Source organism: Macrotis lagotis, chromosome 1, assembly GCF_037893015.1.
Source record: "Macrotis lagotis isolate mMagLag1 chromosome 1, bilby.v1.9.chrom.fasta, whole genome shotgun sequence".
Taxonomy (NCBI): Eukaryota; Metazoa; Chordata; class Mammalia; order Peramelemorphia; family Peramelidae; genus Macrotis; species Macrotis lagotis.
Window position 1 is genome coordinate 605,047,360 of NC_133658.1, and position 144,179 is coordinate 605,191,538.

The window sequence follows — 144,179 nt, forward strand, 5'->3', positions numbered from 1 at the left end:
CCCCTTCTCCTCTTCTCCCTGCTGCTGGTTCCTTCCCTCTAACATTACTCCTATTCACACTTAACATTATATAAATACAAATCTGCTTTCCTGGTGTCTCCCCCTCTTCAAAATGGAAGCTCCTTGAGAGCAGAGACCTTGATTCTACTTTTCCTTGTATACTCAGAACTTATCACAGGGCTAGTGCAAAATTGGCATTTGATAAAATGTTTAATTTACTAAAACTAATTATAAGCAAATGCCAAAATTCAGGGAATACTTATTAACCATTTTCTATGCATTATGACAAGAGGAAGTATGCTCTAGTAAACAGAAAACCAACTTTAAAATCAGAAAGAGCAAGATTCTAATTCAATCTTAAGCATTTAAGTTACATGGTTGGTTCTGACCCAGTCTTTGAGAAACAGGCTTATTGTATCACTCCAAGAGTTCAAACCCTTGATGGTTTGAGGTATATTTCTTCTTTGAAACTGGTTTTATCCTACCTTTTCTGTTTTCTACATTTTATTTAGTGGCACAGAGTCTAGAAGATTGATATTAATTTACTTTTACATAGAAATCTATATTTCACAGAATCAATAAGCATAAACATAAATATTTTCAACAAACTCTGGAGTATACTCTTCCCCTACACTATTATCTTGGGGAAAGGTGAAGGATTGGGCTCACAATTACAACTTAGATCAGTTCCTAAATAACAATGGTCAAGTCAAAAATCTATCCAATGCTAGCATCTCTACTTTATTCCTGTAAACTGGCTCCTGGATCTTTGGTCCTCAGGTATTACAACTAGGTTGAATTACTGAATTCCACTGACTTATACTTTCAGTCCAGATCAGAGATTCAATGAAAAAGAATGGCTAAAGAACAAAGTCTATTCTTTAGCAACATCAAGGGCTAAAGAGTTCAGAAAAGGTGGCTGTATGACATTCTTCTTATCCCTGGTGACCTCATCAACTCTTGAGTTCTGAGGGAAGTAATTACCCCGTTCTCATACATGAATGCAGCAAAGTCCCCAATATGGTACACTGAAAGAACAAAGAACATGGGAAGGTTAAGAAAGGATTATAAGAAGAGAAGATTCCCTTTTCTTACAATTTTTCAGAAGGCCCATCAGAGGTAAACAAGTAAAGTGTTTATAGGTGTTGTTTAGAATCAGTTTGAATTGACTCATTAGTGAATTGTGTATGAGAATTTACACAAAATGTGCAAACACTAAAAATATGGACTTGATCTATTGTTTTTTGATTTTCTAGACTTAAAAAATGATACACAAAAAAGTAAATACTGCAACTTTAACTTGAAAGCATCTTTGTACATAGCTTTTTGAAAATCCAGTAGTTAAATATTTACCAGCACATCACTGTAAATAAAGAAAGACTTCAAAGTCTAGAGATGATTTTTAAAGTAAGAAATAATCCTTTACATTACTGTGTTAGTTTGGATAATGCAATTCACTTCCTCTGATACTTCATCTGTCTCCAGTGAAATATTTCAGAAAGGATTAAGAGGGGGGGGGACTGGCAATTCATTAAGAATTTCAGCCTAGAGATTTTTGCTAATGTAAATACTGCATAACTAGATGGGAAATAGCTACTTTGCTCTGGATGAATCAGGATTTCAGTAGGATACAGCAGATTTATAAGTATTGCATAATTCTGTGTATTTAAAAATATAGCATGAGTCATGAAAATGGCAATCAATAAAGCTGAATGCAGACAATGTGAAGAGAAGAGAGAGCTGGAGTAGCTATAGGTAGTCAGGAAAGATTGGCTTATCACAGTCAAGAAGGGCTAGGGCAAGATTCAGGATGAAATAATCCATTATTAGAAGAACTTTAAGCAGAAATATTTTAAATAAAGGCAAACAGGAAAATCCAAGATGAGATAAATGCTTCGTTTTTGATAGGACAGAGGTAAACCTGGTTGAAAGATTACTCTTAAGTTATAGGGGGACCCAAAGAAAATGACTGGTTTGAATTTATATGAATAATCATTTGTAGGGAATACCTAGTCTGAAGATTTTGTCAGATAAGCAGAAATAGACAGACCAAAGAGATAAGAAAAATTTGAGTCAAGATCTTTCAGGGAGTTTTTCAAATAAAGATCTTATCAATATTTTGCTCTTTTAAATTTTTGTCTTCTCGAATTCGCTCTGATGTTAAAATAGGTAAAATTTGGGGTAAATTTTGGTCTATAAGTGTTCTTTAGGGGGATACTATTTTGAGAATGCTTTCACTGTCTATAGGGACAAGATCCCTAGACTGTTTGGAGATCAAACAACAAAAGGGATTAAGAATTTCCTTTTACTCATCTAGAGGTGAGACTCCTAAGTGTTGTGAGGTATTTAACATTAGAGCCATTTTTCTCTATTTTCTGGGAGACTTTGAAACTAAGGCAGATTTTGCTTCAAAAAGATTTCCCTAGAAAATGAGGAAACAGATTCACATGCCTAAATATTTGTTTAAAATGATTCAGAGTGATTTAAGGGGTAATTGATAAAACTTTGTTCACATAGTATGGGACATGACTTGCTGATCTGATACTTTGCCAATATTTCTTTTCTCAAAATTTGATTCTGAATTTCAGTTCTCCTTTAGTGTTCCTAAGATTAGAAAATCCTCTTCACCATATTTGAATGTTAAGTATTTCATGACAGTGGGAAACAATGAATAGAGAACCATTCTCTAAGCCAGGAAAACTTAGGTACAATCCTCCTTTTTGAGGTCCTGGGTAAGCTATTTAACTATATAGCTTTTAGGAGATGTTTTCAGAAACAAATTTCAAAGAAGGTGCCTTCTTGCTTTGGTGGAGTTTCCGCATCTAAGAGTTTCATGAGCCTTGGAAGTCACAAGTCTGGTTCTTTCCTCTTCCCAAGTGTAGTATTAACAATGACCTGTATTGTTTGTTTCTGTCATAAGTCCAAATCAGATATGTCCTTTGGTAACATCATATGTTTCACATGAAAAAGTCATCAGGCAAGTAAATTTTCCTTTTTATTCTATGAAAGGAATATTAATACAATGGACTGCTTCTAATAGGTAGGGATACTTCATCTCATCTTTTTTATATCTGTTTTTCCTCTTCAGAGAAGCTACAAATTCACCTTCCTCAAATTTTTTTTGGAAAGACAACAAAACTTCAAAATATGCTGACAATCATATTTTCCCTAAAATACATCTTAGAACCTTGAGTGAAAGACATAAATCAGACAGAATTTGGAAATGAAGCACATCATTCTCCTGTTTTCCTCAAAGATATTGCATTTTTTTTCTTTTCTCACTTTTTTTTTTGCTGACATAACCTTCTGTTTCTCTGTCCTATTTTGCTTGTTTTGTGTTCTCTCTGTGTGTGGGCCTGCATGCATGTGTTTTTCTAGCATTCTATGAGTTGATATCTCTTGAAATCTCCTTAACTGAAGGCACCTAGCAATTATACTCTGGGAATTTTTAGAATAATAAAGAAATCTTATAACCTCCTGTGAATGACTAAAATAAGAGTGAAAGAACAAGTTGTTTCAAGTTGAATAAGTCAGTGATACAATGCTGGTCTTTGAGAAGCATATGATATTGTGATATGCAGTCCTGAAAATATCACTATCTAGGTTCAGTAGGAGGCAAGAGTTAGCCCCTGAGAGAGGCCTTGGCCTCTCAAGATGTATTAAGATGTATTAAGATGACTAGATGTATTAGGAGCTATGACAGGGCCTCAGATAAACACAAATCAGTCTTTTTTCTTTATTGTCATTTGGGTGGCTTCTGGCAATCCCTTGACTAATGAGGCTAGAATTTGCAAGTTTCTTTACTGCTGATACTAACAGTAGTACTATATTAAGACTTCATTTCTCAATTCTGGCAAGGATGATGATGATAAATAATAACAAATATCACTTATATAAGGCCTACTATTTTCCAGCTACTCTGTTGTGCTTTACAAATATTATCTGATTTGACAGTAGTAGTAGTAGTAGTAGTAGTAGCAGTAGTAGTAGTAGAAGTTATAGTAGTAGTAACAGTAGTAGTCTCATTGTATCTAATATCTATTTTCTTTAGTCAATCCTTCATATAGTCATATTCCCAGGATAATTTTCATAATGCCATCATGCTATTTAAAACCCTACAATGGTTCCCTACTATCTCTAAAAATAATGTAAAAGTGTCTTATCATTTAACATCATCTATTTGGGAGGGTAGCTACATGGCACTGTGTGAGCTTGAACAAGTCACTTAACCCCTTTTGCCTAAGTTCTTCATCATTAAAATGAGCTAGCAAAGTAAATGACAAACTGCTCCAATATCTTTGCAAAGAAAAACCTGAAAGAGGTGACAGAGTTGTACACAACTGAAATTTTAAACAACAAATATTAACTCTTGTTTACAACTTAATCATGAGTTGTTCTTTCTTTTAGAGATGTGGAAATGTTCATTCTTCCCTGTTCTCTTCAAGTCTTCTCTCATAGCTATGACTTTGATCCTTCTAACTATTTTGCAAAGAATTAACTGCTTATTGTCCCTTATCCCTGGCTCCACTTCCATGACTTCCATTGTTCTTTAAGCCCAATGCATTTTCCACCTATTCCAAAAGCCTTTCAAATTTCTAAAGTTGACAGCATGCCCTCCCTCCTGAAATTTCTCGTGGCACATTTAATTTGCTTTTATCACATTTTCTCTGTGTCCTACTTATTAGAAAGGAAGTTTAATATTGTAGAAAAAACAGAATATTAGAAACAGAAAGCCCAGGATCAATCTAACTCTAATGTGCACTAGCTGGTTACTCTTGGAAGCCACTTAATTTTCTCAGTCTCAACTTCCTTAACAGTATAATGTTCATAGTACTTGTACTAAACAAATTTCATGCAAGTTGGGTAGAACAGGTCATAAGAAAATGCATTATGTATTTGAAAATAGAATATAAAAGAGAAATTCTTATTATTAAGTTTCTGTCTTATCTTTAGCTTCATCTCCTGAACTCCCTGATTTCCTTCCTACTCAGCTTAATCCTCACTTCCCATCATCTATAAAAAGTTATTCCCAGTTTTCATTCCTCCCCATGCAACTCCCTCTTACTCAGTTGTTGTTTAAAAAAACAATTGATTTTTAGTCATATCAGACTTTTCTTATCCTCCCTTTTTTTAATCTCCAGTATCATCTCCTGGTTCCATCTCTCTCATTATAAATATATTCTCATTCCTACCCAAAGTAGCAATAATAACAACAAAAACCATTTCACTTGACTTAACAATGCTGTCTTCTCATTCAACTCCTAGAAAGAAACCATCTGTACTCTTTTTTTTAGGTTTTTTTTGCAAGTCAATGGGGTTAAGTGGCTTGTCTAAGGCCACATGGCTAGGTAATTATTAAGTGTCTGAGACCAGATTCGAACCCAGGTACTCCTGACTTCAAGGCCGGTGCTTTATCCACTGTGCCACCTAGCTGTCCCCATCTGTACTCTTTACTCTACTTCTTGTTCTCGTGCTCTTTCTTCATTACCTTGCAATCAGACTCCCATCTTCATCACTCACCAAAAACTGTTTTTTTCTAAAGTTACTAAATATCTTTTCATTGCCAGGTCTGATAGTCATTTCTCAGATCTCATCCTTGCTGATCTCTTGGCAGTATCTGTGTATTTATTGGTTTGTGCAGATTTCTTAAATAACAAATTGTTCACAGTTTTTTTTTTTTTATGCAAGCTTATAGGTCCCTTTTGTTTATAGGTTGATCATTGTCAATTTCACAACAAAATATTTTTAAAGAAATAAATCAAAATAGAGATAGTTAACAATCATCCTTAGATAATTAAGTCATTTGATTTACTGTGATTTATATAGAAGATATAAAATCCCAGCTCACTTTAGCTTGATTTGGCCCAGCCAGGCTCGGGGACTCACATTGTCCACCCTCCCCTCCCCTTTGTCTGCATTCGCCTGCTTCTGGTTTAAATTCATCCTGCTCCTTAGAGAGGCAAATGAGAACATGTAGAGTGTAACTGTGTTAACCCTCCTCCTCTCTGGTCCTCACAGGGAATGATGAGGGCAAGGACCTGAAGCCACTCTTGGGAATCCCTGACATGAATAATATGCATGTTTGATTCATATGTTTTAACTAACAGCTGTGATTTTCTGAAATCATTCCAGATAGTCTGAAGGTTAGGCAGTCTGCATTATGGCCAAATAGCTCTTCTGAAAATGTTCTATTCATAAAATCAGGGATACTTTCAGGAAACTACATGTACTAGAGCATCTTCAGGAATACATTTTTAAGTTTCAGAATAGAGAAGAGCTGGATGTTTTACTGTGAGAATAAATAATGAACACATTCTATAATGGACAGAGTCCTCTGGACTGAACATCAGAGATTTTGGCTTCAAATCTCACTTATGCCACTTAATGTCTGTGGTACCTTGACCAAGACAGAGCCTCTGAAGGCTTCAGTTTTCTGATTGATTAAAAGAGGAATTAGACTACAATGTTCCTTCTAGTTCCATAGGATTCTATAAAATCCTACATATGAGAATCCATGAGAAATAAGCTCATTTTAACTTTAAAACTGCTGCCATAATGTATTCAAAAAATATTAAATTATGGGATAAAAGGACAAAGCAAAACAAAACAATATTAGTACCTACCCTTTAGGAACTCATACTCTAATGGGAATGTGTGTAAACTATAAAAACAGATTATGTAAACAGAATATAAATAGATCCCTTAATTATATGACATATATAATAGGTATTTTAAAATAAGACTATTCTTCTTAGACTGCTATAATGTATCTAATCCATTTTTGTTATAATTTAAAAGCTAATTTTGTCAATTTATCTTGAGTTTTGCAAATATATTGAAATGTTGATAATTTAGGGATTTATTTTTATGTTTCTACTCATGAAAAAGAAAACTTTTAAAAAATCCCCAGAGCTTTTAGTTTCAGCAATGTATTATGAAAATACACAATTTTGACAGTCTTCATAGCTGTGTTATTATCTAACCTTTCATCATAATAATATAACTATCTTTTTTTTTTTGCTGTGTCAAATAATAGTGATGGCAAAAGTCTTCTTTGCTTCCTCCCTTCTTTCATCCACTGATCCTTTTGGGAGGCTTGTAGTATTTTTATTAGTAATATTATTATAATTAATGTTACTTTTTAGAATTATATGAATATTTTTTATTATATTAAGGAATTTTTTTTATAGCTCTTTAGTATTTTTAGGATAAAATGTTCAAAAAGTCATTGTTTTAATCCAATTCAGGACTTTATTTTTCCAATTTTGACTTTCTATTTCTTATTTTACTGTAGTGTGGTATTTAAAAATTTTGAGGTATTAAATCATTTTATTAATGCTTTCATTTTTCCCTGATAAATGTCCATTTTTTGCTCAAATTGTTTAATTGCATGACCGATTCAGTTGTCATCATCTTTTCTTTCAAACACACACACAAACACAGGCAAATATATTTATTCATATAGCTATATCTTAAATATTACAATTTTATTATGAAAACAAATCTATTTTTATTGAAGAAAGACAGAATGAAGGAAAGATGAAGAGATAGATAAATATAAATTTTTTCCAGGAGCAGTTTAGCTTCATGCTTTTGCTATTGGTATATTATGTCACTATAATCACTATAATTTAATATAATTTTATTTATAAATTTTTATTATGGCCCATTATTTATTCAAGATTTAGTTATTTTATATCCATTTGCCTATACTTTTTATTCATGTTACCCTTATTAATTCTAATCTTAAAACACGAAAATCTTTAATATTTTTCCCTTCTGCATTTATTCATGAGCCTTTAACTATGAAATTAAACATCTTTGTAATGGTGTCATGTTATGTTTAAAATAAATATAATGCTTAAGATTATCATTTGGTAATCACCACGGATAAGTTCACATAATTTATTTCAACATTTTTTTCTAACCCTTCTTTGTCTTTCTGTTAAATTTATTTGTTAAGTTCTTAAGGAGAAATATGTTTCATTTACAAATATTGCTTCACAATCTAATTCTTTCTTGCATTTTACTTTATATTTCTTTTACAACATAGAATCTATGTTTTATATTATATTAAACATATGTAGTTTCCCTATGACTATGCCTTTTTTTACTGTTTATATCACATATCATTACAATTCCTACTTTCTTGTATTTAATTGATAAAATCCAGATGATTTTTATTGCTTTGGGAGACTCTCAGGTAAGGAAACTCCATCTACCAGTATCTATGAATATCTCTTCAACTTAGAGTCTTAAAGAATTTCCAACACACTGAGAAATGGTGACTTTTTCTGATCCCAGATCCCAGATCATCTCTTTCCTCACTATGACATGCTCCCTCTCATTATATTTAGTTTCACTTTAATATTTGTATCATTCTGTTTTCAAATATTTTTATATTGTGCATCTGTATTCTATTCTCTAAACAATTCTGATGCAATTCCTTTTAATGAGTGTGGTTAGTTTATTATTCATGATGGATGATTGTTATCTTATATTAACTTATTCTTCCAATGATATTATGTTGCCTAAAGCTCAACATTACCTAACTAAATATTATTTTATTTGAGGTAATCAAAATTCCATTCTCCAAATTCAAAATAGAGACTTTCATTTTATTCATCCTAGAGTCACATTCTGTGATACAATTCTTCTCATTCTTCTGTTGATCAATCAAGCCTAGATAAGACTGGGATTTAGAAGACTGTTTCTCTATGTCATGATCACATTATCTCTTTAATTAGCTTTATCTTGATTACAAGAAATAACAATAACTCACTACCCATCATTGCTGTTTTCCTTCTTTAGGATATTCTTTTATGATTTTTCCTTAAAAGGGTTATTCCATTGATGTGCTGTTTTTTTGTGTGCTAAGTTGGCTCTCATATAATGTGGGACTTCAAAAGGACAATTGCCTATTGTCTGCCTTGGAGAGTATGAATAGTCATTTTCATAATATATTTTTGCTTATTTTTTATTGTTTTTATAGTGAGAACTTCGCTAATCATTGCTTTTCCTAAAAAGATTGATGTTATATTGTGTTATTGATATTCCATCTTCCCCCCCCAAAGTAGATCCTCAGTTTTATAGATTGTTATTTCAAGGTGCAACCCAAATCTTTTGTGTTTCCTCACAGTTTATGCTCAAAATACAAACTCCTTTGTGTATTTTGTAAAAGTTTCTAAAGTAAAATTCTCACTTAACCTTTCTAGTCTTATTTTATATAGTTATCCCTTCTGTGTCATGACTTTTCATATCATGATTTCAATATATGATGGATCAACATAAGAAATTAAATAGGAATTTTGAGGGTGTTTAATAGAAACTACAGACAACATGCAAAAACTAGCAGGTGACAGAAAAAGTTTTGAAACTCAGAAATTCATAAAATATATTTATAACATTGTGTAATATCAGCCCAAATTTTACTCTAAGGTGCTGTGAACACTCAAAGAAAAGAGAAGAAAAAAAATCAGACTAGAAGGAAAGGCTAATTTTTTTCATGGATTTTCCAGATTGCAGATGCTCTACCCCTAACTACTAACTATATTGCTCCCCGTAACACAATCTATGTTCAAGCAAAATTGAACTCCTAGTTGTTCTCTGAAATCAAAAATTCATCTGCCAATTTCAAGCATTTGCAAAAGCCACCTCTTATATGAGAAGTTATTTCCTTCTCATTTCAGGTTTTCAAATGCAGACTGTACTGTGAAGAAGATAGCAGACTAGTTGTTATCTCTAAATTTCGGCATCCCTTCAACTACATATGAACATGCACATCACATAAAAAGATAAAGTATTTTTAGATGTAGAGAAATTCTCTATAGAAATACAGAATTTCTAACTATAAAATTCTTTATTAATTAACCTCACATAATGCTAATTCTAAAAATACTCTGAGCATCCCTCCTCCTCCTCCTCTATTACCTATGGCAGGAATAGACACAGATTTGCTGTCTTTTGCTTGGGGTCTTACCTTAGGGTAAGACTGCACGCATAGTTCTTGACTATTATTCCATAAGAAACACATAGCATTGCTTCTACTAAATTCTGCAAAGTAAAGAAGAATCATGTGAGCTTAAAACTTGTTGCTTTGTGACTAAAACCTGACCAGAGAATAGGGTCTCTAGAAGCTATTGTGACTATATAAAATCTGCCTGCCCAACATCCATCTGAGATGAAATGAAAAGCACATATTTTGCCTAGTCAAATAAAGAAAGGCTATTAGAAGAAATTTTCTTGGGGTTCCAGCATGATCAATTATTTCAAAAGCAAGAGTGAAGGAAAGATTACTATAAACCAGTCATAATCTGTATTTTCTGTCCAGAGTTTCCTCAGTGCTTGGATTTAGAGAAGAGAAATCTATTTCTTCCAAGATAAAAGACCTTGATAATCAGTTTACCAAAGAAAAGTAGAAATTGCATAATTGGAAAATACAAAACACAAGTCTGAAACACCTAAGACAAAAGTGTCATTAAAGGATCATAAAATGGGAAGAAAGACTGAATAAAATGTCAAAGAGAATATAAAAGTACTCTTTCCAAATACTATCTGTAGATCTGTGCCTTGTATCTGTTAACTGCTTGATAAATATTTGGTGAACATAATCTATTAATTATAGTATTTTCTTCCATTCTTGCAGTCTTATTTAATTTATGTCAGTATTCCCTAATATATGAATTGCTTCTCCTCAATGCCTGCAAGATACTGATTATGAGTTTTGATACTGAGTTTAGAAAACCTGAGGATGAATTACTCAATGAATTCAGTTCTAGTTTCCTCTCTAATGCCATTATATGGATTCTATCATTTTTTTTTGCTGTGTTCTCTACGTTGAAAAATCCCAGTTAATTGATTTGTAAGAGTTCCTGAAATTTTCCATCTTACTTCTTGAGTAATTGACAGACCATCTCCTTAAGATTTAATTTTAAGGTTTAATTTATCTTCTAGAGAACACTTATGTTGTATTTTATTTATTATTTGATTTTTCTCTGACACTTTGAAACTTGAACCAGGGACGTGGTTTCTGGACTACAATGATATCCTTTAAAGTATTATTCAATAAACAAATATTTATTAAGCCTTTACTATGTGCCTGGAATCATTTTAAATGTTGGGAATGCAAATATAAATTTAATAGAAAGAAAGTTAACTCCTCTTCTCAAGAAGCTTACATTCTTATGGAGGAAGGCAGTATATTAAAAAGCAACTGAAAATGGGTGAAGAGATTAGAGGGTAGAAGATAGCTGGCCAAAAGGCATATAGTTTGTATTATATCTGCCATTCTCTATTATTTTAAACTCTTCATTCTTTTGCTTGTCTTTCTGAATTCTACTTATCTATTTATTTAATTATTTTCTTGAGATTACATACCATGCTGAACAATCCTATATCTGTTGAATTATTTTTTCCCCACTAATTAGCTGTTAATGCAATATTATTCATTTTTTGCCCTTAGGAAATATTTTTTCTTCCACCATATTTTTATTGTCCATTTACTTTATTTAGCTAGTTTTTTGCCATTTTGTGGTAAGGAAGGGGAGATGAACTTAGATATTATAAGTCACTTAACTGTATTTCCCAAAGTTTCCAGATCTTTTTTTTTATTAATGTAACCACGTGACTATTTGTCTGTGGATTTCTGAAGCTCACTTGACTTCTATTTTTTTCTACTTTCTAAAGTTTAACAACCTGCCATCTTCATCTCTAAACATATTCCCACATAAACTATGCTTAATCTGCCTATTTTTCTCATTCCTCAGACTGGATTGCCTTGCACTATTAGTTAAATTCTAACTATTCTTTAAAATTCATCTAGAATTTTGTATCATCTAGGAAATCTTCCATAGTCTTCCTTTTTACCTTCATAATCTTCCTTTTCTCAGATACCCTGTAACATTACCATCTATTCCAACCTATTTAGTAATTACTATCCTATCCTTCAACTATTTTTCATGGTGTATTATGATACTTCACCATAGAATAAGCTTTTAAATAGTGGAGAATTTCTTATATCCTGCTTTTGTACTCCTGCACACACCCCACAGGCCCTAGAGATAGTATTGCCCATGGAATGAACTCTACATAATTGCTGGGTATTGGTAATAATAATAATATTTGCCCAGTCTCCTTCACAAAATTCAAGATAGATAAAATATCACGAAAATGTTTGAGAGTGACTTGAAAGACTTGAAAGGAATAAAAATTTCCAGTGTATCAGCATGACTCTGTAATAGGTTTGCCCCTACTATTTCCCCCCCCCTACCTTTTCCTTCATCTTTTTAGCACTGTGATCATCCAGCCTTTTTTATTTTCTTGGTTGCTTTTATTGAAGTATTTTTTTTAATTTTTTCAATTACATGTTATGAAAGTTTTTCAACATTAATCCACTTGCATACTCATGTTACACATTTTTCTACTGCCCTCCCTCCCTCCCCCTCAGCAAGAGCAGAAGTTATACATGTACTTTTGTGTTTAACAGGTTTATATATTAATCATTTTGTGTATGAGAAATCAGGACTAAGAAAAGAGAGAAAACCATGGAATAGAAAGAAAAAACATGAGAGACATTATAAAAAATGAACATAGTATCCATTCAGGTTCTGTGGAGGGGGTTGGTGAGGTTTTTTTTACTCTAGATGTGGATTCCATAGTTTATAAGAGGTCTCCCAGGATTATCTTTGATCTCTGAACTTCTGAGAGAAGTTGTATCCATCATAATCAATCAACTGATATTGTTCTTGTTAATGTGTCCAATGTTCTCTTGGTTCTGCGTCCTTTGCTCAACATCAGTTTAGGTAACTCTTTCCATGCTTCTCTAAAGTCTAACCATTTATGATTTCTTATAGAACAATAATATTCCACAGTTTTCATGTTCCATAACTTGTTTAACCATTCCACAATTTATGGTCATCCCCTCAATTTCCAAGTCTTTTCCACTACAAAAAGTGCTGCTATGATTATTCTGGAACAGGTGGAACTTTTCCCATTTTTATGATGTCTTCTGGATATAAATCTAGTATTGTAATTGCTATGTTTTTTGATCATAGTTCCATATTGCTCTCCAGAATGGTTTGGGTGGTCCACAACTTTACCAACAATGCATTAAAGTCTCTTTGATATTTTCTTGAGACTTCTCAGGTCAGGGGACTGTTTCGGTCACCAAATCCCATCTCCTAGAACTTTTTTCTTCAGGACAAAGTTTCCATTCTATTCCCACTATTAACATTGCATTTCAGCTCATTGTTATCACACGTTGAAGCTACTATAATAATTTTCATTGTATTTATTATGCTTAAGGCTAAAAACCCTAATTTCAGAAAAACCTGGAAAGATTTACTGATGTTGAATGAAATCAAAAGAATCAGGAGATCATTGTACACTTTAACAATAAAATTATGTGACTATCAGTTATGATAGACTGAGTTTTTCTCTGCAAGTCAGTGATCAGAGATAATTATAAAAGACTTGTGATGGAAAATACCATACACTTCAAAATAAAGAACTATGAAGCCTTAATGAAGACCAAAGCATACTATTTTCTTTTTTTAAAATTTGTTGAATGTTCTTCTTTGCCATATTTTTCCCTATTGTTCTGGTTCTTCTTTCATATCATTACTAAAATAGAATGTTTTATATGATTTACATATATAACCTACATTAGATTATTCATTATCATGAAAAAGGAAGAGGGGAAAAAAGGAGGGAGAAAAATGTACAGCTCAAATCTTTCAAAAATTGAATACTGAAAACTATCTTTACATGTAATTAGGGAAAAGTTTTTTTTTTTAAAAAAAAAGACTAAAATCCCTAGACAGCATCTAATCAAATCATTAGAATGAGAATAATAAAACAAAACAAAAAGAGAGCCTTTCCAGTTAGACTATACAATATGAGTCTGACATTAAACACATTTTTTTGCAAATACAAAGTCTTCTATTTTTGAAAAAAAAGGGAGTGCATCAAATTTTCTGATTTTTCTTCCCCAATGGAGCTCTTATATTTGTGCAGCATTGAGTAGTAATCTGTGTAGTAATCCATTTTCCATTTTCATTGTTACAGGCATTTTGCATGTAGTTTTCCTTTGATGCTTGTTTCACATTGCATAAAATCATAAAGTCTATTTATGCCTCTCTATATTTCTATATTCTTTATTTTCCATAGTTATTGTTGTTTGTCCTTCATTTTTGAAGAAGATATCACAATATTGGTGTCAGGGTACATTGTATTCAGTTGTGACTAATCAGTCCAATATGATTCCAATATGATAGACTATGTGCCACAGGTGAGGCAGACAGTACATTAGAAAATTTGTAATATAGATGTCTCTGGATTTACACAATATTTTATTCTATTATGCTACTGCGATTTTGCTTGGTTCATATAGTATGGTACCTTTTTGATGCATACATTTCAAGCCAGTTATCTTGGGCCGGTATCCCCCATGTTTCACAATCAGTACTAAAGTTCTTTGGAGAGCCCTCAATATTGTGCTTATACTGCTTTTTTTCTGGCTATCATGTGAATGTAGTCATTTAGGTAAGCATGTACTTAGCATTTGTACTATTTGATTAGCCCATAAAAGTTGAGTTCTCTGCAATAAATTTGAAGTCCTGGCAGTTTAGCTTGAGAAAGAACCTCAGCGTTTGGTTCCTTACCTTACCAGGTAATCTTCAGAAACACCTTAAGACAATTCAAATGGAAAGCATTCAATTTCTGGTATCGAATTGTTAGACTTGTTAAGTTTCACTTCAAGTAACAATCAAATCAGCACAATAGCTCTGTAGATCCTCAGTCTGGTATTCAACCTAATATCTCTTCTTTTCTTACCCTTGATATAGGATCATTCCAAATGTTGGGCTAGATCTGACAGTTTATGCATCAACCTTATCATTTATATGAATCCCTTGAAAATATAGCAACAAAGTAAGTGAACTTATCAACAATATTTAAAACATCTCTATTTACTATGACCAATGGTTCTATATGTGAATGGTGCAATGGTAGTTGGTGGAAGATATCTATTTTCTTTATGTTCATTGTCAGGCCAAAATAAGCACAAGTGGTAAAGAATTCTTTGTTGCATTTTAGTCTCAGAGGCTGCAATGAATGCATAATCAATGAGTGCAAGGAAAAGTCCTGTACCAATGATCTCTCTACTTTAGTCTTGGCTTATAGTCTTTTTAAGTTAAATATTTTGCCATCTATGTGGTGGCTGACTTTGACATCATTTTCATCATGATTGAAAATATCTGACAACATCATGGAAAACACCATGCTAAAAAACCTAGGAATAAACATACAGCCTTGTTTCAGTTCTATTTGATGGGAGGAAAAGAAATTTTGCGTTTATTTTTTATTTTAATTTCTCTGATTTTAAGTAATCTTCCAAATGATTCTTAATAAAATGTGTGTTTCATAAAATTCTCTAGGCAAAAAAAGTAATACTTGAGGAAGTAAGCAACTATCTCTCTGGACCTTAGTTTTCTTAACATTAAAACATCCTTCAAAGTATAGTTCTATTTCACCATGATGTCTTTGTTTTCTAACTCTCCTGAACTTCTGTAACACTTAGGATCTATAGATTGACAATTTTAACTTATAAATCAGACATTTAGTTAAAGATATATGTTTAAAAGTATTCCCTTCATAATTGTATAATGAACTCCTTAAAGGCCTGAGGCCAAATTCCGTTATAAATAAAATTCCCAAATGCCTTTTCAAAGTGTCTTTGCAAATAGTAGGCATGCGCTATATATTTGGGTAGTAAATTGATGAATGGATTGCAAGGCTTGTATTTCATTTGCTTGGTAGTGGGGGTCTTTGTGGTGTTAATTAATTCATGGTACAGGTTAATGGTTTCTGATAGCTTAACTCATTAGATTCCTAGTGTTATCTGCACTCTAAAAGGCACTAAAATCAGGAGAGTGAAATTAAAGATAGAGATTTCAACAATGAATAGGACTGTTGAAGGAAATATATTGGGCAAAGGGGTCTTTTGTCTATGCCTCACTGATCATGGCACCTAAACTATTTTCCGTTTCACATGTATGTAAGACTGAAGCAGGTAAGTTAATGTTTATTAATATACACAATTTATATTTCCTGTTAAAGGAATAAGTATAAATGAATCAAAAACCAATATCTTCGCTTAAAATTGTTTAATTTGCTTTGAAAGATTTCTATACTTATTGTTATGAGTAGGTGGATGGAATATGCTATTAAATGAAGATATGCTGATAATAGTGGAGGGGGTGGTAGTAACAGTAATGATGATATTTTAGACCAGGATACATAACATTTCATGTTGCAAATGACTAGTTAACCTATATTTGCTGGTTTCCTATGGATAGAAAGAGGAGAGTGGGTGGAAGTAGTGAGGCTTTCTATGGTCATTTGTTAAAATGGCTTTTTAATGTTGGCACAAATTGTTTTTACATTATAGGTGTATTGTAGAAATAGATACATAAATAAATCAAATTATTCAGCTTCTCTCAGCTCAAAATTCAATGCAAAATTTGAGATGTACTTAAAAAAAGAAAAAATAATGATGTTCACCATTTTATATTTAAATAATCTTACTGAGTAATTTTTTCATTTGCATGCAATTAATTAGTTATAAAAAAGAGGTCCCCAAAGGTCAGAAGACACCTTTTTGTAAATGCAAAATTCCATTTGTCTAATGATTATTTTGTAATTTCAAAAAAAAGAGATGTAGAAGAATGATGATTAATGTGAGATCAGCTAGCAGCATTTAAAAATGAAATTTGATACATTATTATGAGAGGGGAAAAAATCATTTGATTGGGAGTCAGCTGGATTCTAGTCCCAGCTTTTATCCTAGCTAATTGTAAAATTTCTGGCAAATCCCCTTAACCTCTGCAGACGTTTGCTTTTTTAATCTCTAAAATTATAATGGTTGGAATAGGTAACCTATTTGTTACCACATAGTTCTGAGATATTGGCACTCTTTTTTTTTTTTTAGATTTTTCAAGGCAATGGGGTTAAGTGGCTTGCCCAAGGCCACATGGCTAGGTAATTATTAAGTGTCTGAGGCTGGATTTGAACTCAGGTACTCCTGACTCCAAGGCCAGTGCTCTTTCCACTTTGCCACCTAGCCGCCCCAATATTGGCACTCTTAAGATATTTGTAGTAGAAGATAATTTTTCTTTTCTTTTCATTTTTAAAAATATATTTTATATGATGCTTTAATGTTGGCTGATATATTAATGTATTCTTGCAAATAAATTTTATATCAGTGATCATTCATCCATTAGGCCAAACTCAAATTCCATACCTTCTAAAATGGCTTCCTCAAATATTGCTGCCTTTCATTATCATCTCCCATGTTTAAAAAATCCTATCATGTAGGGTTCATATTCTACAAGTTCACATTTAATTGCTGTCTTCAACTAATCCTTAATCATAATTCTTAATTGACTGTATGGGGTGTTCAAGGGAACTGGCATCTCTAATATGAGGACTTTCCCCACTCTTTTCAGATCTGCTCAGTTGCCTTTGGCATCTGTCTGACACTCAACTATCATCTGAGGCTCCAAGAAGCTATAATGTGTGCAATAGAACATCATCTTTGCACACAGGTTGAACTGGATTAAGAGTATCCAATAGGTTTCAAATCCATCCATGAGTTTGGGGATTGTCTACTCCAGGCATGGGAAGACTTTCCTTGGTAGAAATGATGAATGAGAACAATTTGTTCCAACAATTCCAACAGAAACAACCTTGGTCAGACATGGAAGATGCCAAGGTCATCCACTGCATCCCAGGCCATCACTAGTGATACTGACTTTTTTCTTGTCACTCGACTTTGACATCTCTGGAAAAGAGAGAGTTAGCCTGTTGACTTTGTGCAACTCTACTTAATTTAAAAGCAACTCACTAAGGAGTCAAAACTTCACCTCTTGATCCCACTAATCTTCTTTGAAAATGAAGGAAAACAACTGGTAATCATTTCCTGTATTTAAATTGTGCCTCCTCAACAAAAGAGTAAATTATTTTAAGGAAGAAGGCTTGTTTTTAATTTCTATATTTCTTGTTGTTCTTAACACAGTGCTCAATGTCGGATAGATAAAACAACAGTTGATTTAATGAATATAATGAGCAGCATTCATCAGATTTTCTTTGATGAGTTTTGCCCTCACTGTGTTTCAGTTCAGTTGCTTATATTGCAATAATAATATGGCTATTATAATAGGTCAGCTCATATATAGGCCATTTTTTAATCAAGATTTTTTTCTCTATGTAGATACTAATTCCTTCTGTTTGGGGGACTAAGAGAATTACTGCAAACTCCTCCTGACAAATTATGAAAGCTGGTGCCTACTTCTATTATTATAAATGGTTGTGAGTATGTCAATAATGTCATCTGGACTTGTCACATGATAACTAACTTGCAGACAAAAATAAAAATTATTAAAATTGTTACTTGAGTGTGGGAAGAAAAGATTAAAAACTATTTATAGTGACAATATGTTTGAGGTTGAAAGATGCACATAGCATTTTTTGAAGATTGACCTAATGCTTTCAAAAATATCTTCTAGGTTGTCAGTTTCCCAAATTTTTCAGTAGATTAAAGAATGAATTTGAAAAACCTATATTTTTAAACAACCCCAACAGATCATGGCTGTGGTCAAGAATTTTTTGGGGGGAAAATGGGAGAATGTATCCAGTTCTCACTTTAAAGTATAATTAACATTATTATAAGTCTAAACAATAAAGAAAACAATAAATCAAATGCTAATTTATAGTTTTTGACAATTTTCAAGATGAAACTTATCATACTTAAAATTTAACAATTGTTCCAGTTTTATCCTGGCTCCAGCATCACTGCAACAATTGCAATTCAAATTCAACAAATGTGTGTGTGTGTGTATGTCTATATCTATATCTATATATTAAAACTATATTATGGAAATGGAAAGTGTGGTATCTAGGTTTTGCAATGGATAGATTTCTGTGCCAAGAGTCAGGAAAAATTATCTTCCTAAGTTCAAATCTTAATAACTTTTTAAGTTCAAAACTTAATAACTGTGTGAGCATAGGCAAGTCATTTAACCCTGTTTGTAGTTTCCTCATTTGTAAAATGAATTAGGGACACCTAGATGGTACAATGGATAGAGTCCTGGTCCTGGACTTAGGATAATGGGAGATAGAATCCAGCCTCAGACACGTGACACTCACTAGCTGGATGACCTTGAGTAAGTCAGTTAACACTGACTGTCTCACATTCAGGGCCATCTTTAGTCATCCTGATTCATAGCTGGTCATGTCCTGATTCATAGCTGGTCACTGGATCCAAATGACTCTGAAGGAGAAAGTGAGACTGGTGACTTTGCACAGCATCCACCACTGAAATCCAATTCATTTACTTGTCATGATATCACCTCCCTGATGTCATGGTCTTCTTCTGGAATGAAGGACAAAAACATTATGAAAGTGAGCTAGAGAAGGAAATGGCAAAGCACTTTAGTATCTCAACCAAGTAGACTTCAAATGGGGTCACCACTAATTAGACAGGATTGAAACACCTAAACAACAGCAGCACATTATGTGGGATGTACTGTGCCATTGTAAATGCTTGCAAGACCTGGGACCTTAGTCATCCTTTCCTACTGTATTGTGATTTTAATGTGGTTTGCATTCGTTCCTGTAAATGACGCTCTCATAAAGTTGAAAATGAAAGTATTTTAATAATGCAAGGAATAGATTGCTTACAATAATATTCTATATAGCAAATAATATATAGATATAAGAGAAAGAATTATTAATGCTATAACAAAAGTAGAAGAGAAAGATAAAGAAAACGTCACCAATATGGGGGAGCACCAACTCTTAATCAGTTTGGCTGGATAATTCCGGTTCGACAGCCATGAGTCCTGAGTGGGAGAGTCAAAGACAGAATGTTTTCTCCATGGGTAGGATTCCCTTTCTTCTGCTGCTTCTTCTCCTTCTTCTTCATCTTCATCTTCATAATAAATGATTGGAGTCTCAGGATATTTATTAGGAGAGAGCAAAGGTTTGTTGCCAAATTCAATTGGAAAGGATCCCAGAGTTCTTATCATGAACGTAGGAAGTCAGTGTTATGATATTAGGAAGATGTCATATGGGGCTGCAAGACACAACATAATTAAGGTCAGTACTGTGAGAATAGCCAATTCTTTTCAGTACTGTTTATGTTCCAAGGAATGGCTAGTTCCTGGGACTCTAAGAATGCGGTCAGATCACATAGGACATGTTCCAGGGAGGGAAGGACTCGTTCTCATACAGGCTCGAGTGAACTTACTCATATAAGAATTTCATTTTCTTATACACCTACTAAACAATCCTGCTACTAAAGTTATTTTCCCTGCTTTCAGTTCTTATAGAATGTTGTCTTTTAAGGCATTTTTAAGATTTTTATCTTGACTTATATTGCAATAATAACATGGCTATTATAATAGGTCAGCTCATATATAGGCCATTTTTAATGCTTTCTACAGAAATAATGAGCTATGTTGGATATAGTTATTGAAAAAGAAGGAATGGGGTTGGAGGGTGTATTATATAATATTTAGAAATGGCTTAAATCTGGAATTTCCCCCAAAGGACTGTTTCTTTGAGATAACTACTCAAAATTCAAGGTAAATAAATAGATTATAGGAGAGCTATTTATTTTTCCATTATAAAAGAAATGTTTAAATACAAAACACTCTTAAGTAGACACTGACAGAGACTTAATATAGGAAGCAGGAAACCATAATTCTCATCATGGTGCCCAAGGGGACTTTTACTTAAAACATCAAAACAAGAAAAATTTTTGTGAGTATTTGGTGCTCTTATGAGAGGTTCTTCTAGAAGCTACTTCATCTTGGCTCTGTACCTACTTACCAAGTGCTTAAGTTTCCTTTCTTCTGGCAAGTCTGGATATAGTTTGGATGTTCCTCTTGTTAAGGGTCTTCCTTTCCAAGGAGCACTGTTAACATTTGCAGGAAACTGTTAACTCAGGGCAATCCTGATTGAGTAGTTCTGGAACTTTCCACCAGGCTAAAATAGTTCAAATTTCAGGAGAATTGTTTAATCAACTATATGCAGAGAAAGACACACAAAGCATAAGAGACCTTGAGGTCCTAGAAGAGTACACTTCCATGTCATCTTACCTGTCAGTGAAGGAGAGGGGAAAGAGCCTATGGTCCAAAAGTGAACTTTCTGATTTCTAAACCACTCATTTAGAAGAGGAATGAAAAAAATAGTAAAAATGGAATTTTTCAGTCTAAGTTCTACTGCGTGGGCAGCTCTTGCTTTGCAATGATTAGTTCTAGCATAATGAAATGGGAGTAGGAGAAAGAGAGAAACAAAATCTCTGATTTTTAATTTTCTTGAGCAAGGGTCTTGCCCTTTGGAATGGGTTATTTGGCATACTCAAATACTTGGGATATGCAAACTAAGGATAGGGGACTTCCTATTGCTGTTGAGCTACGAATGAGGGAAACAACAACAAAATACAACTGTCCCTGTCTTCCAGGAATTCATTTTCTTCTGGAAGGAAATCAATCAATCAATAGACATTTAAGTGCCCACTATGTGTAAGGGACTGTGTTGAGTGATAGATATCAATGCATTTAATCAATGAAAATATTGTTTTTAATTGAACCATAAAGTATTAGAGGTTTGAAGGAAAATTATAGAAAAAATTAAATTTAGAAAATAAAAATACTGACAGACATTAAATGATTTTCTCAGCTCATGTGACTTACTAAGAGAGCCAGAACTAGAATATGAGTCCCAGACCTATTGAATTCATGCAATGAATTTACACTGCTCTTTAGGTCAATGATTTTCAAAAATGTCACTATCCAAATGTTTGAGGCTATTCTGAATAAATGCCTTTTGATAAGACCAAAATTTAAATTTGATGTCATTACGTTCTCTCCCTTCCATCAAGGTCAGACTACACAATTCAGACTATGGCTACAAATCTGGCGAAAAATTTTCATCCTGTGATTTGAATGTCCCTTATAGACTAAAACATTTATCAGTGAATCAGTACATATTTATTCAATACAAAACATGTTGCATTCTCTGTTGAATGTTCATTATAAGACAAGGCCCCTATCCACAAACAGTCTTGATATATCCTAAGGTAACAGAAGAGAAGAAAATTGAAAGGGACCCAGAGCTCCTCAGTTACTTATTCAGTTACTTATTCACTAATCAATTCAGCAGGCATTTATTGGGACCTAATGTTTTTCAAGCACTATACTAGGCACTGGAAATACATAAATAAAAAGAAAAAGCCTTCACACTTAAGGAACTTCCATTTTGTGGAGAGGTTAAAAGAATACAAAGACTAGAAATGAAGAAATTTAGCATACATTCTTCTTCCCTAGTCTGGGGCTATAAGGCACACAAACACACACACACACACACACACACACACACACACACACACAGATATATATATATATATATATATATATATATATATATATATATATATATGAAGTAAAATTTGAACATGGCAGTTTTATATGTAGCAGAATCTTACTCTAATAATTCAGGGACTTTTGATTTTCTTGATTGTCAGTGCATTCTCTTTCTAGATAGGTTACAAGCTGGAACATTTAATAGATGGTCTTTCATAGCTCCTAGTAATTGTCCTTTATAATTGAAGAGGTTCAAGACATCATATATATATATATATATATATATATATATATATATATATATATATTTATGTATATATAAATTTATATATATATATATATATATATGATGGCATGACTTACACATTATGTTTATTATAGAGAGGGAAATGTTTTACAAAGGCATGCTTCTCACTGTCTTTTTCAGAACTATCTCACACATGGTCTGATTTGATAAGAAACAGTACTTCTGATGATGGTTTGGATGTTGTGGGAGTCCCTGCCCTTTTGAATATGATTTCCCTCCCACATCAGGAAGGCACCACAGCACTCCATCAACACCACACTTCAAAAGCATGGTACAAAGTCAAAATGCTTCTGCAGGTGAAAAAATAACTTGCTAATTTTATGGTGAATTTTGACTGATCATTGGAGAAGCAATTCTTCATTGGATCTATACTTGTTTTCTTTCCAATTTGAAGAATCCATCAGGGCTTAACCTCTTCTAGAAAACTCTTAAAGTACCACAAATTTCCTTCATTCCACAATGAAACACTGGACATAGTCTTTAGTGGAGTAGTAAAATTACTTGCTGAGCAATTTTTTTTTGGAAATACCATTTATTCTGAACTACAAATAGAGAAACTATCTGGAATTGATTTTAAAAAATACTATAACTCCTGTATTCAAAAGTGTTTGTCTCCTTCAAAGTAGTCTCCTTAAGAAACTATCCTTATTCCAAAACTACCCACAACATTTTTGTAAAAGCATTTTTGGAAATTGCCTTCCAAGATTATGGCACATACTAACAACTGACTTCAAACATCTATAAATATTTATCATTCAGTATTGGATTTATTTTTGTAATCAGACAAAAGCCATTCAAATCTAAATAGTGGGGAATAAACAGTGCAACATTAAAAAAATAAAATAAGTTGTATAACTACAAAGTGAAAAGATTGATTTTCTTTGTTCAGTTCATTAATGGACTATGAAGAAAATTCTTAAAATGGATTTCCTAAAGTTCTTTGGGCAATAGAGTGCACTTTTGGAATAAGCAGAAAATCCAAAGGTGACTATTTTTAGGTGACACAATTAATTAGGATGCAATTATTTCAAATATGCTTTAACTACTTCATAATCTGGTAATTCTGCATGTTACCATATTAGAGGATTAAACAGAAGCAAAATGAGTCAGATGGGAGGAAGAATTGATTAAGAAGTCAGAGGAGTAAAAGACCACTTTCCTAAGAATTAAAAGCCTAACCAGGGATATGTGGGGAATTTTAATCTCCATAAGGTAGATAACAAATGAATAAATTAGTAAAAAAAAAAGCACAAATAAGGAATGGAGATTTCATTAGTAAATTCCTATGCTTGATTTGAATTGTTTTGCTAAGTATATAATAAAATGATTAGAGTTATGCTAAGAGAGGCATGCTATCCTGTCATTCCTTAAAATAAATATTAGTTAGGAAGATCATAATGATAGTTAATTAATAAAAGTGATTAGTGTCTAGGAAGCTGCATAACAGGTGTTGGGGTCCACTCCATTAAGATTGGTTTAGGAAACCAAGATCTGTTTTTGAAAACAAGATAACCAGCAAAGAACTCAATAATGAGAATAACAATGAAAATATGAAAATTTTGCCCAGTCATAGGAAGAGCAAGAGTAAGGAAGATGAAATGCAGTGATGTTAAGTTATAGCACAGGGTTAGTTATGTACCATGCCCAAGAATCTCAAGAGTCAATAGAAGTGAACTAAGCTTGAGTTGGATGAAGGAATGTTAAGTAGATACTTCTGCTAGGTTCAGAGTGATGCTAGAAGAAGGAACCACTCAGGGATTAAACACAAACAATGAGATCAAAAGAATTTAGCAATTTCTATTTTTCACTATTTAATATATGTGTATGCATGAGCATGAATATATGTGTGTTCTTGAACTTAATAAAGAAATAAATATATAAACAATTTAGTGTAGTGTGAATGGTCCATTATTCCTCCAATGGACTGTCTTCTTTAACTGGGTTACTCTCTCTTGTTTTTCCGTCTCTACTGAAATCTTTCATTTATAGACTCTTCTATACCTGCAGTCTTTCAGGCTAGAAACTTTTATATTTTATATGATTGGAACCTACCTTTCTGCCTATGATTTTAGACAGGAAACCAGCTAGATTCAATTGAGTATGATCACACCTTCTCTCTGAAACAAAACATACCTCATACAGTATGAGGTGCCATGGACTTCTGAGTAATACCCATACAAAAATTAAGAGTTTGGAATAATGCCTGCAGGGCTTGGAACACATCTCTTCCAAAAGTAATGTGGACTCTCCATGTAATGACCTGTAAAGCAAGATATTCAAAGTTCTCTGCTCACCTCTCTCTCACTCCCTCTCCTTTTCCTTCCATCTTTAGGGTCTATAAAACTAATTCACCACTTAAAAAACAGGTCCTTTGTTTGGAATTATAGACTACTTTATTTTGAGAGTATCTACATTAGTTATCTCATTTAATTACCTCTGCCTTGAAATCCAAATTCCCTTAGGTGTTTCAGTTTATATAGTCTTTCCTTAAATATTCCATTGAAATGAATCTGTTATTTTCAACAATTACAGTTTCTTGTAATTATTCTGCAAAACCCATTTAAGATCCAGCAAGGTACATTAATAGACACCTAGGTGATGCAGTAGATAGATAGGCTTTGAAGACTCATTTTCATGAGTTCAAATCTGGCTTCAGACACTTGATTGTGTGAACATGGCCAAGTCAATTTAACTCTATTTGTCTCAGTTTCTCAACTATAAAATGAGCTGAAGAAAGAAATGACAAGCCACTCTAGTGTGTTTGCTAAGAAATTTTAAATGGGGTCCCAAAGAGCTTAATATATCTCAACTGAAATATTTTTATTAAGCCACAATTTGTTTAATGTTTCTATCTGAGTTTATATTATCCCAATTCCTTTTTATCTATGGGCATTTTCAAAGGCTTAGTGTGATTTTCTTGAAGTGTCTTGAGCTTAAATGCTGGCAATGTAATATCATCTATTTTATACATTCTATTATTTTCTCTTCAAAGAAGTACCTGCTTTTAGTCAAGAAAACTCAATTGTGGTTCCCTGGTTAGAAGAATTTGGAATGAATTTTTATTATTTTCTCTTTTTTAAAAGATGATTTTAAAATTAAACTCTCTGGGAGAATATTTAATTGAAAATTATCCTGGGAAGTGTGGAGAAGAATGGAGTCATTTTCTAGTTCACTCTATCAGGAAAAACAAACCAAAAAAATGTATTACATGAAACAATTCTGCATATAATCACAAAGGATTTAACAAAAAAACTCAGCAAATTTTATAGCTTTATTTTTGTTTTTATCCAATCATTAGATTTTCCTCACTGGAAATAAATATTTTTAAAGTGTTTCATTTGTTATATTTGTCCATTGATGCTCATATACATCCTTATAGTAGCACTTATATTCACCAGTGATTTTGAATGCTTAACAAATACAAAAATACTCTATAAATGCAAAGGTATCACTACTGCTTGCTCTATATTCACATTATATTTAAATATAAATCTCAAATTCCTATATGTTTTATTGCAGTTTCCACAGTGGGGAAAAAATGATGTGGATTGCTACAGAGAACAGATTTGTTCTTTGTCTGTTATACTACAAACAATCTGGCTGTTTTGAAAACATCCCCAACCACAACTTCAGATGCAAATTCATTCAAATAACATCTTATGTTTACATCTTTGTTTTCTTGGATGCACTTACAAGATTGGACTGCACTACCAAATGTTTCAGGTAAATTAATAAGTTTTTTTAATGAATGAAAATTCAAACATAGTGAACGATACCTTTGAGGATATTTTAATACATAATAAGAAAATGATTTTTCATGCTTAATCTTCTACTTCAGAGACACAACTCCACTAAATATTGAAACTCTAAGCACCAGAAAACAATAGTTTTTAAAATATAAATTTTTCTTTTTTCCAATTACATGCAAAGATAACAGTTTTTCAAATTGATTTCCAAATTTCTCTCTCTCTCTCTCTCTCTCTCTCTCTCTCTCTCTCTCTCTCTCTCTCTCTCTCTCCTTTCTCCTCTCCAAAATGGTAAGAATTTTATATAGGTTATATACATGCAATCATGCAAAATATATTTCATTATTAGTCATGCTGTAAAAGCAAGAAGAAAATAAAAGAAAAAATATAGAAAATGATAATAATTTGCTATGATCTGCATTCAGACACCCTCAGTTATTTCTTTGGATATGGGTAACATAGAAAATAGTAATTTTAATTACTGACCATTTGAATAATTAATCATCCATATGATGGTCAGTGCTCAATATAACAAGAGGATAATTTTATTGGAATAGGTATTTTGGAGGAAGGAAACTTCCTGTACCAGTGCAACATAAAAGTTGAGTTGTTTAGAAGATTGCAACTTTATGTTACTTGTCCAATCATATAGCTTGCATCTTTCAGAGCAACAACTTGAACTTGCTTCCCCTACCCCTCATCTTTTTCTTTCTTTTTTCTTCTTTATTATATGGAATTGCTCTCTGTGATGAAGAGGAATACTGGAAGAAATTCTGTTGATAAAAAAAGTGAAAAAATACAAAGGAAAATATGTATTTGAAATACAAGAAAATATTAAAGAAATAGTTACTAAGCCTCAAGAAAAGAAGATGATGGTATTGCTAGAATGTTCTTATTTCCTTTCTTGATCAATTATTAAGGTGATAAATCAGAGAGATGTTATATATAAAGTTTATCTAGAGTTTAGAAAAAATTATCAAGTAGCAAAATAGTTTGGTACAAAATATAAAAAGGCTAGATAATAATTTCATTATTTAAATATGACACTTGTTGAATGACTATATCTAAAAATGAGGAATGTATGACTTGATCTTTGCTTGAAAGTATGTTCAACACACCAGAGAACTGTATGTTCCAAAACTTTTTATTGTTTTCTTTACTTTCTTGGTGATAGTTAAATAGCATTTTTAGAAGGAGGCAAAGCTCAGGTGAGAAGGAAGGATGCCTATTATATGACAGGATTAGGACTCCAATATCTTGATAAATTTGAACACTAAACAAAATCTAATAAGATGAAATCCATAGGGATAAATGTACATATAAAAAAATTCAACCTTTCATGGATAAGGTAGGCGCATTACATGATAAAGGCATAAATTTAAAAAAAATCACAGAATGTTAGTATATTTCATACTTGGTCTGAGGCAAGTCAGTAATATAGTTGCCTCAAAAAAAAAAGCAATAAGAGAAAGGACTAGACACTTTCACTTGATTCCCAAGATCTCTCAAATATCTCCAAAAGAGAAATTAGATTGCTAAGATAAAGCATTGTCATCTTTTTCTATAGTCTAGGACACCAAGAATCCAAACCAATGCTAAAAATTTTTCCCAAATCCAGGAACTGGCATTCAATGATACTGAGCTTAGACCATACTGCCCAAAGCTTCCCATGCTACTGTAAAAGAAACTGCACTAGTAGACCTAAGGCACACAACACAAACTTACCCTTGTATCCTGCCCTTATTTTGTTTTCCAGATGTTGTATGTCAACAGCCATCTTAACGATGACTCTTCAGGATCGAATGGCTACAACTCCAAGCACTAGTACTAGGAAAGCAGGCTCTGCTATTACCCTGGAAACTGAGGAATAGAGAAAGTGGGACAGATTGTCAGAGACTACACATCTCATAGGATGGTTTAGATAGCACTTCACCAAGTCCAAAGAAAAGATCATAGAAGCCAAGTGGGGCCAGTTCTGACCACCCAGAATTCACTCAGGGCACAGGCTTAACTGGGTAAACCATGAATGCTCATGTCAAGAGGAGTCTGAGATAGTTTGAAAACCAGCACTCAAGGAAACCATAATCAGAAAGGAGTCAGAAAATGAGTCAAAAGGAAAGAAAACAGGGAAAAAATGCTGACAATAAATGTTTTCAGAAATCATAGAAACCTTGGTCATAAATAGATAAATCAATAGGAAAAATAATAATGGAAGGAAATATGGCTTCTAGATCTTGGATAAGGAAGTCAGATATCTATTAATAATTACTGGGAAAAACAATAATAACAACAACACAGAATATGATCCAACATGGTGAGACAGAAGGCTCTGAAATTTGAGAACATGTATCTGCACCAAACTGATCCTTAAGTGGTTTAAAGGGGGGAAAAATGAGAATTATGAGAATAGAATATATATTCTGAATTCTAAAAAAAGAAAAAAAGAAAAAATTTGAATCTGCAATGGCAAGTCTTACCAAAGAAACAAAAGAAAGAATAATAGATTGGGAATGCCAACACTAAGAACTGAGAAACTATTTGGAAGAAAATAAATAAAATGATAACATTAAAAGGAAATATGCTTATTATTTAAGCAGAGCCTTTTGACCTTAAAGACAGGATGAGTAGAGACAAGCTAAGGGTAACCGGATAGGACAAATCTTTAAACAGCATAATGAAGGAAATAATAGAAAACTGTCCCAAATTTCTGAACATAGAAAATCAAATTCCAGTCAAAAGAATTCACAGATTACATGCAGAAAATAAAACTAAGGTTATAAAGGCCAAGACAAACAGTGATGAAATTTAACAAATAAATTCAGAAACAAGTTCTGCAAGTTATGAGAAGATCTTCAAATACAGACAAAAATTTATCTTAGTATTTAATTATTTAATTTCTTTTTTCCCAACTATATACAATGATAGTTTTAACCATGTTGCAAAGTTTTGAGTTTTACAATTTTTCCTCCTCCCTCCTTCCCTCCTGCCTCCCCCCCAGACAGAAAGAAATCTGATATAATCTTTATAATTATAAACTTGCTAAGCAAAGAGAAAACATTAGAGATAACAAAATGAAATAATACACAACACAAGTTTTAAAAACTGAAGGTAATAAGCTTTAGTCTTCATTTAAACTCCACAGTTCCTTCTTTGGAATCATATGGCATTTTCCATCATAAATCCCTTTAAAATTGTCTTTGATTATTATTGCTGAAAAGAACAAATCTGTCATGGTTGATCATCCCCCTATGTTGTTGCCAAGGTATATAATCTTCTCCTGGTTCTGTTCATTTCACTCAGTATCACTTCATGCAAGTCTTTCCAGGCTTTTCTGAAATCTCATCCTCATGATTCCTAATAGAACAATAGTGTTCCATCACATACATATACCACAATTTGTTCAGTCATTTCCCCATTGATGGGCATCCTCTCAATTTCCAACTCTTTGCCACTAAAAAAAGAGGTGCTTTGAATGATTTTGTGCTTGTGAGATTTTTATCCCTTTTCATGAACTCTTAAGGATACAGGCCCGATAGTGTTGTTTCTAGGTATGTACATTTATAATGCCCTTTGGGCCTAATTCCAAATTGATCTCCAGAAAGGTTGGATCAGTTTACAACTCTACCAACAATGCATTAGTGTCCCAGATTTCCCACATCTCCTGCAACATTTATCATTAGTCATTCTAGTCATATTGGTCAATGTGAGACATGTGAGGTGGTACCTCAGAGATACTTTAATTTGTATTTCTCTAATAAATAATGATTTAGAGCAATTTTTCACAAGACTATAGATAGCTTTGATTTCTTTCTCTGAGAATTGCCTTTACTTATCCTTTGATCATTTATCAATTAGAGAATGTCATTTTCTTATAAATTTGACTAACTCTCTCTAATTTTAAAAGTGAGTCTTTTGTCAGAAACACTAGTTGTAAAACTTGTTTCCCAATTTACTACATTCCTTTTAATTTTGGCTGCAGTGGTTTGGTTTGTGCAAAAAAATTAATTTAATAGAATCAAAAATACCTGGTTTGTTTTTTATAATGTTCTCTATCTCCTATTTGGTCATAAACTGCTTCTCTTTCCATAAATTTGACAGGTAGACTATTCCTTGTTCTCCTAATTGGCTTATAATATTATCCTTTATGTCTAAATCCTGTACCCATTTACCCCTTATATTGGTGTAGGATATGAGATGTTGGTCTAATTCTAGTTTCTGCTATACTATCTTTCCAGTTTTCCCAACTGATTTTTTTTTTGAAGAGTGAGCTCTAATTCCAGAAGCCAGAATCTTTGGGTTTATTAAACATTAAATGTTTTAGTCATTCACTACTGCCTCTTTTTAATCTAATCTATTCCACTGATCCACTGTTCTTTCTTAGTCAGTACCAGACTGTTTTGATACCTGATGCTTTTTAATAAAATTTTAGATCTGGTATGACTAAGCTGGCTTCCTTTTAATTTTTTTTCTTTAATTACCTTGATATTCTTGACCTTTTGCTCCCCCATATGAATTTAGTTATCATTTTTTTCTTGCTTACTAAAGTAATTTTTTGGAAGTTTTATTGGTATGGCACTAAATAAATAATTTAATTAATGTAGAATTGCCATTTTTATTATATTATCTCAGTCTAGACATGAGCAATTGATTTTTGTATTCAGATCTGATTTTATTTGCGTGAAAATTGTTTTGTAATTGTTTTTATAAAACTTCTGAGTCTGTCTTGGCAGGTAAACTTGCATGTATTTTATGTTGTTTATTTTAAATGGGATTTCTTTCTATTTCTTGCTGCTGTATCTCATTAGTAATATATATAGAAATTCTGGCTATTTATGTGAGTTTATTTTATATCCTGTGCCTTTGCTAAACTTGCTAATTTTTTCCAATAGTTTTTTTAAGATGATATTCTAGAGCTCTTTAGGTATACCATCATATCATCTGCAAAGAGTGAGAGTTTTGTTTCTTCATTACCAATTTTAATTCCTTCAATTTCTTTTTCTTCTCTTATTGCTAAAGCTAACATTTGTAATACAATATTGAATAACAGTGGTGACAACAAGCATCCTTGTTTCACCCTGCTCTTATTGGGAATGCTTCTAATTTATTCTCATTACAGATTATGCTTATTGATGATATTAAGATAGATACTACTTACCATTTTAAGGAAAGATCCCTGTATTCCTATGCTCCCTAGTATTTTGTTTTGTTTTGTTTTTTTGCAAGGCAATGAGATTAAGGGACTTGTCCAAGGTCACACAAGGAATAAGGTCAAAATGGGTGCAGGATTTAGATATAAGACATAATATTATAAATTAATTAGGAGAACAAGGAACTCAGATCCTTCTTACTGCAAGGCCAGTGGTCTATCCACTGCACCACCTAGTTACCCTCTTATCTCTAGTGTTTTTAGTAGGAATTGGTGCTGTACTTTATCAAAAGTTTTTTTCAGCATTTCTTTAGATAATCATATTATTTCTGTTTGGTTTGTTATTGATATGGTTAATTATGCAGATAGTTTTCTTACTGTTTAACCAACCCTGCATTCCTAACTTTCTGTATTTACCTTGCTATTATTTTATTTGAAATTTTTGCATCCATATTCAAGAGAGAAATTGGTCTATGAACTTTTTCTCTGTTTTGATTCTTTCTTGTTTAGGTATCAGAATCATATTGGTGTCACAGAAGGAATTTGGTAGAATTCTTTCTTCACCTATTTTTTTCAAATAGTGTATATAGAATTGGAACCAATTATTTTTTGAATGATTCATAGAATTCACTTGTGAATCCATCTGGCCCTGAAGATTTTTTCTTTTTTTCTGAGATAGGGTTAGTTAAGTACAAAATTTCCTCTTCTTTTAACCTGGGCAATTTAAATATTTTACCAAATTTATTGGCATAAATTTGACAAAATTGTTCCAAATTATTACTTTAATTTCTTCCTCATTGGTGGTGAATTTACCATTTGCATTTTTTATAATTGTAATTTGGTTTCTTTCTTTCTTATTTTAATCAAATTAAACAAAATTTATCTATTTTATTGATTTTCTTAAAAGCAACTCTTGGTTTTATCCATTAATTCAATAGTTGTCTTGCTTTTGATTTTATTAATTTTGCCTTTAATTATGAGAATTTTTATTTGGATATTTAATTGGAGATTTTTAATTCATTCTTTCCAAAATTTTTTGATTGCATACTCAGTTCATTGATCTCCTCTTTCTCAATTTTATTCATGTAAGTATTTAGAGATATAACATATCCCCTAATAACTCTTTTGGCTGTATCTCATAAGTTTTGATATGATGCCTCATGATTGTTATTGTCTTGGGTGAAATCATTAATTCTTTCTATGAGTTGCTGTTTGATCCACTCATTCTTTAATATTAGGTTATTTAGGTCCCAATTAGTTTTAGGTCTATCTTTCCATAACACTTTATTGCACATGATTTTATGTATCATGATCTGAAAAGGATGCATTTATTATTTCTGCCTTTCTGCATTTGATTATGAAGTTTTATATCTTAATATTGGTCAATTTTGTGTATGTGCCATGCAACAAAGGGACAAAAAGTATACTCCTTTCTATCTCCATTCAATTTTCTCTGGAGGTCTATCATATCTCAGTTTTCTAATATTCTATTTCCCTCCTTAATTTCCTTCCTGTTGATTTTATGGTTAGATAATTCTAATTTTGAGAGGGGAAGGTTAAGTTCCCCCACCAGTAGAGTTTTGTTTTCTATGCCTTCCTTTAACTCGTTTAACTTCTCCTCTAAGAATTTGGATGCTATTTTGTTTCGTGTATACATATTCAGTATTGAAATTACTTCATTGTCTACTGTACTTTTTAGGAGTATAGTTTATTTATTTATTAATGAGATCTATTTTTGGAACTATGTCTGAGATAAGGATTACTATTCCCCACTTTTTTCATTTTAGCTGAAGCATAAAATGTTCTTCTCCAACCTTTTTATCTTTACTCTGTAGGTATCACCTTGCTTCAAATGGGTTTCTTGTAAGCAGCATACTGTGGTATTCTGATTTTTAATCCACTTTGCTATCTGCTTCCATTTTATCCCATTCATATTCAAAGTTATAATTACTAACTCTTTATTGCCCTCCATGCTTTCTCCCCTCTGTATTTTTCTCCTTCTTTCACCTTATTTCCCCTCCCCACTACTTTACTTCTGAATACCACCTCCCTCAATGCATTTACCCTCCTTCTATCTACCCATCCCTTTTCTTTACCCTTTCCCTTTTCCTTTTCTTCCTTCCCTCCCTTCTATTAGTCCCTCCATTCCCCCTCTTTCCCTCCTAATACTTGAAAGGTAAGATGAATTTCTAAACTCAACAAAGTATGTGTTAATCCTTTTTTGAACCAAATCTGATGAGAGTAAGATTTACATGATTCTCACCTCCTCCCTTCTTCCCTTTTATCACAATATATTTTTGTACCTCTTCATGTAATATAATTTAACCCATTCAGCTTCCCCCTTCTTCCCATTTCTTTACTGCCCACCCTTTTAATGAAATACATATCTTTAAATCAGTCAATCAAAATATATACCAAGAATGTCTATACCTTTATTCTAAGTATATACCTTCTGATAGAGTTACAATTCTTAAGAGTAATGAGAATCTTTCTCCCAGCTGAGAATGTAACTAATTTAATCTTATTGGATAACAGAGTTTTTTTTTTCTTTTCCCTTATTTACCTTTCAATTTCATTTTTTCAAAATTTTATTGGGGGAGGGTGTTGCAAGGCAATGGGGTTAAGTGGCTTTCCCAAGGCCACATAGCTAGGTAATTATTAACTGTCTTAGACCAGATTTGAACTCAGGTACTCCTGACTGAAGGGCCAGTGCTCTATCCACTGCTCCACATAGCCTTGCCCCTTATTTACCTTTTCATGTATCTCTTGAGTCTCCTGTTTGAAGATCAAATTTTCTGTTTTGCTCTGGTCTTTGCATCAGAAAAGATTAATAGTCACCTATTTCATTAAATGCCTGTCTTTTCCTCTGAAAGCAAAGACTCAGGTTTCCTGGAGATTGTATTCTTGTTTGTAATCCAAGATCATTTACTTTCCAGAATATCACATTCCAGGCCCTTCAAACCTTTAATGTTGATGTATCCAGGTTCTATCTAATTCTGACTGTGATTCCTTGGTATTTGAATTGTGTCTTTCTGGCCGCTTGCAGAATTTTCTCCTACATCTGATAAGTCTAGACTTTGGCTGCAGTATTCCTTGTTGTTTTCATTTTGAGATCCCTTTCAGGATGGATTTGAAGTACTCTTTCAATGATTATTTTTCCCTCTGATATCAGAATATCTGGGCTGTTTTCCTTAACTATATCCTGAAGTAGGGAGTGTAGGGTTATTTTCCCCAAGGTTTTCAGTTATCCTATAATTCTTAAATTGTCTCTTGTGGATGTATTTTCTGGTCAGGTTTTTTTTTTTTTTTGCCAATGAAGCATTTTACATTTTCTTCCAATTTTTGATTTTTTAATTTAATTTAACAGATTCTTTGCATGTCATGAAGTCATAGGTTCCATGGATTCCAATCTTTATTTAGAGAAAAATTTTCTTCATTTAATTTTTGCATTTCCTTTTCCATTTGGCCAATTCTATTTTTGAAAGAATTGTTATGCTTTTCCATTTGGCCAATTGTGTTTTTAAGGGAATCATTTTCTTTTTGCATTTGTTCAATTGGATGTTCAAAGGATTCATTTTCTTATATATTTTTTTTTGTTCTAAGATGTTAATTTTCTCTTGCTTTTCCCCCCCGATTTTTTCATTTGATTTTTAAATTCTTTTTTATATTTCTAAGAAATCTTACTGGGCTGGAGACCAATTCATTTTCTCCTCTGAATTTTCATTCCTTCTGTGCTCTTTTTATGAGTTAGTGTCTTTGGCTCCAAGGTAACATTCAATAGATTCTGCTTTGTGCTAGCCTTTTTTCATTAGTTTTAGGTCTATCTTTCCATGTTTTGTGTTGTGGGGGAGGGTTTATTTGCAGGCCTTCAGTGTTGAGAACCCCAGAGGCCTTGCTTACTGGAGTTAGGACCATATAATCAGGCCTAGGCCAGAGACTCTGGTTAATTAGTGCTGGGGGAGCCAGTTCCCCCCCCCCACCCCATGGTGACATGTCAAGGGGCTGTTTCTATGTTTTACTGGACTCCAGGGCTGGTGCTCTATCCAATTCATCATCTAACTGCCCTCTATGCTTGTATTGGAGAAAGTCATATGGGAACATGAGGGTCTTTGGCTGGAATCTGGGGGACTTGCAGCCTTAACTTTCCAGACCACTGGATAGGTGTCTGAGCAACTGGACCTCTCCCCATCTAACCTACCATGCACAGCACAATGGGTTCTGCTGTGGTTCTCAGGTTGATCTTCCAAACCCACTCTTTTTCCAGGACTCTGGGTCTTTGTTCTCTGCCATGGGTTCAACCACTCTGCTCCCTTGACAGACCTTGCAGGAAGATGTTCCCCTCTGGTCTTTTGTGGGTTCTGTCAATCCAAAAATCTATTAAGAGACTTGATTCATGTCAGTTCTGAGGGAAAGCCAAGAGAGCTTAAAATAATAACTGATTTCTCTTCACCACCTTGACTGAAGTCTGAAAAAGACATCTTATTAAAACAATACCCACTAGAAAAATAAGGAAGGAATAGAATGTATTCTGAAGAGCAATGGAACTCAGGATACAGCTGAGGATGACATCCTACAAACATGAGCTCATCTATACAGGACAAAAGATGAGCATTTAGTAAGAAACATGAGCATGGGGTACTTTAGTAAGAAAATCACTCCAGAGGCAGCTAGGTGGTGCAGTGGGTGGAGCACTGGTCCTGGAGTCAGGAGGGTCTGAATTCAAATGTGACCTCAGACACTTAATAATTATCTAGCTGTGTTACCTTGAGCAAATCACTTTTAATCCAATTGCCTTGCAAAAAAAAATAATTTATTAATTAAAAAGAAGAAGAAAACCACTCCAAACTGCAAAAATTCAGGAGAAATGATTTAATGTAGCAGGCAAGTGTAGCCATTGCAACAGAGAGATAACAGAGAAAAATAAATGACTTCCTTCTATAGGTACCCAAGAAGACAGGGGTGAAGATAGAAATCTGGTAGAAGTAAAAGTGAGGGGAGGGGCAGGAGATATGATAGACAGAACTTCTCAAATACCTTATCTATAGGTGACTGCTTCTTTTGTCTGACTACATTGCAGTTCAGAAGGATACAAAAATAGGGAACAATGAGGGATATTATGGGATCAAATCAAAGTCTAGCAATGAGAGAAAGGTGACATTTGTGGTATCAGAAAGAAAAGAGTCTTTGAGAAAGTGGTTGAGGAGAAGGGAAAGAATGAAGGAGAAGAGGAAAGGAAGGCAATCTTATTTTGGAAGAGGGAGGAAAAATGTTCTAATGAGTGTAAATGAGCCAAGAAAGGAGTTAAGGATCTTGCCTTGAATTAGACTTCAAAGATTTAGTGCTTGAAAAGTCTGCTTGTCTTGGCAGTTGGGGGAATTGCAAACCCTGTGGACAACTGGGATTTCAAGGAGTAGGAGAGCAGGGACACAGGGATGAAATTTCCAGGCAAATGTAGAAAAAAGAAAAGTCAACAGAAATGGATGCATAGCCACAGACTTGGTGAGGGAGGAGACCCATCACAGGACAGTTTGAGATGCTGCAGTGGATAATGTATTGGCCCTGAGTTTAATTGTTGCCACAGATACTAGCTTTGTGATTGTATTTTGTATCAGTTTTGTTATCAGTAAGAAACAATAGGGCTTACCTATTAGAATTCTTGTGAGAACCAAATGAGATAATGAGATAAAGCATAGTACAATTAACAAATTCCTGGCACATAGTAAGCACTATAAAAATACTAGCCATCATCAACATCATCATCATTATCGTCATCATCATAATCATCACCATCCACTGGCATTGATCTGAAAATGAGGTACCATGGAATTCACGGGATGAATCTTTCAAGGCAATGACAGAATACACCAGAACCTTAGAACATGAAACATATACCTTGGTAATAACATCAAGGAGATGTGAGAGAGAGGCAGACATACAGAGAGAGAGAGAGAGAGAGAGAGAGAGAGAGAGAGAGAGAGAGACAGAGAGACAAAAATAGAGAAATAGAAAGACAGAGAAAGACAGAGGTAGAGAAAGAGACACAGAAATAGACAAGACACAGTGACAGAGAGAGACATAAAGAGACAGTGACAGAGAAAGAGAGAAGATAGAGAAACAGTGACAGAGAAAGAGAGAAGAGTCAGAGAGATAGTGATAGAGAGACAAAGAGAGAAAGATAGACAGAGACCCAGACACACACACACACACACACACACACACACACAGAAATGGGGGCAGAAACAAAGACAGAAACAGAGACAGAGAAAAAGACACAGAAACAGAGACAGACAGACAGAAAGAGGCACAGAGACAAAAGCAGAGAGACAGAGAAACAGTGATGGAGACAGAGTAGACAAAGAGAGACAGAGAGACAAAAAGAGATCAAATATTTTGGGAAGTCAGGAATCAGAGAATGAGGGTCTAGAATAGGTAGAAAGAATAGATAGATAATAAAGTAAGTGAAATAAATCCTTTTTGCAAAGGACCTCAAAAACTGAAATTAAAAACTAATGAGCAAAACTAGTTGTAGGGGAAGAACAGAAGTGGAGATAAGAAATGAGAAGAGATATGGAATGGGCAGAACTGAGAACCAGTATGAACAGGATTGCTTTAATAAGATTAAAGTGAGGTAACTGAAAGAATACAAGACTATTTTTAAATCAGAAGAGGAAACTTGAAACTAAAAAAACTTCTGCAAAGATAACATCAGTGCATCTGGGACAATAAGGGAAGTCGTCAAATGGGGAAAAAATTTTTTGTTTCAAATTTCTCTGATAGGTTTAGACCTCACAGATATAAAAACTATTGACCTATTCATCTCTTAAGTGTTTCATATGTATAAGGTTTTTGCTTTTTTTTTTCTTCTAATAGAGTGTAGATTTTTTGCAGGCAGAAATCATATTTTATTCTTATTTTGTATCCTTGATAATGCCTATCTTAGAGCTACATACTCATTAAATATTTGATGATTGACTAAGATTGATGAATTACAACTGACACTAAACATAATTTTAGAATACTTTTGAATCTAATCAAAGTCAAACATTTTTTGTATAACTTTTATTTTCAAAAAATGTTCCATGAAAAAAATACTTGAAAAGAAATAAATACATTTATTTAATTCTTCCATGTCCAGTACTAGAATGAGAATCTCTTAGGACAAGGACTTTAAATATCATTTCACATTTAATTAAAGGAATGATTGCATATGAAAAAAGTGAGGTTGAAAATTTTACAAACATCAGTCACAGTCACAGAACTGCTTCAGGATTTTAAAAATAGATTTAAGATATGCAGCTTGTATTTATAGAGCACCATTTTTGAAAGTGCTCTAAGTGCCTTAGAAACACTGTGCAAGAGATAAAGAGAATTTATTGTATTGAGTTTTTGAGAAGAAAAGTACCATATAAATGCCAATCCATCATTGTTATTACCAAATTATAGATAAAGCAATGAAGGAACCAAAAATCTAAATGGCTTACCTCAGCTAACTTAAATTTTGAAATAATTAGCCCCTTAAATAGACACATAAATCATATCTATATTACATAACTAGGTTATTATACCACTGCCCAATGTAGTTTGGATAGTGGTAAAATGTAGAGCTCTGTTGGACTCAGAATCACAAAATAATAGTATCCTGAACCTGAGAAAAGTACAAAGATTGTCAGTTCCAATTCATATCCAAAGAGCAATTACTTCTATAACACAATGGCTAATAATTAATATTTTTATGTACTACTTTCTATGTTCCAGGTACTGTACTAAGCTTATTTTTTTCCAATTTTTACCTCATATGATTCTCAAAACAACTCTCAGCAGAAGGTGATGTTATTATGTGCATTTTTGTACTTGAGAAAACAGGCAAACTATGATTAAGTGACTTGGTCAAGATCACTCAACTAGTAATTATCTGAGATTAGATTTAAACTAAGACTTTTGTGATTTCAAGTATGACATCGCTTCACCTAACTGTTCCATATTTCCTTAGAGAGACTCATCTGAATTCTAATTTTATATCTAATTTAAAAATTGTTCTTAACCACACTTCTACAGAGAAAAAAGTCAAAGCAGCTGAACTTTAAATTTAAAAAGTTCATTATATATCACATAGTCAGAGTCAAGATGGTAGAGTAAAAGCAGGGACTCACCTGAGCTCTCCCAAATTCCTCTCCAAAGAACTTTAAAATAATACCTCAAAAATGTATTCTGGAATGACAAAACCGGCAAAAGGATAGGGTAAAACAATTTCCCAGTCCAAGACAACTTAGAACGTAGGCACAGAAAATTTGTCTCATTGGATGAAAGTGGAGCTTATTCAGGCAGGCTGGGTCACAGAAAGTCAGTAGCAGGCTGGGCAGGAGGGGACAAGCAACCCAATCAGTATTGATGGTTTCAGAATTCTCAGCCCATAGAGAAAAAGGAGGACACACAATGAGTCAGAAAAAGATTGCAGTGAACTCTAATTTAGCACTAGGCACAACACTGGCAGAATTCCAGTGAGGAAGAACACTGGTATAATTTTCTTTCTCTGTTTTAACTCTTCCTGGTTTAGGTATCAGCACCATATGGGTGTCATGGAAAGAATTGGGTAGAGTTCCATCTTCATCTATTTTTTTCCAAAGAGATTATAAAGAATTGGAACCAATTGTTTCTTAAATATTTGATAGAATTCACTTGTGAATCCATCTGTTCCTGGAGATTTTTTCTTAGGGGTTCAATAACAACTTGTTGAATTTCTTTTTTTCTGAGATAGAGTTATTTAGGTATTTAGTTTCCTCCTCATTGGTGGTGAGTTCAAATTTTTCATTTATTATACTAGCAATTTGGTTTTCTTCTTTCCTTTCTTTTAATCAAATTAATCAGAAGTTTATCAATTTTATTGGTTCTTCATAAAATTAACTCCAGGTGTTATTTATTAGTTTAATAGTTTTCTTTATTTCAATTTTATTAGTCTCTCCATTAATTTTTAGAATTTCTAGTTTGATATTTAATTGGGGGTTTTTCGTTTGTTCTTTTTCTTTAGTTGCATGTTTAGTTCATTGATTTCTTCTTTCTCTAATTTATTCATGCAAAAATTCAAAGATTTAACATATCCCCTGACAACTGTCTTGGTTATTTCCCATAAGTTTTGGTATGTTGTTTCATTGTTGTCATTAGCTAGGATGAAATTATTCTTTCTATAATTTGTTGTTTGATCCATTAATTCTTTAAAAATGAGGTTATTTAGTTTCCAATTAGTTTTAGTTCTATTTCTCTCTGGCCCATTATTGCATATGGTTTTTATTGCATTATTATTTGAGAAAGATGTATTCACTATTTCTGCTTTTCAGCAATTATTAGATTTTTATTCCCAAGTACATGGTCAATTTTTATGTAAGTTCCATGTACTGCAGAAAAAAGAAGTATATTCATTTCTACCTCCATTCAGTTTCCTCTACAGGCATATCATGTCTAGGTTTTCTAACAATCTATTCACCTCCTTAACTTCCTTCTTGCTTAGTTTATGTTTAGATTTATCTAAATCTGAGAGCGGGAGGTTGAGGTCTCCCACTATTAAAGTTTTGCGGTCTTCTTGTAACTCCTTCAACTTCTCTAAGAATTTGGATGCTATATCATTGGGTGCATACATATTTAGTATTGAAATTACTTTATTGTCTATGGTACCTTTTAGGAGAATATAGTTTCTTTCCTTATCTCTTTTAACAAGATCTATTTTTGTAGCTGCATTGTCTGAGATAAGGGTTGCTATCCCTGCTTTTTTCACTTCAGGTGAAGAAAAATATATTTTGCTCCTTCATTTTACCTTTACTCTCTGTTTCAAATGAATTTCTTGTAAGCAGCATATGGTAGAGCTCTGGTTTTTAATCCACTCTGCTATTTGCTTAGGTTTTTTCACATTCAAAGTTATAATTACTAACTATTGCCCTCCATGCTATCTTCCATCTGTTTGCATTTTTCCCCTTTTTTTCACTTTATCCATATTCCCCAGTATTTTGTTTCTAAATACCACCACCTTCAGTGTGTCTGTCCCCCTATATCTAACCCCTCCCCTTTCTTTCTCCTTTCCCTTTACCCCTTCTTCTTTCCCTTCCTTCTGTTAGTTGCCCTTTTCCTCCTGCCTCCCATTTTCCCCTTTTAATACTTGAAAGGTAAGATAAGTTTCTGAACTTAACTGACTCTATGTATGTTAATGTTAAGCCAAATCTGATGAGAATAAGATCCAGGTAGTTCTCACCTCTTCCCTTCTTCCCCTCGAATGCAATAGGTCACTTGTGCCTCTTAATGTAATGAGATTTAAACTATTCAATCTCCTCCATCCTCCCATCTCTTTACTGTCCCCCTTTTCAAGTAGGTATTGCTTTTATATCATTCTAGCTGAGTCACAAGTATATTCTCTCTAAAAGAATTATAATTCTCAAGAGTTAAGAGACTCTTTCTCCCAGGCATAGATATAACCAGTTTCATCTAATTGGATAGCAGGGTTTTTTTCTTTATCTGTTTTTTAACCTTTTCATGTGTCTCTTGGGTCTCCTGCTTGAAGTCCAAATTTTCTATTTAGCTCTGGTATTTTCATCAGGAAAAGATGGAAGTCTCCTATTTAATCTTTTCCATTGGAAGAGAAGGCTCAGTTTTGCCAGATAGTGAATTCTTGACTGAATTCCAAACTCCCTTGTTTTCAGAAAATTTATTACAGGTCCTTTGAACCTTTAATGTTGATGGAGTCAGGTCCTTTGTAATCCTTACTGTGGATTCTTGATATCTAAATTGTTTCCTTCTGGCTGCTTGCTGGATTTTCTCTTTTATCTGATATTTCTAGAATTTGGCCACAACATTCCTTTATGTTTTCATTTTTAGGATCTCTTTCCAGAGGGGATAAATGTATTCTTTCATTAACTATTTTGCCCTCTGGTTCCATGATGTCAGGGTAATTCCCTATCACTAAATCCTGTAATACTAAATCCAGGCTTTTTTTTTCCACTCCTCAATATTTTTAGGAAGCCCAATGATTCTTAAATTGTCTCTACATTAGTTCTATTCTTGAGGTCAGTGATTTTGCTGATGAGGTATTTTACATTTTCTTCTATTTTTTGAGTTTTTGGTTTTGTTTAACAGTTTCTTGTTGTCTCATGAAGTCATTAGTTCCCACAGACTCCATTCTTTTTTTTTGGAGAAGTATTTTCTTCATTTACCTTTTGCAACTCATTTTCCAATTGGTCAGTTCTATTTTTGAATGAGTTTTCCATTTGACCAGTTGAGATTGTGAGAGAATTATTTTCTTTCTTGGATTTGTCCAATTGTATTTTCCAAGGATTTGTTTTCTTGTTGCAAGATGTTAATTTTCTCTCCCAAATTTTCCAATTGATTTTTAAACTCCTTCCTGATTTCTTCAAGGAAATCTTTCTGGGAGTACAAATCATATTCTCCTCAGAGGTTCTAGATCTCTCTGAGTTAGGGTTTTTAATTTCTATGTTGCTTTCTAGGGACACCCCCCCACCTTTTGCTGGCCTTTCTTCATTTTCCTAAAATCTGGTAGTCTAGGGGCTTTGCTCACTGGGTTTAGTAACTCCACATGGGCAGACCAGTAGGGAGTACTAATTACTTTCTCTGGAAGATCTGTGACTTTGATTTGAGGCCCTTTCCCTTGGCCTGGAGGAGGTGGGTGGCACTGCTGGTTTCTGTTATCCTTGATCAATGTAGGCTGTGCCCCGGGCAAAGTAATTAATCTCTTTATTTAGATGAGTGAGCTCTGCTGCCCACACCTGTGCCTGGATTCAGCTGAAGTGCAACTATGGAGTCTGAGCTCCTCCAGACCAGAGGAGACCAATGGATGGATGTCCATCTGCACTCTGGAACTCTCCTCTCTGGAACTCATCCTCCAGCCCTGCAGGAGCACCCCAGACCATCAATCCCACACCCAAAGCTCCAGTGGCCTAGTTGACTCTTGGACCACAGCTCTCACAGTCAATGCCTCTGTGGCTAATCTTAGGTTAGTGCAGCTCTCACCCTGTCCCCACAGGCTCTATGCCCCCAACTCACCCATGATCCCTGAAGACAGACCTTCTTCATAGATGTTCTTCTCCTAGTTTCTTTTTTTGGGTTTTGTTGATTGAATTTCTGTTAAGAGGTTTATTTCATACCACACATGAGGGAAGATCAGGAGACCTTAGCACAGTGCCTTACCTCTCTGTCATCTTGGCCAGAAGTCTCAGAATTGAACACTTTTAAAACAAAGAATTTTGGAATTGTTTTTAAAAGTGATTGAAACAATATTTTTAAAGAAAACTTTTAGATACTATATAAATGTCAGATTAATAGCAAATAATTTAAAAAATTTTAAAGAAAAACCACATTAGTTTAGCTCTAACCTGCTTAACCTTTTTTTTATAATCTTCAATATGTTTGTCTGAATTAATGACTGTAGTCTTAATGATTCACTCAGTTTTTCATATCTTTTCATATTTTCATTTACATTTCTTTCTGATGTTCTTCACCTAAAAAGCTTTCCCTTTTCCTTTCTACTTTTCCAAATGCCACTTAACCTCTCAAGACTCAGTTCAGGTCTGATTTTCTCCTTCAAGCTTTACATGAAAGTATTACCACAAAATGATTTCTCCTCCCTCTAAAAAAACAATAATATATAAATATTATATATTTATAAATATATATTTATATATATTATATTATATTATAAATATATATTTATATATATTTATAAATAAATAAATGTACAATACTTATACACATATCCATCCATATATATATATATATATATATATATATATATATGTATATTTCCATGCAAAGGGCCTTTTAACATTTTGTGTATTCTTGCTTTGAATTGTTAATTAGTTCTAGTTATTTAAATTCTTATGTTCCTAGATTTTCTTCCTTCAACCAAATGAGAAGTTCCAAGGGGTCAGGAATAATAATTTATAATTCTTTGTACCTTCTGCAATATTTAACAGAATATTAACTACAAGGTCAGTACTAAAGGAATAGTGCTGAATGAGTGGTTGAATGAATAGTTGAATGCATGAATGGATGGATGTTATGATTTGACCTTTAACATTTTTCCAATTTGATAATGAAATTATTGCTAGATTTTATAGATCCTAGTAGGAGATAAACTTCTTGAAGGGAGAGTCTAGCTTGTTTAGTTTTATTTTTTGCATGACTACCACTCTACTTCAGAACCTTATCACCTCTCTCAGGAACTAACATGATAACTTCCTAACATGATTCCTTTCTGATCATTTCTTATCCACTTCATCCTTACACAAACCAACCAAAATTCAGTAGATAAGGAGATGATTTGATTCTTCTTACTCATACTGTCTCTAGGTTTCTTTCTTGCTCTTCAAATATGATCCTGTTTTTCTCAAGTTTATATTTGAATCCAAGTGTGGAATTTTTTGTTTATCTTCATTAAATTTCAACTAGTTAGATCTGGTCTGTCATTCAAGTCTGCTGAATATTTTTTCTGTTTTCTATCACATTTGATATTATGTCACCCAGATTCATATCATCTGTAATTGTGACAAGCTTAACACCTATTCCTTCATCCAAGTCAATGATCAAAATTTTAAACTAATTAGCGAGATCTCTGTGCCATTTCACTGGAGATTTCCTTTTGAGTTATCATTGATTCCTTAATGAAAGTTCTTTTGGTGTGTTGTTTACTGGTATAAAAATGCCTACAATTTTATCAAATCCTTCCTTAAACTTAAGATATACATATAATATATGTTTATATGCTTGTAGACATATATGTATGTATATATTTATATGCACTTGTATGCACATATGTTTATGTTTAGCTCAGATGCTTTCCTTGTTCAGAATGTCCTATAAGACTTTGTCTTAGGCTTTCTTCTCTACTTGTACTTTCTTGATGTTCTCATTTGTTTCATTTGAAGATGATAGTCAATAAAAATGATTTTCAAATTTATGCATATAAAATAATATATTATTATATCTAACCTTATCTTAAAATCCAAATAACTCATCATCAAGTAAGTGTTAGACCCTTCTACCTCATAGAACTAATGTTATTTCAACCTCATTCTCCCCTAAAGTAGAGAAAAATATCATTCCTCTAAATCTATTCTTGAGCCAAACTTTTCTTTTTCTTTTGAGGGTATTATTGTCTTTTCAATGAATCTAGGTTCACAGTTACTCTAGATTTTTTTTCTTATTTATATAACCCATAAAACATCAGTTGGTAATTTCTGTTGATTCTGCCTCTATATCTCTTCTCTCCTATTCTCTTAACTCATAAGACTGTCACCCTATTTTAAGTCATCATTTTTGCCTGAAACACCTTCAGTTTAGACTTTGATTTTCCCCAAACAATTATCTCTGTATGTCTCTCTCTTTCTCTCTGTCTCTGTATCTCCCTCTATTCATGTATCTATGTATCTATAAATGTTGCTAGGAAAAATTTTAAAAAAATCCTTTAAGATCTACTATGTTTTGGTTACAACTTGTTATTCCTTTCTTATTTCATTTTATATCCTGTCATTTCCTTTACATTCCAACACACCTGTACAATTCCTTGCTCCTTGGACTTTACATTTTGTTACTCATCCTTGCATTTGCTTCTTACCTTCTCATGATTTCTAATTTTATCTGTTTAATGTTAAGCCTGTATTTAATCTACCTGCAATTTTCATCACCCCCACCTTATTTCATATTATTTCTCAATCTATATCCCCTAGTCAGAATAATTCTTTCACATCTTATATACACCAGGTTCATACAGTTTCCCATTCATTTATTTTCTTTATTATTTAGAAATATAAAATATTTACTCCAATTTCTTCATCCATTCAACATTAGAACTGTCTTTATCTCCTTTGTGAAAATTTGTGGGCTATTCTGGCTCACACTGAACATTCTCCTTAGAACAAATATAGGATTTATAATCAGGACTTTATTATTTTCCAGTTATTTCTCGTGTGTAAGGTTTATATTTGCAACAAAACTGTAAGATGTTTGGGGCAAGGACTATACCTAAATTGCTTTTTTGTTGTCCATAGTGCATGGCACAACATTAATTATTATTAACTCTGTAAGTACTTATTAACTATTTATTAAATCATTAAAAGCACAATTTATTAATACTTCCCTGTCAATTTAAGCACTCAAATGGAAGCTTTAAAAAATGTGAGAAAAAATATCCTTCTTAGCCTTTTCCAAATATACAAAGGGAAAAGATCTTTTCTCCTTTCTCATGTATAGACATTCTAAATTAAAAAAATATAAACAATCTAATATTTTTCTTCTAAGCATTATTAATGCATATAACTTAAAGAAAAATCATTGTATTAGAAACCAATTGATGATCCCTTATACCAATTCAAGTCACCAATTAGTGTATTCAATGAAAATAATCTGCCAAATTACAATTTGAATATTACACCATTATTTTAATTTAGAAACCAGAAAATATAGTTAAAAATGCATTTTATTTTAATCAAGAGGCTAAGTGGTCTCTTATAATGTTAAATTTTCTTGGTGCTGGACTTATTACATGAACAATGGTGTTTGTTCAAGGTGACAAAACATTAAGAGTTAGAAAAGGAAAAGATCACTCACTCCCCCCTTATCTGATCTAGTGTTTCTGTACTAGGTCAAGATTTTTTCTAATGTCTTGAAAGACAAGTTTTCTATGTCCTTCCTTCACACATTCAACAAGCAACATTATTAGATATAAAAAGTAAAGATATGAGGTACAGAATTCTATTGAATGCTCCCTACTTATTTTCTTTGGGTGAATGATAGTACTTAGTGAACTCTGACTACAAACCATTCTAAAATTGTTCTCTTCTGATACTGTTTGACCTAGTGATCTTCCCTATTCTGTGCCTCAATTTTTCTGTCTGCCAATAGATACAATAAGACTATCAAAGAAATAGCTTATAAACAAAGAGAACTTATAAAAGTGCTAGTAATAATGATGATATCTTTTAGAGATGAGCTAGTTTTTTTGGTTAGAAATGTGTTTTTCATCTTCCCTTCTATTCTAGGCTCTCCTTTTGATATGAGTTCCTTTAGAGAATTTCTGTAGGTCTCAGTTTCTCAATCCTTCAACATGTCTTAATATATTTTTTTTTCTCATAGTGGCAGCATTAGAATCTCTGAGCTAATATATGAAAAGTTTTCAAGTGAAAGAAACCAAGAAACATAAATTAAAACCTGAAATGATAAAAGTCATTGCTTTGTATTGTAAAGATAAATAGACTGAGCATCAATTGACCTGAATTCAAGTCCCATTTCTGTCATTAAAAGATGTGTGACTTTGAGCAAGTCATATCATTGCTTTTGTGTTTAATTACCTTTAATGTGAAATATAAGATATTGATTCAGGTCTTTTGCATTCTCTTGCAATTATAAAATGCTAGGTTACATGTGATTGATTTAATTAAATTAGTATGTCTGGTAATTCCAGGAGATAAAAGAAACACCAGTTTGTATGGAACTAAGAACAGACTGAATGTTAGATGAAAGGGCATAATTTTCAAAAGTCTTACTTTGCATTCTGTATGCCTTTTTGTGTGTGTGCACACAAACATGTGTGTTTGCATTTTCCCAAGTGGAAAAGAAATATTTTCATATGTCTTGGAATTGTATTAGCAGGGGACAATATGATCTAAAGAGAACAGCTGAAGTGCTTTGATCTCCATGTTTTAAATTCTTTCTACATAAATGCTTACACAATTAAACCTTGCCAGGCAATTTGTTGTTTTCATGTCTTGTCATGCCTCTGCTCTGGTATGGTGGCTATCCTTGTAAGAGGGAACTCCGGGGTTCCTTTAAATAATAAATAAGTTCTTTGGAGGAAACAGTTTTATAAATTTAACATTAATTTGGGTATACAATGGTAATTATGTCTAAACCATAAATATGTCATCATGTGCACGGTTCCCCTGTCAATGCCACTTGACCTCCTTAACTGCAGCAGTAGGTTTGGAAGATCTCTGTAAGAATTTTGGGAAGTGACATCAGATTAAATTAAATGTTCATGCATTTGTGGATCAGCATAAAGAGACAAGAACATATCCATGAGGGAATGAATTATGTATCAATAAGTTGTTCTCAAGATTTTAAGTCAAGTGTAAATGAATGACTTCAGGTACTTCATTGAGTTCTCAACTTATCTATGATTGTGGTGAGATGATTATCAGAAATAACATTCTCCAGCCCATTCTTTTTTTTTTCAGAAGGGAAGCAAAGGTACTATTCTGACTTTATCAACATTCTCTACCAATCATCATCATCATCATCATCATCATCATCATCATCATCATCAATATCAATTATAATAGGGTTATTAATAATAATTGCTATCATTTATATAAAGATTTAAGGTTCACAAAATCTTTTAGGTAGGATCTCACTGGATCCAAACAAGAAAACTGTGAGGTAGGTGTTATTTTTTCTCCTTTTTACAGATGTGGAACTTAAGACTGAGAAGGGGTAAGTGATTTTACCAAAGTAGTAACTATATGAGGAAAAATCTGAACTTAGATTTTGTTGATGCCAAGGCAGTTTAATCCACCAGACCATTAAGACTGCATGATTACTTTAATAAATCCTTGATTTCAGGTGATGTGGGTCCTCTGTGTAGATGCTCATTGTCCTTCCAATTTGCTCAAATTTCAGTAGGCCATCTTCAGACATTGTGCTAACAAAAATAGCAATAGTAATAAAATGGTAATAAATTTTTTAAAAATAGTAATAAAAATGTTACCTTGTGACTCTCCTGATGACCTTTTTGAATATTTCTAGACCTCCCTTAAGAAGGAAGTTCATCTTTGAGTCTATAAAAAAGCTTTTGAAGTTTAGTATACACCCTCATTCCTATAAGACACTGAAATAGGATGATATCAATGGAATCAATTACCACTCTTCTTTATTATCTACCATGTGCCAACCTTTCTACAGACCTCTGGTGAAAGGGAAATATACTGAAAGCATATATGTGATCTGGCATTTATTCTCAAGTGGTTCCTAATCTAATTGGAGAAACAAGACAGGTATACACAGATAGTCAATCATCAAGTATTTATTAAAAACCTGCTTTGAGCCAGAACCTGTTTCCACTATTAAAGATTCAAAGGTAAAAAAAATAAATTGCACCTACCCTTCTTACATTCTATTGGAAGTATAATGTGTACATAAATGAAGATATATAAAATATATTCAAGATGAAATTTTTCAGGGGGTAGATATGAAGAGTAGGGAGGAGAGTATATCACATTTTTAGGGATGAGGAGGGGCTTCATATAAAAGTTAGTGCCTGAATGCAGTTTTGAAAGAAATAAGAGATTCTTAGCACTCATGTTCTATCACGTAGAAAACATAAAGAATTCTGAATATTGAAAATATATATACAATATTATATTTTTATTGTAGAAAAGGCTCACTAACTGCTGGAGTGGACAGTATCTTATAAAAGGACCCAGGAGATGTGACATTATTTAACTCTATTTATATAGGGATCTATATAGTTCTATTGGGAAGCCCTCCTTATGCTAATTATAATTAATAATAACTTACATATACTACTTAGAGACTTATATAACTCTTTCCTTGCCAGCATATTGAAGATTAAATAATACAAATGTACATTAATGTATATATATATATATATACTTTAATGTATATATATATATATATATATATATATATATATATATATATATATATACTTTACAGATGAGGAAACAGAGGCAAAGATTTAAACACCTTTTCAAGGACATACCTTTAGTAACAGGAGGATATCAATGTCTTCTAATAATGTAACTCATGGAAGAAACCCATACCTCATTTATATTTAACATTTTATTTTTCCCTAGTTACATGTAAAAACAATTTAAAATATTCATTTTAAAACTTTGAGTTCCCAATTATCTTCCTTCCTCCCCCCACATTGAGAAGGAAAATAAATTGATATAGGTTATATATATATATATATATATACATATATATATATATATATATATGCAATCATGCAAAACATTTCCATAATTAACATGTCATGAAAGAAAATATAGAACAAGAAAACCAAAAAAACCCTTTCATTTCATCCCCCCATCACACTATGCATTCTATCTCTCCTTTCACCCTATCACTCCTCAAAAATATTTGCATTTATTTCCCTTCCTTCAATTTGCTCTCTTTTCTATCACCCACCTCTTCTTTTATCTCCTTCCTCAGTAAAAGAGGGCAGATAGTTTTCTATACCTCATTGACTCTATATTTTTCCCTCTTTTGAGCCAGCTGTGATGAGAGTAAGGTTCACTAACTGCCTCTCAGCTCCCCACTCATCCTCTTGATTGTAAAGACTATTTTTCTGAATTGAAGTGAAATTATTTAATCCATTCTATCTCTCCTTTCCCTTTCTCCCAGTACATTCCTCTCTCATGCCTTAATGTTTTAGATCATTCCTTCTTATTCAACTCACACCTGTGCCCTATCTTGAGACTTGTATTTTCTATTTTCTATTCAGTTCTGTTTTTCATGGAAAATGCTTGAAAGTCCTTTACTGAATATTCATTTTCCCTCTGAAGGATTGTACTGTTTTTCTGTTTGTAATCCTGGATTCTTCACCCTCTCGAATATAATATTCCAAACCCTCCAATCCTTTAATTTAGAAACTGCTACATCTTTTGTTATCCTGACTGTGACTCCATGATACTTGAATTGTTTCTTTCTCACTTTTTTCAATATTTTCTGCTTGACCTGAGGACTGGAATTTGGCTACTGGGAGTTTTCCGGAAAATATTAATTTTGGAAATCCCTTTCAGAGGGGGTGGTGGATTTTTTCTATTTACCCTCTGATTCTAGAATATCAGGGAAGGTTTTCTTGTTAATTGATTGAAAAATGATGTCTAGATTCTTCTTTTGATCATGTCTTTCATATAGTCCAACTTTTTTTGTATTTTGTTTACAAGGCAATGCAGTTAAATGACTTGCCCAAGGTCATACAGCTATGTAATTATTAAGTGTCTGAAATCATTTTTGAACTCATGTCCTCCTGACTCCAGGGACAGCTGCACCACCTATGCCTGTCAATACTTTTTTTTGGTGGGGGATATTTGCAAGGCAATGGGGTTCAGTGACTTGTCTAAGGTCACCCAGCTAGGTAATTATTAAGTGTTTGAGGTTGAATTTGAACTCAGGTCCTCCTGACTCCAGGTGGTGTGCTCTATCCACAGTGCCACCTAGGTGCCCCACCCACCAATACTTCTTAAATTTCCCTGTTGCATCTATTCTTCAGATCAGTTGTGTTTTTTTCTATTGAAATATTTCACATTATTTTCTATTTTTCATTCTTTTGATTTTAATTTTTTTCTTGATTTGTGATAAAATCATTAGCTTCCATTTGTTCAGTTCTAATTTTTTTGTAAGGCAAACGGGGTTAAGTGGCTTGCCTAAGGCCACACAGCTAGGTAATTATTAAGTGTCTGAGAACGGATTTGAACCCAGATACTCCTGACTCCAGGGCTGGTGCTTTATCCACTATGCCACCTAGCCGCCCTTCAGTTCTAATTTTTAAGTGATTATTTTCAGTGAACTTTTAAAACCTTCTTATACATTTGACATTTTACTTTCTAAGGAGTTTTTTTTTCTTTCAGTGAATTTTTTCCATTTGACAGTTCTACTTTTTAAGGTCTTTTTCTCATTAGCTTTTTGTCCCATTTTACCATTTTGCCTAGTCTGTTTTTTAAACTGTTATTTGGATCTTCTATCAAGTTATTAACTAGTTTTTCATGATTTTCTTATATCACTTTCATTTCTCTTCCCAATTTTTCCTCTATCTCTTTTGCTTCATTTTTAAAAACCCTTTTTGAGTTTTTATCATATTAAGACCAATTCATATTTTTCTTGGAGGGTTTGGATGTAGCAGTTTTGATTTTGTTATCTTATTTTGAGTGTGTGCTTTGATCTACCTTGTCACTATAGTAACTCTCTCTATAGTTAGAATTTTTTCTGTTGTTTACTCATTTTCCAAGTCTATTACTCAATTTTTTAAAAATTAATTTTTATTACAGATATTATTTGAGTTTTACAATTTTCCCCCTATCTTGCCCCCCCCCACAGAAAGCACTCTGTCAGTCTTTACTTTGCTTCCATGTTGTACCTTGATCCAAATTGGGTGTGATGAGAGAGAAATCATATCCTTAAAGAAGAGAAGTCTAAGAGGTAACAAGATCAGACAATAAGATATCTGTTTTTTTTCTAAATTAAAGGGAATAGTCATTGAACTTTGTTCAAACTCCACAGCTCCTTATCTGGATACATATGGCACTCTCCTTTGCAGACAGCCCAAAATTGTTCCTGATTGTTGCACTGATGGAATGAGCGAGTCCTTAAAGGTTGAACAACACTCCCATGTTGCTGTTAGGGTGTACAGTGTTTTTCTGGTTCTGCTCATCTCACTCAGCATCAGTTCATGCAAATCCCTCCAGGCTTCCCTGAAATCCCATCCCTCCTGGTTTCTAATAGAACAATAGTGTTCCATGACATAAATATACCACAGTTCGCTAAGCCATTCCCCAATTGAAGGACATTTACTTGATTTCCAATTCTTTGCCACCACAAACAGGGCTTCTATAAATATTTTTGTACAAGTAATGTTTTTATCCTTTTTCATCATCTCTTCAGGGTATAGACCCAGTAGTGGTATTGCTGGGTCAAAGGCTATGCACATTTTTGTTGCCCTTTGGGCATAGTTCCAAATAGCGCTCCAGAAGGGTTGGATTAGTTCACAGCTCCACCAACAGTGTAATAGTGTCCCAGATTTCCCACAACCCTTCCAACAATGATCATTATCCTTCCTGGTCATATTGACCAATCTGAGAGGTGTGAGCTGGTACCTCAGAGAAGCTTTAATTTGCATTTCTCTAATAATTAATGATTTAGAACATTTTTTCATATGGCTATGTATTGCTTTGATTTCCTCATCTGTAAATTGCCTTTGCATATCCTTTGACCATATTTCAATTGGGGAATGGCTTTTTGTGTTAAAAATATGACTCAGTTCTCTGTATATTCTAGAAATGAATCATTAGTTGTAAAGCTTGTTTCCCAATTTACTACATTTCTTTTGATCTTGGTTACATTGGTTTTATCTGTGCAAAAGCCTTTTAATTTAATGTAATCAAAATCATCTAACTGCTTTTTGGTGATGTTCTCCAACTCTTCCTTAGTCATAAACTGCTTCCCTTTACACAGATCTGACAGGTAAACTAATCCTTGATCTTGTAATTTGCTTATAGTATTTTTTGGGATCTTATCTTGGTAAAGGGTGTGAGGTATTGGTCTAATCTAGGTTTCTTCCATACTAACTTCCAATTATCCCAACAGTTTTTATCAAAGAGGGAGTTTTTATCCCAATGGCTGGACTCTTTGGGTTTATCAAACAGCACATTACTATAATCCTCTCCTGCTTTTACACCTAGTCTATTCCACTGGTCCACCACTCTATTTCTTAGCCAATACCCAACAGTTTTGATGACTGATGCTTTATAATATAATTTCAGATCAGGTAGGGCTAAGCCACCTTCTTTTGCACTTTTTTTCATTAATCTCCTGGCAATTCTTGACTTTTTATTTCTCCATATGAATTTACTTATATTTTTTTAGCTCATTAAAATAATTTTTTTGGAATTTTGATTGGTAGGGCACTAAGCAGATAAGTTTAGTTTTGGTAGAATTGTCATTTTTATTATATTAGCTCTATCTATCCATGAGCAGTTGATATTTGCCCAGTTATTTAAATGTGATTTGATTTGTGTGAGAAGTGTTTTATAATTGTTTTCATAAAGATTCTGAGTCTGTCTTGGCAAATAGACTCCCAAGTATTTTATATTGTCTGAGGTTACTTTGAATGGGATTTCTCTTTCTAGCTCTTCCTGCTGTATCTTGCTAGACATATATAGAAAAGTTAAGGATTCGTGAGGGTTTATTTTATAACCTGCAACTTTGCTAAAATTGCTAATTGTTTCCAGTAGTTTTTTGGATGATTTCTTTCTAGGTAGACCATCATGTCATCTGCAAAGAATGAGAGTTTTGTCTCTTCCTTCCCAATTCTAATTCCTTCAATTTGTTTTTCTTCTCTAATTGCTGATGCTAACATTTATAATACAATATTGAATAGTAGTGGTGAGAATGGGCACCCTTTTTCACCCCTGATCTTATTGGGAATGCCTCTAGCCTCTCCCCATTGAATATAATGCTTGTTGATGGTTTCAGATAGATACTGCTAATTATTTTAAGGAACAGTCCATTTATTCCTACACTCTATAGTGTTTTTAATAGAAATTGATGCTGTATTTTGTCAAAAGCTTCTTCAGCATCTATTGGTATGATCATATGATGTCTGATAGGTTTGTTGTTGATATAATTGAGTATATTAACAGTTTTCCTAATATTGAACCAATCCTGCATTCCTGGAATAAATCCTACTTGATCAAAATGTATTATCCTTGTGATAACTTGTTGTAATTGTTTTGCTAAGATTTTATTTAGGATTTTTGCATCTATATTCATCAGGGAAATAGGTCTATAATTTTCTTTCTCTGTTTTAACTCTTCCTGGTTTAGGTAACAGCACCATATTGGTTTCATAGAAAGAGTTAGGCAGAGTTCCATCTTTCCCTATTTTTCCAAAGAGTTTATATAGAATTGGAACCAATTGTTCTTTAAATGTTTGGAAGAATTCACTTGTGAATCCATCAGACCCTGGAGATTTTTTTTAGGTAGTTCAATAATGGCTTGTTGAATTTCTTTTTTCTAAGATAGGGTTGTTTAGGTATTTAATCTCTTCTTCATTTAACCTGGGCAACTTATATTTTTGTAAATATTCATCCACTTCACTTAGATTATCAAATTTATTGGCATAGAGTTGGGCAAAATAATTTCAAATTATTACTTTAATTTCCTCCTCATTGGTGGTGAGTTCACCTTTTTCATTTATGATACTAGCAATTTGGTTTTCTTCTTTCTTTTTTTAATCAAATTGACCAGAGGTTTATCAATTTTATTGTTTTTTTCATAATACCAACTTTTGGTTTTATTTATTAATTCAATAGTTTTTTGCTTTTGCTTTTATTAATTTCTCCTCCAATTTTTAGAATTTCTAATTTAGTATTTAATTGGCAATTTTTGATTTGTTCTTTCTTTGATGTTTTAGTTGCATGTTTAGTTCATTGATTTCCTCTTTCTCCAAATTATTCATGTAAGCTTTTAGAGCTATAATATATCCCCTGACAGTCGCTTTGAATGAATCCCATAGGTTTTGTTATGTTGTTTCATTATTATCATTATCTAGGATAAAATGGTTAATTCATTCTATAATTTATTTTTGGTCCACTCATTTTTTAAAATGAGGTTATTCAGTTTCCAATTTGTTCTGGATGCATATCTCCTTGGCCCAGTATTGCATACGACTTTTATTGCATTGTGATCTGAGAAAGATGTATTCACTATTTCTGCCTTTCTGCAGTTGATCATTAGGTTTTTATGTCCTAGTACATGGTTAATTTTTGTATAAGTTCCATGTACTGCAGAGAAAAGGGTATATTTCTTTCTATCCTCATTCAGTTTCCTCCATAAGTCTACCATATCTAATTTTTCTAACAATCTATTTACCTCCTTAACTTCTTTCTTGTTTATTTTATGATTTGATTTATCTAGATCTAATAGCGGGAGGTTGAGGTCTCCCACTAGTAGAGTTTTGCTGTCTATGTCTTCCTGTAGTTCTTTCAGCTTTTCCTCTAAGAATTTGGGTGCTGTACCACTGGGTGCATATATATATTCAATATGCACAAAATGACTTTATTGTCTATGGTACCTTTTAGGAGGATAAAGTTTCCTTCCTTATCTCTTTTAATGCTATCTATTTTTGCTGCTGCTTTTTCTGAGATAAGGATTGCTACCCCTGCTTTTTTTACTTCAGCTGAAGCAAAATATATTTTGCACTAAACTTTTACCTTTATATCTATCTCTCTGCTTCAAATGAGTTTCTTGTAAGCAGCATATTGTAGGATTCTGGTTTTTAATCCACTCTGCTATTTGCTTACCTTTTAAGGGAGAGTTCATTCCATTCACATTCAAGGTTATGATTACTAATTCTTTATTGCCCTCCATGCTATCTTCCTTCCATTTGTATTTTTCCCCCTTTCTCCCCCATTTATCCATATTCCCCAGTATTTTCTTTCTGAATACCACCCCTTCAGTGTGTTTGCCCTTCTATACCACACCCTCCCCTTTCTTTCCCTTTTCCCTTCCCTTCCTTTTGTTATTTCCCCCCTTTCCCCCACTCCCCTTCCCTTTCTCTGTCCCCCCCCTTTTCCCCTTTAAATACTTAAAAGGTTAGATATTTTTAAGTTAACTGAGTATGTGTAGGTTGACTTTAAGCCAAGTCTGATCAGAAGAAGTTTCAGGTGTTTCTCATCTGCTCCCTTCTTCCCCTCTATTACCATAGGTTTTTTGTACCTCTTAGTGTAATGAAATTTACCCCATTCACTCCCCTCCCTCCTGCAGTCTCTTTCCTTTCCCCCCCTTTTAAGGAGGTAGTGTTTTTTAGATCATTCTATCTAAGTCATAGAAAATTCTGAGTGTCTTTCCCTTCTAATTCAGTATATTCTATCGAATAGAGTCAAATTTCCTGAGAGTTATTAGGGTCTTTCTCCCAAGTGGGGTTAAAGCAAGTTACATCTCTTTAGATAGCAGTCTCATGGATAATTCATGAATGTCCATCATTTCTGGCTAGGTATATTCGCTCTGTTAGAGTTACAATTCTCAAGATTTATGAGAATCTTTTTCCCCCCATGCTGGGATATAGCCAGTTTCAATTTACTGGATTGAATTTTTTTTTCCTTTTACCGCCACCCACTTTTTTTTTTTTTACCTTTTCATGTATCTCTTTAACCTCCTGTTTGATGTCCAAATTTTCTGTTTAGCTCTGGTCTTTTCATCAGAAATTTTTGGAATTCTTCCATTTCCTTAAATGTCCATCTTTTTCCCTGGAAGAGAAGGTTCAGCTTTGCAGGAAAGTAGATTCTTGGCTGCATTCCAAGGTCCCTTGCTCTTTGAAATATCTCATTCCAGGCCCTTCAATTCCTTAATGTTGATGCAGCCAGGTTCTGCGTGATCCTTACTGTGGCACCTTGATTTTTAAATTGTTTCTTTCTGGCTGCTTGCAGGATGTTCTCTTTTATCTGCTAGTTCTGGAGTTTGGCCACAACATTCCTTGCTGTTTTCATTTTAGGATCGTTTTTCTGGTGGGGATCTATGTACTCTTTCAATAACTACTTTGTCCTCTGAGTCCGTGATATCAGGGCAGTTTTCCATCACTAGATCCTGTAATATTAAGTGCAGGCCTTTTTTCCCTTCAATGTTTTCAGGAAGTCCTATAATTTTCAGGTTGCCCCTCCACAATCTATTCTCGAGGTCAATGGCTTTGTTGATGAGGTATTTTACATTTGCTTCTATTTTTTCTATTTTTTTATTTTGTTTAACTGACTCTTGCTGTCTCATGGAGTCATTAGTTTGTGTGGACTCCATTATATTTTGGGGGGGGGAGGGGACTCCATTCTATTTTGGGGGGGAGGGGTTTTCTTCATTAACCTTTTGCAACTCCTTTCCCAATTGGTCAATTCTACTTTTGAAAGCGCTTTCCATTTGACCAATTGAGGTTTTGAGAGAATTAATTTCTTTTTGCATTTGCTCATTTGAGGATCTGAGAGATTTATTCTCCTTTTGTGTTTGTCCAATTGTACTTTCTAAGGTTTTGTTTTCTTGTTTCAAGGTATTAATTGTCTCTCCCAAATGTTTAAGCTCCTTCCTTATTTCTTCAAGGAAGTCTTTCTGTGCTGGAGACCAGATTGTATTCTCCTCAGAGTTTCCAGGTCTCTCTGAGTTAGGGTCTTTCCCTTCCAAGAATTTTTCTATGGATCCACCTTTCCACTGACCCTTCTTCATTTTGCTAAGACCTGAGTTGGGGAGGGGCTGGTTCACAGGAGCTTGGGATCTCTAAGGGCTTTACTCACTGAGTGCAGTTTCTCTGGCTGGCCAGTAGGAGGTGTTGGTTGCTTTCTCTGGAGTGTATGTGACCTTGCTTGAGGCCTTCTCCCTTTGCTTGAAGGGAGGAGTTGGAGCTATTGAATTCTTTTGCCTTCAATCTGGCCTGAGGTCATTCCTCAGCTGGGCTGATTCTTCAGCTCACACACCTTGGCCTGAGGCAGAAGTTTGCATTTGTTCGTTAGGGAAGAAGTCTGAGTTGTAATGGGACTCAGGCAGAGGAGCCCATGGATGGTGTCCCAGCCTTCTGCTCCAGAACTCTCCCCCCAGCCCTGTCCTGGATCTCCAGTGCCACTAGCTCCCCTGCAGACTCCAGTGGTCCAGCCCCACCCTGATCTAGCAGGTCTGGCTCTCCAGTCCTCAGACTCCTGGTTCCAACTCAGCTGTTGATCTGGCTGATCCGGGGCTGATCCTCCCTCTGAACCCAGACTCACCTGCCCGAATTTGGCCAAAGCTGCTGCCTGAGACAAATCCTGAGCTAGATGTTCTTTCTCCTGGCTTTTCTTTCTGGATTTTATGGGTCAGAGTTCTTTTAAGAGGTTTGTTTCATGTGATAGATGGGGAAGAGATCAGGAGACTCTAGAACTGTGCCTGCCTTCTCTCTGCTGTCTTGGCCAGAAGTCCTATTACTCGATTTTTAAGCTTTTGTTAAACTAGGGTTCTACTTCAAAGGTAGAAGATGCACTGTCTCAAACTTCAGGTGCTTTGAGGAGCTATATTCAGGGATACTTTTTTAGGGAACTGTAAATTTTCAGTCCTTTCAATGTGGTATGATCTAAGGAGAGGTGTTTACTACTCTATTGGCCTATTTTCTGGTCTAAGAGTGATTACAAGTCCTTTTTTCTCTCCTGGAATTTTAAACATGGTCCCATATCCACTGCAGTTGCAAGTTCTGCTGTGCTAGTAGTCCTTCTACCTCTGGGATTGCCACCGCGTCTTGAGTCCTAGATGCAAGTGTGGGCAAAACAACAGAGTTCTGTCTCAGTCCAAGTTAAGGGACCACTGCTATATGCTTCTGAGCCTTTATACAACTCTCTTGTCTGTGAGCTGAGAATTCCTGATGTAGTTACAGATTCAGAAGCTCCCAAAGCCTGCTCCTAGTCAGCTGATGCCAGGGCTTTGCTGGTATGATCTGCATTGTACTGTACTTCACTCTCTCCAGTAAAATAGACCTTCCCTGACAAACTTTTTGGTTGACATTGACATCTCTTGGCTGAAAGGTCTGGAAACTGCCAGGGCTTCCCTGATTCAGGAGTCCTATCCTTGCTCCTGGTCTGCTGGGTTCTACTCTGCCCTAATTAAATGGGTCCTGAACTGTCCTCCTCTCTCACCCTCCTGAAATAGAGCTTTCCTATCAACCTTCTTTGTTCCACTCCCTCTTTTTGTAGATTCTGCAGCTCTAGAATTATTTAGAGTTATTATATAAAGATGATCCATAATTTTGGCTCCACCTCCTCCCCAGATCTCATTTCTAATGAATTATTTTCACCTCATCACCAACCAAAAGTCTAAGTTGTAGAATGCCAACAGAATCTGAAATTCATGCTGTATATACATGAGAATGGAGAGAAGCACAGAGATCACTTTTTCATTTATCTTTCTAACTCTTATAAACCAGGACATGCCAAATGCCTTAAAACTTCCCTTAGGCTCCATAAGATTCTTGATAATTCTGGAAGATGATGGGGTAGAGCTGATGAAGCTTGCCTTGTATTTCTGCAATCCTAGCAAACAAAGTAACGAGAGAGGGGGCTAGGCGGGTGAGGGGATAGAGCACAGGCCCTGGAATCAGGAGTACCTGAGTTCAAATCTGGCCTCCAACACTAAAAATTACCTAGCTATGTGGCCTTGAGAAGCCACCTAACCCCATTGCCTTGCAAAAACACCTTTAAAAAAAGTAATATGAGAGAAAGAGAGAGAAAGAGAGAGAGAAAGAGAGAGAGAGAGAGAGAGAGAGAGAGAGAGAGAGAGAGAGAGAGAGAGAATAGTAGAGACAAAAGAGGGAAAGGAGGGAGGCAGAGACAAATTTCCAGAGGAACAGAGAAGAAGGCAAAGAGAACGGATAGAGTGAGTTAGCAAAAAGGGAAATTGGGCAAGTGAGAGAGAAAGTCACTTTTTATTTTAACTGAAAAATCCTGTATGTTTTAAATAGTGTAATGAAAATTCTGCCAGATGTACTTTCATATTCTCTAGGGTCAGATCTTTGTTCTGACACTTTTTGGATGTATGACTATGGTTAAGTCTTTTGTTTTTTAGGGATTCAGTTTCCTTACCTAAAAAGAGGGAATTATGCTTATACTGCTTACCTCCCAGCATGCTTAGGTAGAAAGTGCTTTGGAAAGTGTTTTATAAATGAAACTTGCTAAAATTATCCTCATACTTTGATGTCTCCATTATAATGGGGATGTTCTATAATCTTTCACAACTAAATTGAATGCACACTGTTACATTTCTAACATTTCCATCCCCAAGAGACATACTTATTTTTAACTTGACCATTCCTAGATAATGGTCTTGGTAATAAAGTAGGTACTGTTGAAAATAAGACATTTTTCTATGGCACATCAACTTTTGTAAAGCAGACCCTATAAAGGATACCAAATGAGAGATAAACCAGATGGTTAATTTCTATTTGCTCTGGTATATGGGCAGCAAGCATATGGGTATTGAGAACAATGCAACTTAATATTAGTTTTGGAAGCACCATATTGTAGGAAGCAGAAGTTCACCAGTGTTGATGCTTATATTTGCTTTCAAATGGCTGCCTAAAATTACATACAGCTGATAGTAATATGTGTGTTAGCCTTTTACACCAAAAAGATTCTATTGAATCACCATGTATAGAACATACAACTGAAATCTATGCTACACTTGAGCGATGGTTTTTGCATACTCTGTTATCCAGTCCTTCTTTTGTGAAAATCTATAAGTTTTCAAAATATCTGAACACAACTTAAGAATTTGCATGGCCTTTTTACTTAATGCTGGAAGAGGCATGACAGATTATTGATACCAATCTCTTCATATTGAAGATGAAGAGACCAAAGTCTAGGGGATGGAATAAAACCCAATATTACATAGTTAATGACAGAACTGGGATCTGAACTCGTTTCCCCTGAATCCAAAGATCTATATCATTTAGGTGAAAATATCTTATGTAATTTATTTCTACAGATTATTAATAAATAAAACATTTGGTTTATAACTCCCAGGGATGAAAATGGAATGGGGAATAGTCTAAAATGGAAAAATCTGATAACATCTTTTAACAAATTCAATTCTTTTTAAACAATGGTGGAGACCCTGAACTTGGCACTCGCCTTTACTCTGGCATACAATAAAATCATTTTTCATGTGGGCAAATATTACTTTAATGTACTATAAGCAATAGAATTGAGCTCTCTGGTTTCATTGATATTGGGAAATCTGGGATGATAAAAGCCCTCTAATACCTCAAGTTGGTAGTTCACCTGCTAGATAAAACAATTCATAAATCATTTGATAGATAAGAAAAAAATTTCTTTTATGTTTTACCTTGGATAACAATGTGACTATCTAAATTTAGATGGTTTCATTCTGTACTCAGGCAGAATTAATAATACTAATAGAGTGACTTCTTAATTAATTGCATTGGTTACCAGTTACTTTATACACAGCTATATGGAAACACCTGAGCAGATGTTGTTGAAGAAAACTAATTACCTTCAAGATTGAAATCCTTTAAGGCAACTATCATTTAACAGTTACCTATTATGGCTTTTCATTGATTGTACTAGCCAGTAGATTTAGAACTAGAGAGAGCCTTAGTTCATTTATCTCATTTTACAAATGAGATAATTTCATTCAAGTCATACAGCTCATTAGAAGTGGAACTTGGACTCAAACTCAGATCTCCATAGTCTCAATGTTCTTATGATTTCTCTATATTGACTCAGATGAACTTCATTCGACTCACATTTCTTATGTAACTTCTTCCAAGATGATCACAATTTTAGACATAAGGGGACTTTTTTTTTAAGTGTGGTCTCTGTCCTGTTGAGTTTATAATCCACTAAAGCAACAAGAGATTAAAAATAACTATAATACACTGGAGGAAATAGGGTTTAGACTTGGGATTTCACTTATCCTGGGAATGGAAAGTTTTCACCTTATCTTGCAATTTATTAGTTTTAGCTATTTTCCATGAGAACAAAAAGATTGAGTGATTTATCCAAAGTCACATAGCCAGAATGTACCAGAGTTAGGTCTATCTGGCTCATGAGCTAGCACTCTGCTGTAGGCTGCTTCTACATCATTGCTGGGCAAGAGCAGGGTGAAAGCTTCTACTTTAAGGTAAGATCATGAAGGCTTCAAAGAAAGGGAGACAATTGAGTCTTACTTCAAAGGATGGCTGGAATTATAATCTGTAACACTTTATCCCCCCAACCAATACAGCTAGCATTTACCTTGATAATTTTTTTTCTAAAATAGAAATGCTCCCCCTATTCTGACTGCTAGTCCCACTTGACTTTCCTGAATTTTCCTAAGATTGGACTCTTTTAAGGAAAAGTAGCTGGTGTAATGGATAGAGCTCTGGGTCTGAAGATGGGAAGACCTGAATTAAGATCCAGTCTTAGGCAATAGCTGTGCAACCTTGGGCAAGTCACTGAACTCTGTTTGCCCCAGTTTTCTCATCTACAAAATGATCTAGAGAAAGAAATAGCAAAGCACTTCAATATCTTTGCCATATAAAATGGCAATATATTTGGCCATATAAAATGGCAAAGAGGGTCAAGAAGTATCAGGAATAACTTGAATGTCTGAACAAGATTAAAATAACACTCTTTTATGCCTAGAAACTTCCAGGTTAGGACCTTTCAAATTCTTAGCTTTTTGCTTCCTTCCTGTCTGCGAAAGAGATGGGAAATCAAGCAGTTATGCCATAGTGTTCTTCTGCTCTTCCCTATTAAAAACCTGGCCCTCTTCAACCTCTTGGAGCTATTTTGATCCCAGAGGCTCCCTGATTTTATATATGTATGTATATACATGTATGAATATATATGTGTGTGTGCATGTGTCTGTATTCTGCCTGCATACAGAATGAAACCATCTAAATTGAGATATTCACATTGTTATCCAAGTTAAAACAAAGAAGAAATTTCTTTCCTATCTCTCAAATGGTTTATGAATTGAATTATCTAACAGGTGAACTACTATCCTTGGTTATTAGAAGGCTTTTATCGCCCCAGATTTCCCAATATCAGTGAAGTTATAGATCTGAACTCTATTCCTTATAGTACATTAGAGTAATCTTTTCCCATTTGAAAAGTAACTTTATTTGTATACCAGAGCAAAGGTATGTGTATGTATGTGTATATGTATGTATATAGGTATGTGAATTTAGACATATAGACATATATTCACACACATCTAAATAAATAGAGAGAGAGAGAGAGAGAGAGAGAGAGAGAGAGAGAGAGATAATAGCTAGATAGATGGACCAAGGATACCTCTCCAATGGTGGCTTAAAGATCCTTGTCTTCAAAGTCTGCAAAACTCCCTGTTTCATTTTTTATTTTTCCCCCTTATGTTTCTCACTTTAGTGTGGTTGGCCTTGTTTTGTCTTCACTCTCTGTAAATGAAGTTTGAGCTAGGAGATAGGAAGAAGTTAGTAACTACCTTTGAAGATGCCAGTTGCTACCCTTATTTGAGAATGTAAATGTTACTCTAGTCCACTTCCGTTCTTGCTCCTGGCTCTGCCTCTGAGTTCCAGTGGGTGTTACTAGTTATATTGCTGCTTTCCTTTTGATTATAAAAAATGTAAAAGTCTTTGCTCAAACAAAACTAATGCTACCAAATTAAAAGAAAAGTAGAAAACTGATATTCAGGTTCAGAGAAGCCAAATGACCTTGTTGCCAACCCATACAGGAGCAAAGTTCAAAGTTATGGAAAACTACTTATTCTCATTCATGATTACCTCATAGTGGAGGAAGAAGGAGAAATGAATTTTGAACTGTTATGAATCTATAATGGTCTTCCCATATTTTTAATGAGATAATGCTAACTTGGTTGCTTTTTGTTTTACATTTAAATGGAAATTCTTTTTTGTCAAAGACATAAATAGAATGGTGCAACTATATTAGGCACACATTTTAGTATATAAACATGGTAATTTAGTACATGATAAATCCAAATATCCAATATTTTGGAACAAAAATTCATTATTTTTCACAAACTTCTTGTGAACATTGGCAAACAGTATCACAGACATGTATAGACTAACATCTCACACCATATATATGGTCAAAATATGTACATTATTTATGCAGAAAGGATGATACCATAAAGAAATTAGGAGAGCATAATTTATTTGTCTGATCTAGAGATAAAAGAATAATTTAGTTCCAAAGAAAACACAGAATTACAGACATACAAAGAATAACAAAAAATGACTTGTTTCTCTAGAAATTCACTGTCTAATGGAAGAAGCAACATTCAAGCAAGCAAAAGTAGGATAAGTGGGAGATTATCAACAGAAAGAAAGGATTCCATTACATAAAGCTCTATTCATTTGGAAGAAGGTGCAGAACTTAGTCCTCTGTTAATGTTACTACAATTTTGTCTTGATTCAGAATTATTGTTAAATGCAGCCAGCTAACTACTTAAATTTTTTAGGCTTCATCTTGATGTTTGCTCCTGGGTAGTAGTAGTAGTAGTAGTAGTAGTAGTAGTAGTAGTAGTAGTAGTAGTAGTAGTAGTAGTAGAGTAGTAGTAGTAGTAGTAGTAATAGTAGTAGTAATAGTAGTAGTAATAGTAGTAGTAGTAGTAGTAGTAGTAGTAGTAGTAGTAGTAGTACAACTGCCCTGGGTGAGTTGACCATAAAATACTTTATTTTTTGTCAAACATACACCTGGCATTTAAAAACATGACTAGCTCATAGTAGTTGTGCTCTTTTTAGTAATGTTTGAATGCTTGGCAGTTTAGCTTCAGTTTTACCTCAATGTCTGGTACCTTCTCTTGCCAGATGATTTTCAGAATTTCCTTAAGACAATTTAAATGGAAGCGATTCGGTTTCCTGGCATGGTGCTGTTAGATGGTCTAGATTTCATAGGAAATGAGGTCAGCAAATTGGCTCCATTGACCTTCAGTTTGGTAGTCAGTCCAATACCTCTTTTCTTCCACACTTTTTTTCAGAGCCTCCCAAATACTTATCTAACTCTAGCAATGTGTGTGTCAACCTCATTGTCAATATGTAAAATACACTGTCAAAGTAAATGAACTTATACACATTATTTAAAACTTCTCCATTTTCTGTAATCAGTGGTTCCACATAGGGATGGTGTGGTGCTGGCTGATGGAGCATCTGTGTTTTCTTGGTGTTAATTGCTAGACTAAAATTAGCCCAAGCAGCAGAGAATTGATCCACACTTTGTTACATCTCAGCTTCAGAGGCTGCATTGGGGGCACAATCATCTGTAAACAGAAGATCAGGCACCAATACTCCCTCCACTTTGGTCTTGGCTTGTAGTCTTTTTAAGTTGAAGAATTTACTATCAGTGCAGTAGCTGACCTTGAAGCCATGTTCAACCTCAGTGAAGGCATTTGAAAACATGGACAAAAACATCATGCTCAAAAGTATGAGAATAAGATCACAGCCTTTTTACACTCCTTTGATGCCTAGGAAATCATGAGAGCATTGTTGACTGTCCAGAACCTAGGCATACATGCCCTCATGAAATTGATATATAATACTGACAAACTTCTCTGGGCAAGCAAATTTTGACGTAATTTTTCCATTAGCCCTTATGACTGACAATATCAAAGTCCTTGGTCAGATTCGCAAACATTGTATACATAACTCTGTTCTGGTCTTGACAGTTTTCTTGGAATTGATGGGCAACAAAGACCTTGTCTACTGTTCCCTGATCCTTTCTGAAGACACACTGGCTCTCAGGGAGGAAATCATCTTCCAAGGGAACAATTGGCCTATTGGGGAGGATTTTGGCAAGAATCTTACCAACAATGACTAAAAGAGAAACACCTCTATGATTTTCAGAGGACAAACTATTCCCTTTACCTTTATAATGATGAACAATGGAAGCATCCTTGAATTCCTGGGGAGTAATATTTTTTATACCACATAACCTGGAAAATTTCAACCAATTTTATGTGACCATTGAACCTCCCATCCTCTCCTTGTAAATCTCAACTAGAATAAAACAAGCAACTAGTACTTTGTTACATGAAAGGAGCCTAATGGTATTGATAGGTGCTTATTGATTTAGAGCTTCAGCTTGGGACAGATTGACTTAAATTTGAAGTAAAATTGTCAATGACTTCTGTATTGATTGATGGTGATTCTGTTGAGAACACTATGGAAAGATTCAGTCCATCTCTCTAGAATCTTGTACCTTTTACTAATCAATGTAGCTCCATCAGCAATGACTATTTGAGCTGTGCTATAGGTCTTTGACCCATAAATAACCTTCAGGTTATCATAAAAGTACTTGGGATTGTTTCTATCTACATTAAACTGAATTTCATCTGTCTTCTTACTGAGCCAAGAATCTTGAATTTCTCTAAGCTTCTCTTGTACTTTAATTTTTGTGGAATTAAATGCTGTCTTCTTAGAAATGTGTGAGCTATTCTGCTGGTAAAACATGTGGAGTTCTCGTTTTTTATTTAGCAGCTTCTGTATTGCCCCATCTTTATTATAAAACCAGTCTTAAATTGTTTGCAAGTGTTCTCACACAAATGAGAACCAAATGTGAACCAAAATGTGAACCAAATCTCTGGAAAGTTATCCACTCTTTCTCTGCTCCACTGTTGCCAACTATATGCTGGCTCAACTTCCCTTCAAATTAGCAGTCAATTGTTCCTGCACAGAGAAGCACTCTAATTTCTTGTCATTAATTCTTTTAGCAGTCACTTTGCCTTGGGGCTACAACTTTGGTTCTATGTGAATGTATAACTTGGAGAGGATGAGTCTGAGGTCAGTCCAGTACATTGTACCATACATTGCCATAGTCACTCTCATATCCTATCTTTTTTTTTCTTTTATTCTTTTTTAATTCTCCTTTTTACATACAAATTTAATAGCTATTGCTAGGTCAAAGTGTTTGCATGAGTTTATAGTCCAAACGACTCTAATGGTAGATTGAATCAATTCAGAAATTCTCCAACAGTGCACTAAGGTCCCACTTTTCTCACATCCCCTCCAGCATACATCATTTCCCCATCTTATTAGCCAGTCTAATATGTATGAGGTAGTACCTCAGAATTGTTTATCCAATTAGTTTTTTATTTTTAGTCACAACATTTTTCCAATCAATGGTGAGCTAGAGCATTTTTAATATGGTTATAGATTTTAATTGCTTCATCTGGAAACTATATATTTTTATGATCTCTCAACTGCAGAATGATTCTTATTTTTATAAATGTGACTCAGTTCTCTATGTTTGAGAAATGAAGCCTCATCAGAGAAATATGCTTCATTTTTTAGTGCTACCATTGCTAATACTATTTTTCTCCATGCTATCTTCTACCTCATTTATTCTATTCTCTCTCCTTTCATCCTGTCCCTCCTCAAACATGTTTTGCTTCTAATTACTCCCTCCCCCAATCTGCCCTCCCTCTATCACACCCAGATTTTCTTAGCTCCTTTTCCTTCCTACTTTTTTTGTAGAATAAGAGACTTCTATACCCAAATGAAGATGGATGTTATTTCCTCTTTGAGTCAGTTCCATTGAAAATAAGGTTCTCTCACTCCCCTCAGTTCCCCACTCTTCTTCTTCTTCTTCTTGGAAAACTTTTTATTATCTCTTTTATGAGAGATAATTTCATATTTTCCCTCCTTTTTCCTGTACATTTCTCTCACCTTTTAAATTTTTAGATATCATTCCTTCAGATTCAACTCACATTCATGTCCAATTTACTCTACTATAATAGAAATGTCTCATTTTCAGATATGGAAGTAATAGAGAGATAGATTTTGATTTGTTATAAAGAAGAACTAGCTGTCTAATAGAATAGGTAAACATTGGAAATGCTCTTCTGTAAAGTTGTAGAATGGATTCATTCTTAAGTAAGGGATCTTGTTAAATGACATCTCAAGTCTCTTGCTACTCAAAAATGTTATGACTTAGTAATCATGAAGTAATTAATAATAATAATAATTACAATAATAATAATATCTAACATTTATATGGAATATACTCTAAGCCATAAGAATTGTACAAATATTATGTCCTTTTCTTTTCACAAGTCTGGGAGGTAGGCATTATTATTTCCAATTTAGATATGAGAAAATCTAGGCAATCAGAGGTTAAGTGATTTGGTCAGGGTAACAGAGTAAGTCTTTGAAGTCAGATTTATATTCAGGTCTTCCTGTCTTCAGGTCTGATACTCTACCAATTGCACCATTTAACTTCCCTTTTTAGTATTATAGAGTTGTCTCTTTTACAGTTAGAATGGGTGGTATTGATGAGACATATTCACTTTTCATTTTACCCTACAACAGACTTCCCTCCTGCTGTGGTATTTGTTGGTCTGCCAGAAAATTAAGGTGAATGATGATGTGTATATTCCAAGTCTTCACTGCTTCCATATGGGTCCAGAATTCTCAGAGTAGTGAGAGGATAAGGTCCTTAAGAGTATCTTGAACTTTTTTCACCCTCCACTCTTAATGTAGGGTTATTTACAGAGCAAGAGCTCAATAAATTCTTATTGAATTGAGTCAAATTGAATCCCCAGGAGAAAATCCAACTGAGATGGTGAACTCTCAATAATCCAATCATGATCATCAAATGGCATTTAGTTTGCCTTCACTAGTGGTCTCTGAAGACCTGAAAAAAGGCCAAATGAAGTTAATCTGACAGGCAGAAGTATATTTATTATTAGTATATATATATAGATAGATAGATATAGATATAGATATATCTATATATTGTTTCATTCTACCAACAAGCTCAAGTTTTTGTGAATAAAATTTTATGATGAAACATTCAAAAATTAGCAGGAGCTTCTGAACCATGGTAAGTTCAGACCAAGAATAATGACAACTCATAAGGGCAGGTTGCAGAAATCCAAATATCAGCTAACTGGTATTATGGTTCAAAGCATAGGATAGTTGCTATTGAAATCAGTATAATCTGAGAGGGAGTATGACATTTATATTATCAGAGGTGTGGACATTGATGTGAATATATTTTCATATGCCTTTTATTCTGAAAGTCCCCTGAGGAAGAATCAACACATCTTCCTCTTCCTGCTAAGTCTGAAAGCATGTGTGGAAGTTTATCAAATAAACAATTTCTTATCTGGTCTGATTTATCACATAGCTCAAGGCAGGAAAATTCAAGGAAGAAGGGATGGGAAAATCTCCAAACTATCTAGAAATTCAAACAAACTGTCAGAGTTATAGGTGATTTTCTACTTGGTCTATGGAAGTTACTATAAGGCTTGAACCATTTTTACTTGAGAAATATGAGGTCAACTTCAACATTTAAATATGTTTTAGAAACTGATTATAAGTTTGTAAATTTGCTGGTCACACTAAAATTGGGCTAGTCAGCATTGGACCTGAATCATTGCAATCACTGTCTCAGTTGTCAACATGGTGATGCTTTGAAAATAATTGCTACTTCTAGGTCTCTGCTGACATTGCTGTCAGGAAGATGGACTCCCAAACACAAATCCTCTCTGATAGTCACACCATACCTCAATACTCAATTCAACTCAATTAACATTTAATTAATCATGTGGTAGGGAGTTACATTGCTTTGTTAAGATGCAGGGGACTGAGTGTGATCAAGATAGAATAGTTGTGATACGTTTCAATAGGATGACCTCCTGTCTTTTAACCTAAAACTCTAGAGCTTTTAGTCTAAAAAAGAGAAAAACTTTACAAACATGAGATATAAGATATAAAATAATGAGTAGGTGCTTCTCTATTGCCTTTTTCATTGCAGAGACCAGAGAGTCTATGGAATTTTCTACAGAAAGGGGCAGGTAGGTAGAGCAGTGGACTTGGAATCAAGAAGACCTAAACATTAATCCTATCTCATTCACTAGCTATGTGACCCTGGGAAAGTCAAAGAATAATGGAATAATGTTTCCTACCTTATAGGGTTATTGTGAAAAAAAATTTAATATATGTTAAGAAAACTATAAAATTAAAAGGACTATATAATTGCTAGATATGACAACAACAAGAACAATAATAAGTTGATGGGAAAGCATCTGTACTATGTAGCATCAGAAGCATGTTGTTTCTTCCCATGGCAAAGGAAGTTGACCTGCTATTAATGAATTGGGGACAGTAGTGATCCACTATACCACCTAACTGCTTCTGAGTATGAGATCCCTTTAATCGTCTTAAAGTATCTATGACTTTTGAGTAAAACTGAAATTTGAATCAAGACAGGATCAAATCATCATCCAAGATTCAAGCATAGGAGACCACTGAGAGAGAGAGGATCAAATCATCATCCAAGATTCAAGCATAGGAGACCACTGAGAGAGAGAGGATCAAATCATCATCCAAGATTCAAGCATAGGAGACCACTGAGAGAGAGAGAGAGAGAGAGAGAGAGAGAGAGAGAGAGAGATTAGAATCAGGAAGATCTGAGATCAAATCCAATCTCAAAAACTTATTTCCTTTGTGGCTAGGCAAGTAATTAAGTAATTTCATCTCTGTCTACCTCAATTTCATTAACTACAAGGTAAAAATAATACTAGCATTTACTTCTCAGGAATGTTGTGAGAATAAGATGAGACAGTATTTGTCAAGCACTTTCCAGATTTTAAAGTTCTATATAAATGCTATTATTAATATCATTAACTTCACTCCTCCTTCTACTACTTCTACCACCACCACCACCACAATTACTCCTACTATAACTATTACCACTACTACACTAGTACTACTACTACTACCACTACCACTACCACCACTACCCCACTACCACCCCTACCACTACTACCACTACTCCTACATTACACAAGATGAATGGATCAACACAATGAGGGGTATATTGTTCACTCCCTGTTTTTCTTCTGCTAAACCAGATATACTGGGTTTCCATGAGGAGGATGGAGATGAACCATATGAGCAAATATACAGAGCACAGCTAGTACTTTGTGGAAGATAACAGTTTCAGAGAACAACAAGATTCATGATCAGAAGGCAACACACTGGGCACAATTCTAACCCTTGAACAGAGATCAACCTATATATGGTATTGATCCAGAATTAAGATAGCCAATTACTGCAAATCCCATTTGTCTTATGAGCTAGGAAAAAACTCATTTTTCCACAATCTTTCTAATGATCCTAAAGTGTGGATGCTGGGGGTGGGGTGGGGAAGGAGGGGTGGGGAGTACAAAGCATACAGCCTTTCTTTTACTCCTTTGCAAAAGCAACATCTTTATATGGTACCTGGTCACATCCATGTATTTGGAAGGGCAAAAATAAAGCAGTTTAGTAGGTGACTACAGGCAGATGTCTGGTTTATGGAAATGGGTTCTCTAAGTACAAACAAAGTGGGTGATACAGTGGATAGAGCAACAGTCTTGGAATCAGGAGGACCTGAGTTCAAATTTAGCCTCAGACCCTTGACAATAACTAGGTCTGTGACCTTGGGCAAGTCACTTAACCCTGATTACCACCAGTTCAGGGCCATCTTCAGTCTTCCTGATCCATATATGGCCACTGGATCCAAATGGCTCTGCAGGAGGTCTGTGACTCAGCACAACCTCACTCAAATCCACTTCATGTGCTTGTCATGACATCAACCTTGTCATGATCTTCCAGAAAAAAAGGACAAACATCATGATCCCCACCAAGTCTCTAGTGCATTTAATCTGATCCAATAATAATTGGCATTTATTTGGTCATTTAAAGTTTGTATTTGAGCCTAACAAAAGTTTTGAGAGGTACAGTAGGTGTAATTGTTTTTTTAGTATTATTATCATTATTCCCACTTTACAGATTAAAAACAAGCAAAAAACCCAAAAAACTGAATCTTGGAATGCTTAAATGAATCACCCATATTCATATAGAAGTAGAGCCAAGAGGCCAAGTCTTTCTGACTCCAAGTTTATTCTTCTGCACCTTGATAAAATTCTCATTGAATATCCATCATTATGCTCATCCATATTTCTCTCTAACGTCTTTGAATCATACACACATATAGACTAAAACACATTTTAATTTAATTCATTGTTCGATCTTAACATTTAAAAGAAATTTTAGGTCTAAAATCTTTCCCTCCCCTACCAACTGCATTTGAAATACATGATTTAATACTTGGTAAATTATTTTGTATTGTCATTTAATTGACTTATGATGATAGATAAAGTTCCATGTGGGCAAGGAATATGGTTTAACTAATTTTTTTTTTGCATTCCCTGAAGCAGAATAAATATTAGAATAGTACACTCTGACTTTTTAAGGCTGTGAGTAACTCACTGATTACCAATAACTCACAAAACTAATCAGTTTTATCATTCTGTATGGAGATATGGAATAAAGAGACTTTGCAAAAAATACACAAGATGCATAAAATGGAAGTTTTATGTGGAAGTTTTTTACCAAAACCCTAATGCAGCTGGTCTCTAGAAATAAACATGGAAGGAGGATTTAAGAGGAAAGCCCAGATAATTAGATTTAGCAATTGTTTTCTGGATTTATTTTTCCCCCATATCTCCCTTGTGCATAAACTTGAAGTGACTTGAAAGGCGCGTATAATATCAAAAAAATAAGATGGTTTTGTCTGCATTTAACTCTCAAACATTTATTCAAATATTTCACTGGAATGAATTTAAAATCATCTGTAAATTGCTCTGTAAAAACAACCTAGCTTATGACAAAGAACTTGTCTTGCATTCAAGAGATGTTCAAGGTAGTCTCTAGTTCTTCCAAGAACTCATTTTGTGGTTCTGGTCAAGTTACAATCTCTGTAACTCAACTTCTGAATGGAGAAAATGTGCTTTTCCTACATCTCCTTGGTTGTTGTGAAATTAGATAACATATGTGAAACTTTCTTGAAAAACAAAGCGTCAATCATATATTATTAAAAATAACTAACTACAAATTAGGACAAATAATAAACCTGTTGAAGTGGTGGTATGTTTTCTAACTTGTACTATGTAAGGTTATAGTTATAAAAAATATGGTCATTGGTCCCTAGCCCAAAAGAGATATGCAGTAGGAATTTGCATAACATTGTCACTTAATGGGGATTTTTGTTTTTCACTAATCCAGATATGGTTGTGTTATTGATGTATACAGTATGACTAGAGAGCTGGTTGTTCTCAAGTTTCAGATGATGTAAGTCCAAATATTGTCCCTGACACATATTATGTCTATTACCTTGTCATTAAACCTCCCATTGTTTCAGGGTCCATCTAAGATTATAAGTTTCCAAAAATTACAAATTTATTTGGAGCTTTTTTATGTTGGGGAAAACATAAGTATAAAAGAAAAATAATTTTTAATTTGAATGTTACTATTCTTAATTTTAAAAACAGTGTAGCAAATGTAGAAACAAAATGACATGAAATTCATACCTCTCTATTTGTAAACTTCTGAGACTTTTTCAGAATTTCGGTCATGATGAAAAAAATGATAGGATGAATTTTAGGGTAAAAAAAGCAAATTCTTTGGCAGTCCTTCATACATGTTATGTTCTCCATTCTCATAACTTCTTGGATCTCTTGGTTTCCTTCAAGTCCTAACTGAAATCCCATATTCTACAAGTAGATTTTCCAAAACCTTCAACTCTAGTGCCTTCCCTCTCTTAATTATTTACTATTCATATATAATTATTTTAAAATAATTATTTGTTGTGTGTTATTTTCCCATTCCATTGTGAGTTCCTTAAGGAAAGAAATTTTTTTTGACTTTCCATCCTTATTGATTTGCACAGTGGTTGGCATCATGTAGAGATTCATTCATTTATTTTTGATAGACCGATTGATCTGCCAAACCATTGTAATTTTTTTATTTGAATTAGAAAATTCATTCACATGGCTTCTTCTACAGTGATAAATCATATCTGTTAGAAACCAGTCCCATAGTGACAACTAAGTTGTGCAGTACATAAGAGTCCAAGTCTGAATTCAGGAAACCCTGAGTGGGCAAGTCTCTTAACTCATGTTTGCTTCAGTTTCCTCAACTGTAAAATGAGGATAATAAGAACACCCAACTCCCAGGGTTATTTTGAGGAGCAAATATATATTTTTGAAGCATTTTGCACATAGCAAGCTTTATATGAATGTTAGCTACTATTATTTTTTTCCCCTTTTTATCCTTTTTGAGTGCTCTGCTTCCATTCCTGCAGGATAAAATGTGGTTAGCACTATTAATGATTTTTCAAGCAAAACCCTAAATAAGGATATGATCATTGCTAATAGTTGATCACCATTCACAAACATTTGCCCAAACCTTTAAAAGTAACACACAAATGATGGACAAATACCCTATAAGTAAGTGAATTTAAAACAACAACAAAAATAACCCTTCAAAGAAGTCAATTGTTTTGTTTGTACAGGATCAAATTGTCTGATAGTTTGTTTTTCTACTGTATATCAATTGTTTTGGTATCATGTAGAAATGATCATAACATATATTTTATTTTGTACATGATTTCACACCTTCTTAGCACCTGTAGGAAATCTCTGTTAAAATATTATCTTTTTTCTTTTCTAGAAAACTGTTAATAATTGTTTTCTATCTAAATATTTTTTACTCTCAAAAAAGTAGAAATATTGGCTGAATATATCAATCAAAATTTTATTACATTATTTTATAACCTTCAAAAATAATTTATATTACAATAAATATAAAATTTATATATTTAATATTAATATATTTATATATTACAATTATTTATATATTACAATAAATATAAAAATATACATTAATTATTTTGAGGGAATTTTTTACTTCCTTTGCATTCCCAAAAGCTTCAGAATTGCAAAGAACAATTTGATTATGCCAATAACAAATTTTAGAGAACTAAGCTGAGTAGAAATAAAATGACAAATTTAACTTCAGTTATATTAAAGCAATTTTCCGCCCATCAGAGAGATAAGAAAATTAATAGGTAAACCATTAACATACCCAAATGTTTTGTTCTCAGTCACTGAAACAGAAATTTGGTGATGTTATCATTAATATTTTATTGCTTTATTAAAGGGAAAATACTTTGAAAAAGTACTTGACTACATTCCAAAGATGTTCATTAAAAAAGTATATATTTTGAAAGAAATCATCTATGAATTATAGTCAGTCTTCTTTTCTCTTCAGTTTTTATTCCTGTTACATGAAGAGGCAACAAATGATAGCAAAGCAAAGGAGATGTGTGTGTGTGTGTATATATATATATATTATAATATATTATAATATAATATTATATATATATAATATATTATAAATAAATAGATATATATATAAATATATACAATTTATATTCTTACACATACATACTCATATATTCACATGTAATGTATGAACATTGCACAATAAATAATATAGATTATTTAGACATATTAATAAATTTTAATAGATGGTTATTATAATTATAGTAAAGTTGAATTTCTAAACTAAATAGACTACTGATTTCCAAAATAATAGCATTAGAGATAGATTAATGATGAGATCTTTTATTTCACTGATATAAGGAAGGATTGGATGAGTAAATGCACCATATTATACAGACTGGCACCTTTTTTTTTTTTTTGCAACTTACTTTCCTGCAACTTTTTTCCTAAGCATGGAAAGGCTATTTAACTTGATCAGAGGAAAATAGTCAGTTTTTGTAAGAAGCATTACTTAAATCAGGTCTTTCTTGTAAGTTCTTTAGACACTATATCATGTTATCTCTATCCCCTAAAAGGAGAAAATACAGGATTTATTTGATGCTGCATAAGCACATTATGATTATTATTTCATTGTTTATTAAAATTGTCTTCACTATTTTAGTTTTGATTATAGAGTATTGACAAAAACACTCAAAAGTTCTAGAGGACAAAAGTAGTGATCAAGGGGCAAAGGAAATTTCATTATCACAAAACATCCTTTAATATATATATATATATATATATATATATATATATATATATATATACATATATATATAAACTTCTCTATGATAATGAAATTTCCTTTGCCCCTTGATCACTACTTTTGTAGTGAAAGGATTCACCTCCCCTAATAATTACCAAAATATTCTAATAAAGGAAGTGTGGTTTTTCCTACCAACTTAACAGAGTAAATTTAAAAGCAGACTATACAGATTAGCAATACAGACTAATACAGAAGTAATGGGAAGGACAGAGGGAAAATGATGGAACTGAATGATTTGGCCTTGGGGAGCAGTGTTCCTCCCTGCCTCCCTAGCTCCCTGCATCCCTGCCTCCTTGCTTCTCTCTCTCTCTCTCTCTCTCTCTCTCTCTCTCTCTCTCTCTCTCTCTCTCTCTCTCTCTCTCTCTCTCTCCTTGCCAATAGAACAATCTAATTTCATCTTATCTTCATGAATGTTTTGTGTCCATATTTTTATCAAAATAATTAGGATTTATATTGTCAATTTACAATTGTTGGTTTATATTTGACTTTTATTACCTGTCCTTCATTCCTTCCTTTATACATATCTTTCAAAATATCTAGGTTGGCAAATGAGTTTAGTCTTGTCAGACAATTCTCATTTCCTCCTCCCCATTTATTGATTTCTGCTTGTCTTACAAATTCAAGGGTGCCTCATCCTTCAGCCCATAAAAATTCTATCACTTTTTTCTCTGAAATTTTGAAATTTCTCTTACAAAAATTATGGTGCATACTGGATCATTCCTCTCTGTAATGAAGACAGAAGCATAATTATGCTGTGGTTGGAGTTCTGAATCTGAAATTAGGATGTTTGAATGTTAAATCAAAAATTTGCTATCTAGCTGACCCAAGGTAAGTTTTTTTATCCTCATTTTTCACTTGTAACATAGTATTAATAATAATACCTGCCACACATAATTATTTTCTGGCTCAAATGCCATATTGAATGTAAAACTTCTTCTAATTTACAGGACTAAGTTATTAATGGTAATAAAATAGTAATAAAAACCCATCATCTTCAGAAAGCTTTAGAAAATTGAACACTTTCTTGTCAAAAAAGGAGGAAGATATAAATATATAAATATAAATATATATAAATATATAAATATAAACCAACCAAATATAAACCAATATAAGATGTTCTCAGAGTATGTTCTAAACAGGTAAATACATGTAGGAATATTTTGTAAAAACTGAACTAACTTTGAAAATCAGTAGTAAAGGCAGTCAAGTAAATGTAAAATGATTTTCAGTTTATAAAATGGTTAAGCTCCAAGAGAAGAATTAAAGATTTTCAATGGAAGATTGGAATATTAACTCAACCAATAATATGTTCACGAAGAAGTGCTGGACAAATGGATGTCTTAAAAATGCATTCATAGAAATAGAGAAGTTTATGTTAATGATTCAGGAACAGGTCATTATCCCTAGAAATAACAGAAAAACTATCCTGAAGTAGTCCTGATATATCAGTACACATAAATAATAAAATGCTTGAAAATTTTCTTGCATATTGTTATGGGTGACAATTTTTAACTTTTAATTATCCAGAAATTCATGATCAGGGTCATTATAACATTCAAATAATTCAATACATGTTTAAACCAAGATGTAGCAAATAAGATTCTACAAAACCCAACACAAAAATATTTCTGAGAACTGTCACTTTTAAAAATAGATGTCATACTGAATACTTAAATTTATATAAATTTAAGGAATTTTGAGTTTTTATTTGGAAAATTTCCAGATAACTTATTCCTATTTTGCTTTTCAAAAAGCATGTTAAGATTGGTATTTCATAACTGTCAGGTATTCTGTATGAACTCTTTCCATTAAGCTTTTTATGTTGTTGTTTTTGCAAGGCAATATTATTAAGTGACTTGCCCAAGATCATACAGCAAAGTGATTATTAAGTATCTGAGGCTGGATTTGAACTCAGGTTCTCCTGACTCCAGGGCTGGTGCTATATCCACTGTACCACCTAATTGCCCCTCCATTAAGATTTGAATTCAGAATTCTCATTAGTCTCTTCAAATTGAAAAGCATTCTGCTTGTATGAGTATTATCAATGTATTTTCTGAAAAAGGACAAGGCATTTTAAATTACTATCTTCAATTTTGCCTCCAGGTTCAGGATTAAAGTGATTGTTATTTGCCCACATTAAGAATTTTGTATTTCTTGAATACAAAAGACATTTTGAATATTTTGGAATTTTTTTTTGAAAAATAAGTTGACATTAATCTACACAAATTGATGAATTCTATGTCTATATGTTTTATGATTTCCTCTTTGATTTGAAAACCATGCTTAGTTCTTCTAAGTAGTAATGATGATGAACCAAATACTAATCAGTTAGTCAAAATATTTATTATTTGGCTGTTATTTGTCAGTCAGTGCAGTAAGTACAGGGGAATACAGAGAAAGGCAAAGTATTCTGAAAGATTCTGCATTTCTATAATTTATTCTTGTTACTATTGTATTGGTAGATAGTTTTAAATGAAGAACAGTTTCTCTTATGAATATTAAAATACCCTATGTTCATGTTTTTACCTTTTTAATATACTGTGTTTTATGAATAAATCCTGAAAGTGAGAGGTTCTTTGCAGTAACCAAAAAAGCTCAAGGGTAAATATTGTTGTGCTTTGGGGTGGCATGTTAAATAATTGCTAATTTGATAGGGAATTGCTCTTTATATTTTTGTAACTTTTTGGTGCATCAGTTTTGCTCCTCCTCTAATATAATTGTTTCTGTGTGTGTAAATATATGTCTACATATATATTTTAGAACAATACAAGCTGTTAATATATTGCATAAAGTACATACATACACACATATACACACACATATATATATATATGGCTTTTATTTAGTGGGATTATTTGGTATTTTCATAATTTGTTAATAAATATGTGATGTCTTTAGTTGAGAAAAAAGAAAGTGAATGAGAAAAAAATTGATACAGTGATTTGATAGTAATTCATGAAGAGTTAGAACCAATAAATTAATTATCATACAGGGAGTATCTGCATTGTACTGTATAAAGATACTAGAATTTCTTTCTTATATTTGTTCTGTTATTCATTACTAATAAATAGTACAGGAGTTTTGATCTCACATTTGATTCAAGTTGTACTGAAATTCTAACATATAGAAAACTTAAAAAATTTAATATTCTCTTTTAGGCTTCCTTTTTCTTTTTAGGTTTGCTTCTCAAACTTTATAGTCTAGTTTTCATTTTATGCTGAATAGTTTGTTTTATTGTTTTTCTACTTTGACTCTTCATATAACTGTAGCCTTTGGCTCTTCCTTTAAATTATTTATTAAGAGCATCATGTATTTCTGAAATACTTTTGTTCCTGAATTCTATTTTAACTGATTTATTTTTTGTTGCTTTTTAATTGAGGGATTTGACATTCATGTTTTCTAGTAAACAGAAAAAAATGATATATTTTCCCAAGATTTTATATGTCTTGAAGTTTTACAAATTTGTTTCTGTCTTGAAATTATTTGATTCTTGTCTTTAGGAGTATTCCTAGATATATCTATCTTTTATTTTCTATTATCTCTTCCATAGTAATAACTGCAGCATATATTGCTGTGTTTAGATTCTGAAATATCTTGTACATTCTCTGTCATATATGGCATAAGGACTCATTCATTTGTCTTAGTTACAATTGATATCAGCTTTTAAAAGAAATATTTGATTTTGACATAATTTGTTCTGTTAGTTGGATCTGTGCTTTCACTCTCAGAAAGTGAAAACTATTTTTTTCATAACTTCCTTCTATGTAAACTCATCTTTTCACAATCACTCAGAACATCTGTTAATTTTGCTGTCCCTTACATTAAATGGTATTTTGGGAACATGATAAATATTGCTTTTTCAATGTGTTGCTTTTTTCCTATGTAGTTTTAATGTCTCCTCAATTTCCATTTATTTCACTCAATTTAGGCTTTTATTAATTGTTGCTTTTATGACTGTCCAACAATGATCTGTGTAATTTACAACAGAGAATATCATTGACAAAAAGCAATATGAGGTTCATTCCAATAGCAGGTAAGATCAATTTTCAGATCTGTTACTATACAGTATGGTAAATAATAAAAATCATTCTGCCTTCTTCAAATTCATTTGTGATTTTCCTACTTTAGGGATAGTGGCATCCATGCTGAAGCATTTCTAGCAGGTATGTGATTAGTATTCATGATTTGTTCTAATGCATCTTGACTTCTTATGGGACCAGAACACAAAGGAATGTCACTCACATAACTGTCTTCTAAGCCAAGCAGAGTAACATAACAACAGTTTTGAATTTGTCAATCTACAATCATATGCATATACATATTTAAACACACAAATATATGTATATATGTGTGTGTGTGTGTGTGTGTGTGTGTGTGTGTATACACCTATATATTTATTTAAAATCCACAAGAATAGTTATCTCTTCTACCTGAGAAATTGCTTACTTAATTAGCAATATCTCCAGAGCCCATTCCAGTTTTAGGCTTTCTGAGAGTCCAACACAAACACTATACAGTTTTAGGGCTCACATAATTGCCATTGCAAATCATTCTTATTCAAATTCTCTGTCTTTGTCTTTGCCTTCCTCCACCCTGTAATATGGATGATTTGTTTGGTTTTGAGGGGAGTATTATTATTATTAATAACTGATACCATCATCAAAAACTATATCACTTTTATTGGTATTAATGATTAAAATTTATGAAGGTACTCTGCTGCAAAAGAAAGAGAAATCACACCCCCAAATCTCTTACAAGAGTAGTGTCATTTTAAGTAACTTTTCAATATTATGTGCTATTAAATTTTGAAATCCCAATCTCAGTCTTTGTCTTCATTTTCCAGATGGAACTCTTCCAGGAGCAACAGTTAGCAATATGCTTTTATGGTCAAATTCTTTTGAAAAGTAAAGTTATAGGGGTGGCTAGGTGGCACAGTGAATAGAGCACTTGCACTGGAGTCAGGAGTACCTGAGTTCAAATCTGGCCTCAGACACTTAATAATTACCTAGTTGTGTGGCCTTGGGCAAGCCACTTAACCCCACTGACTTGCAAAAACCTAAAAAAAGAAAAAAAAGTAAAGCTTTCAATCATACTTGAAATATCAATGTCTCTTTTGCAATAGGCATTTGTTATATTTAAAAAAAACTCTCAAAAGAGAAAAAACATGGTGCTGACTGCATAAATCCCAAGTCCCTTAACTTTAAATATCTTTTTTTTACTCTGGCCTCTTCTATACCTTATGGAGCACAAATTTCCTGATAATCCATTTCTACAGCTTCTCTAAAATCCATTTCTCCCTTCTTCTTACCATTTAAAAGTATTTTATTTTCTCAATTAAATGCAAAAACAAATTTTAATATTACTTTTTAAAATTTTGAATTCCAAACTCTTCTTTTCTCAAGAGGGGAAGCCCCCTTCCTGAAAAAGCAAATGAACAGAGAACTAAGTCACAATTTATAAGAATATAAGCTATTCCTCAACTAATAAATAGTCAAAGCAAATGAACAGGCAGTTTTCCAGATGAATAAATCAAAGTTATCTATAGCCATAAGAAGAGCTCTAAATCATTTTTGATCAAAGTGATGAAAATTAAAACCACTCAGAAATATCACCTTATATGTATCAGATTAACTAATATGACAAAAAAGAAAAAACAAGATTAACATTAGAGAGGATGTGGGAAAATGGGTAGGTTAATACACTATTGGTGCAGTTGCAGACTGATCCAACCATGCTGGAAAGTAATTTGGAACTACGTCCAAAGGTCAACCAAACTGTGTATAGCCTTTAATTCAGCAATACAAGATTTGTATCACAAAAAGATCATTACAAGGGAGAAACATAAAAATATTTATAGCAGTCCATTTTCTAGTGGCAAAATATTAAAAATGATGGATGGCATTAAATTGGGGAATGGCTAAAAATGTTGTGGTATATAATGTAATAGAATAATATTAGGTAACAGAATGCTCTTTTGCAGGCAGATTTCAGAAAAAAAACCTGAAAAGACTTTTGTGAATTAATGAAAAATGAAATGATAAGATTATTATGAAATGAAAAGATACAATCAAGATGTGTACATGAAATGACATAAGGATTATATTATAAGTAGGTTAGTGTTGCAGTCCACTCTGGGCAGCCGGGTCTCAGTTTAATTCACACAACTCTTCGGGGAGCTCCGTGGACATGTCCTGGATGTTCAATAATGAAAGTCAGCCAGTGAGAGATAAGCAAGGAGTTTATTGCAGGTAAATGCTACATCTCTGACTCACATAGTTGAAATAAGGGTATATATAAGCCTAGCCCCTTGTATCAGCATCCCTCATCTCCAGGCCTGTGGAAGTATAAGGGGCATGCCACAAAAGGTCTGTATCCTGGAAAAATGTGGAATCTTCAACAAGATAAAGATGAAAGGTAGAGAGATAAGGACTAGAACTCCTTCCTGGGACAGTTGAACAATATGAGGATTAAAGGCAGAGGGATAAGTACAAAAGGTCCTTCCTGAGAATATTCAACAAGATAAGGATGAAAGGCAGGAGAACAAAGAGAGAGAAGGGCCAGAGCTCCTTCCTGAGTTCAGAGCACTCTGGTATGGACATTACTGTTGTCCCAGGTCTCAATGACTCTCAGGATGAACTCCTCATGGCCACATACTCTGTCTATTATCCCCTTACAGGTTAGGAGAGCAAGGACTGGTTTACCTGTCAAATCTATGACATGTAGAAAACATTATAAAAGAGACAAAGAACATTATAAAATACTATATAGAAAGAACATTATAAAATCCAAAATGAATTATTTTGATTACATTAAATTAAAAAGATTTTTGCAGAACAAAACCAATGCAATCAAGATTAGATGGAAAGCAGAAAACTGGGAAACAAATATCTCTGACAAAGGCTTCATATCTAAAATATATATAGAGAGAATTGAGTCAAATTTATGAGAATACAAGTCATTACCCAATTTATAAATAGTCAAAGGTATGTACAGGCAATTTTTAATTAAAGAAATTAAAACTATCTATAATCATATGAAAATGTTCTAAATCACTAATGATTAGAGAAATGCAAATTAAAACAACTCTGAGGTTAAAACAACTCTGAGGTTCCATCTCATACCTATCACATGGGTTAATATGACATAAAATTGAAATGATAAATGTTGGAGGTGATGTGAGAAAACTGGTACATTAATGTACTGTTGGTGGAATTGTAAACTGAGTAATTTGGAATCATACACAAAGAGCTATGAAACTGTTAATAGCATTTAATCTGGCAATACCGCTACTGGGTCTGTATCCCAAACAGATCATAAAAAGGGAAAAGGCACATGTACAAAAATACTTATGGCAGATTTTTTGTGGTGGCAAAGAATTAAAAATTGAGGGAATTCCCATTATTTGGGTAATAACTGAACTGCTTGTGATATATGAATGTAATGGAATACTATTGTTCTACAAGAAATCGTGAAATGGCAGATTTCAGAAAAACCTGGAAAGATTTACATAAACTGCTGGTGATTGAAGTAAGCATAACCAGGGGAACATTGTGTACAGTAACATCAGTATTCTGTGATGATCAACCATGATAGACCTAGTTCTTCTTAGCAATATAATGAACAAAGACAATGCCTAAAAGAATTCACGAAATTCTATTTGTGATAGAAAATGTAATCCACATCCAAATAAAGAATTATGGAGCCTGAATACAGATTAAAGCATACCATTTTCACTTTTTAATTTTTTTGTTTTTCCTTTCTCATGGTTTTCCCTTTTGTTCTGATTCTTCTTTCACAACATGATTAATATGGATATATGTTCAAGATGATTGTACATATTATCAAATATTTTTTTTTGCTGTCTTGAGGAGTAGGAAGGCAATAAAGGTAGGGGAAAAAATTAGAACTCAGAATTTTCCAAAAATATATGCTGAAAAACTACCTTGATGAAACTTGATGAAAAATATCCACTCTGTTTAGAAAAGAGTTACACTTACAGTACATATTATGGCATATTTTGAGGGAGAAAAAGGTTAATGTTAGAATTTGTCCCACTTGTCTATACATGTTCCCTTTTTATTAATAGATCATAAGTTTTTAGAGGGTAGGAACGATTTCATTTTGATTTTGACTGTTTAATATATCAGTTCTTAATTAAAAAACATTCTGGACTACAATTTTCTTGAAGCCCTAAATCTTCAATCCTATAAAAAGTATTGGTTCCTAAATCTATTTAGGTATGTAGCCTTCTTTTCAGTATCTCAGTCTCTTCTTCCCTTGGAATTTTGTAATCTTTCTCTTACATCAGATTTTGTTGTATTTGAAATTTTTTTTTTTTATATTGCTAACCAAACATTTGAAAGTGTAAAACACATTTGAAAAAATGTAATGAGATATTTCTTGTACAAAATAAAACAGATCATTAGGCATACAGAAATTGAATTCCTGCTATTATAAAGTATATATAATTATATAAACAGTATTATATATAATATATCATATATAAAATGTTATAAATAATATATATTATATAAAGTGTTATAAATAATATATATTATATGTAATATATATAATATATAAAGTATATTCATTATGCATTATATATTATATATATTTGATTTTCTGTACATTTGAAAGCATAGATTTTGCCTCTAAATGAAACAAATTTAAGCTGTTCTTTATGATTTACATCTGATTAATGAGTTTTCTTCTTTCATTCAAAGAAGATGTTACCATTGATCTGTCAAATTATTTGCTAAACAAATATTTTGTGGAGTTGGAGAATGGTAAACAAGACAATTTAGCTAAACATGATGCAACTACTTCAAAAATTTCTCACTCAATTATCTCACATGAAAAGATTTTGAATGATTTCATGCTGTGGTAGGGTGCACAAGGAGGGAGGGAACAATCAGAAAAACCTGTGCATAATGAATATGAGTGAAAAGTGCCATATGTAGTAGGGATCTAATAGAAAAACTAATATTTTCTGTAAATGCAAAGTTATCTCTCTCTTTTCATTAAGGCATGGTCTCCTGCTACTTTTTGGCATACAATTATAAGAGCAAAAATCAAATTGACTCACATAATTTACTTTACAGTTGTCAAAGTACCTTCATATGTGTCATTTATTTGGATAGCTACTTGAGTATACTTTTAGAGGATGCTTCTTGCTTTATAGATTCCAATGGTCTCTTTTTTCTCTAGGAGAAAATGATATTTTCTGTTTAGCATTTTAAGACAGACTGAGCAACTTGACGACAATCTACCATTTTAGCCTTAAATTATTTCTCCCTTTTTCACATCCTATATTAGTGGTGGGATTCAAATAAATTAACAACCAATTCTCTGCTGTAATGACTGTTTTAAATATACAAAAAGATATACTGAAAGGTAGTTTCCTTTTTCATGCATTTAATACTCAAATAAGAACAATAAAAGAGGTATAGAAAACTAGATTATACTCACAATAAGCAAATATATCCTTGTGGAGTGAAAGCAATCACAAGGCCACAGCAACTAATGTTGGAACATGTGCAGAGCCAGAACTCATTTCTATTTCTTCCCCCCCCCCCTACTTAGATGGTTTTCAAAATGGGCAATAAGAGAACCCTTGAAGTCTATATTTCTATTGGTTCACTGTATCCCAGTTTCCTATTAGTTTCACCATTTAGGGAACAGCACAGTACTCATAATATCTCAGGGGAATTTGGGACACAACACAAAGCAGAAACAAATGACAGATAACTTTTTCTCTTTATATTATATGTTTACTGAAATAACAAAAACAAGAGAATTAAAATGCATTATTTCATCAAATGTATAATGTTTTCAGAAATAAATAAATAAATGTTATGAGCATAGTTTCATCAATTTTTTTTCACCTATTGAAGGAATGAACATTACTACAGTGCTTAGAAAATGCTATTACACAGATGAATGTTAAAAAAAAGAGTAAGGAATGGAAATTTGTGATTTTCACATTGGGTGGCTGCCCAGGTACCCACCTTGGAGAGAATCCTGATTACAAGTGATATTTTAACAATCAGTTTGCCCATAAAATTAAGCATTGGTTCTGCTGAACTGGTGTGGTGAACAGTTCCTCCTGCTGCAAAGTTCTTCCAGTATGATTTTCTTGTTGCTTGTCATCTAGCCTCCATTGCCCTCATCCCGCTCCTATTTCTCTCCCCACCACCACCGCAACTCTTCTATTTTTATGCCAGCTGTCTTTCATGATTAGAATGAGACACTTTCATTCTGAAATTACCTTGTTTTTATTCATAAATAATCTGTATATTTTTATGTCTTCATTATTGAAATATAAACTTCTTGAAGGCTAGGGTATATCACAAGATCACTTGCACACTTACCTTGCTCATTAAAAGAAAAATTAATAAGTTATATATAAATGGCTTTTTTACTTCAAAATCCAGGGTTCTTTTCAATATACCTCTCCTAATTCTCTGTCTTTTATTCATTGTATCAACAAAAATTTTAATGTTTTTTAATTTTTACCACTAGGATGTGAAGCTTTCACTGACTTTTTTTTTTTGGCATCTTTTGTGATTATATCGCACTAATGCTTTTGTATTCGTTCTTATATTCTTTTCATTCCAGTTTTTAAATAAATGATTACTTAAATTAATGAGAAAATTACAAACTGATGTCTCCACTCTTCTGAAATTACTAAATAACAATTTTTTGGTTAATATAATTTATTTGCTTAAGTGCATTTTGAGAACTTTCACTTCTAATACAAAATTGATTATTTTGAAAAAAATTATAAATAGCTGTTACTCTAAAACAGGGAAAGAAGAAGATGATGAGAAAAGATTAAAGGGGAGAGAGGGAGAGAGAGAGAGAGAGAGAGAGAGAGAGAGAGAGAGAGAGAGAGAACACTACTTTAAGGGCTCATTGATGAGTTAAGTGTAGGCAGTAATTCTATGAATACAGATTATAAGTCCCTCTCCATACCTTAGCAGAGACACTCATGAATTATTTTGGGTGGGAAAAATATATCAGTGGTAGGCCACTATCTAGCAAAAATTTCTTAGAACCAATTAGGTAGGTTTTAATTAGATACCATGGCCTTCTAACAAGAATTAATAGTTTAGTAATAAAACTTTTCAGTTATCCATTCCCTTGATAAAACTTTTGAGAATCCAGTACTACTATCATTTCTCCAAGAGAATACTAGACCAGAATTTTAATGAAAGATGTCTCACAAAATAAATATTTTTGTAAAAAAAAACAGGATAGGGAAAACTGTGTCCAGTTGCATATGAAATGATTTTTAGCATTGGTTCTTCCTGAAGATAATAATTAATATATTTATATTATATAATTAATATATCACTTAGGGAAGAAATAACATTTACTTATAACTTGTTTAATTTTTAATTTGAAATGGATAGATTTCTTTTGAAAGTGTCTGTGTGTATATGTGTGTGTTCCCTCTGAATCAATTTAAATGATGAATCAATTCCTTTGTAAAATCTCTTTCTTATATACCTCTTGATGTAATTTACCCCATACTTCCTCTCCCTTCTTCCTTCTCCTTGAGCATCACACTTGTCAAGTTTTTTAGATCATCCCAATTCAGTTAACATACTCCTACACCCTCTATGAGAAATATCTGAGTTTTCATGTTTTATGCCAACCTCAAACACTTAAAGCCTGTATAACCTTGAGCAAATCATATAAATGTTTTGTGTTTCAGTTTCCTCATCTGTAAAATCTAAGCCTCAGGGCTTTTTGGAGCATCAAATATGATAATATTAGTGAAGTGATATACAAATCCAAAAGGATTATTAATATTCTCTCTCTCTCTCTCTCTCTCTCTCTCTCTCTCTCTCTCTCTCTCTTGCTAGCTAGCTATTATTCCAGTGCATTGCCTTTATTATTTCCTATTTATTCTTTATATAGTTTGCTTTGTTTTTATTTATTTGTATGATGTCCCTTTCCCCCCATTAAACTGAAAATTAATCAAGGGTTGAGGCTATCTATTTCCCCCTTTATAAAATTTCTATTGCTTAGCCCAGTGCCTGACACATAAATTTTTATTAAATTGTTAAATTTAAAATAGTCACCTCCAATTCTAAATCATCTAACTTTATTAAAATATCAATGTATAAAGTACATGAACACAAGGTTACCAATGTTTTTAACTGGGTAATCTAATATTCTTTTTTAAACTATCTTTTTTGACTTTTTTCAGCTTTGTACATTGCTAACTTCTACTCCTAGGTGCTTTCTGCTCTTAAGAATTTTATGACATAGCTCTCTCCTAACCATCTGATATTTTCTTTGATATTTCTTCATCCTTGTTCTGCTCACTAATAGACTCAATTCTGGATGTTCTCTTCTCCCCTACTATATTTTTGGTGATTTTATTAGCTTTTCAGGATTCATTTATTATATAAATGATAAATATGATTTTAATATATAACATATTATATAAATGATATAACTTCTCTAGCCCTAGATTCTCTCTAAATGCCAATCCTACACTTTCCATTATATTTTGTGCATCTTAAAGTAGATATTCAGTAGGTATCTAGAACTCATTGCATGCAAAAGAGTCACCATTTTCTTGTTCCCTAAGACTTGCTCCTTCTTCCCAAATTTCCTATTGTCTCACTCACCTAGGTGCATTCACAACTTCAGCATCATATTTGACTCCTCCATACCATTCACTCCTTATATTCAACATATTATAGAATACCCTTGCTTCAACCTTCGTTTACAGGTCTCCTATACATGCCTTCTACTCCACTCACAGACCTGCCACCCTAGAAAAGATCCCATAACTTCTTTCATGGACAATTGCATTAGTTTTCTTATTAGTTCTAACTCCAATTCACCACCCACTCAACTGGGATAAGTGCTATTCCTAAAGCACAGGTCTAAGTATCTCCCTTCACAACTGAATAAATAGGATGACTCCCTATTACCTCCAGATTTAAAGATCAAAGCTTCTATTTTGTATTTAAATCTAAATAATCTGGCTACTATATCATTCATATATTATTATACTCTCCTCCCTTCTTTAATCTGGCTTACTGATCTACTTACATTCCTCACACTGAACAATTCCTCTTATACCATTGGAATACTGGAATCCTACCCCTTTCACCTCTGCCTTGAAAATTCCATGGATTCCAATAAAACTCAGCTTACATCTCCCAATCTGTAAGAATCCTTGACTGACCTCCCAGATATCAATACCTTACTTTTCCAATAAGTTTCCTCTGCCTTTATCTAACTCATATCTTCATAAGTATTTATGTGCTTGTGGCATGTAACTAAGTGCTTAATAAGTGTTTACTAAGTAAATTACTAGAGTGAAGAGGACTGATGGTTTTAGCTTGGGTTATTAAAACAACCATTATATTATTGATGGGACCAAAGGAAAAATGGAGGGGGGAAAGTTGGGAAGGGAGGAAAGGTGTGGACTTCAATCTAACAAATGTTGACTTTGAGTTATTCATGCAACATTTAAATTGATATGTACATATGGACAATGAGGTTGTGTTTCTGAAATGAGATTGGATAGTGGGGGAGATAATATAATCAAAGTATATATTAAAAATAAAATAATAAAATAATTGGGCAGTCTTATTGCTGTGATTTCAGGCTGTGATAGCAGATACAATCATAGAGAAAAAAGCATAAGTAGATATTCAAACCAGGACAGAAACTTATGAAGTACCCATATTGAGGAAATGGGAAAAGGAAGAAGAGACCACAAAACCATAGATGATGAAGGAAGGAGTAAACTCCTTGAAGGGACAGATAATATTTCTAACCTTTATATTTCTATCCCTAGTTCCTTAGATATGCAAAGAGTTTAGGAAATAATTATTATGTCAAATAAAGACCATGCATTGGAATATAAGTACTATAATACAAATATCAAAAGACAGAAGTTTCAAGGGAGTGAATGATTGTGTTGTTGTCTGTCCTGGTATGTTGTCCCATAAAAGGGAGGGAGATAATATTGGATCAAACTATAGAGTTGCTCTAAACAGTTTCTTGTACCCCTTAACTAGTTTCATAAGAGTTACAGTAGTGTATAAGTTAAATATTGTGTGAAAACAATTAGTATTGTATTTCTCTGTATTGATGTATATATATATATATATATATATATATATATATATATATATATATATACAATTACATAACTCTAACAATTCTATCTGTATTCAAAGATGTGGCAATCTTGATGCAGAATTTTAAGGATAGCTGTGAAAAGTAATGAGTGAAAGAACAGGAAATAGGGACACCAATTATAGGTAGCCTTCTCAAGTAGCTTATGCTCCAAAAGGAAGAAAAATAATAGTATGAAAGCAAAGATAGATGGATCAAGTTTGGATCAAGTTTTTTTTGAAGATGGAGGAGACAGGAACATGTTTACAGGCAATAGAAAAGTAACCATTAGACAAAGAGAATTAAGGAAGAAAGCAGACTTGATAGAGGAGGAAATCTACTAGATAAGATAGGATGAAATGGGATCACTTGTGGATGTAGAAGTATTCACCTTGTTAAGAAGAAAGGCCAACATGAAACAAGGACAATGCTTCAAAATAATGACAGAAGTCATGTGAGATATATGAGTTAAAAGAGGATGAAAAAGAAAACTGTCAGTAAATGATCTTAGTTTTTTGAGTTAAATATGAGTGACAGCAGTAAGGAAATCATGGGAGGTTTGAGAAGGGATAAAAAAAACTTGGGAAATAATGTTATGGTGAGTGGAATGATGTCAATTTGGGAAGTATAAAAGTTTTGTTTAATGTGTATGATCAGTTCAAATGATGTAATATGTTTCCTGTCAGTATGATTTTGTAATTTTCTGCAACTTTGTTAAGTACAAGATGAGTATTAGGGAAAGCAAGAGAAGATGAGAGCTATCTAGGCCTGAGATTAGGTTATGGTGAGATTGGTGAGTGATAAGAGAGCAAGGGATTCGAGTGAAAGTACTATAAAACAGAACTGGTTCATTGAGAGGTCAAAAATGACAAAGAGAAGAGAAAGTAGTCAATGCCAAAGTAGTGACCTGAAGAAGATATAATGCATTTAGGGATTAGAGATTTTAGTGAGAATGAGAAATAGCTTTAAAAGTTGCAGAACAGCATGAGAGGAAGAATGAAAACAGATCGTGTTCCAAAAAGAGATATTGAGAGTTCACAACCATGTAAAAATATATTAGTGGGTGATGGTAAGATTAAATGTATGATTATTTCCATGTTGAGAAAGGGAAGAGAAAGAAGTCATGGAAAATGTATGTGTTGAGGAGGAATGAGTTAAAGGTATTTGAAAAAAAATCTCAGTATGTATGTTGAAGACTAAGTGTGAGGGCAGGAGCTATGAAGGTGAGAAAGACCACAAGCCAGGTGCTGAACTCATTGAGGAAAGAAGACGAATGTTCTGGTAGTTGGTAGACAGCTGATACCAGAATTTCAATTAGATGGTGTAAAGCAAACCATTAGTCTGGATGTGAATGTGATATATAGGTTTGAATATAAATTCCCTTAGTCACAGTTATATAATTTGTTGATACTTATAATACTTACAAAACCTTCAAAATTCACTGGATTCCAGCTTTGTTCTACTCCTCCCCCCATAAATGCTTTGCACTGTGGGCAGACAGTGGGAGAAAAGCAGATTGGCCTTCAGTCTTCCATGCTGGATTGGTGAACTGGTTGACTTAAGGTCCCTGTGCCCCCTGCAGCTGCCCCCCCACCATGGTTACACAAAAAAAAGGTATGAATCTTCTCCCCTGGGCTACACACCATTACTTTGATCTTTCTGAATCCAGTAACCTGCAGTCAGGAGAAAACCTACTGACGTATAGGTGATTTATATGGATTGGTGAATATCCAAGAAGGAGAACTTAGTGAGGTAGAGGGAGGGCTTATAAGTATCAATGAAGTTGCTGAACTAGAGACTGGGCTTATAAGTATCGATGGACAGGAAGGATTGTTTCAACTCCCCAAATATTCACCAGTAAATGGGAAAACTGGGGATATTTGAAATGCAGGTAGTCATTTTTTAATAAGATGGTCAGGAAGACTGTATTATTGGGGGGTGCTTAGGGATCAATGAGAGGTGGAGGATGAAAGAGAATGAAAAGATTGAAGATAAAGGTAAATTTGTTACCTATTGAATAAGTCTTCAAGAGAACACAATGAAAAGCAGTTAATTTTCAAGTGCTAGAGGAGCATTGAGATAGAGGGTATTTGAAAAGAGAGCTTGGTATTTAATGGCAAATTATTTCAGGTATTTTATTAATATCACTAGGTATTTGGTCTCATGGTATAGTCTTTTGGGTATTTTTATATCATGCATATTAGGAAGCTCAGTCTGAATTCTGATAGGCATATCAGAAGGTAAGTGGCGGAAGTAGGAAGGAATTGTGTCTCCCTACTGGAAGAAAAAGGTTGGCCCAGAAGACCAAAAAGACCAAATTGCAATAGAACAACTCTCTCTCTCTCTCTCTCTCTCTCTCTCTCTCTCTCTCTCTCTCTCTCTCTCTCTCCTCATGTCTCCATCTCTCTTTCTATCTATCTATCTATCTATCTATCTATCTATCTATCTATCTATCTATCTATCTACCTATCTATAACTGTCTCTGTGTCTCTGACTCTTTAATCTTCTGAAGGAAGAAGTTTCTCCTGTTAATGGAAAGGTATCAACCCCAAATACTGGCATTTGATCATGTAATATGCAAAAAAACAGCATCTTTCTGATTCCCCTGCTGCAAAGAAGAAGCTCCTAGCCTCTTTGAACATTTGTATAGTCATGGGGTAGTGGTCATAGGAGAGTGGAGATGGAATAGAAATCAAAATTGATCTAATGAAATCCTGAACAAGGTTTAAAATAGGTCTATGAACCATTCGTGAAATGAAAGTGGTGCTTTTTTAAGTCTCTGAATGAAATCTCTAGAATGAAAGGAAGAGGGGATGGGGAAAGATACTGTGGAATTTAAAGATGGCAAGGATTTTTGAAAGAAAATTTACTGAGGGCCATCTCTCTCTTTTCAAAAAAAAATGTTATGTAAAAAGTTCATCTGCTAATAGCATTATAGAGTGGGGTGAATTATGATAATGGGAAAGGTTTAGAGAATAATGGTTATATGTCATGAATCTTCAATTTCATTTACAGATCACAACTCTTCTATAACTTGACAGATGGATTTCAGCTGCTATTGTCAAAAATTTTATTACCTTGAAACCAAACTGGTGACTATCTCTTTGAGTTTACCTAGGCAGGTCCTTGGACAATAATCTCTTACCTGGCCTATATATTCATTGAATTTTTGGTGTTGTGGAACTTGGGAGTGATTGTACTTGATTTGCAAGATCCCCTTTACATTAAGAGACATTTGGAAAAGATTTCAGAGAAAGAAAGAATCAGTAAAAGAAGGAAATTATTAAGAAATACTGAAAACTTTCATTGAAATGAGAGAGTATATATGATTAAACTTGGTATAGTCTGTAATTTTCCCCCTTCATGCTTTGTAACTCTAGAGGAACAGTTCATAAATAGGAAATGGACATGACAATCTCGCACAAATGATAATTATTAGAATCTTGACAATAGAGGGAAAAGGATAACACACTTTGAACTTTAATCTACAATATTAACATTTTCTCTATCATTTAGGCTAATTCAATCAGCACAACAATAAAGACTCAATTCCTGGTGATAGCCGAATTCTGAGATGTAAATCTTACACTAAAAATGTAATAATTTTCTTATAAAGTGATTCCAGTATGTCCCTACATTCATATGAATTTAGGACTGCCACCTTATCTGATTACCTCACCTGGAGAATAAAAATAAAATCTTCAAGATTTAAAAGTAGTTCTATAAATTTGAACATAAATTTCCTTTCCTTAATCCAACCTTTAAATTTAATTTTTCAGAAGATACATAATCCAGTCTAGGCTTTCAAGATAAATTCTCCCAACCTATCTTGCGGATCTTCCTTTTTAAGGAAAAAAAATCTTCTAACCTCATTTCTGTATTTTTTTTTCAGATATGATAACAAGTATATTTGGTTGAAAGATAGTAATTATTTAATATTTCAGATCTACTGATCCTCATGATTGCATTGCAGCTCCAAAGCTGACCTTGGATCTAGGAATTTCAGAGTTTAAAATCTTTCCCTGATCCTACATAAGTAATTTAGCCTATCAGTGATGTAGACCAGTAGTAACAAAATGGATCCCTAACAATGCATATTAGGTTTTGCAATGGATTTGCTGCAAGTTTGATAGGCAACTCTCCAAGATAAATTGCAAAGAAATTGCTGATGTTCATGATGTAAGAAGTTTTGTCTTAAGGTGTTTCTTCCTCCAAAAGTATTACAGTTATAATAGCTCCTCTTAGTCCTTATTCACACATGGCAAAAGGAAGATTGTTAATTTCACAGTCATATGAGAAATAACATTTTCTCCATAGCCATTTTCTCTGATGCCGTGAGGAAATATCAGATGAAAAGTCTCCCTTCCTTAATGTTTCCTAATCAGCATAGATTACCACACTCCCAGAATTTGGTGCTCCTTCCTTGAATTATTTTGGTCAAGTTAATTACCAAACTGAATGAAATACTGAGGGATATCCTGGGAGTTCTGATTGGCCAATGGAGAAACCACTAACTCCTTGGAAGTACCCTGTAAATCATCTAGATGCTTAATTTTTTTTAAAAAAATAGCTTATATTAGCAATAACTGTCTCTGCAGAAGACATTTCCTAGGAATGCATGACCAGTTGGTGTTAATGGGATCCTTCTGTATCTTAAGTCATAAGCACCTCTCAGCAAATCATTTGTTTCCCCAAATGCCCTGAGGCTCAACTGTCATTGTTTTAAACATTTCATGTTTTAAATAATTGGATTTTAATTTTAATAGAGTTCACTGAAAAATAGATCAATATTATTCTGAGAGTAAGAGAGAGAGAAAGTGAGGATGATAAAAATTGTTTAGAAGCACTTCATGGACCTGCTTCATGATCTTCTTTATTATCTCTGGGTTGTCAGCAAAAAAGCAAGGGCTAAAACACTTTTTGTTTTTAGCTGGGGGATAGATAGGCAGTCAAAATGTCATTTATCTCAGTATTTTTAATAAGAAATCAGCATGCTCCTTCTAAATATATTTAGCTCTTAATTATTTAGTCAGTGGATTATCCAGGATTTTCCTTTCCTCTTTTCTCTTCCTTGTTGACCACCTAATTGCTATTTAGTATAACCATAAGGAATGATAGGAAGAGATCTTATACTAGACAAGGGATTAAACTAACTGGCTAATGAATGAGGTAAGCAAGGCATGTTTGAAGAAGAACTGACTGAATCCAAGTACATTGATTTCAAAAATTCGCCTGGTAATTGAAGGAAAATTATGGAGACTGTTTCCTTGTTAATTCTTGTTTTAGAGGAAATTTTTTGACATTCCTAGCAGATTTCTGATAATCTGAGGAGAGGGAAAAGAAATCAGGAAAAGGAAAGAGGGGAAAAACTTTGGAAGAAATTAATGGAAAAAATTCTAGATATTTCTGAATGATCAAGAGGGGCATGGGCAAATAAATGTACTCAACTAACCCTCTACAGTTAAACAAACATGAGCTAGGCACTATTCATACTTGGGGGGGGGGGAGAAAGTAGCTAAGGGATAGTCTGAATTCTATGTTTATTCTTGGAAGACCTTATAGGCTAACTTAAATAATAAATCCCTGAGGCCTACTAGTTTGGATGTGTCAAAGATAGAACTGACTATTAAAGCCCTAAACTCACAATCTTTCTGGTAATATATCTTGTAGTTGCTATGGTATCAGACATAAGACTTTCCCGTTGTTAATCATAGTATTCAAAACTTTTGACTTTCCTAATTCTATACACACACACACACACACACACACACACGCACACATACATAGATAGATATATATGCATTTTACAAAAAAATAGTCAGATGATTAGACATGGAAAAATTATGACTAAGACTTTTATGATGTTGCTGATAAATTTCATTTTTCTAGACTGGGATTATCCAACCAGCTTTAAAGGATCTATTAGAATCTTACACTTAGAGAAAAAAAAAGAATATAAACTCCATGAGACCAGGGATTATTTACTTGTCTTTATATCTACAATACCTGGTTCATAATAGGAACTAAAATATTTGCTTAAGTGAACCATGCGAATCATTTTTAATACTTAATTTTAGGAAGGAAATTGAAGAAACTGAAGAAGAGAGAAACTGAACTATCTAAAATTATATAACTATTTAGAATCAAAGTCAGGACAAGACCTTAGTCCCTGAGTTTGTTTGTCTCTACTTTTCCTGATGCCTCTGAATCTCTTGTTCTACAATCTCTATCTTTGTCTTTTCTGTCTCTCTCTAGACTTTTCTTTCATGCCCACATATATTCAATCTATTATAAAATAATGTTTGATATGTCCATTGGAGAAGCAATATTTTATGTAAATTCTGAGAGGGCATTTTCCTCAGATTCTAATCCTTTAAGGATAAGACTATATCAAAAGACTTTGTATTTCTCTTGTGATTTAGATGGTGCTGCAAACACAGTGATGGATTAAGCAACTAAAATTATATCAATGACCAAGAAAATGGAAAGATTTTCATTTGAATATCACTTTTATGACTGATTCAGATAATTTTTTTTAATAACAGTTTAGCATGCTCCATATTTTTTTGCAAGGCAATGGGGTTAAGTGACTTTCCCAAGGCTACACAGCTAGGTAATTATTAAGTGTCTGAGGCCAGATTTAAACTCAGGTACTCCTGACTCCAAGGCCGGTGTTCTATCCACTGCGCCATATAGTTGTCCCAACATGCTCTACCTTAAAAGCTATTTCACATAGCTAAGGAAGCCTAGTTGAAACCAATCTATCATGATATTTTTTATTCAGTTGAGGAACTTAATTATATAAGCTTGTATTAAATGCATAAAATACAAAGATAAACTACTATAAAAAGTGGTATATTAGCAACTTTATTTCTTTTATTTATTATATTTTTAATTTATGGAATAAAACAAACATTTCCAAACAATAGGATAAAACAAAAATGATTGCAAATGAAACTGTATATCTATTATGTACAACTTGCTACTCTTTTTTTAAATCTATAATAATATTATCATGTAAGCTATTTCTTTCATTTTTTTTCTTCCCCTGCTGTAGAGATGTCTTCATCTAGAGATTAGACACAATTGTTTGTGTGTGTGTGTGTGTGTGTGTGTGTGTGTACGTAAAATTCTTCAATATATACCTCTATTTATCAGTTCTTTCTCTGGATGTAGATAGAGTATTCCTTAATGTATCCTTTTGGATAAATTAAAATTTTCAATTAATTAATTAATTAATTCTTTGACTATTTTTTTAATAGTCAAAATGCTCCAAGTTATTCTTGAAACAATATTGCTGTTGCTGCATACAACTTTCTCTTTTTTTTTCATTTTGCTCTTCATTACTTTGTGCAGATCTATCCAGGATTTTCTAAGACCACTGGACTCCTCATTCTTTATAACATCAAAGTATTCTATCAAAATCATGTACCACAACTTGAAGATCCATTCCTGAATTCATACATATCCCTACAATTTTAGAACATATATTTTTATTTTTTGTTTTTTACAAGGCAATGGGGTTAAATGACTGTCCAAGGTCACACAGCTAGGTAATTATTAAGTCAAATTTGAATTCAGGTCTTCCTGACTGCAGGTTTGGTGCTCTATCCACTGTGCCACCTAGCTACACCTACATATAACTTCTTATTTCTTTTCCCAAATCATCTTTGGAAACATACCTAGAGTCAGTAGGTATAGGCAGTTTAATAACTTGGCACAATTCTATATTGCTCTTCAAAAATAATTGTATTGATTCACAATTCCAGCAAAATTGAATAGTATGCCAATTTTTTTACAACCCCTACATTTGTTGCTTTCCCCTTAAAACATTTTAGACAATCTGATTGGTGTAAAATGGTATCTCAAGGAGGTTTTAATTTTTATCACCTCTAATCAATAATGATTTAGAGTGTTTTTGTGACTATAACCTTTTTTTGATTTCTTAAGAAAAAACTGCTTGTGAATATACTTTGAGCATTTTTCATTTGAGAAATTATTTTTATTCTTATAGATTTGATGAAGTTCTTTATATATTGAAATGAAACCTTTGAGCTTATCCAAAAAACTATCTGTAGTTTTCCCCCAGTTTTTTAATTTCCTTCTGATCTTGGCTATATTTGTTTAATTTATGAAAACTTTTTAATTTAATCTCTTTCAAAGAATTATACTACTTTATTCCTTTGCACAATGATTTTCCAAAGCAGTTGAAAAGATGATTAGCATATATAAATAGAATATTGTTTTATAATTACCTTTTTTACTTAGTATCTAAAGAAATCATCTAATTCAATCCAAATATTTTTAATCACCTATTATTTGTAAGGCATTGTAAAGGCATTGGGAATAAAAAAAAAAGAAAAAATTTAAAAACATATCCTTTCCCTCAAACACTTGCCAAACTATTAATTAATGGTTAAAACAACAAATCCTATAGAAATGCAAGGATGATTCATAGTAGTAGAAGAAGGAGATATAATTTTTACTTAGACATTTAAAATGGAAGGAAGAACTTAGAAAGCTTAGGATAAAGAAGACCAGATTGGTGATCAATGTTTGACATTTTTTTCCATCCATAGTCTGTAGAAAATAATGGTAAAATCAAGGATCCATTCATTTAATTATTCATTCAAAATTATTGATTGAATATATTCTATGTATACAACTTTATATTAATTCAAATGAAAGCAAATATTGATCACTTGGGGATCAAAACTGGAGTAACTATTTGGAATTCAGCCCTGCTCACTATTATCCCCACTTCCTCCAATTGATTATTCTTTGGCAACCCTTTTTGGAAAGAAGGGACCAAATTTGATTTTTTCCCTCTCTCATTAAATATCCAAAAGACTACATTCCCCAGATTCATGCTAAACACTTCCAACCTACATATCAGATAATAGAAGCCAAGAATTATAAATGAGGAGAAATAGGAGTGAAAAACTGAAAGGTCTTAAATTACTGCAAGCATGCAGAAAGGTCTTATGTTACAACAAAGTATATTCATCCAATTATGATCTATCAGACATATATTGGCTAAAATATAACATCCAAAGGCATTATATAGATACACCTTTCAGTAGGACTAGATAAATTATAAGGAAACATATAAAATGCATTTTTTGCATTTGCATTTCAGTTCTAATCTTAAAAGAACTGATAAATAAGATTTAAGAGAAAGAGAGAATACCAATTTTAATGACAATGCAGTACAGTGAGAAAAGGATAATGAATTTGCTATGCCTGGAAGCCAAAGACAAGGTCTGATTAAGAAGAAAAAAGTTTTAAAAAATTACACATGGTTAAAGATCATCACATACTCCAGGCCATCCTCAGCTGCCAATTTGAACTTCCAAAAGTGCAGTTTTGACCATGTCACACCTTTATTCATAAACTCTGGTGATTCTTTGCTAACACCAGCATCACATTTTAATCATTTGTTAGACTTTAATGGCTTTTGCAAACTTCTTATTTGTTATGCCTGATATTCCTTTCTGATTTCTTGTTCCTCATCATCCTCTCTCTATATTATAACCTTGCAACAATAAACAGTGATTTTCATCGTATACAAAATTTCTCTGACTCCATGATTTTTATGATCTCCTTCCTTACATCTAATCCCTTGCTTTTCTTTTCCTAATCTCAATTCCCAGCTCTTGCACTGGGCTTTTGTCAGAATCCCCTTCTCCAACTCTATGACCATGCCTCGGAAATTACCTTCCATTAATACAGTTTGTGTATGTGTGTGTGGATGTGGATGTGTGTGTGTATGTGGATGTGCGTGTATGATATATGTATGTATGTATGTCAACTACCCATCATAATGAGTTTCTTTAGAATTCATTGTCCTTAAGGGATCATATTTATTGACTGACATGTTAAAATCGATAGCTAAAAATAAAAGTCTTTATTTCTATATAGTTATCACATTTTGAATCAGCAATTGGGAATGTTTTATGCAAATGTGCATTTAGTCCATTGATGATACACTATAATTTAGGTAGAAATGGAACAGGAATGAAGAGTCTACTCTAGGAGTCTAACCAAGTGGAATCTGGCACAGATTTAAGTAGGTGAGACACTATGTCCAAAATTGTCTGCTACAATGGAAAGGAATAATAATATCCTGTGAATAGAGATAGATGATATCCATAGGCCATGAGATCAAAGAGAACATTATTCAGAGGGACAACTGAAAGATAGTGACACCAAATATATGCTCTAATTTTGGGGCAAACATTTTTATTTTTATTTTTCCTTCAGTAAATTTTCTTTAATTTGGTTTATTTCTTTCTTTCCACCTGCCTGATGATTCCTTCACAATCTCCTTTGCTGGATCATCATGCAAGTCATACCCAATAATCATGACTGTACCCCCAAAGGACTATTATCAGAAGGATCTTTTCTCTGTACCATCTCACTTGGTCAATTTACCTGATACTGAGAATTTACAACCTCAGTACTACCTAAACCTTTTGCTTTTCTTTCCTGCTTGAACTATTACAATAGCTTTCTAATTGATTTCTAACATACTTCTAGCCTATTCTCATTCCAATCTACCAGATGACTAAACTTTTTCTTCCTGCAATTAAAATACTCTAGTGACCCCTTGCTATCTCTAAGATCAAAGATGAATTCCGTTGCCAGGCACTGAAATCTCACAACTGAAGCCCTTTCTACATTTTCATTTTTTTTTTTTTTGTGAACACTATTGCCTTTACAATTCAGAAATAAGGTCCATTTGACTTTTCCTCACACATAATATTCCATGTTATATTTCCTTCTCTTTGTACTTATTTCTTCCCATCACTGGAATGCTCTCTCTCTTGACTGTCCCTTTTCATTTGAATCTGTGCTTTCCTTTAAAATTCAACACATGCCACCATTTGCATTTAATCTGTACTGATTTCACTGAGCTACCAGTACCCTCCTTCCCAATACTACACTATATCCCTTTTAAAATATCTATTCTGTACATATATATATATATATATATATATATATATATATATATTAAACAACTATTTATATCTCTGTCATTTGAATGGGAATTCTGGGGGGGGGGGCAGGGAGCAATTTCATTTTTGTCTTTGTGTCTTAAATTTTTGTATCTCAAATTTATCATAAAGCCTGACACATAACAAGCATTCAGTAAGCTCCTAACAAAATATCGAGTAGTTATCATGAGAAAAACATCAGAGAAGTCTATTGGCACCTAGGTAACACAGTGTACAGAACGGTGGACTAGTCAGCAAGATCTGTTTTTTGAATCTTCCCTCAGACACTTAAATAGCTCCTTAACTTTAGGTAAATCAATGACCTTCTCTTGGCCTCAGTTTCTTAATCTGTAATATAAGATAATAATGACATCTACCTTAAAGGATTGTTATGAGAACAAATTAGACAGAACATTTAAAATATTTTTGCATACCTGAAAATCAGTATAAATGCTAGTTATTATCCTTCTAATGATTATAGAACTTTATTTTGAACTGTTAAATTGGTTTAGACATCATGCTAGATACTGTCTAATACTATCTTTCTTTGGCAGATGGTCAAATGTAGGTTAGCTGCATTAAAAAACACATACTGAAATGCTTCCTTGTTGGTGCCAATCCACTTGGATGGATTTTCCAACATGAGAGAGATCTTAGGATCAATAGAAGGTCTGCCCGCTTGGTGAGGTCTCATGTTTTGTATATCATAGACATGTGGTCAAATCATTCACTGTTCTTTACAGTTACATTTGGAGATCAAACCTTCGTGCAGAGAGGTTCACAATATCTCTGATGTCATATGTTTAGCCACGAAAATCATGACAAACATGCAACTTATTCCTTTAGGCCTGGCCTTTGGCAAAACATTGTTTACCACCATCTGTGTTCTCAATGTTTCAGAAAGGAAAGTAAGGGACTTTGATAATTGAGGTATTAGTGAATCTTGATAGGAGAATAGACAGGAGTTAGAAATTCCAATTTTGTACTGTGTGTGTGTGTGTTTGTGTGTGTGTGTTTGTGTGTGTTTGTGTGTGTTTGTGTTTATGTGTGTGTTTACTTTTGAAGGAGTGGGGAGATAGAAGGAGTACTTACAGGAAAGCATTTATGACACTATTATGGAGTATATAGAAATCTGAAAATCCTAAATTCTGATCTAATGACTCTGTGCCTGTTTATTAGTAGTTACTCAATATATTGACTACTGATAAGCTATTTTGGAATGAATATAAGTATGTGCATCTGTATATATATATGTATATGTATATATATATATATATATATACATATATACATCTACACAAGAATATGCATGTGTACACATACACATACACAGATTTATAGAAGTCTGTGGCACAGTGGATAAAATTCTTAACCTGGAGTCAAGAAAAACTGAGTTCAAATCTATACTCAACACTTCTTAGACCCTGGTCAACAATTAACCTCTAATTGCCTGATAAAATGAATCTACTAAATCTACGGGAAAAGGAAATGGTAAACCATTCCAATATCTTTGCCAACAAAACCTCAAATGGGATAATGAAGAGATAAGCATGACTAAAATAAATGAAAAACAAAAACAAAAAAAAATAAGCAACTAAATTGCCTAGTAGTCAATTAACCCTGTTTGCCTCTTTAAAATGAGCTGAAAAAGAAAATGGCAAACCACTCCAGTATCTTTGCCAAGAAATCCCTAAATGGAGATACAAAGAATCAGAAAAGGTAGAAATCACTCAGCAACACAACAATGACAATGGCAACAACAACAACAACAACAACAACAAAACAGAGAAGCCTCATCTCTTCCATGAAGCTTTCCACACCAATTCTAGCCTAAATAAATATATTCCTTGTTTTGAATCCTTTGGCTTTTAATGTTCCCATCATTTTTCAGGGCCCTTGCTCACAGGTCAACTTGTGATGATTAAATGTTTAATGTTTTCATGGTTTTTTTTCATCAAATAAGTTTTAACTATATGTGAGCATTGGTAGCCCTTTACAATGACTAGGCCACAACTGAGCTCATACAAGGTGACTAGTATTGATTTAAGAAAATTTGATTGAATTTTTCACTCTTGTGTTAGACTTCAAAGGATAATTTTGACAAATTATCTAATAGCACATTTTTAAGAACATACTTCCATTACTAATTATATCCAGAGAACTATATAAAATCATAGCATATTAAAGCTTCAATGGCTCTGACAACTTATCCTCCCCTCTCTATCCTTTTAAAAATGAAAAAGACTACATATATTTATAGTAACACTAATCACATTCTCTTTCCATATCTTCTATTTCAAATATATAAATCTTAGGTTTTAAAGCTATTAATAAAACAACCACACAACAAATAAATACCTTGAAATCATCCTTCTGGTAATGATCCTCTCTAAGCTTAGTCTTCCTTTTAGGAACCTCCCTCATTTTTTTTACAAGATGATATAACTTAACAAATTCTGTCTTAACCAGGCATAACTTGCTATCATCTTCACATAATAATGAACATAGAAATTTAATTTAAATAAAATTATGGAAAAGTAACTCAGTTTTGATGCATTTTCTTATGCTTATAAATTATAACTTAATTGGGAATCTGAATCAGTTTTAATATCACTATTCCTAGAGATTAAAAATGAGCATTATTAACTTTTATGGGGTTGGTGGTTGGACAGTTACATTCAAGTTTCTAAATATACAAGAAATCTTCTTAGGTTCTTATCTTTTTTCCTTCTCAAATAACTAAAGTATCCATGTGAAAGAATTACATAATGCCAGACATCTGGATAACTTAGGTTAATCAAATAATTGACTGAATCTTTACATTTTCCCCACGGATGTTTGGCATCATGGCAGCATATTTTAATAGTTTTTAAAATATTTTATAGAAATTTACTGTTTCCTAAGTATGAATATTTATTTAGTAGTTGAGTGCTAGGACTCATTCTGTCACAATTATAAAATTCATCTGATATAATTTTTCATAAAACCAATACGCAAGCTTTTATTAAATATTTTGCCAATTTCTTGTCTCCTGTTGACATTTTGTGGACACTATGTAACAAATGACAAAAATAATTTAGATTTAGAAGTCTAATCAATGTGATGAAACTCAAGACAAATGCTAATCCACTTCATTTAACTTCATTTGTTTTGGTCATCTTAATTAATCCAATGATATTAAAATATTTGCATTATTCTGGAGTGCCATTTGCATCAGACATTTTGTTCATCCTAACTTACCAATGTGACTCTCTTCAATTATCTTGCTATTTTGTCTCCTCCAGGACTAATCTGGTTTTATTTTAGCAGGAAATAGCATGAAAACCTCCTACAATTCCTTCTACCACTCCCAACCCAGTTTTGAATCTTCTTATTCACTGTTACCCTTCAAAAAATATTCTTAACCCTGTCAAAATAGTTGAAGTAATTACTGTATTTCAACTTCATATTTTTCCTTATTTTTTAAATGTTAGCCTCAACTTACCTTATCTGCATTATTTCTAACCATTTTTTTTGGCTATTTTAGTCTCTGATTAAACTGAATTAATTGACCATCTCTTAAATGGAATGAGGTACATATGTCTGTATCTTTGTATATCTAATTCCCTCCATTTGGATTATTCTTCCTTTCATGAAAGTGTTCCTAATTTTGCTCACTATAAAGTGTCACCTCTTTGATGAAGTTGTCATTGATCGCATCATTTTTGAAACAATCCCTCTCTTCTCTATGATCTTGAAGCATTTTACTTGTCCTTTCTGTTAGAGTAATTTTAATTCTGCCTTTAATCATATTTATTTATGCAAATATTTTCATTATGACTAGACTATAAGCTCATTGAAAGACAAGAACTGTGTTTCATTCACCTTCTTCTCCCTGAGCACATTTAACATAGTGCTCTTCAAATAGTATGTACTCAGTAAAGCATACTGCATTGACTTATATTAAATGAATTAAATTGAATTAGTCATGCCAGTACTGATTCTTTAACTGTGAGTTCTTAGTGAGGGAGAACTGGACATTGATTTTTTTTATAATGCAATTACGCATTCAGTGAAAGAATTTGAATGATAATGATGATGATAAATAGTCACCTCAAAAATGATTAAGTGGAAACTAAAGGAGAATATTTTATGAGGGAAGGTTGAAAGAATTAACACGTTTATCATGACCTAGTAATAACTATAGGAATGCTATCCTCCAGCATTCTTATTCCATTCTATTTCAACATGTATCTGTTACTTGTCATAATAGCCCCAGGCAGGTTAAAATAATGAGAGCCACATATGGCATTTGAAGAGTGTAAACACCAAGAAGGGATTGTGATTTACAGGGGCAATATCAGGGGAAGAAACTGAACAAATAAGAGTGAGACAACCAGGAAACTTATCCCCAAAGAAAGAGAGATTTTTTTTTCCTGCAGTTTTCCTTTTTATTTGTTTGTTTTTCCCAGAGCAAAACAACTATTGATGAAAACCTGAAGGCTAAGAGATATTAGGATTTAGAACTAGAAGAGACTTAGGGATTATGGATAACTGATAAAAGTAAAGCAACTAAATTTTGTCTGTAGTTCCTTTGTTTTGCCTCTGTGTATGTTGTAGAACTCCCTCTTCTCTTTACATTCTCCACCACTAATCATCTTATTTGCCACTTTCCTTTCTGATGAAACAGCAAGTCTTGGAAACTGTTCCACCTCTTAAGGAGGGATTATAGATAGAGCTAACCGGAAGAAAACCCTTTCCTGTTACTAACCCCACATTAGGCTTTATCTATTCTGGAGGTTTCTCATGCCCAGTTGTCTCCTGTGTAAATTAAAATATATAAAAGCTTTGCATTTTGTTCCTTTGAAGACAATATAAGTGGGACAATGTTGCTGGGGAAACGAGCGAATCCTCACTTGTTCCTAAATTTCAGGTTTTTGTTTTGGCTCTAAAATATGATTCTTCTGGTACTAGCATTTTACCCAAAGGATCCATCCATTTAACATCCTCCATTCATAATCACTTATCTAATGTTCCATAGATAGCAGGATCAGGAAATGATCCCAAATATGTTCACTCCAGAATCACTGTTTGTCATTAAATCTGTCACTGCCTAAAAATAGTATTATTTTATTCTGTGATTTGTGATCTGCAGTCAGATATATTGGAACTTGATAAAAGGAAATAGTGTTAAGCAGGGATTCTTAACTATGTGTCATGAACTCCTTTGGATGACTGCTTAAAGCCTTTGTTATCTCCTCTCAAAATAGTGTTGTTTTTTTTTAAATACATAAAATTACAAATAAAATCAACCAAATTGAAACACAATCAAGTAAATGTAAAAACAAGTTTAAAATCCTGTATTATAAAGGTTAAGATATATCATAAAGCAAACAAAAGTTATTTAAGTATGACAAAAGTTAGTCATTCATTTTATATGGTATTAAATGGGTTCTAGATTGGAGGACTTGTTATATTGAACTGAATCATGAATTTTCATTGACTTCAATTAAAATTTGTGTTTGTGCAGGCTAAGACAGAAAGACAGATGATCAAGAAAGGTTATAAACATTTTCTACTAGGAATCATTATGAATAGCAGTGTCAACCATCTCCACATTATAAATACATAATTATAAAATGCAAGTTGCTTTGATCCAAAAAAATTTTTAAGGCAGGATTTAAACAATGTGTTTTTAAGGGTAAAGGATTTCCCTTATATAAATCAAATATTATATTTTGTTTTCCCTATTATCTATCATCTATCTATCTATCTACTTATTTTCAAATTCTCTTCTTTCATTCCCCCTTCCCTGAAAAGGAAAGCAGTTTTATACACGTGATACATGTGAAGTCATAAAAGATATATTTCTATATTCATCATGCTGTGAAAAAAATAAACAAACAAAAAAGAGAAAAAGAAAATTTAACAAGTATACTTTCATCAGAATTCAAATTTCATCAGTTCTTTCCCTGGAAGCGGATAGCATTTTTCATCATGAGACTGAAATTTTCTGAGATCATTGCATTGTCAAAAATAGTTAAGTCATTTACATCACATAGTATTACTGTTACTATTTTTTCCTGGTTCTGTTCACTTCACTGCCTCACTTCAGGTAGACCTTTCCATATTTTTTCTTTTTTTTCTGAAAGCATTGTGTTCATTTCTTATAACAGAACAGTATCCCATCACAATCATATAACATGACTTGTTCAGTCAGTCCCTTCAATTTTCAATTCTTTGACAGCACAAAAACAGCTGACATACTATCTACATGCCATATTCTCATGTATGTATGTATGCATGTATGTATGTATATATTTACATGTGAGTCATTTTCTTTTTTGTTTTCTATATCTATGGGATACAGACCTAGTAGTAGTATCAAGGGTTTTATAGCCTTTTGAGGATATTACCAAAATGCTCTCCTGAATTATTTAATCGGTTCACAGCTACACAAGGAGTACCCATTGGTATCTCATTTTTCCTATATCGTCTCCAATATTTGTTATGTTCTCTTTCTGTCATAACACCCAATCTGATAGTTTTGGAGTGGTATTTCAGAGTTGTTTGAATTTTCATTTCTATAATCAATAGTGGATTAGAATATTTTTCATGTGACTATAGAGAGCTTTGGTTACTTCATCTGAAAACTGCCTGTTCATATTTTTGACCATTGTATCAGTTGGGAAATGACTTGTATTCTTATAAATTTGAATCTGCTCTCTATATAATTAAGAAATAAGACCTTTATCAGATTAACTTACTACAACATTTTTATAATTATTATTACTGTGAATTTTCCTCCATCCTATTTCCCCCTCCTGTTTATCTTCTCCCTTTCTCTTTTCATCCTGTACATCCTAAAGAAAGTTGTGCTTCTGACTACCACCTTTCTCAATATGCCCTCCCATCATCAGCTTCCCTCTTTCGTTTGTTCTCTTTTCTTCCTATATTTCTAAGGGATGAGATTGTTATACATATCCAAATCTGTGTTTGTGATATTTCTTCTTTGAGCCAATTCCAATGATAGTAAATTCAAGAAATGTCCACTCTACTCCCCATCTTTTCCCTACTCCAATAAGTCATTTGTACTTCATGTGAGATAATTTCCCCCATTCTACATCTCCCTTGCCTCTTCTCCCCATGTAATCCTTTTCTCACTCCTCAACTTCTTTTTTTTGATGACATTAGCAATTAATTTATGGCATGTCTTGCATCTTTGTATACTCCTTCTAACTTCCCTAATAGCAGTAAAGTTTTTAAGACTTATATGTATCATCTTTCCACTTAAAAGTATAAACACTTTAACCTTATTGTAGCCTTTATACTTTCCCTTTCCTGTTTACCTTTTTATGTTTATGTTTACTTTTATGGTTTGAAAGTAAAAATTTTCAGTTCAGCTTTTTTCATCAGCACTGCTTAAAAGTCCTTTATTTTCATTAATATTCACCCCCCCCCAAGGATAATTCTCATGTTTGCTGAGTGGGTAATTCTTGGTTGTAATAGTAACTCCTTTGCCCTTCAGAATATGATTTTTCAAGTCCTTCTATCATTTAAAGTAGAAATTGATAAATCTTGTGTAATCCCAGTTATGGCTCCATGTCAGTTCTTTTTAGATAGCAATATATTCTCTTGATTTTAGAGTGCTAGAATTTGGCTATAATACTCCTGGGAGTTTTTATTTATGTCTTTCACAAGATGATTGGTGGATTCTTTCCATTTCTATTTTACCTTCTACTTCTAGAATATCAGAGCAGTTTTCCTTTATAATTTCATGAATGATGACATCTATGTTGTTTTGTGTTCATGGTTTCCAGGTAATCCAACCATTTTTTTTAGATTTTTGCAAGGCAAATGGGGTTAAGTGGCTTGCCCAAGGCCACACAGCTAGGTAATTATTAAGTGTCTGAGACCGGATTTGAACCCAGGTATTCCTGACTCCAAGGCCAGTGCTTTATCCACTATGCCACCTAGGCACCCCATTCCAATCATTCTTGAATTATCTCTCCTCAGTCTATTTCTCATGTTAGTTGCTTATTTCAATATGATATATTATATTTTCTTTTATTTTTCATCATATTGATTATGATTTATTGTGTCTTGATTTCAAATGGAGTCATTAGTTTTCATTTGCCCAATTTTAATTTCTCTTTTTCTTTTTTTAAAAAGATTTTTGCAAGACAGTGGGGCTAAGTGACTTGCCCAAGATCACACAGCAAAGTAATTATTACTGTTTGAGATCAAATTTGAACTCAGATCCTCCTGACTCCAGGGCCAGTGTTCTTTCCACTGTGCCACTTAGTTGCCCCTCAATTCTAATTTCTAAGTAATTATTTACCTTAATAAGCTTTTATAACTCCTTTTCCACTTAGTCAATTTTACATTTTAAGGAGTTACTTCCATTTTTTTGGTAAACCAACTAACTTTATTTTTTTCAGAATATTTGCAAACATCAAAACTGGTTTAATGAAAATGATAGGGAAATTCAGAAATTGCTAAGTGGAAAAAATAATTTCATAGGTTTTACTAGTAGGATAGCTCATCGATTTCTTTCTTTTGTTTTGTAGTACATAAGACAATCTTTTTCTTAAAAAAAAATTGAAGGTAATAGTCTTTGGTCTTTGTTTAAACTCTATAGTTCTTTCTTTAATACAGATAGTATTCTCCATTGCAGATACCCCCCAAATTTTCCTTGAGTATTGCACTGATGGAATGAGCAAGGACATTAAGGTTGATTATCACCCCATGTTGTTAAAGTGTACAGTTTTCTTCTGGTTCTGCTCATCTTGCTCAGCATCAATTCATTCAAGTCTTTCTAGACTTCTCTGAAATCCCATCCATCCTTGATTTCTAATGGAATAGTAGTGTTCCATAACATACATATGCCACATTTTGTTCAGCCATTACTCAATTAATGGATATCCCCTCGATTTCCAATTCTTTGCCACCACAGAGCTGCTATGAATATTTTTGTACAAATGATGTTATTACCTGCTCTCTTCAGGGTATAGAACCAGTAGTGGTATTGCTGGATCAAAGGTTATGCACATTTGTATTGCCCTTTGGGAGTAATTTCAAATTGCTCTCCAGTAAGGCTGGGTTAGTTCACAGCTCCATCAACAATGTATTAGTGTCCCAGATTTCCCACATTCTTTCCAACATTGATCATTGTCCTTTCTGGTCATATTGGTCGATCTAAGAGGTGAATGCTTTAATTTGCATTTCTCTAATCAGTAATAATTTAGAGCAATTTTTCACATAACTATGGATAGCTTTGGTTTCCTCATCTACAAATTGCCTTTGCATATCCTTTGACCAGTTGTCAATTGGGGAATAGCTTGTTTTTCTTTAAATTTATCTCAGTTCTCTATATATATATTTTAGAAATGAGTCCTTTGCCAGAAACACAAATTGTAAAAATTGTTGCCAAATTTACAACCTTTCTTTTGATCTTAGTTATAGTGGATTTGTTGTTCAAAAGTTTTTTTAATTTAATGTAATCAAAATTATCCAGTTTGCTTTTAATGATATTCTCTATCTTTTTCTCAGTTATATGCTGCTTCCCTTTGCATCTATCTGAAAGGACTATTCCTTGTACTCTTAGTTTGGTTATAATATTATCTTTTTTGTCTACATACTATGCCCATTTTGATCTTATCTTGGTATATGGTGTGAGATGTTGGTCTAATCCAGGTTTCTGCCATACTAACTTCCAATTTTCTCATCAATTTTTATCGAAGAGAGTTCTTTTTTCAATTTTTTTTATTTTGAATTTTATTTTTCCCCTAATCTCATTTCCCTACCCCCCCACAGAAGGCAGTCTATTAGTCTTTACATTGTTTTCATGGTATGCATTGATATAAGGTGAATAAGATGAGAAAGAAATCATATCCTTAAGGGAAAAAAATAAAATATAAGAGATAGCAAAATTACATAATAAGATAATGGGTTTAATTTTTTTTAATTAAAGGCAATAGTCTTTGGTCTTTGTTCAAACTCTCCAATTCTTTCTCTGGATACAGATGGTATTCTCCATCACAGATATCCCAAAATTGTGCCTGATTGTTGCACTGATGGAATGAGCAAGTCCATTAATGTTGATCATCACCTCCATGTTGCTGTGAGGGTGTACAATGTTCTTCTGGTTATGCTCATCTTGTTCAGCATCAGTTCATGCAAATATTTCCAGTCTTCCCTGAATTCCCATCCCTTCTGGTTTCTAATAGAACAATAGTGTTCCAAAATGTACATATATCACAATTTGTTCAGCCATTCCCCAATTGATGGACATTTGCTCAGTTTCCAATTCTTTGCCACCACAAACAGGATTGCTATGAATATTTTTGTACAAGTGATGTTTTTACCCTTTTTTCCATGATCAAAGAGAGAGTTCTTATCCATTAATCTGGGCTCTTTGGGTTTCTCAAACAGCAGATTACTATAATCATTTCCTGCTGTCTCTTTTGCACCTAGTCTATTCCAATGATCCACCACTCTATTTCTTAAGCAGTACCAGACACTTTTGATGACTGATACTTCATAATATAATTTTAGATCTGGTAAGGCTAAGTCACCTTCTTTTGCACTTTTTTCATTAAATACCTTGACATTCTTGACTTTTTTGTTTCTCATATGAATTTAATTACTATTTGTACTAGCCCATTAAAGTTATTTTTTGAAAGATTGATTGGTAGGGCACTAAATAAGTAGTTTAATTTAGGTAGAATTGTCATTTTTATTATGTTAGCTCTGCCTATCTATGAGCAGTTGATATTTGCCCAGTTATTTAAATCTGATTTTATTTGAGTGAAGTTTCTGAGCCTACCTTGGGAGGTAGACTCCCAAGTATTTTATAATATTTGAAGTTATTTTCAATGAGATTTCTCTTTCTAGCTCTTGCTGCTGTATCTTTCTAATAATATATAGAAATTCTGAGGATTCATGTGGATTTTTTTATATAATGTAACTTTGCTAAAGTTGCTAATTGAGTCTAGTAGTTTTTTAGATATTTTAGGGTTCTCTAGGTCATCTGCAAAGAGTGAGTGCTTTGTTCCTTCCTTCCCAATGCTAATTCCTTGAAAGTTTTTTCTGTTCTTATTCCTGAAGCTAACATGTTTAATACAATATTGATTAATAGTGGTGATAATATGATAAAGGGTGTTTCACCCTTGCTGTTATTTTGAATACCTCTAGCTTATCCCTGTTGCATATAATATTTGTTGATAGTTTCAGATAGATACTGCTTATCATTCTAAGGAACAATCCATTAATTCCTATGCTCTCTAGAGTTTTTAGTAGGAATTGTACTGTATTTTGTCAAAGGCTTTTTCAGCACCTATTGGGATTGTTATATGATTTCTCTTGGGTTTGTTATTGATATAGTAAATTATACTGACAGTTTTTAAGGAGTTATTTCCTGCAGGTAATTTAATATACAAGTAGCTAATTCTTCCTTTAAGGGAATTTTTTTATCTTCAGTGGACTTTTGTGTCTCTGTTATCATTTATGTATCTGTTATCATATCTCTGTTATCATATTTTATTTTTAAGATTGTATTTTCTTCGGTATTTTTGTGTCTCCTTTACCAAGCTATTGACTGATTTTTTTCATGATTTTCTTACCTTATTCTCATTTATTTTCACAAATTTCCCTTCATCTCTCTTATTTTACTTTTAAAATATTATTAAAGATCTTCTGGGGGCAACTAGGTGGCACAGAGGATAGAGCACTGTCTCTGGAGTCAGGAGTACCTGAGTTCAAATCCGGCCTCAGTCACTTAATAATTACCTAGCTGTATGGCTCTGGGCAAGCCACTTAACCCCATTGCCTTGACAAAAACAAACAAAAACAACAACAACAACAAAAAAAAGATCTTCCAGGAATTCTTTTGGGGCCTGCAACCAACTCACATTTTTCTTTTGTTGCTTTGGATATAGCATTTTGACTTTATTGTCTTCTGAGTTTGTGTTTTGATCTCTTCCTTTATAGCAGCTTTCTATAGTTAATTTTGTTACAGTTTGCTCATTTTCCAAGCTTATTTCTAAACTCTTAATTTATGTTAAAGTTGGACCCTGCCCTAGAGTCCCTTGACATACACAGTCTCAGGCTTTAGATATTTTTGTGTAATTATCTTAAGAACCAGTTCTAGTGGTTTGTAAGTTTTCACTTCTTCTGAGGTAATTTGATCTAAGGAGCGCTGTGTTTACTTCTCTTCTGGTCTGTGCCCAGGTTTATGGTCACTGATAGATCATAAATATTCTTTTCTTCATTGGTACTATGATCAGGGTCATGTTTCCCTGCATCTTCAAACTCTGGCATACTTGTATATCTTCTCATCTTGAGACTGAAACTTAGGAACTAGATCTGCATAAGGGCAATACTACAAAGTCCTGTAATTGGTAGTAGGAAAGAAACCCTTCTAATCACCTTCTGATCAGTTTTCTCACCCCCTTTACTATCTGTAGGCTAAGCTCTCCTGAAGTTGCTGCTTGCTAGTGATTCAATTCCTTCCAAAGTTTGCTAGGTATGCTGGGATATTGTCTGTTATGGACTATGTTCTAATATTCCAAATACAATTTTTATAAATGAAATTCTATACTATCTAAAACTGAACATTTTGCCCCTCTGTCCATTTCTGAACTTTGACACCCAAGAATTTATTTTGAAGCATTATTTTTAAGTTGTTTGGGACAGCTCAGGTGAGTCCTATCTATTTTCTGCTTTCTTGGCTTCACATTTCTAATCGTGTTTTGGATGTCTGAGCTCCCAAACTAATAGTTTTAAAATGGTAGCAGTTATGAAAAATGACAAACAATCCTGGATCTTGAGCCCTGGGAATATTTGATTACCACACACTCCCCTTCTTATTCTTTTGAGAATAATCATGTATCTCCCATGATTTCTGATAGTAAGAAAATCAGCTTAGAAATTAAAAAGAGTTCCTTATATCCTGAAGATTTAGTCAGAAATAGAAGAGGTAGACTAAAAAAAAAAAAGTATTTATTCTCTTGACTTCAAATGCCCCTAATGCAAGAGACATTTCCTCCTTGTCTAAGTTGATAGAACTGTATTCCCAGACATTATTTTTTCTTTACTCTTTGAACATTATTTATTTGCATGTGTCACGTTCCACCTTATCCATGTACATCAGTATGTAAACTTCATGAAAGTATAGCTGTGCTTGTCTCTTCGATTTTGTTTTCATATTTTACCTCTAGTATCTAACACAATGCTTGATAATCATTAGGCAATGGATATTTTTGCTTGTGAAGTTGAATTTAAATAAATACTTCTATTTTAGCAATCAAGACAGATTGGGGGCAACAGCTGCTCCAACAATGTCAACATTCCTCTGCTGTCTTTTGAATGAGAAAAACTTCTGAGTGCCAGTAGACTGATTAGATTAGATTAAACTTAACTTTGAAGATTAAATTTAATCTTTATGCCAGTTAGGTATTAATAGTAATTTGATTTACAGATAATGATGATGTTTGTTCCTATGGAAGGAGACCATGATGGAAGAAGATCATGACTCAGAAAGATAGGTGACTAAGTGGATAAAGAGTTATGCCTTAAGTCAAGAAGACCTGAGTTCAAATCTGCCTCAGCTACTTTTTGGCTTTGTGACCCTAGGCAAGTCATTTAACCCTGTTTCTTTCAATTTCCTCATCTACCAAATGAGCTGGAGAAATAAATGGCAAGTCACTCCAGTATCTCTACCAAGAAAACCCCAAATGGAGTCACAAAGAGTCAGATGGGAAAGAAGATGAAAGAACAACAAAAACCCTAGTCTTAAAACAATCAATAGCTTTTATCCAGTTTGAATCAGATTACTTGTACCAATCTTAGAAGTTTATTGAAACTTCAGATTCTTAACAAGATACTGCATGGTTGGGTTGATAAATCCTTTCTCTCTACCTAACCAAGTTTCACTCAGCCTTCAAGGTTCAATTTAGTCCTATAATTCAGTATTTATATAGTGTCCACTCTATTCAAGGCATAATACCTGGCCTCCAGGATTTTATATTCAACTGAAGTATATAGGAAAAATAAATACAGTGAATTTAACATAGTGAAAATGTCTAAAACTCTCCTTGAACAAATTCAGCAAAGTAACAGGATATAAAATAAACCCAAATAAATCATCAGCATTTCCATATATGAACAACAAAGCCCAAGAACAAGAGATAGAAGAGAAACAAGAGGTAGAAAGAGAAATTCAATTTAAAATAACTGTAGACAACATTAAATACTTGTGGAATTACCTCCTAAGACAAACCAGAAATTGTATGAACACATTTTTATTTAAATTTATTTTTATTAAAGATATTATTTGAGTTTTACATTTTCCCCCACTCTTGCTTCCCCCCCCCTCCCCCCCACCAAGAGCACTCTGTCAGTCTTTACTTTGTTTCCATGTTGTACCTTGATCCAAATTGGGTGTGATGAGAGAGAAATCATATCCTTAAAGAGAAGTCTAAGAGGTAACAAGATCAGACAATAAGCTATCTTTTTTTTTTTTCTAAATTAAAGGGAATGGTCCTTGCACTTCATTCAAACTCGACAGCTCCTTATCTGGATACAGATGGTACTCTCCTTTGCAGACAGCCCAAAATTGTTCCCAATTGTTGCCCTGATGGAATGAGCAAGTCCTTAAAGGTTGAACATCACTCCCATGTTGCTGTTAGGGTGTACAGTGTTTTTCTGGTTCTGCTCATCTCACTCACCATCGGTTCATGCAAATCCCTCCAGGTTTCCCTGAAATCCCGTCCCTCCTGGTTTCTAATAGAACAATAGTGTTCCATGACATAAATATACCACAGTTCGCTAAGCCATTCCCCAATTGAAGGACATTTACTGGATTTCCAATTCTTTGCCACCACAAACAGGGCTGCTATAAATATTTTTGTACAAGTAGTGTTTTTACCCTTTTTCCTCATCTCTTCAGGGTATAGACCCAGTAGTAGTATTGCTGGGTCAAAGGCTATGCACATTTTTGTTGCCCTTTGGGCATAGTTCCAAATAGCTCTCCAGAAGGGTTGGATGAGTTCACAGCTCTACCAACAGTGTAATAGTATCCCAGATTTCCCACAACCCTTCCAACAATGATCATTATCCTTCCTGATCATACTGGCTAATCTGAGACGTGTGAGGTGGTACCTCAGAGAAGCTTTAATTTGCATTTCTCTAATAATTAATGATTTAGAACATTTTTTCATATGGCTATAGATTATTTTGATCTCCTCATCTGTAAATTGCCTTTGCATATCCTTTGACCATTTATCAATTGGGGAGTGGCTTTTTGTTTTAAAAATATGACTCAGCTCTCTGTATATTTTAGAAATGAGTCCTTTGTCAGAATCACTAGTTGTAAAGATTGTTTCCCAATTTACTACATTTCTTTCGATCTTGGTTACATTGGTTTTATCTGTGCAAAAACTTTTTAATTTAATGTAATCAAAATTATCTAATTGGAATTTGGTGATGTTCTCCAACTCTTCCTTAGTCATAAACTGTTTCCCTTTCCATAGATCTGACAGGTAGACTAGTCTTGATCTTCTAATTTGCTTATAGTATTGTTTTTTATGTCTATGTCCTGTAACCATTTGGATCTTATCTTGGTAAAGGGTGTGAGGTGTTGGTCTAATCTAAATTTCTTCCATACTAACTTCCAATTTTCCCAGCAATTTTTATCAAAGAGGGAGTTTTTATCCCAATGGCCAGACTCTTTGGGTTTATCAAATAGCAGCTTACTATAATCATCTCCTGCTTTTACACCTAGTCTAAATGCTTATATGAATAAATTGGAGAAAGAGGAAATCAATGAATTAAACATGCAACTAAAAAAATTAGAGAAAGAACAAATCAAAAATCCCCAATTAAATACCAAATTAGAAATTCTAAAAATTAAAGGAGAAATTAATAAAATTGAAAGCAAAAAAACTATTGAATTAATAAATAAAACCAAAAGTTGGTATTATGAAAAAAACAATAAAATTGATAAACCTCTGGTCAATTTGATTAAAAAAAAGAAGGAAGAAAACCAAATTGCTAGTATCATAAATGAACACATTTATAAAGTACTTTTTAACCCAAAAGAGTCAGATCTAAATAATTGGGAAAATGTCAAATGCTCATGGCTAGTTTGACCTAAGATAATAAAAATGACAATTCTTCCCAAATTAAATTACTTATTCAGTGCCCTAACAATCAAACTACCAAATATAACTACTTTATCAAGCTAGAAAAAAATAGTAAAAAATTTCAACTGGAGCAAGAAAAGGGCAAAAATAACAGGGGAACTGTTTGAAAAAATATATAAAGGAAGGTGGCTTAGTACTACCAGATCTAAAGCTATACTATAGAGAACAGTCATTGAAACTGTCTGGTACTGGTTAAGAAATAGAGTAATGGATCAATGGATTAGGATAGGTTCAAAAGAAATAGCAGTAAACGACTACAAACTACTATTTGACAAACCCAAAGACATAAGCCTCTGGGATAAGAATTCACTATTTGACCAAAAAAATTGTTGGAAAAACTGGAAAATAGTATAGCAAAAGCTAGCCATAGCTCCACATCTCACACCTTATACCAAAATAACATCAAAATGGGTACAGAATTTAGACATGAAGGATACCATAAATAAGTTAATAGACCAAAAAATACTCTTATCTGTCTGATTTGTGGAAAAGGGATAAATTTATGAACAAATAAGAATTAGAGCACATTATAAACTGCAAAATGAATGATTTTGACTATATTAAATTTTAAAGTTTTAGCACTAATAAAATCAATGCTGTCAAAATTAGCAGAAAAGCGGAAAGGTGGGAAAGAATCTTCACAAACAGGAGTTCTGATAAAGGTTTCATTTCTAAAATATATCGAGAATTGCATCAAATTTATAAAGTTGCAAGTCATTTCCCAAATGAAAAATGGTCAAAGGATATGAACAGTTTTCAAATGAATAGATTAAAGTTATATATAGTCATATGAAAAAATGTTCCAAATCCCTGTTAATTAAAGAAATGCAAATTAAAACAACACCTATTAAATTAGCCCAGATAAGAAAAGGGGAAGATGATCAACACTGGAGGGGTAGTGGGAGGATTGGGACGTTGATGCATTGCTTGTGGAATGGATCCAAACTTTCTGGAGACTAATATGGAACTATGACCAAAGAGCAACAAAACTGTTCATACCCTTTGATCCAGCAATTCTAATTCTCAGTCTATATCCAGAAGAAATTGTAAAAAATGGGAAAAGTCCTACATGTTTCAAAATATTCAAAGCAGTTCTTTTTGTAGTGACAAAGAACTGGAAATTGAGGGGATGCCCATCAATAGGGGAATGACTAAACAAGTTATGGTACCTGAATAATATGGAATATTATTGTTCTATAAGAAACCATAAATGATCAGACTCTAGAGCAGCATGGGGTGACTTAGAGTAATTGATGCTGAGTGAAGGGAGTCAAGAGAGCAATGTACACATCAACAACATTTTGAGATAAAAAATCTTGATGGAAGCAACTCCTCTGAACAGTCAGAGAGCTAGGACAACTGTATCTGACTGGTAATAGTCTATATTATCCCCAACCAGTGGAAACAAAACAGAACAAAGCACACAAGAAAAACAAACACCCCTACCAAATCTGATGAAAGTTTTATGAAAAATGTCTCTTTTGTATCTCTTTCCCTTAATTTTAATTCCTCATGCCAAAAATTACTCATTTGTAAATATGATTAACTAAATATATATATATATATATATATATATATATATATATATATATATATATATATATATATATATATATGTAAAATGCTAACCTGACTGTTTCCTACTGAGGGGAGGGTGGAAGGAAATTTGGTAACCTGGAAATATGCACGTACAAATGGATGAAAATTTTAAAAATATAAAAAAAATATAAAAATTAAGTAGTAGAAACAATACATACACTAAACCCTGAAGGAAAGCAAAGAATTCTAAAGTGGGAGAAGTGGAGAGTGAGTACATTTCAGGCCTAAGGAAGGCACACACTGTATATCAAAGAGTGATTGTTCAGATAGGGAAACAGTTTGTTTTCCTTTTTGGCTGGAAGATAGGCTTTTGTTTTTGTTATTTTTTCTTCATATTTTATTTTACCAAAGTTACATATAGAAACAACTTTTAACATTCATTTTTTATACTTTGAATTCCCAGTTCTCTCTCTTTTTCTCAACCCTCCTATCAACTCCCCCCCTCCCACTTCACTACAAAAGCTTTTTCCTTTCTCTTTTATGTGAAATAACTTAACCCATTCTACCTCCCACTTTCCCTTTCTTTCAGTACATTCATCTCTTGCCCATTAACTTCATTTCTGTCAGGGCTCATGTGTCTTGGGTTTATGTCCCTTTCCCACCCAAAGCATGGTGCTGGAATAAAAAAAAATTTAAAAAGCTACTTCTGTCAATCACTACCTGCAAGTCATTTTTCTATCTGAAGTTCAGAATCCTTATCTACAAAATGAAGGAATTAGACTACCACCACCATCACCACTATCACTACCACTGCTACTGTTTCTGCTGCTGCTGCTGCTGCTATTACTACCACCACAACCGTACTATTACTACTACTACTACTACTATTACTACTACTACTACTGCTGCTGCTGTTGCTACTAGAGTTTTTGCTACTCTATCTCTACTACTACTGCTACTACTATTACAATTACTACTACTACTACTACTACTACTACTACTACTACTACTACTACTATTATGAATACTACTATTGTTGCTGCTGCTTTTGAAATAGTTACCACTAATAATATTGTTGCTGCCTCCACTACTATTGCTACTGCTGCCACAACTCTATTCCTGCTGCTATTGCAATTGCCCCTCCTCCTCTTCCTCCTCCTACTATTGTTGTTGCTATTTCTACTACTATTACTAATGCTACTATAATTTCTGACTACTACTAATGCTACTTCCACTGGTTCTACTAGCAGTACTGCTACTATTACTGCCACAACTACTGTTGCTGATACTATTACTACAGCTGTTGTGTTGCTATATTAATATTGTTACTACTGCTACTGTTACTGTTGCCCCTTTTAGACTTCTAAAACTTTTCAGGTCTTACAAGACAAGAACAGATATAATAAGATGTTGGGGAATGTTCCAATTACATTTACTCTTTGGAAGGCAGAGACCCTCTTCAGACATGAGTTGATCATTCCACATTTGTAAACCACATTGTAAATACATTTAATGGTTATGTTTGTACCTTAAAAATGAATTAAAAGGGGATGAGGGGGCAGAGCCAAGATGGTGGCAGGAGAACAGTCTCTCTTAGGTGCTCTCTCCAAAATATTTCAAAAATCTTAAAATGGTGGCTCTAACTAAATTTTCCAGAGACAGATACCACAGAAATATACAGTGAGGCAATTCTCCAGTCCAAGATAGCCTGGAAAATAGTGGGAAGTCTCCGTTCCACTGGGTTGAACTGGTGGCAGCACAGAAGGAGCTTCAGCCTTCCAGAAGCAGCCCCAGGGCACCTCGAAGCAGAAGCAGTTTCCTGACCTGCCACCCCAGGGAGCACCAAACACAACTTGGAAGATCAGTAGAGCCATCTCTGCCAGAGTGAGCACAAAAGCCAGGCCAAGATGGCCCTCCTCAATGTATCCACAGCCCTCAGCCCAGTCACAGTCTTTAGCGCAGTCCAGATCCCAGGAAACAGAAGCAGGCCTGTGTAGCCACTCTGCAGCTGCTCCCTTATTGCTCAGTGCACAGAAGGTAAGGTAGTAGAGGGAGACTGCTGAGGTCTGTCCTCTATCCCTGGGACAGGACTCTGGGGGATTGACTACATTCAGACTCTGGCCCTGGTCTGGATCACTAGGGGGTTGAGCTTGTAACTTTTCAAAAGACCAGGAGAGCAGTCAGAACCTCACATACTGAGGTCCTTGAAGGGGTGATCCAATAATACTGAAAAGCTCAGCAAGCACCCCAAAAATAGGCATAGGCTGGGGAAATGAGTAAACAGAAAAAAACTAACATGACTATAGATAATTACTTTGGTCCTATGGAAGACCAAAATACACAATTTGAAGATGAGAAAGTCCAAGCTTCTTCATCTAAAGACTCCAAAAAATATAGAAGTTGGACTCAGGCTATGACAGAGCTCAAAATCTTGAAAATCAAATAAAGGAGCTTGAAGAAAAATTGGGAAAAAATGAGAGAGATGCAGGAAAAACCTGAAAATGAAGTCAGCAGCTTAATCAAAGAGATCCAAAAATATGCTGAAGAAAATAACATATTAAAAACCAGTTTGGGTCAAATGGATAAAATAGTTCAAAAAGTTACTGAGGAGAAGAATGCTTTACAAAGCAGAATTGACCAGATGGACAAAGAGATAAGAAAGCTCTCTGAGGGAAACAAATTCTTCAGATGTAGAATGGAAGTAAAGGAAGCTGTTGACTTTGTGAGAAATCAAGACACAATAATTAAACACTAAAAGAATGAAAAACTAAAAGAAAATGTGAAATATCTCATTGAAAAACAATTGATTGATCTGGAAAAAAGACCTAGAAAAGATAATTTAAAAATAATTGGGTTACTTGAAAGTCCTGATCAGGAAAAGAGCCTTGACATCATTTTTATAGAATTTCTACAGGAAAATTGCCCTGATATCCTAGAAGCAGAGTATAAAATAGAAATTGAGAGAATCCACTGATCTCCCAATGAAAGACATCCAAAAAATCAAAAACAACACCCAGGAATATTATAGCCAAGTTCCAAAAGTCCCAAGTCAAAGAGAAAAATATTAACAGCAGCCAGAAGGAAAGAATTCAAATATTGTGGAACTACAATCAGAATTACCCAGGATTTAGCAGCATCTACATTAAGGACTCATAGCACTTGGAATATGATATTCCAGAAGGCAAAAGAGCTTGGAATGCAACCAAGAATCAACTACCCAGAAAAACTGAACATCCTCTTCCAGGAGAAAAGATGGACCTTCAGTGAAACAGGGGAATTTCAAATGTTCCTGTTGAAACAACCAAAGTTGAACAGAAAGTTTGATCTTCAAGTACAGGACTCAGGGGAACCATAGAGAAGGTGGACAAGAAGGGCAAATTATGAGGGGCTTAATGATGATGAACTATGTGTATTCCTGCATGGAAAGATAATACTGATAATACTCATATGAACCTTCTCATTTAATAGACTAGGTAGAAGGAGCCTTTATAATTTAGGCACAGGAGAGAGCTAAATTTGAAGATATGATGTATTGTAAAAATGGAGTCAATGGGCGAAAGGGAAATGTACTGGGAGTAAGAGAAGGGAAAGGTGGAATAGGCTAAGATCTCTCATGAAAAAGGTATTTCATGTAGCTTTTGCAATGATATAGAAGGGGAAAGGCAAGGGGGAATGAGGGAGCCTTCATTCTCATTGGAAATGGCTCAGAGAGGAAACAATGTACATTCTCAATGTGGTATAGAAATCTAGAAGAAAAAGGAGAGGAGGACAGGGGGAGGGGAGAGGTGATTTGGGTGATAGAGGAGAGGGTAGATCATAGGAGAGGATAGTCAGCTATAACACATTTTCTTTTTTCTTTTTACAAGGTGGTAGGATTGGATGACCTGTTCAGGACCATAGGGCTTGGTGGTTGCTGGCTCTCGGGGGTGGGATGTAAGCTTGAGGCCTCTTGGCCCCAGGGCTGGTACTCTATCTGCTGCACCATTTGACTGCCACACAGCACATTTTTGAAGAAGGACAGAGTGAAAGCAGAGAGAAAATATAATAGTAGTGGGAAGGAATGGAGGGAGGGAATTACAATCAGCAACAGCAACTATGGAAAGATATGGAAATAACTTCTGTAGTGAACTTATGATAAAGAATGTTTTCTACCTGAGAACAGAACACAGACTGAAGTACACACACAAACACACACACACACACACACACACACACACACACACACACACAGACACACACACACACGAGTTGGATGGATAAGATGCTATTGAAAGTTTACACCATCTCTTAATCTAATTTTTTTTATGAGTAAAAAGAACACATGTCAAAAAATGGATTAAAAGATTTAGGAATTCATGTGCTTTTAAAAGGTCAGTGGAGAATGAATTATCACCCGGGGCCTAGATAATCTCTGCAACTTTTCTCTAACCAGTGAATTATATAGACCAAAAGGAGAAAATTGAGTTAATTATTTTAAAAGAATTTCTAACTATGAATCCAAGAGATGTTTGGTGATAATTGGGTAAATGGTCATTGTGTGATATGTCATAGATCAGAGTTATTTGAGGAATGTCCTGGGATAGTAGCCACAAGATTGGTTAATGTCTCTCATCGTTAGGAACCAGTTATATACCTCAAAGAACCATTCAAAAGACAAAAAACTCCTGCTTTTTCTATTCTTGACTGAAAGATGATAAGCTTGAGAGCCAAGGCTCTAAGAGAATAGAATTGAAAAGACTTTGACTATTTTTTTCTGAAAAAAAATCTATAATTTTCACATTGTATTAAAGAGGATCCTGAAGCTAATGGTGTTGAAGACTATAGGTATCCCTAAAGAAGCATCTTGACCAGAAGTGATGACAAAAACCTCTGTGGAGTAATGTGATGTAAAAAGAACTCAGCACTGATATAATATTCAGTGCGGAACTTTTGGGGTTTCTAGGAATAGAGAAAGGCCATGGAAGTACTTAATTATCAAGAATTTGGAGTTGCCTTTAACACATATGTATTCTATACATACACTTAACTATCACTGTACTCTAAGTTTGAGTCTGCTCTTCTCATCAGTATTGTGTGTTATTGTAGAATAGTTTGCACTAGGTTTTATAGGTTAAATATTTTGTACTTTATTTTTATGTTTCTTAAAATCTTTTTCTAGGATCCTAATTGTTATCTATGGGCTATTTTCTAATGGGAAACACCCTGGTGTGGGACTCATGAAGTATAATTTTAGTAGTCCTTATCCACAGAGTTATTACTCAAACCTGAGGTAGCCACCACATTTTTTAAACATATTAGAGGGAGATTATCCCAGAAGGGGCCTCATACCTATTATCCTATTTGATCCTCACTGTGAAGCAAGAGTGATTATTATATTCATTTAGGAGACAAAGCAAATGAGTCTGAAAAAATTTAAGTAACTTGACAAGGACAGAACATAAATTCAGGTTTCAGGATTCCATGTGTAGAGCTCTCTGTACCACTTAGATAGCCAGCTAACTTCCAAGGGACTTTATAGGTCAATGTCCTAGTACCTTATAGTTCTAAATCTATCATCCTACATACTTGGAAAATACTAAAAGATGTAATTTGCACATTATTGATAATTTGGATTCTTTCTGATCTATTACTGTTGGGATTTTCTACTCAAAGTAGGCTGTTGTCATATTTCCAGGGGCAGTGGGAACTTGTAATATTTCTGTTTCAAGTAGTCTACCTGACATCATATTTTGCCCTTTGGATTAGTCACCAAAGGTCATTTAATTGTTTGTAGATTTACATTTTGAGAGGAAGGCAACTTTTCTGACCTAGCCTTGATACAGTTTTTACTGGAGGCAGAAAAGTAAACCTGATGTCATTCATGGGCCTCTGACCTTAAGTTTTTAAAATATCTCAGAGAACTCTTGAAGACTTTGTTCACAGGTCCATGTTTTGTTCTCTGGAGAAAAGAAACATTCTGTTCCAATCCTTAGGAGCAAACAACAATGACTCAATATATGAAAGTAAAGGGTTTTTTGATATAAAAAAGAAAAATATCATATAAACAGTAAGATTTCATGAAGATTAATATTTAAAGTAAAAACTCACTCTGGTAAATCACAATTCAGGACTGATTTGTTAGCTAAAAACTAATATGAGGGGCAATAAATGTTCCTTCTAAACAGCAATGAATACACAGAAGTTAAATATGCATTAGGTCATTTTATTTGAAGAATCATAATACAAACTGGCATCAGAATGTTTCATGGAGATTATCTTTCATCTGTAAAAGCAAGTGAGGAAGAAATGAAATTGTCCAGTCTGATTCTGAGTAAATGAATAATTTATGATAGTTCATCTCCCAACTATGATAGATTTATCTCTAGAAAATTTGAATTAGCCTACTGATTAATGCACAATAAAAAAAAAATCATTTCAACTAAAAGTTAAAAATTAATGGAAAGGACATGTCACTTTATAATTAGCCCACTGCCAGAAATATAACCTTGGCCAGGATTGCCTTGCAACACTCCCTAATGTCAAGGAACATTATAATTTTAGTATATTTATTTATATATTCATCCAAAGATTTGCTTCTCTGATGAAGATTTGATTTTGAAAGGGTTTCTTGGAGGTAGAAATGAGAAGTAGGTAATTTTTTAAAAGTCTTTCAAAATTTCAAAGCAATCATATGGGAAGAGGAAAAACTCAAACCACTGTTTTTTGAACTCTTATTCCAAAGGGTGTTTGCATGCCCTCAGCTGCCTAAATAAATATAAATACAGAAGTCATGTGACAGTGCAAACTTTAGAGACATGATCCTTCTGGTTTGAATCTGACACTGAATTACTGGATTTTGACTTTTGAAGTGACCAAAAACAAAAAATCCATCTAGCATCTCAATATTAACTTAGCTAGCACAAATATTCAGATAAGCCAATAATTTCTCAAATGACTGTGGATTCATTTGAGAAGAAACAGTATGACAGAACCATATTATTCAATAAAGTAAATGGAACAGAAAATGTAATCAATACCTATTTTAACTTGTGGATAAAGAAAATGACATAGATCATCTCAAATTGCAAGTAATCTAAACAAATTCTTGTCTATGTTTGAAAAAATTTCTATATGGACTTTTCTGTTTTATATTTAAGGAATCCATGGCATTTTAAGTAATGACATAATTCTCAGAAAATTAAATCATTCTGATATGATTGTGAGCTCTTTATTTACCAAAATTATTTCTACATTTTATCATTTCTCCCTCTTTTGTAAGTCATTTAACAAAGTATTTGAGAGAGGGGTGAATCAGCAAAATTAATATGTTGGGTCTTATCATATTTGCATTATCCCATACTCACAGTCCTCCAGTTCTGCAAAGAAAGCAAGAAGGGTCATGTTGCCAATGTGTAGCTAAACTTGAAAAGTCTGAAGAATATTCCTTCATTAATCTCTTTGGATCAATTAGACATTGGGTAAATGTCTAATATCATGTTGGCAAGAAATCATAAATGTTATATTTTTTAAAAATTTCTAATCATTAATCAACCAAGTAGTGGAGTCTGAAAATAACTTGAACTGCCAGATACTAGTAAAAGAGAATCATGAATAGGGAATGTGTTGGCCAGCTTTCTTATTCTAGTTCAACTAGCATTTGCCAAGTTATTTCAAATCTCTGAGCCTCAGTTTCCTCAATGATAAAATTAGTCTTTGAGTTAAAGGTCAAGAAAAACAAATATCCCTTTTGGTAGTCTCACTAATTTGGATAACTTTGAGTATCATAGAAACTTTGTAAATGTATATTGATTTCAATTGGTATTATGCACTCACCAAGAGAGTCATGGTCCAGTCAATTCGTTACAATATTTTATCTGTGAAAAGAACCATGAAAGGATGTGTTTTGTGCACTTATTGGATAGCAACCTAGTTTTCTCATTAAAGGTATTTTTCTGGGCACCTAATTCAAGTTGATGCTTTGTGAATGTCTTATTTCTCAATCAACTTGTTCCCTAACTGCATTCTATACACACAGTTGAACACACAAATCAATCTAGATTATAATTCAGTTATTTGTGAGATATATTCAAATAAGTTAATTTGGTGTACATGTTTACTGCTGCTAGAAGCTTTAATAGAATTTTTGATCAAATCAATTAACATGTTTAATTACTTGCTATTTGACATATTCTGTATTAAGTATTAGGATTATAAAGATAAAAGTGAAAATATTCTTTCAATTAAGGAACTTAAATTAAAATGGAATAGTATATTGGAGAGACCATTGGATTTGGAGTAACACATCCTCAGCTTTTCTAGTCATTATGTCTTTGTGACTTTTGACATGTTACACAAACTCTATAGAGTTATTTCCTAATATATAAAATGAGAAAACTAAAAGATCTCTATGGTATCTTTCAGCTCAAAATCTTCGTTATATCTTTCTATGGTAAGAGATACTCATGTAATCATCAGTTCTTAGTCAGCTATACAAATATTGAGTTCATGATGAGATAAGTAAAGGTGAAGACCTCCTTAGAAATAAGTTACCAAAGATCTGTGGTGACACAATGTAGTCAGAATGATAAGATTTCAAATCCTTCTTCATATAATTATGTATGATATTGGACAAGTCAATTTGCTTCAAATTTTTAAGGCTCACATCTTTGAAATGGGGATATAGTGCCTAACAAAGCCTTTTTATGAAGAAAAAAGAGATATTATATGTAATATACTTTATAAATATGAGCTATTGTTATAATTAGAAATTTTTAAAACACAGCAGGAAAAAAAGAATTGATTTCCACAATGTGAATGTATCACTACATTGTATAAGGGACATTATATTATAGTAGGAAGCAACTGGTACCTTCATACCTTTGACCTTTTAGACTAAACACAATTCAAGAGATATTTTGATGGGAAGAAGTAAGAGTTCAGTTTCATTGTGATGTAATAGCAAAAAGTTTTAAGCTGTTTGGCCATTCAAAAAGCAGCCTCCTAGGGATGGCTAGGTGGCATAGTGGATAAAGCACCAGACTTGGAGTCAGGAGTACCTGGGTTCAAATCTGGTCTCAGACACTTAATAATTACCTACTTGTGTGGCCTTGGGCAAGCCACTTAACTCCATTTGCCTTGCAAAAAACAAAAACAAAGCAACAACAAAAAAAGCAGCCTCCTGCATCCAAATGCTCTAATTTCCAGATGTTAATTGTAAGATTCAATTATAGGAACCTCAATAATAGAAATGTTTTTTTTAATTTGTCTTTTATTTTGGGAGCAGATGCATCATGGATTGGATGTGGATGAGGTAGGCATCAAAAGCAATGTAGTAATCTAAGAAGATGACCCTAGAAATGCCAAGTTCATTTATTTTTTTCATTCATATACATCAAACAGCTTTTTCTTTTTCCTTTTCAAGGTGAATTAATTATTTTTTTTTACTTTTAGGATTTTTAAATTTTTTGAGGCCCCAATTCTTTCCTTCAATCCTTCTTCCCCCCATAAACTTAAAAGACAAGAAATTAATATCAATTATAATTTCCATATTAGCCATGTTGCCAAAAAAGAGAGAAATTATATTTCAATACACACTCAGACTCTATCAATTCTCTCTCTGAAGGAAGTTCATCAGATTTCTTTGGAATTGTCTTAGATCATTGTATTAATCAGAATATCTGAGTCTTTTGAAGATGATCATTATATTTCTATTATTATGTAGAATGTTCTCCTGATTTTGTTCACCTGATTTTGCATTAATCATATGTCTTCCCCAAATTTTTCTGATTCTCTTAAACATTTCTTCTGATAGAAAAATATTGTATCACAGTCATATGAACACCTTGTTCAATGATTCTCCATTTGATGAGCTTCCCCTTGATCTCCAAATTTTACCACCACAAAGAGTTGCTTTTATATTTTTGAACAAATAGGTCCATTTATTTTTTAAAAATCCTTAAGAATACAGGTCCAGTATTGATATTGCTGAACCAAATGTTATGCAAAGCTTTGAAAATAATTCCAAGTTGTTGTCAGAATGGTTTGACCAGTTCACAACTCAACCAACAGTGCACCAATATCACTATTTTTCTAGATCATTTTCTATAGCATTTATCATTTCTAATAGGGCACAAGTATGAGTTGATTATAATGGGACAATTGGAAAAAAATTAAGGAATGAAAAAGAAGGGATAAGGAGGAAGGAGAGGAAGAATGAGAAAAATTATCTCATCATTAAAGATGGATGTAAGGATGAGTTTTTACATTCCAAGGGAAATTGGATGAGTAGTGGGTGATGCTTCTACTTTACTCTTATCATAATTGGTTCAAAGTGGGAATAAGATATATTCAGTTGAGTTTGACAATCTAACACAACAAGGAAGTGAGAGGTAAAGGCAATAACAAAAAGAGATAATAGAAATACTGTTAGATTAAGGGAGACAGTGGTCAGGAGCAAAATAGACATTTGAGGAGGGACAGGGTAAAAAGAGAGAAAGAAGGATAAACAGGAAAAATAAGATGAAGGAAATAATATAGTAATCAAACTATAAATATATATATATATATATATATATATATATATATATAGGTATATTTAAATCATGACTGTAAACATTAATGGAATGAACTCATCCATAAAGTAGAAACAGAGAACAGAATGGATAAGAAATCAAAATCCAAAAATATGTTATTTACAAAAAAAAAGCACTACTGAAACAGAAAGACAGAGTTAAAATAAGAGGTGAGAACAAAATATATTATGCTTCAGTTGAGGTAAAAAAAAAGGCTGGGTTGTAATCATAACCTTACAAAAAGCAAAAAACAAAAATATAATTAATTAAAAGAGATAAAATAGGGAACCAAGATGGGGATTCAAAGCTAGGAAGCTCTCAGAGCTTTTCCCTCACTGACTTTATTTTTGTTTATTTGTTTTTGCAAGGCAATGGGGTTAAGTGGCTTGCCCAAGGCCACACAGCTAGGTAATTATTAAGTGTCTGAGGTCACATTTGAACTCAGGTCCTCCTGACTCCAGGACCAGAAATCTATCTACTGCCTCTTCCCCAATCAACTGTAAATGAAGCCTCTAAAATTCTAAAGCTACAGAACCCAAAAAACAAGACTGAATTCCTCATTCAAGATATCAAGAAGGAACTTTAGTAAAGGTTTCTCTCACATAATTAAAGTTGAATATGGGTGAGAAAGCTAGAAAACCAGCAAGGGGCTCTTAAACACAGTGCAGCTCAGTAAGCAGTGGTGCCATAGACCAACAATGAGTATTCCAACCCCAGCTTGGAAGACAAAGTTCAAACCCTAGAAATGCTAGTGTAAGAGAAGAAACTGGGTTGGATTGCATTAACATAGGGAATAATCCACTGCATAGGCAATGCTCTATTCAACTATTAAACCAGGGACCCATACCTTGGTCCTTAGCACAAAAATACCCTGTTCCCCTGCAGTAGAACTCAAAATGAGCAAAAAGGCAAACCAAAAAAGCTCTTACAAACCATAAAAAGATGTATTCTGTTTCAGACAATAAAAATGTCATGTCAGAAGAGGAAAGCAGTGATAAAATGCACACATATGAAGCCTCAAATGGATTTCTAATTTGATCTCAAATCCACAAGGAACTCTTGGAAGAGCTCAAAAAGAATTTTAAAAACCAAAGAATAGAAGAAAAATAAAAGTTGAGAAAAGAAATGAGAAAAGGAATGTAATTCATTAAAAAGTAAAATTAACCAACTGGGAAAAGAAAGACAACTCATGTAAAAATAAAACTAACCAACTGGAAAAGGAAAAACAAAAGATAAGTGAAGAAAATAAAACTCTAAAAATTAGAACTGGACAAATGAAAATTAAGGACTCTATGACGCACCAAGTTTCCATCAAACAAAACCATAAGGTTGAAAAAAATAGAAGAAAATGCAAATTGTCTCTTAAGATAAATGACCAGGAAAATAGATCTAGAAGAGATAATATACAAATTATTGGTCTACCTGAAAGCCATGATCAGAAAAAAGAACCCAGACAATATCTTTCAGGAAATTATCATGGAAAACTGTCCTAATATTCTAGAATGAGAAGATAAAATTGTCATTGAAAGAATCCATCAATCATACCCAAAAAGAGATTCCCGCCAAATAAAAGCTCCAAGGAATATTGTAGACAAATTTCAGAATTCTCAGCTAATATAGAAGATACTGCCAGCAGTCAAAAAAGAAGCAATTTAAATATCAGGAAGCCAGGATTACATAGGATTATCAACTTCAACATTAAAAGACTGGAGGGTCTGAAATATTGAATATTTGCAAGTCAACTTGGATTACAACCAAAAATCCACCTTACTTAAAAATTCAGCATATTCTTTTAGGGTAAAAGATGGATTTTTAATGAAGTAAAGAACTTTCAAACCTACCTGATAAAAAGAAAAGAAGTGAACAGAAAATTTAATCTTCAAATATCAGACTCAAGAGAAGCAGAAAAAGGAAAACGGAAATGGTGAAAAATATTATTCAATAAGACTAAATTGTCTACATCCCTACACAAGAAGACAATAATTATATTTCTCTTGGAAGCTGAAAGGAGCATACTTAGACAGTGTATTTAGAGAAATTGACTGTGATGGGATCAAGTATTTAACTCTTGAGGGCTATATTTTTATTGGAACAGTTAAAGGAAGGATACTTAAAAGGAGGAGGTGGATATAAATTGATTATAATTTGATGATGCTTATAAATCAATCAATCAATTTTGAGAATTGTATTTCTAATGTGACAGTTGAGGGGCTTATATTTGGACAGAGGGTGTCATATAAAGTGATTGTGATGTGATGAAATCTAGAAATAAGCAGTCAAACTATGAAAATTTTATCTCTAACAGGACAGAGAGAAGCACTATATTTGGCAGAGCATATGGGTACAAGACAGGAATAAAATAATTGATACTTGAAAAAGAGGAGCATGCCAGGAATAAGAGTCATTGGAGGATAAATAACATCATAGGATGAGGCACAAAGGACCTATTATAGTAAAGGGAAAGAAGGGAGGGTGTAAATCTTACTGAATAAATTTAACTCTCTCGCCAATTGATAAATGGTAAAAAGGTATGAACAGACAGTTTTCAAATGAAGAAAATAAAGCTATATATAATCATTAGAAAAAAAATTCTCCAAATCATTAATTGATTAGAGAAATGCAAATTAAAACAACAATGAAGTATCATCGCACACCTATCAAATTGACCAAGATTAGAAAAAGGGAAAATGATCAATGTTGGAGAGGTTGTGGGAGGGTTGGGGCATTGGTGCTTTGCTGGTGGGGTTGTGAATAGATTCAACCTTTCTGGAGAGCAATATGGAGCTATCCCAAAGAGCAACAAAACTGTTCATACCTTTTGACCCAGCAATTCTAATTCTAGGTCCATATCCAGCAGAAATTATATAAAAAAGGGGGGGGGGGTAGTCCTACATGTTCCCAAATATGCATAGCCACTCTTTTAGTAATAGCAAAGAATTAGAAATAGAGGGGATGTCCGTCAGTTGCAGAACAGTTAAACAACTTATAGTACATAAATACTATAGAATACTACTGTTCTATAAGAAATGACTCTAGAGAAGCATGGAATGACATACCAGAGCTGATGCTCAGTGAAGGGAGTAGAGCCAAGAGAACTATGTGCACATCAACAACAACATTGTGAGATGAACAGCCTTAATGGAAGTAGCTCCTCTCAGCAGTCCAGAAAGCTAGGACAACTGTATTAGATTGGCTACAGACTATATTATCCCAATCTAGAGAAAGTAAAACAAAACAAAACACACACACACACACACACACACACACACACACACAAACACACACAAAACAACCCTTCAGAATCTGATGAACACTTTGTAAGAATTATCTTATGTATGTCTTTCCCTTAATCCTAATTCCTCATACTGAAAATTATTAATCTGTAAACATGTTTATCAAAATATGTATGTACAATGCAAACCTGACTATCACTGAGGGGGGAGGGTGGCAAGAGATTATGGAAGGGAATTTTGTAACTTAAAATTATACATGTGCATATGGCTGAAAATAAATAAAATTAAAAAAAATAAATTCAACTTTCAATAGACTTGATTCAAAGAGGGAATAACATACAATTGGGTTTAGAAATATATCCTACCCTACAGGATGTAAGGGGGAAAAGGGAAAGAAAGGGAAAGATGAGAATGATAAAAGGGAAGGGGAAAGTAAAATAAAGGTAAAGGTAAGGTTAAAATAAAAGCAAAATAAGTTAAATAAAAGGAGAAAAGGAGAAGAAAATGGAAGAGCATTGGTAGAAGGGAGAGCAGATTGAGAGATGAAAAAATTAAAGTAAAATATTTGTGAGGAGTGGTAAGGAGAAAGGAGAGAGAAAAGTAGAAAGAGGGGGAATATAGGATAGAGGAAAATATAGAATTAATCATCTTAATGATGAATGGGAATGGAATGTACTCTCTAATAAAACAGAAGATAGCAGAGTGGATTAAAAACCAGAATTCCACAATATGTTGCCTATAAGAAACACATTAGAAGCAGAGAAATACACATAAGGTAAAGGTAAAAGAGTGGTGCAGACTATATTTCACTTCAACTGAAGTAAAAAAAGGCAAAAATAAAAAATAAAACCAAAAAAAGCAGGATTAGCAATGCTGAACTATAAATATAAAAGTGATCTAATTAAAAAAGATAAGGAAAAGACAAACATTGTAAAGTTATGGCTAAATAATATATGTGTTTCTGAAATTTTGTGACATACCCTTTATACTGTCCATCACCTGGAGAATGACTAAATAAGTTATTATATGTGAATGCTTTGGAGTACTATTATTCTATAAGTAATCATGAGCAGGTGCTGCTAGGTGGTACAGTGGATAGAGCAATGGCTCTGGAGTCAGGAGTACTTGAGTTCAAATTTGTCCTAGCTGTTTGGCCTTGGGCAAGCCACTTAACCCCATTTGCCTTACAAAAATTCTAAAAAGCAAAAAACAGAAGAAAATAAAAAAGAAATCATGAGTAGCCTGACTTCTGAAAAGCATGGAATGACTTCCATAAACTGATGCTGAAGTAAGTAGAACCAGCAAACATTGTACACATTAAAAGATGATTAACTATGACCAGTGCAGCTCTTCTTAGCAGTTAAGTGATTAAGGACAATCCTTAGAGACCTTTTTTTTTTTTTAGGTTTTTTGCAAGGCAAATGGGGTTGAGTGGCTTGCCACATGGCTTGGTAATTATTAAGTGTCTGAGATCAGATTTGAACCCAGGTACGCCTTACTCCAGGGCCCATGCTTTATCCAATGTGCTACCTGGCCTCCCCTCCCTTAGAGACCTTTTAAGGAAAAACCTATCCACACCCAGAGAAGAAACTATAGATTCTGAATGCAAAACAAAGCACACTGTGTTCACATTTTAAGGCTTCTTTTATGTCTTTCTTACTTTTTCATGATTCCCCCTCCCCCAACTTAGTTCTAATTTTTCTTTCACTGCATTATTAATTTGGAAATATATAACAAAACAATTGTTCTTTCACAATCTTAATCAAATTGCCCCAGGGAAGGGTGAGAGAAGAGAGGATGATAGAATTGTGGAACTCAAAAGCTTTCAATAGGTTGACTGTTAAAAACTATCATTGCATTTAATTGGGAAAAAAGATAATTAGGAAATAATATTTTGCTAAAATGTACTAGAAACAATGAATTATAAAATCTATGAAACAAAGATATATGCAGGAAATGACAAAGCATAAAATTACTATTTTTCAGTTTGAGGAATTATGATTAAGGGGAAAAGATACATGACAGATAATTTTTATAAAGTATTCATCAGATTCAGAGGTCATTTGTGAAGGTCAGTTAAGTAAATTTAATGAATGACATGAGGAAACAATGAATAAAACTATTCTAGTGGGAGATTTCAACTTCCTCCTCTCAGAACTGGATATATTTAATAATAAAATAAATAAGAAAAAAACATTAAGGAAAGAAAAAAAATCCAGAAAGTCAGTGGAATTTAGGCTAATATAATAATATTCTAGTATTATTCTAGGGCTATTCCAATGATTTTGGGCAACCTTGGACAAGTAAACCAGCACCTTCCTTAGTGAAATTTGTACACAACTCTAGAGACAGTGAATGGAAACTATTACATGGAAAGACCACATTGCCTCATAAGCTTAGTTCAAAGAGACATCAGAGATCATTTAATTCAAACCACTCATTTTACTATTGAGCAAACTGGCATCCAAAGAGGTTTATAATCATAGAATCATAGATTTAAAACTTGTAGGGGCATTAAAATCCAACCTCTTAACTTATAGCTGAAGAAACTGAGATTCAAATAATTTCAATGACTTAACAAAGGGTCACCTTGGTTAGTAAGTGTCTGAAGTAGGATTTGACCACAGGCTATTCTCACTCTTAATTCCAGTAAACTATTTATACACACTGTATCATCTAACTCACACCAATCTTTAGTGGTATACACAGAATTCAATTGAAGGTCCTCTGAGTACAAATACTTTGTGCTTTCAACTGTATTATATTTTATCTGTACAAATGATTAACTTTGCAGACATCTCAACTGAGTAATGATGATAATCTCAGTGAATGATAGCTTTAATAATATTGGCAAAAGACCATAAAGAAAATATTGTGGAAGGTATCTTTACTGAGTGTGGTTGTGCCTGCTTCATTCTTGAAGGTGAGCTGTGTAAAGGAAGAGTCAAGACAACTGATGATGATCCAATATACAGTGGGGGACTTAGTCTTTTTAAATTAAGGCCTTTCCCAGATTTTTGCTTTGTTTGAGGGAATGCCCATTCAGTGACTAAGGGCGATGTAAGAGAAAATTTTGAGAAAGGTTTATCTAGTTTAGCATCACAAAAGTGTTAGTCTGTCAGTGGGAGACCCTTAGAGGGTCTGGACAGAACAGAAAACAATTCCTATTTACACTCATCCTAAGCCACCAAAACCAAACAAAGAACAACTAAGGTTTAGACTGGAGTCTATTATTGGTCATTCATTGAAAGCCACAGTGATTTCAGTTTAAAGGTATAGTCAAGTAGATCCATTTGAATCACAATGGGATTTTTTAAGTCTTTTTTTTTCAGAGTTATAGTGTAAGAAATTAATGGAAAAATAGCACAGTTTAGAGAGTAAATTCTCTCAACTTAAAAATAAACCCCACAAAATAAATAAATAGAAAATAAATCATATGAACTCCTAAATAAGAGTTAAAGGTCAAATCAAGAATTAAGCAAAAAAAGAAGTACAGCCAAAGGAAGAATTCAATCAATACAGAGAAAAAATATCATAATTTATACTTTTTAGTAAAATGAAAACAATTATAGGGTTTGAAGTCAAGTCCTTGCAAGCCATACTTATATACTCCGTCTCAGTAATGTCCTTCTAATTTTAGAAGCAACAACTTGCTCAACTTTCTCAGGAATGGGTTGAACTAAATGACACTGTTGTCCCTTTGAACTGAGCCTATGAAGCAATGTAGCCTTTTCATTTGATAGTACCACTCATCATTTCTAATATAAATTTCATTAAGGAAAATACTAGGAGTTCTTGTCCAAAGCGTTAATGCCATTATAACCCCAGAATAATACTATAATATTATTATATTATATTAGCCCAGAAGAATACTGGCATTCGTAATTCATCTCCCTAATTTTTCCGTCTATTTTGTTATTAGATATATCTAATTCTGGCTTTACAAGTTGTGATGTGTGTGTGTGTGTGTGTGTGTGTGTGTGTGTGTGTGTGTGCGCGCGCGCGTGAGCTGAAGTACTGTTGTTCTATAAGAAATTATGAACAGGCATACTTCAGAAAAACCTGGAAAGAGTTGCATTAACTGGAGCTGAATTAAGAGAGCAGAACCAGGAGAGCATTGTACACCTTGACAACATTTTGTGATGATCAGCTATGATGAACTCAACTCTTTTCAGCCTTTCAGAGATCAAAGAAAATTTCAAAAGATTTGTGATGGAAAATGCCATATACATCTAGAGAAAAAACTTTGGAGACTGAATACTGTCCAAAGGATACTATTTTTACTTTTTAAAACTTGTTTTTAATGTTGTTTTACTCTTTCATAGTTTTGCCCTTTAGTTCTGGTTCTCCTTGTACAACATGACTAACATGACTAACATGGAAATATGTTAAATGTGATCTTACATGTATAATCTACCCACTGATATGGGGAGGGGGATAAGTTAAAAATGTGGAAAAAAACTTACAAAAATATGAATGCTGGGCAGCTAGGTAGCACAGTGGATAGAGCATTGGCCCTGAGTCAGAAGTACGTGAGTTCAAATCTGGCCTCAGACACTTAATAATTACTTAGTTGTTAGGCCTTGAGCAAGCCACTTAACCCCATTAGCCTTGCAAAAACCTAAAAAAAAAAAGTGAATGCTTAAAATTATTTTTGCCTATAATTGGGAAACAGGAAATAAAATATCATTTTAAAAAGATATTTAATTCTGAGAGAAGAAAGTTAAGTTCTCCCACTAGAATAGTTTCCATAGTCAACATTTATTGTATTTCCTACATTCAGAACATTGCCCTAGTTTCTGGATGAGAAAGCATGTTTTGACAACATATTTGCTAGTACAGAAACTGTATCAGTAACAGACAAGGATACTTCAATATGACACTTTATGGCTACAGGAAAAGACCTTGCAAAATCTCATCTTTTGCATCATAAAACTGTCAAAATTTTTAACAGCAAAACACTAACAAAAACATTGATCAAATAAATTCTACTCACAGTATGCACTATTTCTATGAATGAATGACTTGGACACTGTCTTGCTATCCCCTTCCATATACTCATGTATGTGCACAGACACCCACTCACACACACATGGCATGAACCAATGACTTTCCATTCAGAAGAAATTTGAGGCAAGTTGTCTAACATTAGTATCTCTAATAGTAGCTAATCATTACTGAATCCATGACATGGTTTCAACCCTATAAGCGCTTCTACTTTATTAAATAATCATCATCATAATCATCATCATTATTATTACTATCATTATACTTTCTTTGCATGTCTTTGACTTTCCTATTTTTGTTTAAGTCTTGATTTGACCTTTAACTTTTATTTAGTGTCTACCCTTATATGCAGTTCCTACATTGCTACAGACCTATTCATTTATGTACCTTGTATGAGCATATATTTATCTTCTAATCCTTTTCTGATTTTATTTGAATAAGTCAGCACTGATCAAGAAGATGAGTAAATTGCTCAGGGAAGAGGGATTGGAAAGATCACTAGGATTTGTTGTTGAAGAAATCAAAAGTTTCTCTGACTCAGAAGTGAAACAAAAGCCCATCAGTTTTAATTGTTAATTCACAAACGTTTTTATGGAGGCAACATGATAAAGAAAGTGAGGTTTTGGTAGAGATAATGAAGCTAAGAAAAGATGTGGCGGTAGCAGCCAGAGGTAGCAAAAGGGAGGTAGGGCATGAAGAGGACAGCTGTAAGGAAGCAGCTGGGCTATCAGCATAGTTCAACTGAAGTCAGCAACTTGGAGAGGAGAAAAATTGACCTTTTCAGAGAATTCTTGGGGAACTTGTCAGGTGAGTTTGGGCAGAACTAGGGAGGAGTTAGGGGAGAAGTTAGGGTGGTACCAAGGAGGGGCTGAGTGGCTTAAAGCATGACATAAGATAGAGGCCCTGTGCATGTCTGAAAGGGTTCAGAGTTATAGTTTAATCTTAGCAATTTAGGATTTTTTGGCAACCTAACTAGAGATGCTAGTTTCAGAGTCTTTGCTAACATAAAGTAGTCTTGAAGAATTTATGATGCATTACTAGGAGGACCTGATGAGATAACTTGGAGACACTAATTTAGATAGGCATACCTACCAGACTTCATAGAGTTAATATAGAGAAAAGGGAAGTTTTAATAGTTTCAAAGATAATTGTTTTAACAAGCAGTCTGTTTTGAATAGGGTTTGTTAATTGGGAGGGGACTTTCATTGCCAATAGGGGGTTCCCTTGTCTACAACAAGGCCAATACAGAATAGAAAATAATAGTATGATACAAAAAAGAAAAGGATTATAATATTTGTATTAATTACAATTTTGTCTCTAATATAGAAAGGGAAAATATTTGCAATATTTCTCTCTCTTGCCAAAGTTCTTCTGCTTCAATCAGACCATTACCTTATATGGGCCTGATCATTATCTAACATTTATCCAATCTTCTGCCAGTTGAGAGACATTTGACACATACCATTCTTAAAGTATACATAACTTCAAAAAATTTCCAACTCCCCCAGACTATCAACTGCTTCCTGGGCAAGAAGAATGACTCTTATTCTGAACATACAAATCTAATACCAGGATCACATTTTATTTTACTATTGGTTTTATTTGTTTCTTTTAGTTTTGCTTGCTTTTGCTTATCTTGGTGTCTTGGATCCTCAGGTAGATTTGAAATTGCCTGTGAGAAGGATCTATGTCTTATAGGGTTTTTTTTTAATTTTGTAGGTTTTGAATTAATTGTGAAGTACAATATCAATGTTTGTGAAAATCCAGTATAGAAAGGGGTCCCTGATATCCTTCTGGGCCCTGAGAAACTCCTTAGCAATATAAATTTAGACATGTGCCTTTGGGTCTGAAAATAAACAGACAGGACCCAAATGCTTGACCCTAGGGGGTCACAGATATTCCATAAATTTGCAATATCAATATTTGTGTAATCCCTGTATGGGCAGACTCCTTGACACCCTCCTGGGCCCCAAGAAACTCCTCAGAAATATAACTTTGACTGGGTGCCTTTGGGTCTGAAAATAGTCTGGTAGGACCCAATTTGGCTAAGATTTACAAAGCACCCTTGTTAGCCTAATTATCTTGTTGTATCTGTTAAATTCCAGGACTGCCTCCCCCTTCCCCAAATGTGGCTAGAACCATAAGAAAGTAAATTTCACCCCCACAAACTTTTGGGAAGCCCATGAATATGTGACTCCCTCTGTCTCAGGAAATACATTCAGACATAACACAAAGACCTTGACCCTTTTCCTACTCTGTCTAGACCCCTATCTATACTGAGCCATATGTGTGCATATGTTTGTATTAGTATGACAAGACAATATTTCTAACTGCTGTCTTTGCTTCTCTATCCTGCTTGCTGTCAGTAACACTATAAAAACTCTATCCCCTGAACACTCAGGTACTGTCTGATTTGGGCACACTTTATCCCCAGGCAGTCCCTGGGAAATAAAGATCTCCAAACTTATCAAATTCTGGTCTCTGTCTCCCTCTTTGGGTTCAACAATTGTGGTGCTCAATATAGTGATGAGTATATTGAGAATATTTAATTAATTCTGAAATAAATAATCAATGAATTCTCTAATAAATCAATTGAAGAAGTTGAAATGGAAATCTTTAGAAGAAGTGATCATTTCATCTTAAATTAAAAAAAGTTTTTACCAGTACTTTGAATTTTGAGCAAGTATTTTTGAAGACTTCAAAAAAATATGGGATAAGTAAGAGCCTATTGCCTAAATTCTACAGGAAAAGACAGTCTAAGAGGAATGGGATCTCTTCAGTAATGAAATCCTGATGACTCAGATAATTTCAAAAAATGAAAAGGATGTTGGAGGGAAGTCAAAGCTTCAGAAACAAATATGAAGATGCATGGAATTCCTCAGCATGTTATGATAAGAGCAGACTTTTATATATCTCTTTAAGATTTACAAAAGCATTGTATGGATATTTTCTGATTTCTCTATATAACAACCTTATGAAGTTGATACTAATAGCCACCCTCACTTTATAAATATGGAAACAAGATTAATAAATGTTTGAATTTGGGTTTAGACATAGATTTACTTGCCTTTCAGTCTCAACACTTATTTCCCCTACTATAAAGCTTCCTCTCAAAAAATTAGATTAAGTCGTACTAACAAAAATGAATTTATAAAAAGAGTGATATGGCCTATAAGAATAGTGTGAGGGACTTCAAAAGCTTAGAGCAAGTTGAAGCTGGAATTTATTGCTGTGGACAACCCAAATGCCTATCAAAAGTTACCTCAAGAGAAAGAACAAGATTGAAGAAGGACTAGGATTGTTTCTTGGGTTGAGTGGGACAATGATGATAAAATGGAAAAGTCAGAGCTATTGGAGTTGTTGTTATGACTTTATTTCTCCAAAGGAAAATTATCTTTGTAACAGTAAATATAGAGCAAAAATAATTCATAGTGATTTGAAACTCATGTAACTGCAAAGATGATATGAAAGCATGAATTTCAAAGAATTAACCTCACTGGGTATTGTATTTTCTGGTATACTGAAGAATTTTAACATATAATTACTGAGATGTTGTCAGTGATCTCTGATGAACTATGATGAAATTAGAGATGGACTTCAGACCTAGAGGCAAGAAAAAAAAGTATATATATATATATATATATATATATATATATATATATATATATATATATATATATATTTGATTTACCAAACAGACTTGGTCAGATTAAATTTTAATTCTGGGAAAAAAAACTTGGACTTAATCAAGAGAATAATATAATAGCAAATGATTACCATTTCTTCTTAATAGATATTAGATTTGTAGACATAATATCCTTGAAAATTTTAAGGAATTTGCCAAATAAAAGTAGCATATATCCTTGTGGACAATATGAAAAATATGAATTATATAATATTATAAATATATAGCTTTCATTTTCACTAAATAACTGGAACTAAAGAGAGTTGATTAGTAGATCAACATTAACTTGCATTGAATTATATATAATAGAGTTTCCTAGGAATTTGTCAAATCATACTTTTTAAAAATATATACAAATTATTTGCTTATCACATGTTAAGATTATATAATCAATGTAAGAATAAATAACATGTTGGATAACAGAATTAGTATTCTAAATTATTTTAATAGGATAGACTATTGGGTTAAAAATACTAATATGACATTTAATAGTGATAAATCTAAACTTCCTTTTTTAAAACATTACCATTTGTCTTTTAAAGATCCCAAAACACAGCATCTATATCAATATAATGTATAATGATTATTTATCTCTATCATCCTTTTAAATTCTGAGATTTTGTGATAATGAAATAATGAATCAGAGATGTAAAACAATATCATCCTTAGATCCTCTGAATTAACTCTAAATAAGAATATTATTATTCATGTGCTAAATTTTTTATTTCTTGGTACAAGAAAAACTATTATTTTCTGCAATTGAATTTATAATCTTGTTTTTTAACTCCATCGTGATAATATAAATTTTTCTTTTTTAGTTTGGGCTTCTATAAACCCTTAAAATAGACTTCCTCTAGCTTCTATATTTGACTTTTTAATCCTTATATTTAATACTTTCTCATGAACCTGGAGCTTCCTGGACCATTTCCTAACATCCTTTTATTACATTAGATGCACTTGAATGAGAATTCTCCCACCCCTTAAAGCTCATGGCTTTTCTCTGTGCAATTAACTGGCCTGTAATGGAAGATAAAAGACTATCAGTCTGGGAAATTAAACAAGAGGAATGACAGCTGGAAAGCAGAGTTTATCAAGTCTGAGGGAAACTTAGTCCATGATCATTAATGACCCCATCTCCCTACCTTATCTTATTATACTTAAAGTCCTTCACACTCCCAAACCAGATGCCATCCTGCTCAATCAACCATTTGTAAAGTTTGCCCTCATGCTTTCATGCTTCTATTATCAGGTTTCCCATATTATGCATGTATTCTGGTCTGTGAATTAAAAGTGAGGTAATAAAACCTAATACTTTATGCCTTTGACTGGTCTTATTCTTTTGGGGAAGTCTCCTTTAAGCTCACAAAGTAGCCAAAGACAGTTGTCAATCTATTGTTTTAGTGTGCTTGGAAACAATATCCTTTTCTATTCACTATCTCTGAAGTTCTTGGCAGTTGGTTGGGGAATCCTTTGTTTACTTTTTCAATACAAAAAGGAAGAGGAAAAACATGTTATTTTTCTGTATTATTTCTGAGATTTTGTTGGGGTATTTTAGAATGCCACACTTGGAAGTGGACAAAAAAGTGAATTTGTTAATGGGAATTAATGGGAAATGCCAGGAAGTAGAGCTAATGAAATAGATAACTATTCACATCTGAGTGGAAATGAATTTAATCTACTCAGTAACATTTAATTTTCAGTAATACAAACTGTAACAAAATGTTGGGGAGAAAAAAAATAAATACCTGAATTACAAATCTGAAAATTTCTCTTGTGTGGCAAATTCAACCAGATTCAGGCCAATCTGACCCTAAGCTTAGTGTCATAACATTTCTGCTGGGACATTCTAAATTCTGAATGATTTTCTTTTAACCATGAGAATCAGAAAGACTGAAGGTACCTGCAGCATAAAAATATATGTCCTTGAGATAAGACATTAATTAATGATGGCAAAGCAATCTCATTGTAAAATGCTGCATTATTTTTAAAGTATTATAATTTAATTA